We start from the raw sequence: 144,179 nt of genomic DNA, 5'->3' as shown, positions 1-144,179 counted from the left end.
ATGAAAATAAAAATTAAGCCTTTCATTTGAAATATTTAGAATCCTAATTTTAAATATGAGTTGGGAAAAAATCACAAGCCTAATTTTCAAGTTTATAAATAATTTAATAATTTTATCATAATAATATCAAAATATATTTATAATAAATTAAATGCAATTTTTTATAGTATTTATTATTTCAATAGGAAAATAAAAATATTTTTGTAAAATAGTAATCTTATTTTTGAAAATATGACACTTTAAAAAATAAACTAAAAAACACAAACAGCTCCTTCCTTGGTATTAGTAATTTAAATTTTGAAGTCATGCAGGGGATTTGCCCCTGGAAAGCGAAACACGAAACCTATCGCCGAAAAGGACAGGTAGTACCGAAAAGTTGGGCGTGCCGACCCCGGTACCAGGATTCATCTATGTGAATTGTCAAAAATACCCCTCTTTTCATAGTCATATATTTTTACTGCACCCAGGACTGTTTTGGCAATTTGCATTCTCTCTCTCTCTCTCTCTCTTACAATACCCTCTAAAAGAACAAAATATTTAAAATTCCAAACTGCTCAGTACTCCCCAAACTTAACTTCTATCTTTACTTTAGAAATAAAAAATGATTTATTAAATACCGACAATTGAGTAGTAATTAATTAAATAAAAAATAATGAATGGTGGGGATGTGCAGACGGACGCGGAAAGAGCGAAGGCGAAGGCAATAGACGAGTGGCTGCCCATAACATCATCAAGGAATGCAAAGTGGTGGTACGCCGCCTTCCACAATGTCACCGCCATGGTCGGCGCCGGCGTCCTCAGCCTCCCCTACGCCATGTCTGAGCTTGGCTGGTATATATCATTTCTTCTACTCGCACATTTCAATATTTAAAATGCATTCAGTCCTGCAAGATATCAGCTCTAAAATTATTATAAACTCAAGTGAAGATTAATTTAAAATCTTCGACATATTTTCTGATTTTTCAAAATCAGGGGACCAGGGATTTGCATTCTGGTGCTTTCATGGATCATCACTCTGTACACACTATGGCAAATGGTGGAGATGCATGAGATGGTTCCAGGGAAGAGGTTTGATAGATACCATGAGCTGGGTCAGCATGCATTTGGTGAGAAGCTTGGCCTGTGGATTGTGGTGCCCCAACAGCTCATTGTTGAGGTGGGTGTCAACGTTGTGTACATGGTCACTGGAGGCAAGTCCCTGAAGAAGTTTCATGACACAGTCTGCCCAGACTGCAAATCCATCAAGCTCACCTTCTTCATCATGATCTTTGCCTCCGCTCACTTCATCCTCTCCCACCTCCCCAACTTCAACTCCATCTCCGGCGTCTCTTTGGCGGCAGCAGTCATGTCCTTGAGGTAATTGTTCATTTGTTTGTATCCTTCAGTCCTGTACCAATTGATTAGGTCGGTCACTTGGCACATTTGGATCATTTTGTTCAAAAAAACACTGAAATGCATTTGGATGATCTGGAGTGTTTTGCCTCTTTTTTTTTTTTTTTTTTTCCAAATATGTTTCTGAAATGGGTGCATAACTTGGAAGTGGGCTAGGTAGGCTTGTTGAGGATCTTCTTTGTTTCCGTTTTGATTGTTTTTTGGAAACAGAATGCTAAAATGGTTCCAAATGCTACTTCCAGTAGCCTACTACTGCTACTATACTAGTATTGACTAAAATCAACAAAGAGTGTTTTCAGTACAAAGAATCAATCTTGAAGAAAGCTTCACAATCACAGTTAGAAACAGGAAAAAGACAACTTCACATAATGAAGTTTGGAGTTGTTTAGTAAGAATAACATGTCTGATTTTTCTACTGTCATACAGCTATTCTACCATTGCTTGGGGTGCTTCTGTGGATAAGGGAGTTCAGCAAGATGTGGACTATGGCTACAAAGCTACAACCACAGCAGGAACAGTCTTCAACTTCTTCAGTGCCTTGGGGGATGTAGCCTTTGCCTATGCAGGCCACAATGTCGTGCTGGAAATCCAAGCAACCATCCCTTCTACTCCTGAGAAGCCATCCAAGGGACCGATGTGGAAAGGAGTGATAGTTGCCTATATAGTCGTCGCTCTGTGCTACTTCCCGGTTGCACTAGTTGGGTACTATGTGTTTGGGAATGCAGTCGAAGATAACATCCTCTTGTCACTGGAAAAACCTGCTTGGCTTATCGCCATGGCTAACATGTTTGTCGTCATTCATGTTATTGGAAGCTATCAGGTGGGGTTTCTTAGTTTTCTCTGATTCGGGTTCTGATTTTCCCCAATGTTGCAGTTAATTTCTGTAGTATGGTGTGTTTATGATTTTGCATCTGTGCAGATTTATGCTATGCCAGTGTTTGACATGATAGAAACTGTATTGGTGAAAAAGTTGAATTTCAAGCCCAGCAGATTTCTTCGATTTGTCACGCGAAATATCTATGTGGGTATGTATATTCTCCAGCTTCAACCAATTATGTGCATAAAACCAGGTCATGAAACTAAGCAGGAAATGCTTCTGCACGATAGAGTTTAACTGATCTTACTTGTCTTGCAGCAATCACCATGTTTATTGGCATTACCTTTCCCTTCTTTGGTGGGCTTCTTTCATTCTTTGGAGGCTTTGCCTTTGCCCCGACAACATACTTCGTAAGCCACAACTAGATTTTCTTTCTATCATTACAGTTTTTTACCCACAGTTTCTTATGCTTGCTCTTGTTTATCTTTCTTCAGCTTCCTTGCATCATGTGGCTTGCCATTTTCAAACCAAAGAGATACGGTTTATCTTGGTGGACAAACTGGGTATGTTCAACTTGAATAACATCTAACTGTTATTGCCTTTTTTTTTTATTTTTTTTAAATTTCCAAACTGACCGACATGAATTGTCTGCATAAATTTCAGATTTGCATCATACTTGGCGTTCTATTGATGATTATAGCACCTATTGGGGGACTAAGGCAGATCATAATTCAAGCAAAGACCTACAAATTCTATTCTTAAGGTTGTCCTCCACACCCAGAAGAAGCATGTTGCAGTGAATGCCAAAAGAGAGAAAAATACTATGAAGAAGATGGAAAGGAAATACTAACAGAAGGAAAGATAAGGATGAAGATGATGATATTATTGCAGAAATGACTGAAAAACAGTTGGTTGATTCATATAGCAATCAACAGGGCATCAAGAGGTCACCTTGCAAACAACAAAGGAAATTACTTCACCGTTTCCCTCATTTAAATTGGTCATCTGTGAATGCATATATGTATCAGTCTTCTCCTCTTCCTGTTCTTAGCATATGTGAAATGGTAGTGTGGATTTTAGTTCTTCCTAATACTGAAAATGATACAGATGACATTCGTTTTACTATTATTTTTTCTTCTCACTTCTTGCTTTGATTTGTTTTGTTTACGTTGTATGTGTGTGCAGCCTTTTTTTTTTTTTTTGGTGTGTGAAAGCCCTTATAAGAATGTTAGATTAAACTTCAGCATTGCATATCAATCTGAGGAGAGAAGATCCTCAGGTTTTTGTCATTGTTCAAAGATCAGTGATCCTAATTCTTCTGTCTCATTCTATATATACTCATCTTTCTGTTTGGCTTATAATGGTTCTTACACGACCCACAAAAATATGTGAATTTTGAAAATTTGCTCCTTCAACCTGAGACATAACAAGATTCTTGCGTATAGATCTAACCACTTTCACAATGAAATCATCGTCAAACTAGATATCCAAATTTGACATGGACCTTGCCACCAGACTGCTAAATCCACATTTCATGCCTCAACCAAGAATCATATTTAGAGGGCGTATAGAAGTTTTAACTTTGCTTCAGAGCTAATGGAAAGCATATAAAGATCATGGCTTAGTAGGATCAGGGATTTTGTTCAAGAAAAAAGGAGGAAAAAAAAAATAATTAATTTTTCACTTAGTTCCCTTGATATAAAAAGCTATTAGGTATGAATATTAGGTATGAACATTTTGCTCTTGTTTGTTTAAAAGTTAAGAAAAATGTAAGGTCAATGGCGTGTAATACAAATTTTCCATCAATTTATTATATAAAAAGTGATTTTTTTTTTTTTTTTTAAATTTTCCTGGGTTAAATTGCATTACAACGAAGCGATTCAGTGTGCAAATTTCCATTTCTTGAGAGAATTAATCATGGCGAAGGAGAAATTTTGAAGTAACTGGAGCACTCAATTGGGGAAAAAAATTCCCAGGAAAAGACTTCATCCAAATGCTGAGAATAGTCAACACCTTTGCTCCTCTCAATTCCCTCAATAGCCACTTTCTTTTTAATTAAAAAAAAATAATTGTCCAAGCATGGAATCTGTCATTTTCCAGACAAACATGATTCAAGTTTTAACCTTATAAGGCATTTTTTATAAGGAAAAACTATAGAGTGAGCAAGGTAAAGAACACCTTACAAACATTAAGATCGTCATATTTGATATTAGAACGATGAGAGTCATGAGAATGTCGGAAGAATGAGCATATCACAATCCCCCGTTAAGCACATATTAGGGACATCTTAGGTTTCAATTTCATGGGATTAAAACAAATAATGCTCCACAATTTTTTTACTTTTTACTCATTTCCTTCATAATAGGAAATGTGTTGGTAAAAAAACTGCAATTCAAAACCTCCATTGGCCTGTTTAGAACTCAACAAATATTAAGGAAAAAATATATATATCAACAAGTCCTTATTTTCACGTTTGATTATTGAGAAAAATAAAAAAAGACGTATCAAATCTATAAACAAACTTTTAATTTTACGCATCATTAATATTTAGCCTTTCCTAATTTTTAGTAATATTAAAATAAACTTCCATTTTAGATAGTATTTATTATAGGAGGAAAATATAAAGAAAAAAAATAAGTTTTCTCCTTATTTTTCTTTCCTTTCTATTCCCCACATAAAATTCTTGATCTGAACGGATCCATAAGTTTCACTTTATTTATTTTTCACGCAATATGCAAGTCGATTTTCCATGGTCATTTCCACCATCTTTCTTTCTTGGGTGGTATCTTGGGTTTTAAGAGAATTGCTTTGCCCCAAGACAATATACACTTGCAAATGTGTAAACTCACTCTATCTCTCTATTATTTCAACTACAACATGATAAAGATATTTCTAGCTGATATTTCAGTCCATTCATACAAGCAACTTGAAAGGAAATTAGAGATCATAAATCCAAAGCTCATCTCTCGTCTTTACTCCCACAAACGAACCAAGCCACTTGGAAACTTAACTCTATGGAAGCTTGATAAGGTCCTCATTATATAATTGAGCAATTCTAAGCTCAATTGCTCGCTTGTGTAACAAACGAGTTGAACTTGAACATGAAGAGAATCGGCTTGTGAATGGTTGGATTACAAGCTTAGCTAGGCTCGTTTAATGGGCTTGGATTAGACTCATTTATGGCTCGTTCGAATTAAGATTGATATATCAGTGTTTTGAAAGGCATTTGTGAGGCGCGCCTCAAGATGCTTTTTGAGCATAAAATGCCCTAAGGCATAACTTGAAAGGCATAAATCCTGAAATTTGTATGCCTCAAGGGAGAATGCATATGCCTCAGGACAAAAGGCACGCCTTTTATGCCTCATATGGGAAGGCGTGCACCTATTGGGAATAGCCTGATTTAAAATATTAAAAAAAAAAGTAAACAAAACTGATAAGGCTTTGACAAGTGTTGAAACCCCCCTGTCTCGACGAAGTTTCTTTCTTCCAAGCTTTTGTCTCTCTCCGACGACTCCTCTAGCTTCTCGTCTCTCCCCGACGAGTCGACGATCCCTTCCGATGTCTCGTCTCTCTCCGACAACCCCTTTAGACCTCTCATCACTTTCCAAGCTTGCATCTGGCTTCAAAGACTCCTCCAGCTTCTCATCTCTCTCCGCCGAGTCGATGACCCCTTCCAACCTCTCATCTGTCTCCAATGACCCCTTCCGACATCTCGTCCATCTCTGACGACCCATTCAAACCTCTCGTCTCTCTCCAATGACCATTTACAGCCTCTTGTCTCTCTCCGCGACCCCTATAGCCTCTCTGCTTCGAGATCTCTTCTCAATCTAAGGTCTTTCCTCAAACTAATTTGAGTATTCAACTCTCTCTCTCTCCAGTGTTGTTCGTAGCAGACTCCCAGGAGACTCTCTGCCAATGTCTCCAAAACTCATTGTTTGAGTTTGTTAGCTAGAATTGGCCTATATGATATTTTAAAATTATGTTTTTATTTTTTTTCTCCATTATTCTAATTTTTTTTTCTTATTTTAATACTATATATAAATTTATTTTATTTATTAATTATTTAAAAAAAAATACAATCCCAAAATGCTTAGGCCTCAACGCCTTAAGGGTTACGCCTTGCCTCGCGGAGGTTAAAATGCCTCACCTTACACCTTCGTCTTTTAAAACATTGTGAAGATTGTCTGAGCATGGGTTTCCTTAGCCCAAACTCCATAATTTGAATATAGTAGTAAGGCAAATGCCCAAAGCCAATAAGCTAGTGGAGAGGCTTTAAACCGAGAAAAAAACCCTAGGGCAGTATTAGTACGAGTCCTTTTCACCTTTTGCCTAACAAAATTATAGACGCCTCTCGCCTATTACATTGAGAGACTCCAAAAGAATCAAAAATATTCATGAGCATCTCAGTAGCTTGACTTGACAAGAGATAGTGAGCTCATCCATTTGCATAAATGAACCAACTTAAGCAAGTATATTCAAGCTCAATTTGAGCTCAACTAGAGTACAATAAAGCTCACTCGGCTTGGTTTGGCTTAAGCTCGTTTGCAGCCCTATCAAACTACCAAATCCCCCAAAAAAAATAAAAAATAAAAAAACAAGAAAAAAAAAAGATACTGGAAAACCATCTCTACCATGGGAAGGGGGGGAGGGGTTAACAAGTTGGTGATCCCAGGGAAAAGCACATTAGAATGAACTAATGAACCATAAGGACATGAGAAATCTGAAGGTCAGTAGGATTCTACAATATACCAAAACCACAATGTTTTTTTAAACAATTACCACCAAAGTCTTATTTCAGGCAAGAATTGACAAATATAACTACAGAAGAAAAGAATAGAACAGAAAGATCAAAAGACAACCCTAATGCACGTTTTTCTCAAAACCCCATATAGCCCAGCCGAAACTAGAAGTACATCCTCTGATAAATCATAATCATTTTCAGTAAAAAATATCAGCCAGCTTGAGTTAACTGAAAACATGTCTCAACCATTGCCTTTATGAACAAAATCACCGTTGAAAAAATCACCCACCAATAACGCTAATGAGTTGAGTTGACCAGGAATATTTTAGATAATGCAATGTCCTGACCAACAAGGAAAAACCTTAAAACTTAGAAAATCTTATGCTCTAGGAAGTAGGAACTCTGCCCCAGCTCTAATGTAGAATATTTTTAGTGCACATCTAAACACATAAAGAAGTAAAATCTTCTGATATTTGCTCTTGCACTTGCAAAAGGTACAACAGAACAACAAATACTGCCAATACTCTTTTAGAAGTTATTTGGTTTCTACAATGCATGCAACTCTATGAGTTTCTTACACTAATAATTTGAACTTATCATATTGTTTTGCTAAGTGGAAAGGAATTGATATTTCATAAATTTACCAATGAATCGATAAACCCTGTCAGCGCGGTTAGCCCAATCTGAACAAAAAAGATAAGAGGTCCCAAAAGTCATGACTACAACATTTGAGAGGCAAGGAAATTTACATAAAAGTTAATACACGGTTCAGACCCTGCCCAGTCCTATTTTCACATATGCCTTTCTGGTTGGCCAATATAATGTAAATCTTTACGCAAAGAGATGACCAGGTTATTTAGTTTGAGACATTTTTCTCTTGACATTTAGAAGAAGTCATCCCAATCACAATCACATCATAACTTTGAACCATAAACAAAGCACTGAAAGCCAACCAGGAAGAAATGGGATTGAAGAATTCATCAATTTTTTCCCAATAAAATTACAATAAACAGATGCAATAAAACAATAGCAGAGCACATGCATCTTCTTCCACCCTAACTTGTTTTAAATTTTTCAAGTTTTCTCTCTTTGTACAACAGCACCCAAAGGTTTGAAACCCATAGCAGGCTAACAGGAATGAACGTCACCACCAAAAACATCCAAGAAATCCAAACCCATTTCGGAATCACCCCATCCACAATCCCGCTAATGTAAGACGCTCCCATCTTGTACGCAAAAAATGGTGCAGCAAACCCTCTAACAATGGAATAGAAAGTATAAAAGGGAGGTGACAAGAAATCATACACTTTCTTCGCCAGCAAGTCGTCGCCTTTGCGAACACCCGCCAGAGTCCACATGTTCTGGCAGAAGCTGGTGACCTCCGCCATGGCCAGGAGGACGCAGATCGCGAACGCGCCGTGGGCGGCGACGTACTTGCAGGTGAGGAAGGCAAAGAGCGTGGCCAAGTGGTGGCCGATGAAGAGCACGTCGCTGGGGAAGAAGACGAAGTAGTGCAGAAGGTCCGTGAGGAAGTAAGCGACGCTGTAGTCGATGACCCTGTTCTGGGTCTCCGTGTTCGGCGACGCGAAGCCTCGCCGGCCGTCGCTGAGGATGGCGTACGCCGCCAGGAAGACGGCAGGCGTCCCGTGAAACAGGGAGATGAAGCAGCTCGAGGCCTCGGGGCGCTGCTTGGGGCTCCAATGGCGGAACACGATGAAGTAGCCGATTAAGTAGATGAGGATGAACATGGTCAGGAATACGGGGAGCGTTGAGACGGATTGGAAAAGGGTTTGGATTTGGGTTTCTTCCATTGAAGCTTAATTGGGCTAAAACTTTAGGAATTTCTGAAGTAAGGGTTGGGAACCTAGAAAATTCAGTTAAAAACAACTTTAGGGTTTTGCAGGTGAGAGGAAGAAGGAGACGGCTACGGCGGCAGAACTGGGAGATCTGATCTGATACCCAATACCCTATACCCAGATGGGGATTCAAAGAGTACGAGTTCTTATACGGATGTAATGCACAAATTGCGTGGAGATTGGACTGGGAGAATGTGAAGATTAGGAAATTGGAGTAGGTATTAGAGTAGATTCAGGACACGCTTGGCAAAAGGAATTTGGGTAGATTTAGGACTCTCTGCGATTGAATTGAAGGAGCACAGTGCTTGTTCTTCCTGTTAGAAAGAAAGTTGATGGTGGATTCATTTCATGATTGCAAATTCAAAGTGAAGGTAAGAACTTTTCAAAATACTTCGAAGTCAAATGGGGCAGCTCTAATTGGATGAAATTGGATTCTTGCAAATTGCAAGTGTTCTTTACTTGTGGTTAAAAAATCTTCTTCAGATTTTAATAATATATATATATTTTTTATTATATAGAAACTTCAACCATCAACAAGCAGACCCTGGTGCGGCACCAAACCTACGGATTAACATCCCCCTAGGTCTCGCTGATCAGGTAAAATCCAAAAGACGGACACGACTTCCATGCATCAATTGGATATTCAACCAATCCGACCCCCGGGACACATCTTCATTACCATATACGGTCTCCGCTAACTCACAGAGAACTCTCATCATCCACAGTCATCGCTGGCTCATGGAGTAAATTCTCACCATCCACAGGTATCAGTGGTTCCATGAATGTATTTACCTGAAATTAAATTTTCGATGTTCGTTTTTACGTGCTGATGCCTTTCCACCGCTCCATGCCCGTGGGGGCATATTTGTATTTATTTTACATACAATTGTTGATAATTAAAAAATAGATTATTATATGATAGCATCATGTGCAAAAACTTTAAATGACAACTTTGCCCTTATATAATTTGTAATGTTTTTACAAAATAAAAATACGAAACTAGTGAGAAAAAATGAATTTCCTTTAATAAATCTGCTGAAAAGAAAAAAAAAATTTTGAATTTAACAGTTGCAAAAATATAACTTGAGTTATTAGAAAAATATGACATATTCAACGCCAGTGAAGTATTTGTTAAACTTGACTTGATCAATAATCCGCACACCAATTGCATTCACATAAAATATGTTGGCAAGTTAGAGTCCACAAAAGATGCACATTAGATTTACTTATTTTTTCAAGTTGTAAAGCTTCCAAAAAATTTGATTTAAGAATTATATAGTGCATCGTAAATTCTTACTTCCAAGCTAAATTGAAGTCTTATTGAATTGCTTTCAACTCCGCCATCATATTAGTAACTACCTAAACTAAATTAGAAAAAACAATTACTCATACCAATATGATCCATAATAAAAATAACCAATTTTAACTTGCCATGAATTGTTTTGAGAGTTATAGCCAACGTTTATCTTCGTGTAAAGATTATAGGAAGATTTTGGTTTAAAGTGCATGTAATAAAACAAGCTTGTATGACAAAGATCAAAAGTGATCGCACCATAATATTGCATGTATCTTTTTATTTGCAATAATTGGAAAAGCACTAAAGAATGTGTTATGTGTTCCTTCTATAAGCAACATTCCGCGTCTTCTAAATTACCCACAACTAATAATTAAGACTATTATTTCAGCAGAAGGAGATTTTCCCTTTAAAGGTGTTGGAAGATTCTCTTTTAACCAAGAATCAAGCATAGAATGAAAATTTCTTGATGGAAGGGCATAAAACAAAAGACAAACCAAATTTTCTTAACCTTCGCAATCCTGAATAAGATGTAAAATAGCTTCTACTCCATTCCTACACCTAACAAAACAATCATAGTCAATTAAATTTGATTCCGCACAATATTAGTTAGTCAAAAGTTGACTGTCATATGAGAGACCAAAAAACGTCTTAAACTTTTGAGGAGTTTGTGCTTCCAAATCCAAAGTTACTCCTTCCCAGTTCGATTTTGGCTGAACGCAAGCTAACAAGTTGTAAGCAAGTTGCAAATCTCATTACTAGTAGATGATCGATAAAATAAATCCTCTATGCATGCCCAATAGGCTAATGTTGTGAATATAACAACATCTTTGAGGTCCAAATGAATCACATAAGAGAGGTTACTCAAACTCTAATTACCTACATTAGAAATAATGTTCCTAACTTTAAAAATTCATTCTCTCTCAAGAATCTCCTCTATATTTTCTAGAAGTTTGATCTCTAACCAAGCATTAAACCATAAGAAAATCTTTTGCCCATCCCCTACTCTGAACCTAAACCCATCATTTGTTAATATTATAATATTATAATTAAATGATAACTTAAAAAAGTAAGGGTATTTTAAGGGAATGAGGAGGAAAAGTCTATTCTCTTAATTAATAATATAGATATATAGTGTAGTTATTAAAAATTGGGGCTTATCATTTTGTCAGATGTATATAATAAATTTTGTTATTGTGCCTTGTTTTTTTTTAAATTAAAGCATGAAACTTAATATACCATCGAAATCTTTCAAATGAGAATCCTACCCTTACATGTTTAAAACTAATCAACGCCCCTAAAAAGTGAAGGTTGTTGGAATTTGTGTATTCCCAAGATGGGGTGAATTGAAATTTTAAAAATTTTTTCCTAAGTTTAACCAGATATCAGTACACAACTTAGGGTTTTTCTAATCATATACCAATTGCGCAGATAATGATGAGTATAAATTAAATCATGCGTAACATTCACAATCTAATCAAAATAACATACATGTGAAGTAAATAAATTGCGGAATTATAAAGTAGACACATGATATGTTATCGAGGTTCGGCCAATACTGCCTACGTCCCCAGCTCAGCTCACAAGTCTGAGAATTACTATTATTGCTCACTTAACGGGTGGAGCGGCACCGTTTACAACGAACTCAAAATCTCAAGAATGACCTCAACCTTTACAAACTTTCCTTACGGGGCAAAGAAGACCCTACCGATTCTTACGAGATAGATCAACACCCCCTCAGGCCACGCCTAGAATACAATCAGTAAGCACAAATTTTGTGTACAAATAAAGATGTTTCTAATACAAGCATATTATGTACCAATACGCACAAGTAATAATTAGTGCACCTCAAGCAGATAAGAACTATAAGCTCAGTGCAAACAATGTGTAATAGCACTTTAGGCAATGTCAATAATCAATCAAGTGCAAGAGTGTATTACCAATCTAATCGTTGAAATAATGTATAGATGTAAATCTCAATAACAATTTAGAGTTTCAAAGATTTTTACTAAAAGTAATCATAATATCTCTAAAAAATATTTTCTCAATATTCAAGCACAAGAGATTCAAAAAATGAGTTTGGGAAAAGATTTTTGCACACTCAACTACACAAGTTAAGGTGTCTTGCAATTCAAATGCCAAGACCCACAAACTTCAAGGTTTCCCACAAAATAGATTTATTAGATTAAATCGGGGGAAAACCTATGCACAACTCTCAATCCAAAAATCAAACAACAATAAGCACAATAAGAGTTTCTAGCAAATGAGAATAAAGTATAATCACTCAAAATACTTTTATTTAATAAAAGGACTAGCAAAGGATGAGTGTTTTTGGCTTTGGGTATGAAGAGGGGCTCTAAAAAATTCAGAGAAAATTTTGGCTAATCAAATCCTTGCTCCTATCTTAATTTTGCAAATGGGCACATATTTATAGATATACTCAAAATTATGACTGTTGGGGACATCAAGGGAATTATTAGAATTGTTTTAATTGAATTTTAAAAAATTAATCATGTTTAACCCCAATTAACCATGGTAAAAATTAGGCCAACTCGAGAAATTCGGTTGACCGAGCCATAGGTTCGGTCGCCCAAACAAAGACATAAGCAAAAAGACATTTTTGAAGTTCAAGTGTCTTGAGCTATGCTTTGGTGGCTAAACTAGGTGATTTTCCAACCTGCTCAAGGTTCGGTTGCCTGATCAAAAGTTCGGTCTGCCGAACTTCAACATTCGGTCGCCCGAGCCACAGTCAATATTTTGACTTTTCACCTATTCGGTCGACTGAGACGTTTTCAATGCCACGGTTCGGTCGCCTGAATCCTTTATCATTTTAGGACCTAAGTTAAATTTGTAGCCCTGATTGCATAAATGATAGTGAGGTCTTATTATAAGTGTCTGTGCAAGGTCCTGGGGTCTTTTTAAGGTCTTTTTACCCAGACCTAAAGATTCAATGTCGGTTGACCGAAGGGTGATCCCTAAGGTCATTCAACGGTCTTGAGCTTATAGGTTCTGTACAAACCAAACCCGAGAATTTTAGATTTAATAAATTAAAAAAGGGTAAAAAGGTAAATTTTGCTAGCTTCGTCAACGAAACCATTGTTCTCGTCGACGAAGACCCTTATACTCTTTGTCGTCGAAATTTAGAGTTTCGTCGGTGAAGAGATATCGAACGAGTTGTAAAATATCGAAATAGGGTTCATCGCCGAAGGTACCAGTTTGTCGACGAAATGTGTGGATGATTCGTCGATGAAGGCGCCGTATCGTCAACGAATTGGACTGGGTCAAGGGTCTATAAATAGGATATTTTGTTGCTTCATTGCTAAGAAACCTCAAAACCTCTCTCTTTCTCTCTCTCTAGACTCGAATCCTCCCTCTCTATCTCTAGGATTTCAGGTCATCAGTTTTCGGAATCAAAGATTCAGTGTTACCACGTGGATCAGGAGGAGAAGCTTTACGTTTATAGCGGATCGAAAATTCATTTCGAGGATTTTTGGGTTTTGACCCAAAAATTGAGGTAAGGATCCGACTTCATTTTCATTTCGGTATATATGTAGTAGTAAGAATTGTAGTGAACTATAGTTCTTGGATGTTTAGGTTTTTGGAACTCGATTCGTAGTTTTGGAACCATAGTGTAAAGACCCGAAGAATAATGGTATTTAAATAATAAAGAGGGAGGGAAATGGAAACAGTAACAGAAAGAGGCAGCCGACTTCGTCGACGACGTTGCACTTTGGATGTAATAACCCAATGAATTTTCCCATGGCTTCATCGACAAACACAGGGTATTCATCGACAAGGGTACAAGAGGGTCTCGTCGACGAGGATATGTTTTGTCGATGAGAAGGTATCGAGAGGTTGTTTCCTAAGCTCTGAATTTAGTCAACGAGAAGATGACATTCGTCGACGAACCTCCTTCTTGGACTCATCGACGAGATGACGTGGCTCGTCGACAAAGCACGTAGTATAAATAGGGCTAAACTCAGTTTTTACGTAGGAAATTCGACCGAAACTCTCTCTCTCTTCTCTGTCTACGGTCTCTCCCTTCTCTCTCCTTGATTCTGGCCCCGTCAATAGCCGGATCGACGATCTGAGGCCACCACGACGCTCCTGGGGAAGTTCTCCCTAAGTCTGCTAGAGCGGATCATCGGTGGGGCAAAGTTGGATTTCATCCCAGATTCAGGGTAAGGTCTTTTTGTCAAAGTTTGACTTTCCAACAGTTGTAGGAAATGTAGTAGATGTAAAAATAGTAATATTTTGTTCTGAGATATATGGTTTTCTGGGTGTTTAGTGGGAAGCCCTACGAGTGTAAGACCCGAAACAGTAGGGATTTTTAGCCAAAATCAGGTAAAGGAAATATGCTATGCTAGACAAACCTATTATGATTCAGTATAAATTATATGTTTTCAGCAAATTATTATTCATATTATTTATGCAAATTCAGAGCCTGATAATGTTGATATTTAATTGTGTGGCATGAGTTAGTATTAGCAGTACAAGGTTTCCATAATTTTCAAAATACCATGATTTTCAGCATATATGCAAAAATTTGTATTTTGCAGTATTTTCATAATATTATGATATATCTATTTTAAAGTCATAGCATTCAGTTCATATAGTAAATCAGATATTTCAGTTATTCAGTTAAGCAGATATCTCAGCAATTTATATGATGTTATGGTTATTTCGGATGATACGGAATCATGGTAAAAATAGTATTTTAGAACTATCAATTACGTATATAGTATCAGACCCTGATGGACCATATTCAGCAGCAGTGCACGGTACCGTAGCTATATTCAATTCAAAGTGCAACCCTTATTCAGATAATAGGTGGTATTCAGAAGTTGATCGTGCCTATGTTGTGGACAAGCTCCCCATCAGATATGGGTTGAGAGGGCTGATCTGACCGTCGGAGTTCAGTTGACTTACCCTAGTCAGCCAGCCAGGTTAAGTCTCGCCTTCGGGTCGCACAACCCTATCATGAGGGGTTAATTCATGACTTCAGTTATCCATCTAGGGAATTTTCACAATTATTATTTATACGTATTATGATAAGATTTACAGAAGACAATTATACCTATAAGTATTATTAGTATTATGAATAGAACATTCTGAATAACCAGCTTATGTTAAGCTATATAAGCATGTTTTATATGATAACATGTATTCAGGTTTTTCTCAGTTTTTTTATATATAGTATCTTGTTTTAGATCATATTTTTCCAAGTATATGACTCATTTGCTACACCCTAGTAATAGCATGTTTCTTCTTACTGAGCGTCTCCTCATTCCATTCAATTGATATTTTTCAGGTAGTCTAACTAGGCGAGCAGATCAAGCTCACAGATAAAGGGGCTACAGTGCTACCCTGCTAGTAAGGTGAATGTTTTGGGAAAGAGGGGTATTTTTGTGTAGCCCTAATTCAGTTATGTATGTATATTTTAGAAGTATTTAGCACTCTAGTATATATTGTATATGTATATGGTTGTGGATACTCGACTTCAGCTTCTCGTTGCTTAGGTTTACTTTTATTCCATAAGAGTTATCAGCACAGTTTAACTTAATATATATATATATATATATATATATAGAATTTTAGTGGGTCGTTACACGTAGAGTTCGTATTTTGGTATTCGAGAAAAGGTAAGGGGATTTTTTTTATATCAGTTATTTTTGGAAATCGAAATCGGTAAACATGTAGTTTACGATTGTATGTATGTTTTTGTTACTTATTTGGAAAAATCTATCGGGTGAAAATGTAGGGTTTTCGTGTTACAGTTTTTGAAAAAATTGGAAGTTTTGGGTATCATCTATATTTCTATTGAAAAATCGTATGTTGTATAAAATTGTAGTAATGAGATGATCATACCTGTATTTGCATTAAATTGTGTTTCTCGAATTGAAAACGATATGATTGTTGTATACTCAAATAAGTGTGGAATGATTTATTATATGTGAAATGTTCCACGTTTTGTAAAACAGCTAAAGGCGGCTAATTACCGTATGCTGATGGGTATAGGAACATGAGATCCAAAATTGTTCCAGGTTTTGTAAAACAGTTAAGGGCGGCTAATTACCGTACGCTGATGCCATGTTTCGGCTAATTACCGTGTGCGAGAGTGTCTGACTCTATATCCGAGGGTGTGAAGTATCGCCTGTTTGTTCTGGCTAATCACCAATGGGTGTGAGTGGACATCGTACTAGCAATGATATCGTTGTAAGGCTTTGGTTATTGCAGGGTATCGAGTACTTGAGTGTGACGACACTAACCGTATGTTTGGTATCGTATGTACTGGAATTGGATTGTGAAAATGCTGGAACTATATCGTGTTATATTTTATGTTGAAATAACACTTGTACGCCACACACTGATATAACCTGCTTTCTTCCTTACTGAGAAGTGTCTCACCCCGAACATATAAATATTTTTCAAGTCCTTTGGGTAGCCGAAACTAGCATCCTAGCGTCCGGAAGCGTGGGTGTCGGTTAGTTACATAGAGTACTTGTGTAAGTACGGATGTTGCAACTGGGTTGTCATTGCTAGGTTTTGTAGACACCCAAGGTATGTACTATATTTTGAAGCATAGACTCTAGTTATGTATAGACTCTGGTATGGTATGATGTATATATAGAAAGAACATTTCCCTTGCGTATTTGATGTGTATAGACATGTATGTGATTGTGTATAGGGTTTACGTGTACCCCATGGGGTCAGATCCTTATTCAATATAGTATCATGTATGTTTTAAATGATACAAAGACAGGTTAGGTTATTAAAATCACACTTGGGACCCATTTGTGGGTTCGAGGCATGACAGATTCCTACATGCATGATATGCGTCAATTATTACAGACCGTTGGAATTTAAATAATATTACAAACCCGAATTAAAAATATAAAGAAACTAAACACTTTGGGTCTTCTTTTTCTTCAAGTCAATATGTGCTGCCATATGATTTCGCCAATATGATCATGCACACAAACTTGACAAACATTAAATACCTTATATTTGTTATTATCAAAAACGAGATAGGACTCAAAAAGTCAACAAAGGTGGAGGGTATGATTATATTGTTAATTAGGAAATATCTTGGGACAACATGATTGATGTGGGAATAATTATATTTATAATTATGAAAATGCTCGTAATAATTATACTTTAATTAGGAAATATATCGGGACAGCGTGGTCAGTGTGATCATAATTATATTTATAATTATGAAAATATTTAGTTGAGAATGGTTAAAACTAATAAACTCTGTATTATTCTCTTTGTGTGTATAAAACTGTACAAGGGCCATCCTTTTATAGGTGAAGGACGTAGACTACAAGGGTAACTCAGTAAGTACACAGATGTGCCTAAATTAGGGAAATATGCTAACATCCCCCCTCAAACTCAAGGTGGTATCGAAGATGTCAACTGAAGTTTGCAGACTAAAGCACGATGGCGACCAGGTGGATGAGCCTTCGTGAAGATATTAGCCAACTAATCAACTGAAGGAACTGACAAGAGGCGAAGTGTCCCTTCCTGAAGATGATGACGCACAAAATGATAGTCGATCTCGATGTGTTTGGTGCGTTCATGAAAGACATTGTTGTGAGCGACCTGGACAGCACTATGATTGCCACAATAAAGTAGAATGCTCAAGGGCTGAGGAACACCCATTTCTTGGAGAAGCAACGAAGCCAAAGAAGCTCAGAAGTAGTATCAGCAAGAGCCCAATACTCAGCCTCAGTGCTAGATCGAGCAATAACTGTTTGCTTTTTGCTCTGCCAAGAGATAAGAGAGTCACCAAGTAGAAAAAGAAAATTAGTTGTAGACTGACGATCAGTAGGGTCCCTTGCCCAATCGGCGTCTAAATAAACCTGCAACATCAAGGATGAGTGAGAGGAAAAAAAAAGCCCATGAAATAATGTTCCCTTCACATATCGTAAGATGCGAAGAATAGCTTCATAGTGAACAGAACGAGGAGCCGACATAAACTGGCTAACAAGGTGCATTGCATAGGCAATGTCTGGTCTAGTGACAGTGAAATAAATCAAGCTCCCAACAAGCTGTCAGTAATGAGTGGCATCGGGAAGGAGCTCCCCATCAGTAGGACGAAGTTTGATGTTGGGCTCCAGCGAACTATCGGTTATTTAACAATCTGTGAGACCAGCACGTGTGAGAAGATCAGAAGCATATTTGGCTTGGGTTAAAGAGTAGCGATCAGAGGTAGGGGACACTTCTAAGCTAAGGAAGTAGCGAAGAGAACCGAGGTCTTTCATCTTAAACTGCTGACACAAAAATTGCTTAAACTTGTGAATACCAGAAGTATCATTGTAACACCCCGACCCCGAGGGGCCTGGGATATTAACTTTTTACTACTAATTTACAGCGGAAGCAAATAAACTCAATTTTATTCAAACCAGAGCGCTAATTATTCATGTTACAATCACTTATTTCAAAAGAAGAAAATTACACAAACGTAAATATCTGAAATCATACTAATGTTTCTAATTAATCTTTATTTTTCTAATCCCCACCCGCATGCTTGCTAAGCCTGATTTCCGACATGTCCTTCAGAGTTATCTGAAATAAAATATGATTGGGGTGAGACGACGCTCAGTAAGTAAATAAGATTATTATTAGTGTGTGGCCAAAATGAGCTTTTAAAGAATTTCGTAAAACAATATTTAATACTATAACTTCAAAACTGCTTTTAGAATAAACATAAATTTAAAAATTCCTGCATAAAACTTTTTCATCAATTTTAACAGTAAATTTTTATAATCATATACTATAACTGTTAAATTAAACTTTTAACTTTAAAACTGTAAAAATATTTAATGATAAACATACATATACTTTTCCTTGTACGTTTTCCTTAGATCGTCATTTAAGCACCAAAATGATCCTTTTCACGTAAACTTACACTTTTCCTTCAAATCATCAGTAACTTTGTACACGTAATTAAATATGTATAAACATATATTGTAAAAACCACCCTTAGGCCTGTTTGCCGTAAGTCATGTTTACCCCCATGACTGGGTTGTGCGGTCCGAAGACTGGACTTAGCTGGCTGGCCGACCAAACTAAATCAACGTACGTAAACTTTAAGTGAGATTTTCCTTATTAAGTCCTGGACTTAAACCAGGTGTGCACTCAGGAGAAATCCACTAACATAAATAACCACTCTGTAAACAGTGTGGGTGCACTCTGATCCGTATAAACTTTAAGCTGCGGTACCGAGCATCTGTAACTTTGAACTTTCGTTGCCATAAGGGGTTTTAAAATCATCTTATTATAATTTATGCAATTTAAAATAATATCGTGAAAATCTCATTTTTACTCATATTTTCATAAAAATGTAACGTAAAAATAAACTCATGCCACACAATTTTTGTGTTAAAAATATATATAATTTTATTTTTGAATAGAAATAAATGCTGAAAATTTACCCGAGGGGATTAGAACATTTCTTAACCCAAATATAGATGCAAGTATATTAAAGATAGAACTGGTATAATTAAATATGCGTAAAAATAAACTCATAGAAATTTTGTGGAACTAAGTAACATAATTAAAATTTACGTACATAATAAACTCGGGTATGAATTTAAAATAAAAAGAAACTAACATAATCAAAATTTACTTACCTTCTTCTTTTACCGTGTGCTACGAACACAATAACTATCTTTAAGATATGAGATCGGAAAGAGTGGGTGAGTGAGAACTTACTCAAAATTCTCACTCCACCACAAATTCTTTCACTCACTAATCCTTCTCTTCCTTGGAAAATTGTTGTGAAAAATGAAGGTTGAGAGCTCCCTATTTATAGGAAAATTTTGGGGAAGAAATAGAATTTATAAAAGTGTGGGGAGATGGGTGAAATTATTATTATTTTTTTTTTAAATTAAAGAATGGGCAAGGGATGGGCAAGGTATGGGTTGAGTATGGGATAGGAATGGAGGCCATGTGGGAGTGCTTGCCACCATTCCCACTAAATAATTTTTTTTTTAATTAATTACTTACCTAATTAATTAATCAATAACTTAATTAATTATTCTATTATTTTATTATTATTTTTTTCTAATCATTATTATCATTATTATTATCATTGTTATTAATTTTAAACTACTTTTAGTATTTATTTATTTTATTATTTATTTTTAAACAAGAATTAAATTTAAATTTTAAAAACTCATGTGGGCCCCACATGGTCTTGTGGGCCCCACACAACTTCGAGACCTGAATGGATCCTACGTAACTCGAATAACTCTTATACGATTTTATGCATCCTACATAGCTTTGAGACTTGTGAAAACCTCCATACGGCTTCGGGACTCATGTGGGCCCCACACAGTCTTGTGGGCCCCGCATAGGATACCTATATTATTATTATTTTATCATATATTTCTACAAATTATATCAGTTAAAACATTATTTTATGTACTTATTTACGTATATAAACAGTGTCTTGTGGCTCCGGGACTCATGTGGACCCCACATAGTCTTGTGGGCCCCACATATGATACCTATATTATTATTATCTTATTATGTATTTCGACAAATTATGTCTGTCAAAACACTATTTTATGTATATATACTTATTTACGTGTACAAATAGTGTCTATCCTGTTTATCCTATGAAATTCCATTTTGACCAGGCCGACCTCCAGGGAGCGACTGAGCCGCAATGGTCTCTGAGCACTCGCTAAGACAAGGTCTTTCTTAGGCATCAAACATGGAATCAAGGACCCTACAGAAAAACACTTCTATATTGATATTAACTTAATGACCATTTTTATTTTATTATAATTATGCTTTAATCGTATATATATTTTTGGGTCATCACAATCATCATTAGTAATGATCATATCATCAACATAAAGTAGTAGAATAGTGATGCTAGTAGCAATGTGACGGGTAAAAAGGGTTGAATCATAAGGGCTAGAAGCAAACCCAAGTTGTGCAACAATGAAGCTGAACTTGGCAAACTAAGCACGGGGAGCTTGCTTAAGCCCATATAAAGCACGGCGGAGACGATAGACCTTACCAGGAGGATTAGGATACCCTGGAGGGGGCTGCATATATACCTCCTCAGCCAAATCACCATGTAAGAAGGCATTCTTGACATCCATCTAAAATAAAGGCCATCGTCGAGCAAAGGCAATAGCCAAAAGGGAGCAATTGAGGTAATACGAGCAATAGGGGCAAAGGTCTCCTTATAATCAATGTCATATTACTTAGTAAAGCCCTTTGCCACTAAACGAGCTTTGTGTCTTACTTCAGAACTGTCAGAGATCGTTTTCCATTTATACACCCATTTGTTCCTAACTATAGTCTTTCCAGAAGGCAAGTCAACCAGGTCCCAAGTATGAGTTTTGTGAAGTGCGTCAAGTTCTTCAGACATAGCTTGCTGCCAAACAAGAACAGAACAAGTTTCGCAATAATTGCGAGGCTAGTGAAGGGAGTCAAGAGTAGAAAAACAGTGATAATCACTAAGATAGGTAGGAGGTGCCCTTACTCGACTAGAACGATGGACATCCAAATCATAGGACTTAGCCGGAGTGGATGCGATGGCATGATCATCAGACGGTCCAGGTTCAGGAGAGGCAGGGATGGAGTGATCACCTGATGAGCTATCATGACTTGTATTAGAGGAAAAATCAGGAGGGGGATCTATGGTAGGGTCAATGAATATGGGAGAGTATGAGGGATAATAGGAAGAAAATGGAGAGATACTAGTGCACATTTTGTGTTCCCAAAACTGAACATGCCGAAAGACTCGAAGATGCTTGACTATAGGGTCATAGCATCGATAACCCTTGTGTTCAATGCCATAACTAAGAAAGAAACAGAGACGAGAGCAAGGTTCAAGTTTTGTATGTTCATGAGGTGGAATTAAAACAAAGCAAGCATAAGCAAATACTTTAAGAAAAGAATAATTAGGTACCTTTCCATAAAGAGCCTCATATGGAGATTTATTGGAAAGAAGAGGGATGGGAACCCTATTAATAGTGTAAATAGCGATAAGAGCAGCTTCACCGCAAAAGAATTCTGGGAGGGATGCATAGAAGAGTTAAGAGCGAACAATGTCAAGAATGTGACAATGCTTACGTTCTGCACGGACATTCTGTTGGGAGGTGGATGGACAAGATCGATGGGATAAGGTGTCAGCCTCTTGAAGTTCTTCAATGAAAGGGGTAGAAGTATATTCGAGGGCATTATCAAACCAAAAGACTTTAATGGTGCGATCAAACTGAGTTTTAATCATCTGCTTAAAGTCACAAAAAACATTAAGTAGGTGCGATCATGCAAAAGATAAATCCATGTATACCGAGAGTAATCATCGATAAAAATGACAAAGTAACGAGACCCGCCCTTAGTAAGGACAGGAGTAGGTCCCCAAATATTATAATGAACCAAATCAAAAGGTGTAGAAGACAAAGAATTACTTTCATTAAAAGGTAAAGCTTTTTGTTTCCCAAGTTGACAAGGCATACAATCAAAAGGTTCAAACTTAACACAAGACAAAGAAGTATGACCAAGACGAGAATGCCAAACACTAGAAGACACTGCAGCAGAAAGAGACGGAGGAGAACACGAATGAGGCAAATGCAGAGATGTGAGCTCAAAAAGGTGACCAACTTTACACCTGGTCCCAATAAGCTAGCCCGTATTCGGATCCTGCACATCAAAACCTTTATGAGAAAAGGTTAAGATCAAACCACTTTCAACAAGTTGACTAATAGAAAGGAGATTAAGAGACAAGTTAGGCACAACATATGTGTCAGGTACAGAAAAAGTAGGAGTAGAAACATGACCAAGATGACTAACAAACATATGTGAACCATTAGCAGTATATATTAAGGGAACATGATTTAAAGACTGCTTATGTGTGACTAAAGAGGAATCAGAGGTCATGTGATTACAATAGGCAGAATCTGTCATGCCCCGAACCTAGAAATGGGCCCCAGGGTGTGATTTAGTAACTTAACCTTTCCCTGTATCATACAACCATTCATGATACTACACAAAGTAAGGGTTCGACCTCATAGGGTTCATGTACACCCTATATGTTGACCCTATGGGTCATACCCTGTTTTGATGATAGCAAATACTCAGATATTTAATGGTTGCCAAGTTTGTGTGCAGGTTTTCATAATGACTTGCGGCAACCTGAAGTGAAGTGAAAACCCCGACACATTTATTATTTGTTATAATTTTAATGGGTCTGTAATAATTTCATTCATATTGGTCTATAATAATCTCAGCATGTCATGCATGTAGGTATGTGTAAGCTTATAAATGCCATAGCCTAACCATAGAGACCGAATGAACTTAGGGCACCCTTCGGTCGATTGACGCCAAGTTTTTTGGTGTACTTGAAAAGACCCTAGGTCCCAGCACATATGCACAAAATAAGTCCCTATATCACATGCATAAACAGGGGAATCAATTGGTTTAAAAATGGACAAAATAGGAAAAATTTGTGAGAGGTCGGGCAACCGAACCTGTCGTGTTCAAAACACCTCGGGCGCCCTAATCGCTGAGAAGTCAGCGGGTTGACCATGTTTCGGGTGGCCGAACCAAAAATGAGCGCATCGCCCTCGGGCAACCGAACCCATCTCAGAGTGCTTTTCACCAACTCAGGTGACCAAACGATTTAGTTCAAATCATTCCCCGGGCAATCGAACGCATGAGTTCGGGCTACCAAACCTCTAACCGGGCACCCGAAAGTCTGAAGCAAAACTTTCTGTCTTTGATTCAGGCCACCGAACCTAAACTCGGGCTACTGAACCTATTTAAAGACCTTTATTCATTGTGTCTGTTCGGGTGACCGAACCTCGGTTTAGCCACCCGAACCTCGGCAGGTTAAAATTAAATTAACCACGGTAAAATTGGGTTAAGTTGGGTTAATGAGCTTTTAACATTTTGAATCATTTCTAATTATTCCCAACAAGTCCCCAACAGTTATAATTTTACCTCTGCCTATAAATATGGGTTCATTTGTGAGGATTAAAAAAAGATTAGCCAAAATCATTAGCAAATATCCTCTCTATCTCAAAATCATATTTTGCCCAAAATACTCTCAAACCTTCACTTCATTGATATATTCTGAGTTTGTGAGAGCATATTTAGAGTGCTTGAGATTGCTACACTTTGCTAGAAGCTCCCATTTGATTGATTGATTGTTATACCTTTCTTGGGGAGTTTTAGCTTAGGTTTATCCCAAAGATTTTCATACTATAAATCTTGTGTTGGGATAACCTACTAAGCTTAGGATATTTGCATTGTTATTGCAAGTGTCCAATAGCTTGGATTTTTGTTATGCAAATATTTTCCAAACAAGCAAAACATTTTCAAACTAGTATTGAGCGTATTTCATTGAGAAAATTATTCTTGAACTAGTTTGAATATTTGATTGATATCTTTGGAATACTGATTTGTTATTGATTTGTGCTTTGCTTAAATTCCAAGGTATTGCTTGTTTAGAACACTCCTAAGCATATTAGCAATCATATCTTGTTGAGTGTGACTTGCACAAAAATACACATCACTGAACTTACATTTCCTACATTGTTGATGTGTATGTGATTGAGTAAGTACTTTACATGAAAGCATAATCACTGTACCAGTTTATTGTGAGAAATACTATTGTATTTCCAGACACGGGCTTGAAGAAGGAGACTAGCCCTTTGAAATAGTCCCAGATTGGCTTAGACCCGGTTAGGAAAGCTAGGTGCGCCATCCTGTTAAGGCGTGTAGATTGAGGTCAACCCCGCTAATTGACCTAGTTAAGGTTGAGGTCAACCCTGTGCTAATTGACCTGATTGTAATCGGTGCCGCTCCACCCATTAAGTGAGCCATTAGTGGAATCATCGGACTTGCGAGCTAGAGGCGGGGACGTAGGCACAGTGGCCGAACCCCGATAACATATCATATGCCTTGTTTATATTTCTGCTCTTTATATTTACTGCACATGTATGTTATAATTGGTGAATGTAGCGTATGATTTTAATTTCCGCACGTTGTATCTATCTGCGCATTCGAAACTTCATAGATATACCCTAGGTTGTCAATGTACTACTGCTAGATTAGTTTAACCTAGGCGATAAATTTTTAAATTCCAATTCACCCCCTCTCTTAGGAATACACCAAAGCTAACAATTGATATCAGAGCCTCGTAGCATTGACTTAAACGTTTTTGCTAAAAGATCGAGATGACTCACATTGGTGTATCCTCATTCGGTGAGGGACAGTCACTTTCCAGTCCTCTATTATTTTGTGGTGTCGATTACACCACCTGAAAAATTAGAATGACCATATTTTTAAAATCTATGGACTGGAGGGTCAAGCTTGTGACTGCTAAAGGAAGATGCACAAATAAATGAAAATGATCTTAACATGATTAATTCTGATGTCATGGATATTTTATACTCTGCTTTAGAGTCTAATATTTTTGTTGAGTTTGTGGCATGTCATAGTACACAGGAAATCTGGGATGAACTTGAAAAGAAATATGGAGAATCTCAGGAAAAGGAGATTCCCACTCCAAATGCTCCAAATCTTAATGATCAGGTAGTGGCAGATCATGAGCATACTGCAATACAAAACATAATCGTTAGGTGTATACATAACCCAAAATGACACCTCGGCTATAGTTCAGTACTTACACAAGTACTTATACAATGCTAACCGAAAACCACGCTCCCAACTCGCTAGAATTCTAGGTTCGGCTACCTAAAGGACCTGAAACACATTTGTATGATAGGGGTGAGACACTTCTCAGTAAGGGAGAATCAGGTTATATCAGTGTGTGGCACATGAGTGTTATTTCAACAGTAAAACATAACATTTCACAATTCTAGTATTTTCACAATACAGTTCCAGTATAGCTCACAAATCACAACGATCTATCAGTGTCGTCACACTCTTCAGCCTAAGTCGGTCCGCATTACACGGCGCCCCCAGTAACCTAGTATAGTATAAGCCTCACAGTGTTCGACCGACACAAATACGGTGTCTCACACCCTTCGGTGATAAACTGGAATGCTAGGTGGTATTTCACACCCTCGGCCTCAAGTCGAATATCTGAGCCTACAGTAGTTAACCAACTTGACCGCCTATGGTATTATTCTGACTCGGCTCAATATTTCAGCCTATGGTGTTTTAATCCGGCCCCGTTTTGATATCTCATGTCACGACCTACTCATTTTCCACATTTTTTTTTATATCAATAAAATCAATATCATACATCTCATATTCCAACTCAACAGGTCACAATCCTCTTGGACCCGTGGGTGCCAGGGATATATCAGAACATACAGTAGAAGCCTAAGTAGCAGAAAACATACAACCATATACATCTCGATACCACATATCACAATATATCAGAGTTGCTAAAATTCACTGTATTTCCATATATACATCCCAAAAATGTAATCTAGGGACAATCCCCACAAAAACCAAACTGTCCCGACCAAAAACTTACCCTTCAGGAAGGGCATCAACTATTCTAGTTCAGCGGGGCTTTTCCCGCTCTCCTATCAGGGGCTCCTGAAAAGTTAATAAGATTTAGGGGTGAGACACCTCTCAGTAAGGGAAATAAACTAATACTAGTGTGTGACAACATGAGTATTTTGTATTCTACATATACCATACATATCATATTTAGTACTGTTTATCAAATCTGGGAAAAACATATGTATATCGAAACATGGCAGAACATACTGCATTTCATAAGCATATCTCATCTCATATCATAATAATAACATAAAAACAATCCTGGAAGGTTATTTGGTTGTTTTCATGTATTACCCCCACATGACTGGGTTGTGTGGCCCGAAAGCGGGACCTGACAATGGTTGGCCAACCACTACTAAGTCAAACAGTAGTCTGTAGGTCCGATGGGTCTACCCAGACTAGTCCGTACACCATGGGCGATCAGCACACTTCTTTAATAACCACATCGACCATCCAATCTAACACCACTCCGTACAGTGGCGTTAACACAGATATCATGATCACGAAGACCATGGACACATAGCAACGGTACCGTACAAGTGCCAGCCTAGACCAAGCCAACCAGGTTCTGATATCATATACATATACTAAAATCATGATACATGGATAACACGTATCACTAATTATCAAATCATTCATATCATTTTTCACATATACATACATCATGAAAATCATCGGCCCGTACGCCGACAAATCATATCCACATAGCACGGCCCGTACGCCGGCAAACATATCATAGCACAGCCCGTACGCTGGCAAATCACATCACAGCACAGATCGTACACTAGCAAACACATCATAGCACAGCCCGTACACTAGAAAATATATCAAAATCACGGCCCATACGCCGAAAAAATATATCAAAATCACTCCCCATACGCTGATTTTCCATCTCAAAATCACATTTCCAGAAAAACAATATCTCACAACCATTACTACTCATGCCACACTATATAAGTTTTCCACGTATTCAACATATCATCATTTTCAACAGGGTTTTCTCAAATCATATATATAAACATATGTATTTTCCTAAAAATGAGTGCTATAAATATATATACATACAATTTTTGAAAAGAACTAGTTTAATTTATTCCCTTATCTGAATCCTGAAAAGCCCCTAAGAAAATCTTCCCCGCACCCGCAGGGTTCTCAACTCAACACCCCTGAAAATGAAAACTCCTAAAATTAAATTTCAGTTATTTTACGCGTATATCATTTTCTTCAACTGTCAAAAATCTGAATATTGAGTATAAAGTTTTTACCCAAAAGTATTCAAGTCTAACACCTGAGGGATTCCCTAACCAATATCCTGAAATTGAAAACCCCCAGTATTAAACTTTAGTATTTTCATGCGCACAACATTTTTTATAACTAGCGCAAGACCAAATATGGCTTAAAAAGCCTTACCTCAACTCTGAGATGATTTCCAACTAGCTTTCACCAACGATCCGCTCCGGCAGATTTGGAGAGAACTTCCCTAGGAGCATCGTGGTGACTTTGGATTGTCGATCCGGCGAAGATCTGGCCCAAAATCGATGAAAGAAAGAGAGGGGACTGAAGAGGAGAGAGAGAGAGAGAGAGAAGAAGAATAGCTTAATTAGGAAGTTAAATCTGGATTTTTCATATTTATAGGACAGCGGAATTCGTCGACGAGCCCGACCTTCGTCAATGAATTCTTTACTAATTTCATCGATGAAATTCAGTCCTTCGTTGAAGAAATTCCAGTCGGCTCAAACCCCCCTCTCGGTATTTCTTCGTCGACGAAATTCAGTCTTCGTCGATGAATTTTATTAAGCCTTCGTCGATGAAGTCGACTGCTTCCTTCTGTTTCTGGTTTCCATTTTCCTTTCTTTATTATTTAAATTTCATTTTAAATTCGGGTCATTACATCTCAGCCTACGATATTATTCTGACTTGGCATTTTCACAAAACCTAGAACAATTTGGAACTCATGTTCCTATATCTCAACTCAACAATTCACAACTCAACTCATTTCAACATACAAGCTCATGCCACACTTATTTGGGTAATTAAATATCACATCATATTTTCCGCGAGAATACAGTTTAACATAAATAAAGGTACGGTCATCTCGATACTACAATTTATTCAAATACGTGATTTTCTAACAGAAACTGAGATGATGCCCGATAACCCCAAATTTCCCAAAAACTGTAACCCAAAAATTCCATCATTTCACCTGGTAGATTTTTCCAAATAAGTAACCAAAACATCTGTATCATTGTAAATCACAGTTTTACCGATTCAGATTTCACAAATAACTGATATAAACATAATCCCTTTACCTTTTTCCTGGATACTGAAACATGAACTAAACGGTCCAAAACAGCGACACGGGATCCCCAAAACCTAAAAACCGAAGAACACAAATTCAATACAATCCTATCCACTACAGATTTACCGAATCAAAAACGAATTTATGCCCTTACCTCGATTTTGGTACAAAACCCAAAAATTCTTGAAACGAAGATCTGATCTGCTATAAATGTAAAGATTCTCCCCCTGATCCACATAGTGACGTCAGATTGTTGGTTCGGGTAACAGACAGCCCGAAACTAGAGAGAGAGAAAGAGAGAGGGGATTTTTAATTTTTTAGCAATAAAGCAAAACTAGAGAGAGAGAAAGAGAGAGGGGATTTTTAATTTTTTAGCAATAAAGCAAACTAAATGATATTTATAGACCCCTTGACCCGGTCAGCCTTGTCGATGAATTGGAACACTCATCGATGAACAGAAGAGGGGCGTTCATTGATGATGAAGTGGCCTCATCGACGAGCCTAAGATTTAAGAATTCCCAAAATCTCTCGGTATTCACTCATCAACGAACCTCTGAATTTCATCGCCGAACTGTAGAAAGGACTTCATCGACGAGAGAAGAAGCCTCGTCGACGAACCCTGCTATTTTCTCCTTTTTAATTTAACTTCCCTTTTCTCATTTATTTAATCCAAAATTCTCAGGTTGGGATCTTAAAAAATCAATAAACCAAGGTGTAGAGGTACCTATGGAGACTGATAAGGCAACTGCAGAAAGAGACAACAAAGGAGGTGTAGAAGATGGAGCAAAAATTGAGGAGCTGGTGGAGACAGTAGCAACAGGCTTGGAAGAGTAAGATGTCTTAGCCTTGAGAGCATCCCTAGCATTCTTGGTCTTCTTCTTAGGACAATTGAAAATACGGTGACCGTCTTCCTTGCAATAGTGGCACTGGCCATTGAAACGACACGGTTTAGAAGAAGCAATAGCTGCAGCAGGAGTAGCTGGAGTAGAGGAGCTAAACAAAGCAGTAGCTAAAACCATATCAGTAGAATGAACCCGATGAGTCTGTTTTCGTGTCTCCTCAGAAATAAGCTCCGCAAGAGCAACCTCAAGTGTAGGAAAAGGAGATCGATGTAACAAAGAAGCTCAATTATTCTCAAATTCATCTCAGATATGCATCATAAAGTATATGAACTGACTACGATCCTGTTATGCAACAAAAAACTTAATCGACTGCTCATTAGAAAAAACAAGGTCAACTTGAGAAAGTTGATCCCAAATGCCACTAACCTGAGCATGAAACTCGGTAATAGACTGTCCAGGTTCCTGACGCATCTGGGAAAGCCTAATTTCCAATTGAAACTCAAGAGTAGCATCACTACCACAGTTGTATCGTTTTGCCAAAAAATCCCAAGCAAGTTTAGCATTATGAAACTTACGAAGTAGACTCTGAATAGTAGGAACTAATGTATTAATAAACCAGGAAAGGATCTTATAGTGAATACTTTCTCATTCATCAAGAGCCTCATCAAACTCCTCTGTTGATTGCGTGTCAATTTTTGTGGGTTTTTGTTTTGTTCTAGTGACAAAACATCATAATCTCCGACCAATAAAAAAAACTTACAATTTTTGGGCCCAAGCATTGTAGTTGGAGCCATTCAAAACAATCTCTATAAGGCAAGCAACATCAGTTAAAGACGTCATAAAAAAATGGATAATACTAACCTATGGAGCAAAGAGCAATTTAACGAAATCTGAGAGACGAATCTAGGAGATACGAGCACTCTAGGAGACGAGTCTAAAAGATACCACGCCGAAAAACTGGTGCTTCTCTAGAGAAAGAACGTTGCCAGAGAGAGCCGAATACGGAACTGAGAGGTGAGGCAGCTCGCTGTGGAGAGCTATCTATATCCTGCACGTGGAGGTCATTTAGAAAAGAAAAAAGATGCAAGGACAATATTTAAAATTTGAAGCATAGTAAAAAATAATCAAGTCCCAAACGCCTTTCTAAATCCAAGCAGGTGCGCTTGCAAAGTTTTTGATCAGAAACTCTAATTTCTGAATTGGTTGTTCTCTATCTGCTTCTGGAGAAAAACTGTAATGTATGTGAAAATAACGAATGATTCGAACCATTTATTGGCACTCAGATTTTTGAAAAAAAAAATAGAGAACACCGACGGTGAGTCGGAGACTAGGGTAGGGTACTAAGATTGCAAAACGAGCAGAGAGCCAAAGAAAACCCACTGCTGCTACTGCTACCGGAGAGAAGAAGCCGACACTGAGATACGACACTGAGAGATGAGAGAAGCAGAGTGGCAGAGCGAGCCGCGATCGGGTTCAAAGAGACTGTGATGTTGTGCCTGAGGAGACCAGAAGTGAGAGAAGATAACCAAAGTTACTAAAAGAGAGAGGAGAGCATACGCTGGTGACTAAGAGAGTGTCGGACGACTTGGAGACAGAGAGCGCCGAAATGATGAGTGTGAAACGATGCTGAAGACAGAGAGCGTTGGGCAGAGGCTATTACATGCGTTCATAAACGAACAAAGAGCGCTGGACGGAGGCTGTTGCGTGCATTCAGAAACGGTGGGTAGCGACAAGGAAGGTTAGGGAAAAGAAAAAAAATTAGGTTTAGAAGGCTCTGATACCATGTTAAAACTAATAAACTTTGTATTATTGTATTTGTGTGTATAAAACTGTACAAGGGTTATCCTTTTATAGGTGAAGGAGGCAGACTACAAGGCTAACTCAGTAAGTACACAAATGTGCCAAAATTAGGGAGAAATGCTAACAAGAATGATTTATGTTATTTCATAAATCCTTGTCTAAGAGCATGTTGTATAATTAGTGAGAGCATGTTTGTGCTTAATAGCAGAGACCGAGTTCAAATTAGTTTAAAAAAGATTCAAAGAGTTTAATGCATTGATTAATTTTTTAAAACATATAATAAGTAGTTTTTTTTAAAAAGAAAATATTGTTCTATTAAGTCATTTTAATAAGAAGTGATATACCATGATGAATTATTATTTATACTTAGTTTGTGCTATGATTGTTAAAAGTTATATTTACTTATGTAAATTTAAAATTTTATAATTTATAACTAATTTCGTGCCTATATTGCAAATATTTTCTAATTAGCCACACCAAAATATATTTTTTATATGATAAAATATTCACAAAGTAATTGCGAAAAATTTGTAATTTTTTGTGTAAATGATTCCTTACTTACTATTTACTTATTTTTTATATTTCAGTAATACATTCCAATGTATAAGTAAGGGTGTGCAAATGGTCGGCTCAACCAAATTTTGTTAATTAATCGAATTTTTCAGTTAATACTAATCCCTTACTGAACTAACCAAATTAGTTATTGTAACTGAATCGTACCCTACCAAACCAATTCGATTAATCAAATTTAACCAAATAAATTTAAAATTAATTATAAAAATAAAATATAATTGCAAATTTTGTTTCTAGTTTACCAATTCCAGCTTAGTTAATAAAAGAGTTTATTGATAAAAGGGATATTTTAAGATTTAACATATATCATATATTAATATTTCTAATTTATATTTAATTATTAATTATTTAGTGATTCGGTTAACCAAATTAAAGATTCCCCATACCCAAACCGAAAACCGAATACCCAAAATTATCCAAATCTCAAACCAAACCAAATCGAGCCAAACCTATATATTAACTGAACCAAATTGATCGAACCAAACCGACCAAATTCGGTCAATTAATTAGGTTAAACGTGAATTATGCTCACCCTTATATATAAGGGTACAATCATTGTTCAAAATCTTAATCCATGATATCATTAAATCTATGCTCATAAGAGAGATAAATGCTAATTTATAAAAAGGGCAGCCTAGTGTACAAAGTTCTCATGTATGCAAGGTCTAGGAAAAGTTCGGACCATAATAGGTCTATAGTATGCAGCCTTACTTTACATTTTTGTAAGAGACTGTTTTCACGCCTCAAAACTATGACCTCAATGTTACACGACGATAATCTTACCGTTTCTAATTTATACTACATATGAAATATAAAATGTTAAAGGCGTATTATATAACAGCAATAACAAAATAACTGATCTACAGAAATGCTACAAAATCCATTAAAACTCAATTTGTAAATAATTTGATCATTGTTATGAAAAGATGACATGGTATTATAAAATATGAATTATATGCATTTTAGACGTTCAAATCGTGCAACATATCTTTCCACATTCGATACACATAGCTCATGCTAGTAGTATTAAAGTTTAAGAGAAGGGTGAACACATTTCTTAAAATCTCGATTGAGAAAAATACCATTGACAAAAACTTAGGAAAAGTTTTTGCAATTTATCTTACTCAATTTTGTGTTCAATATTTAATTAAAAAACTATGTTTGTGAAAATGATAAAATTAGGTTTTACTAACATATAGTATGATGGTGGTCGGGCAAGTATGCCCCCATCGTGTAGTGGTTCAGGAAATCTCTCTTTCAAGGAGGCAACGGGAATTCGACTTCCCTTGGGGGTAGGGTACTACGAAGGAAGTTGATCATGGATTATCAATAAGCCTAAATTTTATTTTTCCCAGATCGAAGCTGGAGTGGTTAATGGAGACGGATTGTAAACATATAAAAGAGAGTAGATAATAAAGAAGTACATTACTTATTCACTTACATAATATTTTTTTTAAGAGTAATTATGCCAAACTAAACATAAAATTGTAATTAGAGAGAAGTTATTTATGGTGTGGCTCTTATACTTCGTGGGGGCTTATGAAAAAAGGAAGAAAAACATATGTTGGTGCAGCAACAAGGGCTCGTCGACGAGTGTCCTGTGCTCGTCGACGAGAAGATGTCGAGAGGTGAAAAACTGCAGAGTTCAAGACTCATCGACGAGTGGGTTGACTAGTTGACGAGTGGCCTTCTCTGGCTCATCGATGAATCTCCTGTTCTTGTCGACGAGTACTTCTGGGTTGTGAGAAAATATTTGAATTTTGAATGTAAATGGTGTGACGGTTGGGGATTCAGAGGGAAGCCTTTGAGGTCTTGTTATATATGTTCTTATGGGCATATTTTGACATGTAAGACAGTGAGAGAGGATGAGAGAAGGAGAGAAGGTCCTTGTAGTGTGTAATCTTTGATCTTCATATTGAAATATCTTGCCGATTGCTCCTGTGGATGTAGGCTTTGCCCGAACCACGTAATTCCTGGCGTCATTGTCGTTATTATTGTTTTCTTTATGTTGCTATGGTTATGGAATGATTATGTATTCACCATTGATATTGTTGCCAGTATATGTGTGATCCTTTTATACAATGTTTTATTCCGCTGTGCATTGTTGGAAGAGGCCTTATTTTCACAATAATTGGTATCAGAGCGAAGTTGTAATGGCCTCTAAATTGAAGGATCTCATGGTGCAGCAAGGCATGGTGAAAGGTTTATACAAAATTTCAACAGTATAGCATGGATGCAATGACTTGGAATGAATTGGGAGCAACAATTCATTTTTGTTTGGCTAAGGACATGTTGTATCATGTCATGGATGAGAATTCTCTGGCATTATTTGTAACAACCTGCTTAATTTACTACATAATCAACCACATTAAATGCCCTGATACCAATAACTAATGATATAGCAAAGTTGACTAGAACCCGTGGGTAACGGGGACACACCTGTCATACACAGCGGACACCTAAGTAGCAGTAAATATAAATTCCATTCACCCAACCATAAAATACAATACCAGAGTTACTTACATTCTACCATATTTTTCAAAAATACCAAAGGATAAAACTAAGATCTTACATCAAAAACCTACTGACCCTAGTTCAAAACTCACCCTTCTAGCAGGGTAGAACAATTGCCTCAACGGCGCAAAGCTCGGTCCACCTGTCTTTCTGGGTTCCCTGAAATGGTTTAAGTTGGGGTGAGACACCTCTCAGTAAGGGAAATAAACTAAATACAGTTGTGTGGTAACATGAATATTTGCGTGCTATAATAAATATACAGTACATATTACATGCCTAAAAACACTGATAATATCATAACTGAATAAACATATAATTTCGTAGTTATACTAAATCATATTGTATCTCATTGTTCATAAAAGTATCTGATATAACTAGTAGTACTGAAAGATACCCAGGATGAATAGTTAGCTGGTGTCATGTATTACCCCCCATGACGGGTTGTGCAACCCAAAGGCAGGACCCGACAATGGCTGGCCGACCACTGCTGAGTCAAAAATGTCTGTAAGTACGATGGGCCCGCCACACCTTGGTTCAGACTGCCAAGTGGACATCTACAACTCTACACTAAAAGTCACATCAACTATCCATCTCCCACCCCCTCTACTGGTAGGAGTAGTTAGCATAAGTCTGAACTGAACTGAACTGTATAGCTATGGTACCGTGCTCCTAAAAACTGATTTGAACTATCATCCAGGTTCTGATAACATATAGTACATAATCATATAATGTTGAATTAGGTGTAATCCAAATAGGGGGGGTGAATTGGGTATTTTAAAAAACTTTGAATCTATTTACCATTTAATCCCTACTTGTATATTTAGTAAACCTATCTTAGGAATTTATAACAAAAACAAATTCAATTTACCAATGAGTTCTTATTACCCAATTAATTGTGTGCAGTGTTATTCAACATACACATGCAATGCGAACAATTTAAGTGCAGTGTTAAAAGTAAAGAGTAAAAGGAAGAGAGAAGATAAATGCAATTTTTATAAGGTTCAGCCAACTCGGCCTACGTCCTTGCCTTGAGCAACCACTCAAGGATTTCACTAAAATCCCTACTCCTTAAATTAGGACAGAGCTTCCCTTACAATTCGCTACTTACAAGAGGTACAGCTCCCTCCTACTCCGCTACTTACAAGAGATACAACTCTCTCCTCAAACCCCCGATTCACACACCGAACTGTGAATACAATAGAATATGTAAAAACACTCAAAAATGCTTCCAAACAAAAGCTCGTGAGTACAATTCAAGTTCCTAATACATTAACATATGATATAACTTGAAGCTTAGAATGTATAAAAACGATACATTAGTTTATGTATGATATGCTTTAATACACAAATTCCTTTTTATCAAATCTCCCAAAGATATTTGTATAAGTCAATGCTTTGGAGAACTTAGGTTAGATCTTTGAATATAAAAATAGCTTTGTAGATTGCAAAGATGTTACACCCACTTTGTAAAAATTTATTTCTCCAAATATTTCAATCTTAATGATATTTTAATCTCAATGTGATCTTGGTAATATTTGACTTGATGTATATGTATATGTATTTCTAAGATGATAATACCAAAGATCAACACTCCTACTATATGATTTTCTGAAAATATCCTTCAATATATATATATATATATATATATATATAGTTACAAACATAAATGATCTTCAAATAAATAGATTTTTTATATTGAAAATATCAACTCTTTGAATGAAATCTCACTTGAATTGAAAGTGTTTAATCAATACCTAAAGCTCTTCTCAAGTAGTAATCTTCTTAATGAAATGATTTGCTATTTGCACACACAAGATCAACTTCTTAACAAGAATTCAAAAGTAGATTTTGCAATGATATACTCTATGAAAAATGGATATCAACAAGTAGATCAACTTATATAAGAAGAACTCTATCCAACTAATTCTTAACAATATATATATATATATGATTTATCAAACCTCAATACTAAAATGAAAAAAACGAGATGAGTAACTGATTTCCCTTTAGATATTCTGAGTAGATTTGCCCAAAGTAGATGAATGTAAAGTGAAGAGTAGGCAATCGTATAGCAATCAGCACAAGTTTCTCTATTCTCTTTCAATAAGATGTGTTCTTCTCTTCTTGTGTGTCTTAGCTAACGTACTAGGGTTTAGATATTCAATATTTATAATTTCTTACCCTTATAATTGATCTCAACAGTTGGATCAAAGAAATAGGTCGCGAGTTCTATTAATAAAAATTAAATTTTTAAGTTTTTCCGCAAGTTCAGGCATCCGAAGTCGAAGCCCAGGCGAATGAAGTCCCTTAAGGCTTTGAAAAATTAACTTGGAATACAGGGTCAGGCGCCTAAGGTACAGTTCAGACTCCTGAAGTGACAAGTTTAGGTGCCTGAAGTCCTAAGTTCAAGCGACCGAAGTGCCTCGACCAGGTTCTGTGTTTTTCATTAAATCTTCAAGTGACTGCACTTAATCTTCAGGCAACTGAGATTGAGTTCAAGCAACTGAAGTCCTCATTTTCTGAATTTTTTTTTTCTAATTTAAAAATGTGCTTTGCTCTCCTTCTTGGGTCTTTTATAAAACATATTTTTCATAACTTTAAAAGTATTTCTAAGTCCATGAAAGTTCCCTAATGATGTACGTGAAATGCATAAATCCTAAAGTCATTCTAAGTTATGTTGAGCCTCAAATTAAATCATATGAAAATGTAAGTACATGAGTTCTAAGTACCCATTCCCAAGATGTTCTTGAACTTTGCTGCTTGTATCTTAATTCTTGTACTCTTTGAGTTCCATAGATTGTGCCAAAATATGTAAGCTTTAATTTATGGCTTTCATGACTCGTTATCCTTCCATGCATGCTTAATATAGTTACTATTCACAAACTCAATGCACAGATCAAATACCAAGTGATTTGTCATTATCAAAATCAGATTAGACTCATAGAGTCAACAATCTCCTCCTTTTTTATGATGACAAATGCACGAACAAAAATATATAATGGGTTACGCCTAACCAGGTTTCCCCTCAATTAATGCATCAAATGTTCAATACATAACAGTATGCTCATGTTTATACACAAAGTGTTTAGCCTAAATCCCAATGAAGTATGAAATATGCTCATGATGTTTCAACAATTTTTGTTTGTGTTGTATGGACCTTTCTCCCCCTTTGTATAACATCAAGAACAATTTTAACTTTTTCTCACTCTTCTCCCCCTTTTGACATCAACAAAAAGGTGTATACTAATAAGATATGAGTGGACATAACCTTATGTTCTTCTCCCCTTTGAAAACATAAAGTTTTAATCTTGTTTAACCATTAGATTTTTAAAAAATACTTCTCCCCTTTTTTAGCTCAACTATCTTCCTTGCTAATCCATAAACTTCAAAATTATATGAGGATACCAAATGTTGATTAATGCTATATCGAATGTGCACAAATACCAAATGCGAAATTACAAATTGATTAATGTGATACCAAATATTGACTAAAATTATATCAAATGATGATTGATTTGATACCAAGTGATTACATCTTTAAGTGACGTTGCTCCCCCTGAATTATGTCATCTAATATGATTTTAAGCAACCTATCGACTATGCATCAGGCCTAATTCATGCCTAATTTGGATAAACCTATCATCTGCTAGTGGTTTCGTGAATATATCTACCCATTGTTCATCCGTGCAAACAAACTCAAGTATCGCATCCCCTTTTTGTACATGGTCATGAAGAAAGTGATGTCGTATCTCTATATGCTTAGTTCATGAATGTAATATGGGATTCTTTGAAATATTTATTGCACTCATATTTTCGCATCTAATAGGGATTGATTCATAGCTTAATCCAAAATCCTTCAATTGTTGCTTCATGTATAGTGTTTAAGCACAACAACTCCCTGCCACTATATATTCAGCCTCAGCTGTGGAAAGAGCAACTGAATTTTACTTCTTGGAAAACCAAGAGACTAAGGAATTTCCTAAGAAATGACAAGTACTACTCGTGCTCTTCCTATCCACTTTGCTACTCGCAAAATCAGCATCTGAATAGCTGAGAATCTCAAAAGATGTGTTCTTAGGATACCATAATCCAATTTTCACGGTTCCTATGAGGTATCTAAGTATTCATTTAACAGCTAGCAAATGTGACTCTTTTGGTGCAGACTGAAACCTTGTGCACAAACATACGCTAAACATTATATCAGGTCTACTAGCAGTCAGGTATAATAAGCTACCTATCATTCCATGATAAAGTTTGACATCTACTGGTATACCTTGTTCATCTTTGTCTAATTTCAATGAAGTGCTCATAGGTGTACCTAGTATTTTTCCATATTCCATATTAAACTTTTTGAGTAGATCTTTAATGTATTTCGAATTATTCATGAATATTCCATGTTTTTCTTGTTTGATCTGAAGTCCTAGGAAGAAATTTAGTTCACCCATCATGCTCATCTCAAATTCATTTTGCATGGTATTGGCAAATTCATTACACAATTCTTTATTTGTAGCACCATATATGATGTCTTCTACATATACTTGCACTTTGAGAATATCTTCTTTCTTAGACTTTATGAACAGAGTTGTATCTATCTTTCCTATTATAAATCCATTTTCTAATAGAAAAATGCTTAGCCTTTCGTACCAAGCTCTAGGAGCTTGCTTTAAACCATACAAGGCTTTTGTCAGTTTATAAACATGATATGGATTCTTATGGTTTTCAAAACCTAGGGGTTGTTCTACATACACTTCCTCATTTATGTAACCATTTAAAAAATGCACTCTTGACGTCCATTTGATATAATTTGAAATCCTTAAAAGCTGCATATGATAAGATCATTCGAATGGCTTCCATTCTAACTACAGGTGCAAATGTTTCTTCAAAATCTATACCTTCTTCTTGATTATATCCCTGAGCTACTAATCTAACCTTATTTCTCACAACTACTCCATGTTCATCATTCTTATTCTTATATATTCATTTGGTTCCAATGATTGACTTATCCTCAGGTCGAGGAATTAATGTCCATACTTTGTTTCTCTCAAACTGATTTAACTCTTCTTGCATGGACAACACCCATGATTCATCCTCTATAGCTTCACTCACATTCTTAGGTTCTTCTTGAGATAGAAATGCAGTGTGACAAATCATATTCCTAAGTGAGGATCGAGTGGCTACTCCATGTAATGGTTCACCTATTATTTGATCTATGAGATGATTTTTTATGTATTTCCATTCTCTAGGTGGTTCATTAACCTCATTTTCAATTTGAATAGTTTCAACGGATGGTTCCTTAAGTTCATTTTTCTTTTTTGAATCATTCTCAATGGATAGTTCTTTAAATTCTTTGTTTAATTCAATTTCATCTTCATCGGTTCTTTTGGAGAAGGGATTTGACTCATCAAACACAACATGATAGATTCTATAACTGTCAATGTTAATTTTTTATAATCTCTATAGGATTTACTATCTAAGGCATAGCCTAGGAAGATACCTTCATCTGATTTCACATCGAATTTTCCTAAATGATCATTATCTCTAAGCACAAAACACTTACAGCCAAAGACATGAAAATATGATATGTTTGATCTATGGCCATTCCATAGCTCGTACGAAGTCTTATTAAGTGATGGTCTAATTAGAACTCTATTTAGCACATAGCAGGCGGTATTCACAGCCTCAGCCCAGAAGTACTTAGGTAATTTATGTTCGTTAAGCATAGTTCTGGTCATTTCTTGTATAGATCTATTTTTTCTTTCAACTACACAATTCTGTTGTAGTGTTCTAGGTGCTGAAAAATTATGGGCAATTCCTAATGAATTACAATAGTCTTCCATGCCTTGATTCTTAAATTCTCTACCCCTATCATTTCTAATTTTAATGATTGTATATCCCTTTTCATTTTGAATTTTCTTGCACAGGTTTATAAATTGTTCACATGCTTCATCTTTGTGACCTAAGAATAGTACCCATGTATATCTTGAAAAATCATCAACTATGACAAATGTGTATGATTTTCCTCCTAAACTTTGAATTGGGTTTGGTCCAAATAAATCTAAGTGCAGCATTTGGAGTGGCCTAGTAGTGGAGATCTCTTTCTTCTTCTTAAAGCTTGTTCTTGCTTGTTTTCCTAGTTGGCATGCATCACAGATTTTATCTTTCACAAATTTTGTCTTAGGCAGTCCCTTAACTAATTCTCTCTTAACGAGTTTTGAGATTAAATCCATGTTTGCGTGTCCTAACCTATGCCAAATCTAACTTATTTCATTCATAGCAGAGAAGCATGTCACACTCTATGAGGTTATGTAAAGACCCGAAAAATTAAAATGATTAAAATAATAATAAAAAATAGATAAAATAACAAATAAATAAATAAAAGGAATGGTGTGGGAAAAAGAAGAAAAAAAATTAAAATTAAAGAAATAAAATTAAATTAAGATAAATTAAATAATTAAATAATTAGTTATTAAATTAAACATTTTTACATTGGATTTAAAAGAAAAAACTAATTGAAATAAGAGAAATATATATATATAAAATAAGTATAAGTTAAAGCTATATATATATATATTGAAAGAAGAAAGAAGAAGAAGAAGTACAGAAACGCCCCCCTGAATTTTATTTCCTGCGTTCGTCTCCATCTCTCTCCTTCTCTCAATTTCTTGACGAGTATGCGGCGGATCAGGAAACAGAAGGTACCGTTGGATTCCTAGTTCCGCTGCCGACATTTCTATTGGAGCAGATTTGTCATGGGAATGACTTAGGCCCTACTTCTGGGGAAAGGTAACTTTTTCCCATTTTCTCAATTTCGTTTTAAACATGCGGTTAAATCAAAAATTGAGCACCACCACGTAGTCCTAGTCGTGATTGCTGTCATTTTGACGTGGATAAATTTTCAATTGGGGTTTTCTAGGCCCCACTCCAAAGCGAGAGTGAGATTTGGAAAGTTTGAAAAAATGGTTATATTTGCTAGTATTATTATTTATTTGGGAATTATGGCCCTAGGAAATATTTAAATAGTATTTTATTTAGGATTAATTTAATAGAACTAGGGTTTTTGATTCAGGGACCGGGTGAGCGCCGTAGGTATTTTTTGGAGGCCCTGTTGGCGTAGTTCAAGAAATAAGGTAAGAGGAAAAATATATATTAAAGCAGAATTTTTATGAATTTAATGAAAAAATAAATTGTGTTATATATACGTGTATATGTTTCGGTATGGGTAAAATGCCAACTGTTTAAATTATATTTTTTCGAGTTTAGGGTTGTTTATTATATATGTATATGCGAAAATGAACTAATGAAAGTGGAAAAATATTTTCAGGATAATCATGTAAGAAATGAAAGGTATTTTCAGTATATAAACGTTAAATGTTGGTTGGCTTATTTTACAGGTAATGTATGAATTTTACTGCTAGATTATGTGGCATGAGAATTTGTGCAAATTATATGTTAAATGTAAAGATGTAGGCTAAGTAAGTAAAGCAATGAGAATAAAATATGATATGGACAATGTTGCCTGTGTATGTTAAATGTAACTATATAAAGGTACGACAGCTGAAAGTCAGGTAAGCAGATTGTAGCGCATTTCTATGTAGACTAATTGTAGCAAATTGTAGCGTATTTCTATGTAGACTAACTGTAGCAGATTCTAGCGCATTTCTATGTGGACTAACTGATGACGGCTAAAGAGCGGCTGTAGTACAAAGGAATGAAATGAAAATGTTATGAAATGAAATGACAAGGAATGACAATGCAATGAAATGAAATATGAAATGTGAATGATACAAATGGGAAAAAGTCACTTAAAGTGAAACACAAGGAAATGTTAAGTTATGAACATGAAAGAATGTGAATGATTCAATAATGATGAAAAGAATGATGTATTATGATATTAGAAGTATCTATGTTTGTAAAACATGTTACGATTGGGCGAGGCATACTCTTCGCCTGAGGGTTTGCTAAGTAAGGCGAGTGCACTAGTAGCTTCAGATGTGGCAGTAGCTGCATAATGTACTAGGGCAGAGGGAACCTATTTGTATGGGAGGGTAGATTTCCCTATTCTTAGGTCCTTTACTGGTAAACTATTGTTAAATGCGTGAGTACGAGATTAAAGTTAACACTTGAGGGCTTACTGAGTAAGGTGAAGGCTCTGGTATGCTTCAGTAGTGACCTTCGGGTTACCTAAGTATCAGAGCAGAGGGGTGCTACTTGTATGGGCGGGTAATCACCCCTATCATTGGGTAATCTCGTGGGTAAACCTTTGCATGTGATTGTTAGGTTCAGAAAATGACTTTCAATATTATGTTAATGATTTGCAAATATTAAAAAATGATATGTATAATCTCATGATGGACACACGCTGAGTTTAATATATTGTTTCTTTCCTTACTGAGATGTGTCTCACCCGAATGTAAATGTATTTCTTTTTTAGGATTTCCTCAAGATCGAGCTTTAAGAGCTCGAGGTTTTTATAGCATTATTAGGGAATAGAAAAAGAAAATGGTATATTTCTATGTTAATTTTGAGATGTATATGTTATGTTTTATGTTTTGTATTTTAAGTCTTCTAGATATTATGAAAGGTTGTGAAATATACTAGCATTATGAATACTGAATAATGTTTGGAGATATGTATATATTTGAATACAGGTGGATGATTAAGTTATTATGGTTGGTAGATGGATTTAGAAAACTCTGGTATTATATAATTGGGAGATTATATTTATGTTTTCCGCTACGTATTTGTTGATTATGGATTATCAGGGATTTTATCAGGTATAACGTGCCAGATCCAGGGTTTAAGGGTTCGGGGCGTTACAGGTTAAGTTATCAAACCTTGTGGTATATACGTTTTCATGACGTTCAGTAGTGAATAGTATCTTATTATCAGTTTTGTGTTCAACTATGCACTTGTCATGTTCAAAAAATACTTTGTGACCTTTGTCAATAGTTGGCTTACACTCAATAAATTGTGCTTTAAACCTTCAACCAATAAAACATCATCCATAATTAATGAAAATTATTACCAACTTTACCTACACCTGTGGTCCTTCCCTTAGCATTATCTCCAAAAGTGACAAACCCTTCTTCCTTGGGTGTGATGGATGTGAACTTTGCTATATCCCCGGTCATGTGACGTGAGCATCCGCTATCCATATACCATCTATCTTTTGAGGATGCTGATCTTAAGCACATCTTAAGGTCATCATGTGCCATTAGACACAGATTGGAAATTTCGTCGTCGCTAGATTCAGATTCTGAACTGCTAGTGCTGTGAATATCCCAACCGAATTTCAGCGCATTCTTCTTTTTCTTTGAGGCTTTCACGAGTTTTGGGCACTCAAGCTTGATGTGTCCAACCTCTCAGCAGTTGTAACATGTAGGTGGATCTTCCTTCTTTTTCTTTATGCTAGACTCTCCTTTTTCTGGTTTAGAGATCCGAAATTTTCTATTGAACTTTTTATTCTTTTTCAAGGACTTTACAAACTTCTTCGTAAGCAAGGTCATGTTGTCATTTGATTTCTGAGTCACTTTCCTCACTAAAGCTATGAGATGTTGCCTTAAGCGCTATGACTTTCCTTGCTTTGCTTTGCTCATTTTTTCTCTCGTTTATTGCCAGCTCATAGGTGATGAGCGATCCAATGAGTTTGTCCACCGACGTCTCCTTGAGATTTCTCCCTTCTACTATTGCCATAGCTTTCGCTTCCCACACTAGAGGTAATCCCCTGAGTATTTTCCTTATCAACTCATAATTAGGGTAAGTTTTTCCAAGTGTATTTAAAGAATTAATGATGTGTGTAACTTTAGTGTACATGGATTGTATAGATTCATCAGTAGTCATTTTAAATGTTTCATATTCACTGGTGAGCATGTCTATCCTACTATCCTTGACTTCTTAGTACCTTCATATGTAACTTCTAACTTTTCCCAAATTTCTTTAGCCGAGTTACATGTCATTACCCTATCAAATTCATTTACATCTAATGCACAGAAAAGTAAGTTCATGGCAGTAGTATTGATTTGTACCGATTTCCAGTCTTCCTCTGTATATTTCATCTTCAGTTTTAGGTACATTGGTCTTATCAATTACTTTCATGGGAATGTGATTTCCCTTAGTCACTATTTTCTAAACCTTCCAATCTACGTTCAATAGATATATGATCATCCTACATTTCCAATAGGTGTAATTTACACCACAGAAAATTGGTGGTCTAGTGGATGAGTGTCCCTCACCGAATGGAGTTACACCGATGTGTGTCATGTGATCTTTTACAAAGAAACTGTTAAGTCTATGTAAACCCGCTCTGATACCAATTGTTGAATTAGGTGTAATCCCAAGAGGGGGGTGAATTGGGTATTTTAAAAAACTTTGAATCTATTTACCACTTAATCCCTACTTGTATATTTAGTAAACCTATCTCACGAATTTTGATGGGGATCAACATGCCTTATGTATCCCTTTTACTGATATGATGACACATGGACGACCTCCCGATGTCCACTCCTTTGCTAACATGGTGACACGTGGACGACTTCCAAATGTCCACTATTGTTTATATCTATTTTGTAGGAACACATGAGATTAATTATAGATCTTCTACTTCTTTGATGGAAGACTTTTTTATGTGAAGACTTTGCTATTGTGTTAATTTATATTTTTTGTGGATATGTTATTACAAGATTATTAGGTGCTTGAAGACCATGCTTGAAGACCCAAGTGAAGTATTGAAGCAAAGTCCAACTCAAAACCCATGTGTGCCCCACATGGCTCCAATGGGTCCCACACAGTTTTGGCCTTCCTTTTGGAATATGTTTAAATTTCAAATTTGAATTGTAATAATGCAAGACAACTAAGCTAGACTTGTGTGCTTATGAGTTGGAGTTTCTTGTTCTTTAATAAGTATTCATTGTGTTAGGTTAATAGTTGTTGAAAGTTGTTGTTGAAAGTTGTTGAGAGTTGTTGAGTGTTTAGTACTTTGTCTCTCGGGCTATGCCTATAAATAGTCTTCTTATTGTAAGAACAAGAGACATGAAGTTGAAGTTGAATATTGAAGAAGCATCTCTTGCTTGAGCTTGTAAAGCTTGTTCCTCTCCTTGTGAGTGAGTAGTGTGAGGCTACGGCGTTCTCTCTGAAGATCAAGTGGTGAGAGACCACTAAACTATCCAACGACTCCATCAACCCCTCCTCCATCTAATACTCTCACGGCCCCCATCAACACCATACGGCCAGCACCTTCATACACCCACACGACGATCATCATCTACACTTCATTGCTGCGTTCATCTTGTGATTCAAAGCTTGTACGAAGGACCAACGGTGTGACCTAACTACGTGTGGAACAACGTCAAGTCATCCAAACCAATATCTTGGTAACTTCAGTACTTGTGTTTGAATCCTTTTTATATTTTTTGAACCCTTGCTAGTAGATTAAAATCACATTTTGAATAACCCATTTGATCCATAGATTGCAATATTGGTACTTGCTAGTTAAAATCAATTGTATGAATATTAATTTGCTAACATAGAACTTTTATTCTTGAATCTTTGAAATAACAACTTTTTAGCATATAACTTGATTCCTTTGTGAAAGAACCAATTGGGACTTAGTTGTTGGACAAGTCATACACCTTTTCAAAATCCTTGAACATGTGAAATAAAGCATGATTTGTTGTGTTTATGTTCGGATAATTAAATTCTTAAATTAAAGTGTTTAAGTGTATGTGCTTGTGTGAGGGTTGAATCGTAGGACATAGGTCGACCATTCCTATCCTACATCAAATTTATAACAAAAACAAATTCAATTTACGAATGAGTTCTTATTACCCAATTAATTGTGTGCAGTGTTATTTAACCTACACATGCAATGCGAACAATTTAAGGGCAGTGCTAAAAGTAAAAAGTAAAAGGAAGAGAGAAGACAAATGCAATTTTTACGAGGTTCATCCAACTTGGCCTACATCCTCGCCTTGAGCAACCACTCAAGGATTTCACTAAAATCCCTGCTCCTTAAATTGGGACGGAGCTTCCCTGACAATCCGCTGCTTACAAGAGGTACAACTTCCTCCTATTCCGCTGCTTACAAGAGATAGAACTCTCTCCTCAAACCCCCGATTCACACACCGAGCCATGAATACAATAGAATCTGTAAAAACAATAAAAAATGCTTCCAAACAAAAGCTCGTGAGTACTGTTAGCCCGATTGAGCGTTTAGAGGGGGGCTAAATAGACGTTTTCGTGGATATGCAAATTTTCTACAAACACAAAAATCTTGCCAAGAACAAGTGTTTTATATCACAATATAAAAGTGAAGCAAATGGAAATGAATGAGCAATATAAAAGAGATAAGAGAGAAAAGAAGCTTAACACAGCAGTATTAATGTGGTTTTTGACACCCCGCTTATGTCCACACCTTGAGACCAACTCAAGGATTCCCAAAATCCACTATACGATCCTCTTTCGAGCGGAGAAGCTAATACACACAACTGCTCACAAAGAGCTTTTACAAGGTACTCACTTAGAGATACCCTACAATGGCTCACAAAGGGCCTTTCTATACAAGTAGTTGATGAGAGGTAGATACAATATTAAATGCTCCTCTTGAGCTGAGTATCACAAGAAAATCCTCACACTATATCCTCTTTTTCAATGGAGTAAAATAAGAGCAAGAGCAAGAGCAAGAGGGCAAGTGAATTGCACAAGGAAACCATAGAGTGAATGCATAATAAATTATTTCAATAACTAAATGAGCTTCCTTGGTTTGAAGTAAATGCAAAACCCCTATTTAAACACCAAATGGACGAGCTAGGCACTGGAGAGCCGTTGGGCATTTATTGATGTAAGACAAGAGCAAAACTAGCCGTTCTGCTGCATTTAATGAAGTCTGCAGCCTGACATTCGTCGATGAGGTCTCGCCTTCGTCGACGAGCTCTTCAATATATTCGTCGATGAAGCCCTATGTTCGTCGATGAGTTGCTGGTTCTGAATTCAGACAAGTCTCAGTTTCTTTTCATCGACAAGAACCTTGTGTTCGTTGACGAAATTTGCACAGACATCGTCTCCGAATCCCTTGTATTCATCGACAAGGCCTGCTCTGAACTTTTAGGCATTCTCGGTATTTTCTCGTTGACGAGAACCCTGTATTCGTCGACAAGGGTATATGTTGTACTCGTCGACAAAGCCCTATGTTCGTCGACGAGGCCCCTCTTACTACTTTAAAAATCCTTTTAAGTTTGAAGTAAAAAGGTTCTTGTTTATTTATGAGGAATGATCCCTGATTCACTATAAGATGTCTTAAATTTAGTAAAACATGTTTTGAGGGTTTTTTTACATCTTAAGTAGTTTTTCTTATCTTATTGTGTGTGTGTGGGACTGTGCCTGTTGTTCAAGTGATGTGTGTGTGATATGCCTATTTCTTGCTTGTTTTATTGAGTCACTTCATATACAAGGGATTTACAAAGACAATTTCTCTAACTCTCACACTTAATCTTTAGAACACTTGCATACTATGTAGTCCATGAGTGCTTTGGTTTGAGTGGCTGAGCTTTGGTCATGTCACGAGTTGCTTTTGGTTGATTTGAAACTTGCTTGCTTTGGTGCCGTTCAGTACAACTGAACAGGACTAGAGAAAAAGGTTAGTAGCCTTAAAGAACTATTAATGGGTTGTTGTCATCAAAACAGAGTTGGAATGAAAGACTCTTAACCATTTGGTCTAATAAGTACAATTCAAGTTCCTAATACATTAACATATGATATAACTTGAGGCTCAGAATGTATGGAAATGATACAATTGTTTATGTATGATATGCTTCAATGCACGAATTCCTTTTTATCAAACCTCCTAAAGATATTTGTATAAGTCAATGCTTTGGAGAACTTAGGTTAGATCTTTGAATATAAAAATAGCTTTGTAGATTGCAAAAATGTTACACCCACTTTGTAAAAAATTATTTCTCGAAATATTTCAATCTCAATGATATTTCAATCTCAATGTGATCTTGGTAATTGACTTGATGTATATGTGTATGTATCTCTAAGATGATAATACCAAAGATTAACACTCCTACTATATGATTTTCTGAAAATATCCTTTAATATATATATATATATATATATATATATATATATATATATATATATATAGTTACAAACATAAATGGTCTTCAAATAAGTAGGTTTGTTATATTGAAAATATCAACTCTTTGAATGAAATCTCACTTGAATCAAAAGTGTTTAATCAATACCTAAAGCTCTTCTCAAGTAGTAATCTTCTTAATGAAATGATTTGTTATTTGCACACAAAAGATCAACTTCTTAACAAGAATTCAAAAGTAGATTTTGCAATGATATACTCTATGAAAAATGGATATCAACAAGTAGATCAGCTTATATAAGAACTCTATCCAACTAACTCTTAACAAAAAAAAAATATGATTTATCAAACCTCAATACTAGAATGAAAAAACCAGATGAGTAACTGATTTCCCCTTAGATATTCTAAGTAGATTTGCCCAAAGTAGATGAATGTAGAGTGAAGAGCAGGCAATCATATAGCAATCAGCACAAGTTTCTCTATTCTCTTTCAATAATGTACTAGGTTTTAGATATTCAGTATTTATAGTGTCTTACCCTTAGAATTGATCTCAACCCTTGGATCAAAGAAATAGCTCGCGAGTTCTATTAATGAAAAGTAAATTTTTAAATTTTTCCGCAAGTTGAGGCAACCGAAGTCGAAGCCCAGGCGATTGAAGTCCCTTAAGACTTTGAAAAATTAACTTGGAATACAGGGTCAGGCGCCTAAGGTACAGTTTAGGCTCCTGAAGTGGCAAGTTCAGGTGCCTGAACTCCTAAGTTCAGGTGCCTGAACTCCTAAGTTCAGGCGACCAAAGTACCTTGGCCAGGTTCTGTGTTTTCCATTAAATCTTCAAGCGACTGCACTAAATTTTCAGGCTCCTGAAGAAATTCTTCAGGCGACTGAGATTGAGTTCAAGCAATCGAAGTCCCCATTTTCTGAATTTTTCTTTTCTAATTTAAAATTCTTCTTTGCTCTCCTTCTTGGGTCTTTTATAAAACATATTTTTCATGACTTTAAAAGTATTTCTAAGTCCATGAAAGTCCCCTAATGATGTAAATGAAATGCATGAATCCTAAAGTCATTCTAAGTTATGTTGAGCCTCAAATTAAATCATACAAAAATGTAAGTACATGAGTTCTAAGTACCCATTCCCAAGATGTTCTTGAACTTTGCCGCTTGTATCTTGATTCTTGTACTCTTTGAGTTCCATAGATTGTGCCAAAATATGTAAGCTTTAATTTTTGACTTCCATGACTCGTTAACCTTCTGTGCATGCTTAATATAGTTCATGTTCACAAACTCAATGTACAGATCAAATACCAAGTGATTTGTTATTATCAAAATCGGATTGGACTCATAGAGTCAACATATACTGTTTTAACATAAATAGATTGATAGCATTTTCTGAATTCTGTCATAACATAAATAATCACAGCCTTGTGCTAGATAACATACATAACTGCGGCCTTGCGCTGGCTATTAGTCACGGCCTTGCGCCGATCATATCATAAATATTGAACTGAACATATGTATTGTTTATCATATATTCTAAAACCATAATTTCCTATATTATCCATGTTATTTCTGAAAATAACTATAAACATGTCTTTTCTGTAAATCTGACTTAACATAATACAATATACGTGAAATAATATTCATGCCACACAAACTGAATAAAAACGTGAAATCTGTTCTAGAATTACATTTTCTGACATTTTACACTATAAACATATTCTTATGTAACAGCAGTATTTTTCCAAATATATATTGTCGGCCTTATAAGGCTTATTATCTTATTTTGATGCTAACAAACAAGTGGATCTTAACATGCTATGTTAAGTGATGTATTTTTAGGACTAAATGAAGAATGCAAGGTTATAGAGTTCATGAGAGCTTGTAATGATTATATCAAACTTGAAGCATGAATTTAAAGTTTAAAGCCTGAAGATCATGAGAACATTGATATTAAAGAAACAACTTCAAAGAATTAAAACCCAAGTGATCAACATGGAAAGCTCAAAGAAAGATGAAACAAGTATAAATGCCTCAAGGAATTCAAGAATTGAAAAAGTCTACGAAATTTCATGTAAGTACTTCAAAGAATTTCAATATGGATACATGAAACTCTTAGGTAAATTTATTGGACCTAGATACCTTTGAATATACTTGGAAAATATTTTTATAAGGTCAAATAAAAAAAAGGCTAAAATCAGTTTTGGAATGAAAGCATCAAAAAGAGGATTTCTCAAATGTTGTTAATTTTTCTACACATGCATTATGGTATATTTTTATCTATCAAAAACCCTTTATTTTAAAAAGTGTTCAACATAAAAGTTGTAGGATTTTCTCTTAGATTTCATTTGACACCAAGATCATGAAATTCTGAGTTACATAGAAAAAGTTATGACCAAAAAACATAAGGGTACTCGAAGTTGACAGCAACCAGTAGACTGCCTGAACCAGGATAGGGGCCTAGGTGGTCGTGGCAGGCGACTGGCTGTGTTCTGGCTGGGGACTGCCACGCTACTGCCCTTGCTGCTCCTTTAAAAATAACATGGCAGGTGACTGGTGGATTGGGGCAGGCGATTGCCACGCAGCTGTTTTGATTTTTCTCATAACGGTCAAATTTTTAAATAGGGTTGTTTGTGGCTCAAAATTTATGGAAACTTGAGGGATATTTCAACACACTTGCGGACCAATTTACCTACCTTTTAAATTCTATAAATAACCCTTAAATATTATTGAATTACACAACCAATAATTCAAATTCTGAAAAAATTCAAAGTCTCTCTCAAATTGCTCTCAAATTCTCAAGGCTCTCTCTTGCTCTCAAGCTCACATATTGTGCACGAATTACACTGAGTTTCAATTGATCTTCTTCCACCAGAATTGTTCTACAAATTCTAAATCTTTCAATCATTGAAAGAATTAATCGGTGATATACTTCATTAAGCTTCAAGTTAATTTCCATATTGTTGTTTACTTTGAAGTATATTAGTTGTGCTGTAATTGTTGTACTAACCAGCTCTTTGAGGAGCAAGTTCTTTGTACGCATCTATTTGATCTTTATCTTGTAGACTGTCAATTTCAAGGGTTGTTTGGATCATTGGCTAAGCAAGGGGATATTGCTTAGAGAGGCGGGCTCTAGCCTAGTTAAGGAGTGACCGAACGAGGGGATATCGTTTGGAGAAGGCGGGCTCTAACCTTACCCATGGAGTGTTGTAAAGGTTTGTTCCACCCGTTAAAGGAACAAGTTTAGTGAATCCTTTGGTGGTTTATCAAAGGTGAGGACGTAGGCTGGGTATAAGCCGAACCTCGTAAAAATCTTTGTCTCACTCTCTCTTTCTCTACTTTTTATTTTCAGTACATATTTAAATTGCGTGTATGGTTTAAATTTGAAAATCATATAAACTACGCATATTTGGAAATCAAGTAAACTTAAAGTTTAATTTTGATTTGGGTTGCAGAAATCGAAAGGGAGTACGTTGGTTAAACCATATCTTCCCAAAACCATATGGGAGTACGTTACTTGGTTAAACATCCCAAGGAGAAATTAACTAAGAATTTATCTGAATTCTAAATATTTGGAAAGAGTGATTGGATTTTATATTGCACATCATATTGAAGAAGCAAATTCATTTATACAAGGCTTGGTTCAAATTTGGCTAATATAAACAAATAACCATCTTGAGTTTTTATATTACATAAGTGTTGTGTATTGGCTTGGTTGTTTTCTTTCTAATTATAGTTGATTGGTTTGATTGAATGATTGGATGTTTGTATGGTTAAGGATTCAATAAAGAAACTAAGTTCTTGAGTGCTTAACAAATTAAACAAACAAGTCACAAATTGGTTAAAAGAAATAAAAATAAGTTTAAGAATTCTAAAACGGAATTAAAAGAAATTTTTTAAAAGCCAATTCACCCCCCCCCCCTCTTGGGAAGCTATTTCTAATTTCATATATATATTTTCCCAAATATACTCATACATAATACATGCTTTATGTAAATTAATCTGCTATTAAATAATAATAATTTTTATAAAAAATTACTACTTTAGTTTACTCTCTTACCTAACTACTGGAAAGCCCCTAAAATAACTAGTTCTACACCCACAGGGTTCCCCCCTCAACACCCTGAAAACAACATTGCCCCAAACAAAATTTCAGTATTTCTTCAAATGCTACATTTTCTACAATTGTAAGGATGTCAAATACTCAATAAAAAGTCTTACCCTGAATTTGGGATGGAGTTCAAGTTAGCCCCACCAACGATCCACTCCAGCAGACTTGAAGAAAACTTCCCCAAGAGTAGCGTGGCAACTTCAAATCCTCAATCTAGTAAAGCACGTACCCAAAATCTTAGAGAGAAGGAAGGTGAACCGAAGAGGAGAGAGAGAGAAGTTGTAGGCGTGAATTTTGTGGTGAAAATCGAGTTCAGGCTATTTATACACCCGCACTCGTCGATGAGACACATCACCTCGTCGACGAGGCTATGAAGTAAGTTCGTCAACGAACACTTATTCCTCATCGACGAAATTCAAAATTGAAAATAGCCCCTCAGTAACTTCTCATCGACGAGACGTGTGTCCTCGTCGATGATCCCATCAAGCGTGTTCGTCAACGAATGCACTCTATTAAATTCCAATTTACAATTTCCTTTTCTCTCTTCCTCCTATTATTTAATTAATATAATTTACTAAGTCTCTACATTATTTTGGTGAAAATGAGAATGTCAATATATGTCTAAGGGTTTGTCAAAATCTGCAAGTGTAGTGGAGGAAGACTCATAATGTAGTCATAGAGATATGCTACATGTTTCATCGAGTTCGGAGTGCCTCACGGGTGATTCTTAGATGTTAGATACCGGAGCTTTTATCCTAGAAAATGGTTTGACATCTATAGGTCAATTTATGCTGGTTGTTTTTTTTTTTCTATGGAAAATGATTTTTCATGCAAAAAGTTTGTTATTGGAAATGTCAAAATCAAAATGTATAATGGTGTTGTAAAAACCATATGTGATGTAAAGCAAGAATCGGGTCTAAGGAAGAATGTTATTTCATTGGGAACTTTAGACCGTAATGGATATTGTCACGAGTCTAAATGTGGAGAAATGAAAGTGTGTGAAGGTAACTTGATAGTGATGAAAAAGGAAAAAGTAGCGGGAAATATTTATGCACTACAGGGTTTTACGGTTGTAGGTGAAGTTGCAACTGTTGAATCTGAGTCAGGTATCTTGTGGCATATGCAGTTAAAGCATATGGGTGACTACATGTATTCAGATTTTTGGGAACTAATGATGATAGCATCAGGGGATAGACATATGTATTTCATGTGTTTATCACGAAGGGTCTTAGTGTATACTTCATGCAGTGGCTGAGATGGAGAACCAGACCGGGAGAGAGATTCTCAAGATGAACATTGGGGCTGAGTACGTTGGTTTCGTTCAAGAAGTTTTGTGAGTAGGGCAGGTTGTATGCAGGGCTTGCAGGGTACTTCTTGGTGAAGTCAGTGAGTATGGCGTGTTTCTCGTGCGATTGATCACCAAAGGTATCGCTAGATGGGAAAGTTGCAAGCGAATTGTGGGCAAGCTTTGCGGTAGACTACTCAGTTGTGAGTGGATGTCCATTGGTACACTATTCTAGTGATGGAGGATCTAGGCTTGGTATTATGTTCGGACAATACACTTTTTGGGTATAAGAAACGTGGGTGCAAGCTAGGTGATCCTATGGCAAACAAAGGGGTGATCAAGGACATGACTTTTGGTGATAAAGTCATGGGGGCAGCCTACTCAAATAAAGGAAGAGAAACAAATGCCAGAAAACTGCAGTAGCAACAATCATGTTATTCATGTGGAGTTAGGGACTTAGGGCAAAAATGCGGGGAGTTCTATCTCGGGTCAACAGTATCACTGTATGAATGGGCATGTGATGCAGGTGAAGCAATAGACTCAGGGCAAAGATGACATAGTTAATATTGTAGGGAGTTTTTCATCTCGGGAGACCAGTAGGATCACGGTAGGCTCATGTGTACTATCAAACCACTACTCAGGTGTGTGAGTTGGTGAGACTTCCAATTTGGAAAAGGGTGATAGGATCTCGTGGAGTGATGTATATGTTGTGTGTGAATAACATGTTATTGGTTGGAAGGGCTTTGACTGAAACTAATTAGTTGGGAACTCTGTTGAAAGGTTTTGACATGAATGTATTGGGTACGACCAAGATGGGTATTGGTTTTCTGATTCGCATGGACAAAACTGCAGGGAGATTGGTGTTATCTCAAGGTGGTTTGTGGGCATGGCTACAGGGAGATTGATGTTATCTCAGGGTGGCTTTGTGGATGGAACCACAAAGAGACTTTGTTTGCTGTCTCAAGGGGGTTCTATGGAGAATTAATATGGAATGTCTATCGTATGTTACCCAAGGATGGGCTGTGATGTTCAAGATATGTCAAAGGTTCCCCATGATTACAATGGGGTGTTTAAGCAGGCAACAGAGTGAATCGTCAGTTGTTAGTTTTGTTGAAGACTATACAAGGGACTTTAGTGATATAAGGCTTGCAACAGCTTTTATGTTTCCTGTTGTGGGAAGGTCTTATTGGAAGCCTAGGGTGAAGTCTTCGGGTATTGCATCTACAACTGTATCGTGGTTGATGGTAGAAGTTGAAGCTGCCATCAGCAAGTTTAAGTGGCGTTGTTTGGACTTGCTGCATGTCTCCAAGTGCTGGAAGGGAGATGGTCCCAACCGAGCATTCTAAATTCAAGGTGGAGCAGTCAAATATGTTTTTCGGGTTCTCCTAAGGGGCGTATGATCCAAGGTGGAGATTGTTGTTTATGGTGTGGCTCTTATATTTCGTGGGGGCTTATGAACAAAGGGAGAAAAACATATGTTTGTGCACCAGCAAGGACTCGTCAACAAGTGCCATGTGCTCGTCGATGAGAAGATGTCGAGAGGTGAAAAACTGCAGAGTTCAAGACTTGTCGACGAGTGGCCTTCTCTGGCTTGTCGACGAATCCCCTGTTCTTGTCGATGAATGCTTCTGGGCTGCGAGAAAATATTTGAATTTTGAATGTAAATGGTGTAACAGTTGGGGATTCGAAGGGAAGCCTCTAAGAGTTTGTTATATATGTTCTTCTGGGCATATTTTGACATGTAAGAGAGTGAGAGAAGGAGAGAAGGTCATTGTAGTGTGTAATCTTGATCTTTATAGTGAAATCTCTGATCGATTGCTCCTGTGGATGTAGGCTTTGTCGAACCACGTAATTCCTAGTGTTGTTGCCTTTATTATTGTTTTCTTTATGTTGCTATGGTTGTGGAATGATTCTATATTCACCTTTGATATTGTTGCAAGTATATGTGTGATCCTTTTATACAATATTTTATTCCGTTGTGCATTGTTGGAAGAGACCCTATTTTCACAATACGAGACATCGTTGGAAGCCATATAGATATGATTAGACTGATCAAATGATATATTAGTTCAATTCAATGCATCAAACAAGAACAAGCTAATAAAATTATGATTAATATGAAAGATTTTATTTATTGTTCATTATTGGAAGTCTTGTGAATGACAATTGTCAAATTCTCTTTGCTAGTAGTTAGGTAGATAGAAAATATTTTGTCCATAGAGACGTAGAGCTCTCAACTCTCACAATCATAGAATTTGCAAGCCCAAGTTGACATATAAAATCATATAAGATGTAATGTATATCGTCATAAATTTCAATTGTGTCTATACCTAGAATGATAAAATTAGTTTTTGGGGCAATATAATAATTTTTGAAACAATAATAATGACTGTCAAATCGATCACATGTATATGAACATGAAATATAAGTTAATTTCAAGATGTATATCTTACATCATGAATTCCATTGATAAAAAGAGAGCTTACTATCCTCTTCATTTTCTTGGGCATACAACTTGACGAACAACTACACTAAACTAGGGTGAGAACATGACCTTTCTTGTTGCTTAAATATCAACATAAGAAAACCCTACCCATCATAGACTTCTTGTGCAGACAAAATCTGTACATACTAAAATCCTATGTACAAGTGTTTTATGCCCATAAGCTTAATATAGTGAACACTTACTATAAGGTTCGTTAATTTCATGCTACCAAAATGTTTGATATTTGTTTTAGTTTGGGTTTTATAAAATTGACGATGTAAGTCCACAAAATTTTAACATAGAAAATTGTGGAGATAACTGGTTTAAATGAGCAAAATGACACCAAGTACGGTGAAATACCTAAAATTATAAGAAACAATGCTTTAAGGCTTTGCCAATATAACCTAAAAGTTCATTTTAGACCCCTCTTTAAGTTTATTACTATCCTTTGTAAAAGAGTTACAGCCTTAGTTTCATGCTCCTTGGCATCCTCAAAATTAAACACGGGCCAATTATGTAAAAGATTATTTCAGGATTCTCATATTGAATAGCCAAAGACCCCCTTGATTGTAAGACATATTTTTTGGTCCCCATTAGTCATCCTTTGAGGGCTAGAGTTATCTACAAGACGTTAGAGAAGGAAAAGAGGTTTGATGGTTCATTTTTTGACAAAAAAACAAAGAAGACTTTTACCCTATGCTTGGATAGGGTTTGAATTTGGAGTTATATTAGATTTAGATAAAATGTAATATAAATTCGTATCAAAATTTATTCAAATCCACCCAAATTCAAATTCAAGGTCTGATATCTATGCTTCCAAATATTACCTTAATCTCATTTTCATTACGAACATAAGAGGGAAGGGGGTGAAAGCAAAATGAAAAGGGAGCTTATGCTCAATGCTCACCTACAAAATTTCATAATTGTTGGAGAGGCAAAAGAAGCCCCACCATTAGAATATAAGAAAATTTTTTGATGTTCTAACAATATTATTTTCCTTTATAAAAATAGAATTCCCACCTCCTTTTGATAAAAAAAGGTCAACTTGTATGCAAGCTACCTTTTTAATCTTTATTTTTCTCCACTCAAGTTCTTTTTCTAATTTTTAATATTTAAATGCTTAACCTAGGTGAATAGGTGCTCATATCCCTTCGCCTAAATGCTCCCCCTCAATTTGTTTTGGACGCATCCAATTTAATTATTGAGTCAAACGCGTTAATGCTTTTTTAAAAGTTAACTTTTAGAACGTAGATATTAAACTTTAGTACTAACCTCTTTTTAGATATGGTAGGCTAATTTTAGTAAAGAAAAATTTAATGCTTAGGACTTCTTAGGTATAACCCATTATAATATTTAATTAGCATTATAACTAGAATATTTTTATATTTTATATTTTTTTTATTATGTTTCGTGGGTATCAGAGATTAGTGCCAATTATTTATAAGTCACTCAAAATTAAAAGAAAAAAAAAACTTTTAAAGTAACTTATGTTGTAATCTTTTTTTTTTTTCTAAGCATTTTTAAAAAATAAAATACAATAAAATCTTTTCAAAATGACCGAAGAGTTTACCTTAGAATAGTAAAGTCAAAAATTTTATAAAAAAGGGCATTTTTTTTTCATCTTTATTAATACTGTAATTTCTTGGAGCTTGCAAAATCTCAATGTCGAATTTGGTTATACCAATATTACTTTTAAAACATTTGTTTTCTTTCTAAAAAGAAAAATGTTGAATGATGTGAAGCCATGATGACAATCAGCATGGCAGGTGAGCCGTGGGTGCAGCTCGGGTCTATGCTCATCGATCATGTGAGCCCATGCCATTATGAGAGTTTATATTGTGGGTCTATGCTCACCGATCACATGAGCCTATGTCACTGTGTTGCATAGTGCTACTCTTTTAAAAATTATTAATAATTTTTATAGAAAAATCAGAATTTTAGCTCATAAGCTTAAAATAATGTAAAAATAAATAAATAAATAAATAAAATTTAATTTCCAAAATCCCAATTTGAAGTTCCGAGGGGTGGCAATCCTCCATTGCTCTTTTCCATTTTCTATTGCCACGTGTCGTGTTCATGCTAATTAAGCTAAATATAACTAAAAATAGAAAAGTAATACGTGAGGCGAGAATTTGAATCGACGGCTAGTAGCCCGCTCAAGCCGAGATCGAACGGCCCAGATTCTCCGAAGAACCAGGAGACGAGCTCGCCCTCCAGAAATCCGAAATTGGGGCCTTTTCTCATCGCATGAAGTCCACAAATTCCCAATTTTCCATTTTCCATTTTCCATTTCCATCAGCTCTGAGACTTTAGGTGCTTCAATCTCCAAATTCTGTGCTTCAATCTCCATTTGCGCCGGAAGAAATCATGGGCAAGGGTCCTGGTCTTTACTCCGACATTGGCAAAAAAGCCCGAGGTCCTCTCTCTCTCTCTATCTCTCTCTCTCTCTCTCTCTCTGTGAATGTTGAGATATTGATCCTTTTGTTTATTTGTCGGTGGCAGATCTTCTGTACAAGGACTATCAGAGCGACCATAAGTTCTCCATCACCACCTACTCTCCAACCGGAGTCGTGAGTTCAATTTCTAATGAGATCTATTTTAGCGTTTTATTGGCTATGAATCGCACATTTATGAACTTTGATGTGATGGATGTTTTATTTTATCTTATTTTATCTGTTCTTCGATTCATGCATGATGTATGTGTGTGTTTCTTACTAAAATACTTAGGTAGTTTTTTGCTGATTTCCTGTTAGGCGTCAGCCGCTTAGATTAAGGTTTTTTTAATGGTTATGTGATGTGAGTGAATCCTTAAGTTTGATTTTAGTGGCATTTTTATCCCAAATAGCATGTAAGATGGTGAATCCTCAGGGATGAAGCCATGATTTTATTTCAGGACTCGGGAGGGGCCAAAAGCATACACATAGGGTGGCTGCTTATATATGCATTTAATTCAAATTTTATATAGATCCAAAATTAAGATATATGGATTAATATCTCATCTTAAATATGATAAGAATAAAATAAAATACCAAATTCGTGTTTAGAGCATATCAAAATAAAAACAAGGCTCATTCCTAGAAAAAGGAAGAAAGGGAGGGAAAAAAAACTGCTTAAGGTCCAATACATTCCTTTAAGTCACGAAAATCATCCATAATGGGAGCTATAATGAAATTCTCAACAATTTCTATTTATATAAGCAACCAATCTGAAAGAAAATCATCCTCCGTTTTTGTTTTGTTAACAATATTCATGGCAGAAAATGCTCATTGAGTAGTAAAAACAAGACGGGTGAGTATGAGTCTAGGCAAATCTATAAATCTGTGTATAGAGTTCTGATTTCTTTCCCTACACAAGCCATTGCCACAATCCATAGATAGTTGACAACGTTTGAAGATCTGAATGTTGAGCTATCTCAATCTCAAAATAGCTTGGTCTCATTTTTAAATGCTCATTGAGTAGTAAAAACAAGACGGGTGAGTATGAGTCTAGGCAAATCTATAAATCTGTGTATAGAGTTCTGATTTCTTTCCCTACACAAGCCATTGCCACAATCCATAGATAGTTGACAACGTTTGAAGATCTGAATGTTGAGCTATCTCAATCTCAAAATAGCTTGGTCTCATTTTTAAAAATTCTCTCTCTAATTCTGAAGTCTTGGGAATAATACATCTCAACAGTTTGCAAATATCACCAATTTTGAAAGATTTCTACTTATTTCTAGTATCCAGTTCACAACTAAAAGAAAGTAGCTCCTTCGCATCATTACTAAATCTACTATTTAATTGTTGCGACTGAGGGTCTACCTTAGCAGTGAAAATATCAACACGATGATGATGCTTGACTGCAATTTGATCTTGTTAATGGCAAGCTCAACTTCATCTTGCAACATAAAGAGCACTCATATGTGAGACTTTTATGTTGCGACTCACAAAGCATTTTACCTTTTTGAAGAGAGCACTTTGGTCAACATCTCAAATTCTGGTACGTGCTTAATCATTAGAATATCTTAAGACTCGTGTTGCAAAGCCAAGAAAAGCATATGAGTAGTATCCATAATTTCCTTCATAAAATGTAAAATGAAAAATTCAAGAGAAGTTAGTGCCTCAAAAGCTGAATATGCTCCTTCGCGCTGGGCAAATGCAGTCAAAGTTAGTGCCTTCATCGATGATATTGCTCAAAATTACATGTGTTTCATGGAAAATATTCATTAGACTGAAAATAGATTTCAGGTGAGAACTCCAACTGACGTTGGAGAGTGCTACTCTAAAGTCTCAAGTTCATCAATTTCAATTGTATGATAAATATCTATGCATAAGCATTTTTCAACTCATCACTCTGCCTGCTAAAGGTTCCAACAGTATTGATAATAGAAGTTAATTCAGTGAAGAATTGATAAACAAGAATAACATTTTTTGAAGCTGTAACTAATGCCAATTCCAAATCATGTGCAAAAGAGTGGATGTAAGAGGCATGAAAGCACTCCTTAGCATGCAATTCCATTCACCCTGCATGTTACCACAAGTATTTTGAATATTAAGGTTATGATGAGAAAGAACTGAGATAATTGCGTTCTTTAGAGTAGGTGCTGCAATAATAATAATAATAATTACTCCCTCACAGTACCATATTCGTCACCAAATATCAACACAATGGGCATTTGCTTGTTTTTTAGCTCATTAGGACCTTCATCAACTATCACACAGAATGCCTCTTTCACCTTTTCGCCAAAACATGTAAGGTCTTGGTCTGCATATCTGATTAGAAGACATTTTTAGGAGCATTATCTAACTCAAATTAGGAACCTTGTCATCATAAGATAAAAAATATCTCAGAATACCATATTTGTCACCAAATATAAATTCAATGGGCATTTGCTCATTTTTTAAATCATCAGGACCTTCATCAACTATCACACAAAATGCCTCTTTCACCTTTTTGTTAAAACATATAAAATCTCCTTTTGCACATCTGATTAATATTGAGGAGCATTTTGAACACAAATTGAAGAACCTTGTCATCATAAGACAAAAAAAGTTCCAACATTTCAAGGAAATTTCCATGATTTAGTGAATCTCTACTTTCATTACAACCTCCAAAAGTGCAAGCTTGGAATGATAGAAATTGAATTGTATCAATTTAGGCTTTAAGTTGTAAATGGTGGCTTGTAATTTGTCATGAAGTATGCTTAACCCACATTTGTTGTATATGTTGATACTAATTCATCAAATCTTCATGATTGCTTTCAGAGTTTGTGATATATGTTGATACATATTTATCAAATTTTTGCAAGAATTTTCACAAAGTTTGTGAAAGGAAACCTGTCAATAGTAACTGTGTTAGTATCCTAGTAGTTTGTTTTAAAAAAAAAGGAAGTATGGTAAACAAAAAGAGGCATCCTTTTGTGGGATAATATTCTAATCAAGATGGGTATAACCTGAACCGTGATGATTGAAATCAACGTGGATGACATGTATGTTCTGATTTAAGATACAAAGTTTCAGTTGGTACAGACCAACTTTTGTATAAGCCCACATGAATTCATTACGTTGTTCTGCATGATAATCCCAAATTTATTTCCATAATCCTAAATCATGTTCAAAATTATTGAACATGAGATTTTTAACTTCAATTTGTGGAGATTTTGAGGGAGGCCTTCATCAATTGGAGGTTCAACATTTGAGGTAGGCAATGATGCATTGCTTCCCACAGCTCATTAAATTTCCTTTTGGAAAATGAGTCAATCATAGATCGCTTTTCCATTATTTTAAAATTTGTAAATGACCCTAAGATTTAATACTGATAACTTAGGATTGGAGCATAAAAAGTCACTATAAAAAAATAATTTTTCATGACACCTACAAATACGAAGGGAAAAACAAACAAGTAACATATGAGCATTGGGATTCCTTTATATATTGTTTTAACAACCAATAAAGAAATTATGACATTCTAACTTTTCTTTGAATATCAAATCAAAGAATATATTATCCAAGAGTGAGGCAATAATTGAAATACAAATAATTTAATTCACATTTAAGTAATATCACATCGCATGATCTTTATATTACTTGGTGAAAAAGATAAAATAGGATAAAGACAGAATCAACAAAATAACCTGATTGACATGAATCAAGTGCTTCTTATTTGACAGGAAAAGAAGCTAGATGCTGTTTACCTATTTGAGATTAAAGTTGCCACAAAAGGCTCTTGCACAGCCAATAGTGAAAACCTCAAGAGAATAAACTGAGAAACAACTGGTGAATAGTCAAAATGCTATTCCTAAACCAAGGAATTGTGAGAATGAAATTTTGAGGTAATGCCTAAAAAAAAAAAAGGATAATGCTCACCCTCAATAAGGAAAATACTACTTATTTTGTAACTAACTTATAACTGCTTATATCTTACTCACAAATATTCATAACTAGCTCATAATTAATTCATAACTACCTATAATTAGTGTTTACTTTTTTAACATCTTAAACATCATCAATTGACGTAGAAATTTTTTTTTATAATCAAATTAATAAAATAAACTAAAAAAAAAGTAGAGAATTAGTTAATTTTACAAAAAAATAAAATGAAAACATATTATAGACGCATGATGTGTGTTCATGTATACATAAATAAACTGGATTTCCTTTGTGCTGTCCACTTTTTATTCTATATAAACTTGTCATCAGATACGCATGATGTGTGTAGAATATGTCTTTATTTATTTTTATAAAATTATTATATATATATATTATAAATTAATTAAAAAAAAATTTTTCTCTAATATTTACTCTCTTACTATGAAGTATGGTAATTTTTCAGGAAAAGTCTAGTCTAAGTAATAATTTTTTTAATTTTTAATTTAGAATTTATATAGGAATATTTGAAGATCTTAAAAAATAAGCACCAAAGAAAGAGTTATAATCTGTAAGTAGGACAGAGAAAGTGTTAAGAGACAGACAACAAATTTAATTAAATTATAAAAAAATGCAAATCAAATTTAAGTAATTATAGAATAAATTAATAAAAACATGTTTCGCACGCATCGTGTGTGTTCTATAACTTGGGATATTTTAGGGTAAATCTTATAGGTATATGAGAAAGATCTACTACATTTACACATTTATATAGTTATATGAAACTAGAGGAGAGGTATATGTAAAATTAGAGGACCCAGAGCTGTACATGGTTATAGTCAATAGCTGATTAGAGGACAACACATTTTGTTGATGGAATGATGGGAATGTGTCTGCTGTTAAGGACCTGTAGTGGCTGTAGCAATCCTATAGCAGCAGCTATGCGGTAGTAGGGCTGCAGTGGCTGCTGCAGTTTTGAATTTATTCCCACTGCCATAGCAGCATATGACAGTATCTGGGCCCCAGAATCTGTTATATAATGGATGCAACAATCATTTAGAACATTGTATATGATTTAGGAATTAGTATCCATCATCTTGCTTATGATTGAGGTTCCAATTTAGAGCAACATTCTGTTCCAATTGCTTTGAAATGTGATATAAAATGGATTTGAGTTTATTATTTAAATTCATGATCCTCACATTTCTACACCCCACTGGTTCTCGAAGATTCTTTTACTTATATTAATTATGGTTCTTTGATGAGTTTTGTATGAATTATAACATGTGTTTTCCTGTGCTGTGCCCGATTCTATTTGTCCAGGAGAGATTTGGACGTATTAAAATTGTATACATATGAATGTGCTGAAATGGAAATTTTTTATCCAGTTGCTCTTTTTTTTCAACAGCCATGTGCATGTTTACCATTTTATATTTTATCTGCTCGAGCTTGCAGCATATCACTTCCCATTTGTTTAAACAGCTTGTGTTAACTGTAACTATAGTACATCAATGATTTCTTTTGCTTCTTGTTGCAGGCTATTACGTCATCTGGAACTAAAAAGGGTGAACTCTTCCTGGCTGATATTAATACCCAGCTGAAGAACAAGAACGTAACAACTGATGTCAAAGTAGATACAAGTTCGAATGTAAGCTTCATATACTTTCCAAAGCCCTATGGATGATTGTTTCTTTTTAGTTCTTCAACCAGTTCAACATGTGCAGTTGTGAGTGTCAAGGGTTCAATTTTTTCTCCATGCATGGAGGTAAGATTGTATACATACATCCCTCCCAAGACTGCCAATAGCATGGGAACCTTGTGGACCAGATGTTGCATTTTTTCCCTTTTTGACTCTTTAAATTTTTGGTCATGTTGCTATAGTAATCATATAGTTACTATTTTGTTCTCTCTTAATTCGGCATCTTTCAAATCAAACATTGGACACAGAGAGAGGGGTCAGGGACTGATATATTTAGACCCTCTGGTACACTGCTTGCTAGTAATTGGATGAGCTTTATCTTGACAGTTTGTTTTTTCAAACTCATGGTTTTTATGACATTTTATTTGATTTGCAATTTTTTTTAATATGATGCATATTTTGTACTTCTAAAGATCTCGCAACACTAATTGCACAGTTGCAGAAATTTGTCATGAAGGTTTTGATATTTGTGTTAGGATCTTCATGAATCATCATCCTAATGTCTCACTATGCACGATAACTTAAGTTTCATTCTTTATAGATCTATTGTTGTTTAATGTTCATCTTTTTTAAAATTTAAAATACGTGTTACATGGAAGTTCAATTACAATCATTTGGAAACTGAACTGGATCTTTTTCTCAACTTTTGATCTTACTGAAAGCTGTTTGTGAATATCAGCTGTCTTTTACTGTCACTGTTAATGAACCTACTCCCGGGCTGAAGACCATATTTAGCTTTAAAGTTCCTGATCAAAGGTCTGGCAAGGTAAGCAATTCAGTTAAATGGAGTCACTTTCATGCCTTTGTTGCTTTCAAGTCGAGAGTATGTGACGATCTATTTCCCATTTAAATGCAACTACTTCAGTATGTGACCAACACTGAAGGTTGTTTCGTGATTTTTTTATTTTTATTTTTGGATAATGGGGTAAAAACAGGTGGAAGTACAGTACTTACATGACTATACTGGGATAAGTACGAGTATTGGGTTGACGGCCAACCCTATTGTCAACTTCTCAGGTGTGATAGGAACTAACATTGTTTCCCTGGGAACTGACCTCACCTTCGACACTAAAACTGGGAATTTCACTAAATGCAATGCTGGATTGAACTTCTCCAATGCAGACCTTATTGCTTCATTGACGCTGTTAGTTTTTCTCTCTTATTCTCCATTCCATGTGCTGTCTATTATTTTTAAGATATGGCAATTTACCTCTTTCTTCCCCCCTTCTTTTCACCCCACGTATAGATTTTGAGTTCCGAACTGACTGGCCTTTTGGTTCCCCCCTTTTCTTTTTGTTCGTTGATCGGATGGTACAGGAACAACAAGGGCGACACCCTAAATGCAGCCTACTACCATGCAGTGGACCTTTTAAAGAACACAGCCGTTGGGGCTGAGGTAAACCATTGCTTCTCAACCAACGAGAACACCATAACTGTTGGCACCCAGCATGCATTGGATCCATTAACCACGGTGAAGGCACGAGTGAACAACTATGGCAAGGCAAGTGCCCTAGTTCAACATGAGTGGCGGCCAAGGTCTCTTCTCACCATTTCTGGAGAGGTGGACACCAGGGCCATTGAGAAGAGCACTAAAGTTGGCCTTGCCTTGGTTCTGAAGCCATGACTTGCGTGTTTGCTCATTCTAGCTGGAAGCAAGAAGTTTGGCACGAATATTGTAGTGCTTTGTGTTTGGTCTTTCTTCCATCACGGTGTTTAATTTTCCTCATTTTGAATTGTAAAAATAATTTTAGCTGGTGTCATGGACATAACAATACTCAGTTCGAGTTCATACATTTTCCACTTTCCCCCTTAAAGCACACGACGAGTAGCTGTTAACAGGAGAGGTTTGAGTTGAGATCTTGTTTGAATCTTTTGTTTTTCATTTGCTGTATTTTTTTATGAGAAAAATCCTCTCCCTATAATATTTCTTCTGCTAGCAATCTTCTGATCTATGAACAATTAGGTTCTGAAGATTGTGATGCATGAGAAAAAACTAGGTTCTCTTGACAGACCATGGTGATTGTTCTGGTCAGGCTTCTCTATTCAATGAAAAAGAATAGGTCCCCATGATTACGTGGGCATTACTAGGTGCGACTCCCGTGAGTCACTGTTCACAAACAGACCCTAATTAAGGTTATGAGGAAATGAAAATGCAACATATTACAAAATTGGAATTGTTTGCATCTTGAAGATGGGACCAAAGAGGGAGGGGGGGGGGGGGGGGAGAGAGTGGGGGTTGGGTTTGTTATGTTTGTTACAATTATTTTTTTTTATATTTAATTTATAAATTGTTATTTGTAGTATAGATATTATAATAATTGTTATGAAAAATGTGAATGTCTCTCCATTTTCCATCACTTCGGTTTTTTCATTTCAATAAATGTCTTGTTATCTATATTGTTTTATAAAAGAGGCATCATATCTCCCACATTTATAATACATATATTTGCATGCTTATATAAACATTGCATGTTTGAAGTAAGTGGGGTATGTAAAAAGAAGAAGAGAAATAAAGAGAAATGAGATATCTTGTATAAGGTCGGTTTCGATATTTTGTATAAGGTCGGTTCTAAATCATCTTGTAATTTTGCCTGAGATGGTGAAGTTTTTTATCCTATCAACCCAGAGAGTAAGCGTAGCCGAATCATGTAAATTTTTTGTCTCATCTCTATTTTATTTTCTGCATATTTTATAACATATTATCAGTATGAAACTTTAACCAATTGAGATACTTTTTTTAAAAATCATATTTAATTTATTTATTTCTTGTAACTTCACTGCACAAAAATATAATATTCTCCAGAAAGAAAATGTCTTTTAAAGTTTAAAGAGTACCAATTTCTAAAAGAGATGGTAAGATAGTCCTCCTAAAAAGTTATATATTTAAATCTCCCAAAGAGGCTATATATTTAAATTTCCTGAAGAGATAGTTCTCCTGAAGAGGCCATATATTTAAATCTCTTGTCTACATATTTAATAGACCTCCTGAATAGGCAATATATTTAAATCTCTTGTCTATATATTTAATCTCTCGAAAAAATTGACCTCTTGAAAAGACTATGTATCTAATCTCCAGAAGATATGACAAATATTTACTTCTGAAAATAACATATTTTCAACCTTCCGAAGAGATATTAAATTCGACCTCCTGAAGAAGTGAAACGTTTATCCTCCAGATGAGATAGTATATTTAACCTATGGAAGAAATGGTAAATTATTACCCAATTTAATATTGTAAATTGGAATCATACTCCTAAAGAGTACAAATTGAGAAAAACAATATAATGTTCTTGAAAAAACATATTTAAGTACTCCGGAAGGGTGGAAATAATATTATATTATTATCTTAATTTTTACATTTTGTTTTCTAAATTGTCTTATTATTGTTAATTTATTCAGATGTCCAACCTAAACAAAGTTGAATTTGTTCCCCTTAATATCAAAGGCAACAATTATTTATCTTGGATTCTTGATATTGATATCCATCTAAATGCAATGAATTTAGGAAAAACTATTTTAGATCAAAATATTGAATCCTTGCAGGATTGCGCAAAAGTTATAATCTTCCTCCATCATCATTTAGACGAATAAGTAAAGACTAAATACTTCACTATTAAAGGATCTATTTTGACAACAAAAAAATTGTGATTTTACCAAATACTCGATATGAATGGTTGCACCTCAAGTTGCAAGACTTTCAAACAGTCGATGAATATAATTCAGCTCTGCATAAGATTAGTTCGAAACTAAAATTATGTGGTGAAAATATTACTAATGAAGACATGCAGGAAAAACTTTTACTACTTTCCATCCCTCTTGAAGAGGAATCTCCTAAAGAAAAAACTCTTGAAGAGGCATCTCTTGAAAAAGGACAGGTACTTGAAAATAATAATGAGGTCTCAATTCATTACACAGTAGAAGTGTGGGATAGAAATAAAATTATTATCAACAACACATTTGTATATGCAGCAGCTATTGACATTACCAGAAGTAATGAGGATCCTGAACCTAAATCTGTTAATGAATGTTGATATAGAAGTGATTGGTCAAAATAGAAAGAGGCTATCACATTATAATTAAACTCTCTATTAAAAAGAGAAATTTTTGGACATGTAGTTCAGATAGCAGAAGATGTCCAACCCGTTGGATACGTTGGATACAAATGGATATTTGTGCATAAGTGAAATAAAAATAACGAAATTATTCGATATAAAGTAAGGCTTGTGGCACAAGATTTCTCACAGAAACCCAGAATTGATTATAAGGAGACATATTCTCCCTTAATGGATGGAATTACCTTTAAATTCTTAATTGGGCTAGCAGTTGCTGAATGAATGATCATGCGTCTTATGAACGTAGTAACAGCATACCGATATGGATTGTTGAATAATGAAATTTATAAGAAAATCCCTGAAGAATTTAAATTGCTTGAAGCAAAACCCAGAAATTTATATTCAATTAAACTTCAACGTTCTGTATATGGATTAAAGCAATCTGGATGCATATGGTACAATCGATTAAGTTAGCACCTTGTGAAAGAATGAATCATAAATGATCCAATTTGTCCATGTGTTTTTATTAAAAGATCAAAATCCGAATTTCCTATAATTGTTGTTTATGTTAATGATTTGAATTTAATTAGGATTCCTAAAGAGCTCACTAAAACTGCTAATTATTTAATGGAGGAATTTGATATGAAAGATTTAGGAAAGATAAAATATTGTCTTGACCTACAGATTGAACATATAAATGGCAGAATTCTTGTTCATTGATCTAAATATACCGAAAAGGTATTAAGGCAATTCTATATGGACAAAGTTCATCCTTTGGAATCTCTAATAATGGTGCGATCACTTGATGTTAAGAATGATCCATTTCAACCTCATGATGAGGGGGAGGAATTATTTTATCCTAAAGTAACATATTTAAGTGATATCGATTCTTTGATGTATATGGCCAATTATACAAGACCCGACATTGCATTTACTGTAAATCTACTAACAAGATCTAGCTCTGCTCCTACTCAGTGACACTAGAATGGAAATAAGCACATTCTACGCTATTTGAGAAGTACATCTGATTTGGGTTTATTCTACTCATTTGATTTCAAATCTCAACTAGTAGGATATACAAATGATGGATATCTATCTGATCCTCACAATGTTAAATCTCAAACTAGATATGTATTTATTTATGGAAAAAATGTTATATCTTGAAAATCAGTAAAACAGATGATTACAACAATATCCTTCAATCATTCTGAAATACTATCTATCCATGAAGCTAGTAGAGAATGTGTGTGGCTCAAATCAATGATTTCTCATGTCCAAGAAAATTGTGATCTTCAATCAATCAAGAATATTCTAACAGTTTTATATAAAGACAATGTTGCATATATAACTCAACTAAGAGGAGGATATATAAAGGATGACAGAATAAAGCATATCTCTCCAAAATTCTTCTATACACATAAACTCCAAAAAAAATGGTGATATAGATGTTCAACAGATCCGATCAAGTAAAAATCTAACAAATTTGTTTATCAAAGCTTTGCCTACAACAACATTCAAAAAATTGGTTCATCTCATCGGAATGAGACATCTTAAAGATCTTAAAAGAATCAGTAAATATATATATGAGTGACATCCAAAGGGGGTGTTATGAAAAATATAAATGTCCCCCCAACTTCCATCACCCCATCTTCCACCACTTCGATTTTTCTACCCCAATAAATGTCTTGTTATCCATATTACCCTATAAAAGGGCACCCTGCCCCTCGTATTGGTAACACACATATTTGCTTGCTTGTATACACATAACATCCTTGAAGTAGAATATATAGAAAGAAGAAGAGAAATAAAAAGAAGTGAGATATCTTGTACAAGGCTAGTTCCGATATTTTGTACAAGATTGGTTCCAAATCATCTTTTAATTTTGCCCGAGATAGTAAAATTTTTCATCTCATCTACCCATGGAGTAGGCATAGCCGAACCACGTAAAATTTATGTTTCATCTCTATTTTATTTTCTGCATATTTTATAACAAAAATTAATTTATAAAAAATTATTATTATTTAATATTATTATTAGTCTTTTATTATTATATTTTTTTATTATATATTTTTTCCCACATCCCCTTCAATTGTTTTCTATTGTCAAGAAAAAAATAAAAAAAAATGGGGCTATGTAATTTTTTTTTTTTATATATTTAAACATGATTTATGATAAATTTTGAGTAGTAGTTGATTTTTTGGATTTTTGAATCTTATTTAGTAAAAATATTAAGTATCAATTATTTTGAAGGGAAAATTTGTAGAATTTGAAGGGAGTTTAAGGAGTTCTATATAGACATAATTAAATAATAAAATTGTTTGGACAAAAAAGGGAATACAAGATTATGGAAGTTCTAAAGATTTTTTAAAATTTTAAAATAAAATAAAATTCATTAAAATTGTTTTACACCCATAAGTTATCATAAATTGTATATTTAAATATTTAAAAAAAAAAAAACAAAACTCATTTTTTCTTTTTTTCTTGACAAAACATGACAACATTTTGAAAGTGATATGAAAAAATATATAATAATAAAAATAAAAATCATAATAAACAAACCCATTCCAAATATTACTTAATATAAAATATAAAAGATTAAAAAACAAGTTCTCTTTTTATTATTTTTAAATATAAAAATAAAAACAAAAATTATTTCACATTTAAACACACTATTTTTTTCCTTTTTAATACAATTTTAAAAAATAAAACACAATAAGCTAAATTTTATTATAATTTTTTAAAAAATTATAAATAGAAAAATAATTTCCAAAACTAAACAAATCTCGACTTTTTTCATGTCAACTCCTACTTAATAATAAGTAAATACCATTGGTTGAAAAAGAAATGGGGGGAGAAGAAATTTATAGGAGCCAAGCAAAAACATTGGAAAAGAAAAAAACAATAGGATCTTCACAGGTTAACAATTTAAAATGCTCTAATGATGTTTCTTTTTTACTAAATTGGAAAGGGAAAATGCATTTAAAAAATTATAAATAAAAAAATAATTTCCAAAACTAAACAAATCTCGACTTTTTTCATGTCAACTCCTACTTAATAATAAGTTAATACCGTTGGTTGAAAAAGAAATAAATTTATAGGAGGAGCCGAGCAAGCATCGAAAAAGAAAAGAACAATATCTTCACAAGTTAACAACTTAAAATGCTCTAATGATGTTTCTTTTTTACTAAATTGGAAAGGGAAAATGCATTTTCCATATGATCCAAACAGGTGAAATGGAGAGAGATTTATTTATTTATTTAATTTCCTTATCTCTTCTCTTTGCTTTTCTTTAATCAGAGGGATTGTTACATAAGAAAAATAAGAGTGAAAGTAGGGAGATGTATTTATTTATTTTCCTCATCTCTTCTCTTTGTTTTTCTTTAATCAAAGGGATTCCTACATAAGAAAAATTAAGAGTGAAAGTAGGGAGATGATTAGTAGAATTAGGAACAAATGGTGCTTAAGACTTCAAAATTCATTGGCACACATTGAAACTAGGCCCCCTCATTATTATAACTCAAATGACATTTCTAGAGCTCAATCATCATGAAATCCCATTTCCAAAATGAGTTTTCATACTATCATGAATTTATCAATCATTGTGAAATTCCATTTTCAAAATGAGTTTTTAAACTATCATGAATTAATCAATCATTGTGAAATCCCATTTTCAAAATGAGTTTTCATACTATCTTGGATTTATCTCACTCAAAAAGACTTATTTCAAACCCCTAAAGAAGCTTAACATGTAAGGGGCAGCAAACAAAGAAAATGAATGTGATAAAAGACGCGCAGTACTAGGATCACTAGTAGTAATTGGCGTATGTACCAACTACACATTTGGTAAATGTATGAATGAAATAAAGTCGAAGGGGAAAGGAATTGAATTCATAACTTGATTTCGCATTATTTTTTTTCAAATTTTCATTCCGTTCCTTTCCCGTTCCTTTCCTATTCCCATTCGATCCACAAATCAAACATGACAGCAAGAACAATGTAACTCACCTTTTAAGTGAAGGAGGGTGCAAAATAGGAGGATTGCGCAAAAACAAGAACCCCTAATCGCTTGTCTACCAAGAATAAGCTCATCCAAACAAATCCATGGCTGGTACTAGAAAAATAAGAGCCCCCAAAAAACAAAATTTCACATCTGCACCAATGTAATGCTTACTAGCCTAAGGACCATAACATATGAAGTATTCCTAGGTTCTACAATGCCCAATGATGGCACAATGTCACTTATCTTAATTAAAATGTAGAACATAAACAAAACAAGTGCATCCAAAAACGAGTTCATAACATGAAACCGAGAAGCATCTTGTTCATTGAAAAATAAGGAAACATCAAACCGAACAAATTCTGTGAACATCTATAAAAATGCTAGGACAATGCTACATCAAAGTATATTAGATAAAACCATTATTTACTTCATTATAAAATTGAATGAATACATTAAGTAACTAACTTTTAACAGATAAAATCATAAAATCAAGTCCTACATGAAAAAATTGCCCATAAATAATACAAAAAATACACCGAACATCAAAATAGAGAAGAGAAATCAATCTCAACACTAGGAAAAAAGTAAGACCCAATATGCCATCCTAGCTCACATGCTTGACACTCAAGACAAGAAACAGACTTCAAAACCGTAAGACATGTTGCGACTCTAGAAGAGATAGATATTTCACTCAAGCATGGCTCTAATCCAAAGAAACATAATGGTATGAAAATGAAGATTGTCATATGAGAGGACTTAGAGCTAACACCACCATCCCTGTAATAAGATAGTCCATCATTCTCAAGACCTTCACTCCCTTCTCTTCATTTAGAGATCTTGGATACTACAATGAGAAGGACAAAATAAAATAGTTAAAAGACTTTCAGGTGGCTTGGATAGTAATACCAAAGGAAGGTTCATCACAAAATAATACAGACAAAAAGAGTATCTCAACTGAACCATCAACCATTGGAACAATACATAGGTTTTAAGGACTAAAATAAATTAGGTCTACTACCATGTGATGCTTTCATCAATAATTTAAGGATGAGAAGATAGAGAGATTGGAGGCAAAATTGTGCCTAAATGGATCAAAGAAGCATTATACATTTTAGAAGGTAGAGCTAGGAGTTGCTGGACCATATAAATCCATTTGTTGCATTCATTTTAAAGACAATGGATATGTACCAATAATTTACAGATTAGAAGATAAAAGAGATCCGAAGCTTTGTCGTACCTGATTTTTTTGTAGCAAAAGAAAATTCATTAATAGGTAAATAATTTACAAGGAGACTAAGATATCTCCCTATAATACTGTGGGACAAACCAGAAAAAAGAATAAATCCTGATAACTAGCTTCCCTAAATATTCCAAATCTGACACACCATAAAGAAGTCATATACTGAATCATTTCCCACACCAGGGACCAATTTAACTTGTTCCCAGAAAATATCCGTGCATTGCACTCCATCCAAAGACCCCATAAGACAGCAAAAATCCCTAACTTCCACAAAGCTGCCAAATCCTTCCTTCTTCCAAAACCTGCAAGGGAGATGGCTAATAAATCTTCCACTGAAGGAGGACAAAACCAACTCCCTTATAATATAGTGAACAGTTCGTTCCAAGTCTTCCAAGCTAAATCACAACGCAAAAGAAGATGGGCTGATGTCACAGAACTCTTATAACAAAGCACACAAATATATGGAGTTAGAGCCTTCATAGAACTCCTAATCTGCAGCAAGTTATTATAGTATTAATTTTGTTAATCACAAAACCAACCAGGTAAAAGCGTTGATTTTTGGGGAAACTTTCAACTTCCTAATACTAGGATAGAGATGAAAAGAAGAGTGGGAGAAGGTCAAGAATTCTAACAATGATTTGCAAGTAAATACCCCCAACTGATCCAAAGACCAGGAACAAACATCCCTACCCAAAGACAGGTTGCAGTTATTCAATAAGGACAACAAGGATGAGAACTCCACCATCTCCCTATCGTTAAGAGGTCTCCTGAAGTGGAGATTCCAAGAAACCAAAGAGCTAGTAAAATTGCTAAAAAAGAAAGAAATAGCTCTATTAGGCTTAGAGCTCAATCTAAAAAGGACAAGGAAAAGTAATGGAGAAGGAAGCATTCCCAAGCCATGGGTCTTTCAGAAAACAAATCCAGGAACCCATTCCCATCTCAAATTTAGTGTGAGGAGTGAATAAAGATTAAGTCTGAGAAATAAACCTCCAGACTCCCTAAATAAACCCCCTCCCCCTCCTTTTTAGACCTACAAACCTATACCTAGCTTGCTAAATGGTCCCTACAACTCCCCACACCAAACCACAAGAAATATCTCATGATTCTCTCAAGCTCACTAGCAATCCCCTCTAGAATCTTAAGAATAGACAAAAAATACAATTGAATGCTAGAAAGACATGCCTAAATAACCATTATTCAACCCCCAAGAGAGAACACATCTCCCCTTCCAACCATCTAATCTCTTTGCCACCCTTTCCATTACCAGATTCCAAAAAACTGCAGCTCTAGGATTCCTTCCCAAAGGAACCCCAAGTTGGCCCTCGCGAATGGTTTGATGCGCTATGATACACTATCTCCCCTCAACCCTTCGAGTGAAATGCAAAAAAGGAAGTCTAAGTCAAGGGCCAATCTAATAAATCACACCCCATATCTATAGCTTACTCACTAGTTCATTCGATTGATACATTTAGGGCAGCTAAAACACTTATCCTTATATTAATTTTGAGTGCATAAACCCTCTCAAGAACTTTAGGAATACCCAAATTTCTTCTAAAGGGCGGGCAATGATCATCTAGAAAGAAAATGGTATTGCCAGCAAACTGAATATAAAAGACCACCACTCCCTCTCTCCCTAAACCTAGCCCTTTCACCAGACCCCTCTCTACCGTGTCTACCATTCTACTCAAAACATCAGTTACAAGGACAAATGGGAAGCTCCAACTCACTCTATCATAAGCTGCTCAAGATCTACTTTGAAAACGAAACCCCTCTTCTTATTCATGTATATCCTCCACTATCTTAATTAGCCACCAAAATAGTATCCACTATTTGTATCCTCCCACAAACGCACTATGAACACTCAAAATAATTGGGTCATAGAAGCATTAGACATTGTAGAATGTTGAGCTTTTATGTTGCTAGACCATTATCCGGTTATTAGACTCTAAAGACAATGGATGATGTAATAGCCCCCAACAGAATGTCCAAGTGTTCTAGAAGAAACCACTTCATTATTACCATAAGTAAAGGCTTGTGGGGCTAAGTTTGCTTCCATGGTGATCTCAACAGCAATTAATAGTGCTTTCCGTTCTGTAATGAGTGCAAACATGGGTACCACCACGGCCACAACCTCTACTAGAACTACCACGGTACCACCTCTTCGATGGCCTCTCCTTGAACTTCAGCTTCTCCCATCAATACCAGCAAAGCATAGCCAGATGTAGCACCATCTCATTATAAGAAGCTTGAGAAGAAGTAACCATCTTTGGTAGTAACGTAGATTCTAGAGTACACTCATTCATGATATGGATTTTGCAACAATCTCAAATGATTTGAAGCTCAAGACTCAAACCAAATAGGAACCCATAAAAATAATGCACATTGCTTCTCAAACATCTCAACATCATACTTATCATTTGGTAGACATTTAATTCTTCCCTCATACCTTTCAAAGTTCGGTAATACTCACTAATAGAATTTCTCATACAAGTCAAGAATCATAAAGATCCCAAGCAGCTTTGGCGGTCCTGTGAAGCATCACGTTGGTAACAACTCTCGTTACCATGCTATTCCATAATCACACAAGTAGCATATCATCTCCTTCATCCATTCCTTATAATCTCTTGGATTAGGAGCTGCAGAAGAGCGAAGCAAATATTTGGTCTTGCCTTTGGAATTCATGTACACCTTCATGACTTCAGACTATAACAAAGAACAACACAAACTAAACCAAAAGCACAATGAACATAATGATCGTAGCGTATAAAGAAGTAGCATACATGAGAACAGGCACTCTTAAGGCTTCAACAATTAGCAATTGTAGCATATAAAGAAGTAGCATACATGGGAATATGCACTCTTAAGGCTTCAACAATTAGCAATTACAACTAGGAGAAAGCACAGGCATGAAGGGAACCACAGAGAAGAAGCATGATCCGAACAAAATTCCAACAATAACTCTAACAACCTAAGAAATCTTGTAAAATGAAAAAAGATGATAGAATTTTAAAAATAATAATAATAAAACAGAAAAACAACAACAATCACCATGATCACACCAATAGTGGCATACCACAAACAACACTGGCAATCCTCTAAGAATAAGAAAGAACTGCCTTTATATCAAGAGTATATCACAAGCAAATGATGCATTAAATATATGATGCACATGCCTGGAGAATGATCAATGCTTAAACAAGTCCCAAACTACATTCTTGACTCAAGAATTATCTAAGGGGAGAACATTAAAAAAAGAAGAAGAAGTGGATAAATTGGATAAATTTGAATAACTTTGGTGCTCTAATACCATGTTGCAAACCTGATAAATCTAGTTAATTAATCCAAAAAATTGAGAAAAAATAAGGAGACAGAGAGAGTTGAGAAAATTGATGTCGTCCTAGACCTAATGCATGTTTTCTTACCAACATCATTGTTCTAAGAATACTAGTCCCTAAGCACACACTTCACATGTGCTCTGGGGGCGCCCTTGTTTGATGGAGACTAAATATAGGGGCAAAACATACTTTTACAAAATAAAAATGTAGAGTACAATCATTTAAAGAAAAAACAAAAATTTGAGATCAAAGTACATTTTTAGGTTGGAGAGGTGATATTCCTTTTAAATTAAGACATTCTTCCAATACACTTTTCTCAATTTCTAAACACTAATGAAGAGTTTTTGTAGAATAGATAGAGGCCAAGGAGCCCTCTGAAGATAAAATTTTGAAACTAAGTGGCTAAATCTGCACTTAATAATAGTGTAAATACATAAATAGATAATTTAGTTCTAGTCATTGGAGACATGCAGTGTGTGTAGATACAATTAACTAAATCTTTACATTTTATTATTTAATTTTATAATTAAATTAAAAATTTTTATGTTTCTTAACTTTCGCTCTCTTACTATGAAATATAATAAGTTGTTGGGCAAAATATGGTCAAGTACCAATTTTTAAATTGAGATTTAAATTTTGTACAGGAAATATGTAAATAAATAAGAATAAAAAAGTGCTCATTAAAAAAATGAATTAATGAACATGTATATATTGCTTGGAAATATTGTTAGCAGTGATTTTCTTTGCAATACCATGAAAATAAAAACCTAACTCTTATGTTTAGTAGTTTGGGGTTCAGACCTTGAATGTAAATTCCAACAACAATAAGCAATATAATTTTTTAGTCAAATGCATACAAATTCAAATCCGAGACCTTAACTCAATGCTCCTAAACACAGCCTAAGGATCTTGACTAATGTTGTGGAAACCTATTCAGTTCCAGGCCATTCATCAATTTGTAAGATGCAGAGATTTAGGTTCTGCTGGTCCAAACTGCCAAGACAAGTTGGGTCTATCAGCAACATCATCTACATCACAGCTATCTACACATTATTCATTTTTTCAGTTTAATGTTCAAAGACAAAGTGTCTGGTGGAAAACCTGTATGCAATCATTTGACCTTCCAAGATCTGCTATTACTGGTAAATATCAGGCTTTGGAGCAGGAACAATCCCCCATCTCTGCCGAACCTCTTCCAAATCCTCATGGAAGTGCTGCTCATAATACACACACATGAGATCCGTGCAACTAAGGCCAGCTTGAACAGCCCATGGAAAGTAATGCTTGAAAAACAGTGACCTTTGCTTCTGATTAAATCTCGCTGTGCCTCCTACAACAGAGAGCATGCACATGGGAAGGAGCATTTGCTCCAATTCAATCACCTTGAGTGCCGATTCCCCAATCAAGTTGGTGGGAAGATCAAAAAGGGTGTGCCAGAAATCATGAACTTCGCGAGCTCGCATGGCCACATATGCCAGCTCCTCAGTGTCCATGAATCGCACAGGTGGCCGATCATCTGGGGAGAAATTCCTGGATCCCATGAACCTTGCATATGCAGCACCAAATGTGTTTGGTGACAGATCCCATGCATGTGCCACTTTGGCTGAAATGACTCTTGGCTGCTCCAGGAGTACTGTCTGAGAGGAGGAAAGAGAGAGAGGAGCATTATTTGTGATGCAGAAATGAAATAATAATATAGGCAATTAAGCAGGAGAAAAAAACTTCTTCTGATGATTGTGCACCAATGAAAGGTTGAAAGAGAACCATAATTAGCACATCGATGTGAAAAGAAACTAAACTACTGCATTCCCGTTTCACAGCCAGGGGCAAGGGGCAAAAGTTTATTCTTTTATCTGTACCCCTGCAAAGGTGAACATGAATGCTGTTAGGGGCAGCATCATGGTCAGGAAAATTCCTCATTTTAGAAGGTTAAGTTTCAACCCCCATATTCTAAGTGACATACAGCAGCAAACCACAAATCTGTAGAACTTTTTATTTTATAACTCTACGCTGTAAGATACAGCCATGCCAAGTGCATCTATGTTAACAATGAAAATAAAGCCACATAATGACAGGACCTTTTGATCTGCACATAGTGAAGATATGCTGCTGGGTTCACATTTAAGGTCAAAAACATTGTACGATGGAATAATGACTAGTGTAAGGACTATAGATGGATAGACTAGAAAATTTCCAATCACCATAGGTGTACATCAAGGATCTGCTTTGAGCTCTTATCTTTTTGCTTTTGTGATGGATCAACTGACTAAGAGTATCCAAAATGAGGTTCCATGGTGTATGTTGTTTGCAAATGATATTGTATTGATTGATGAGATTAAGAGCAGAGTAGAGGCTAGGTTAGAATTATGGAAAGAAACTTTGGAATTTAGAAGTTTTAGGATAAGTAGAAATAAAATAGAATATATGAAATGTGATTTCAGTAATAGTTGGAGGAATATTGGAGACCAAGTTAAACTTGATGATGAAAAAACAAATAGCACTTATAAATTTAGATAATGCATAGAGTGAAAGAAGGTTGGGTAAAATGGAGAAAGTGCTTCAAGTGTACTTTATGATCCTAAAATACCCTTAAAATTAAAAGGGAAGTTTTATAGGATGACCATAAGATCAGCTATGTTATATGCAGAATGTTGAGCAACAAAGAAACAAAATATCCAAAAAATAAAAGTTGTCGAGATGAAAATGCTTACTTGGATGAGTGGTATAACACTGAAAGATAAATTAAGAAATAAACATATTCTCGATAAGTTAGGTGTAGCTCCTATAGATGATAAGATAAGAAAGGGACAACTCAGATGGTTTGGCCACTTGCAACGTAGGTCACATAGTGAGTTAGTGAAGAAAAGTGAGTTAGTTACTACGAGGAGCAATAGAAGGGGTAAGGGTAGACCTAAAATAAGTTGGCATGAGATAGTAAGGATTTAATAGCCCTAAATTTGTCCAAAAAAATGGTCCATGATCGCACAAATTAGCAAAAAAGGATTCATACCCCACTTAGTGGGACTTAAGGCTTGATTTTGTCGTTGTTGTCTAATGCTCCTCCCAAGCACACCAGAAAATTGCAAAAGGAAAGAGAGACAAAGCCTTCCTCTTTTCTTTTGCAGCCTGGATTCCTCTCCAGGCCCAGGGTTCCCCTCCCATAGATCTAGCAGTAACCCACCCTTGTCCAATAAGAGACAAAGCCACGTTCCAAAGATTTCTAGTCCGGCGGCAGTGGGAAGGGTATGATCTATTGATTCAGCTTCAACCATGCAGAGGGCACACCTGTTGGAAATGGAGAACCCCATTCTCTACAAGTTGTCCAGGGTCAAGATCTACCTCCATTTATGCATGCATATATTTCTCTTGTGGAGCAACTTCTCCATCAAGTTCAGTTCCTATTATTTGATTTTTCTAACCCTCACTTACAAATTATGTTGAGTATTTTAGAGGATGAGCATGTTTAATCAACAAATGGAGGTTACAGAACCTGTGAAGTGGGCCAAACATCCTAGTTCCAACCAGGTCACTAAGGATGAGTTGAATGCCTTGGGCCAGAATTTCTTGGAGCATTACACCAGTTTTGGCTCAATAGCCACAAGTTTTCTCCACCTTGGGGGAAATGATGGGAATCGCCTTTGGTGGGATTCACATGTTTACTTGGTGTTAGCATAATTGAGGCTCTATTTATTGGATTTAAAATGTAATTTTTCAGCTATTAGGAAATTCTCATTCTGTAATTTATAGCTTTTTCAGGGCTTGATATTATTGACTAAAGTGTGTGTATTTCCTTCCTTAATTTTAGGATAAAGACAGTATGCATTATAGAGTATTAAACCTTAATTGGTTTTAGCACTAATTTCTCTCTTTTCAATTTTCTTCTTTATTTGCTGTTGCTTTTCTTTATTTTCTCCTGTTTTCAATTGTTTTCTGGCTGTTTCTTTTTGTGCCCAATCCTGTATCATTCTCTTCCCTTATGTTGAGAAATTATAGACATTACTTCATATATGAAATTGAAAATTTATAATACACCAATATGAAATCGAGGAAAGACTTGCACTCAGATGATTTCTCCAAAACACAAATAAGAATCTCTATTCCATCCAAGTCTAACAATTGACCTTGTTGCTAAAAGCTCTATGTCATTGATAGAGCATCATACTCTTAACAAAATATAAACATTTACTAATAGAAAACACAAAGAAAAGCACTTCCTTACAATCAATTATCCCCAAATAGTTCACAAAAAAAGAAAGGAAAGGAACCAAAAAAAAACACATGCTCAGACACAAAACAAAAACCCATTTCAACCCTTGCATAAATATTTTTTATAAAATATATTATCTAGGCTATTACAGAAGGTGGGCATTGGTTTTATCTCTCTTTTATGGTTGTTATTCCCTCATAATAGTATTCCCAACATTATCTTGCAAACCTTATTTACAACAAGCATGTTCCTAACAAATAAACAAACACTCTCTCTCTCTCTCTCTCTCTCTCTCTCTCTCTCTCTCTTTTGGCCTCTGCAGTAGAATCAGTCAGGACCAGAGCAGTGGTGATTTACCCTATGGCAAATATCGACAGTTCAAGTCTAGTTATCTCCAACTCAAGAAATTAACTGATAAAAAGCTATTTGATATTATAGCACCTATAGACCATCCCCACGGGGGTAGTGAAGGAAGGGCCCTAATTGGTACAAAAAAATAAAAATAAAAATCTTGGGCTTAGTGATCCTATTTCTCTTAATTCAAATTCATTTAAGATCCAGCTGAAATCCCAGGAGTAGTCTTGAAAAACACAAAGGAACCTTCTTACCAAGCAACGAATCTAAACCATAATTTCAATATCATAGCATGATACTTGTGGGATAGGACAGAAAACTTACTCTACCTTCAGGGCTCTTCTTCATCCTATCAAGAACTCTTTCAAAAGCATGTTTCCCTGTTGTCTCCCCCAAGGCTGCAACCAAATCTGCTCTTCGTGGGTCCATCAATGCGCCAACAGCAGAGCCAAGCGCAATGGCAGCTCGCTGCCATCCATTGAGACGGATGCGAGAACCTTCTATCATGACAACTATTCCTAAAAATCAAAATCTCATTAAAAATCCAAAATACATAATTAAAAAAACAAAAACCACAGGCAAAGATCATGAAACTCTCCAGAGGATGTTAAGATACTGGAATTTCAGTCGTTTAAAATACTAATATTTCTGTTATGGACAATTTTAAATGCAGAATTTCAAAATCCTCCATTTGAATGCATACTGCTGTGATAATGGAATTTAAGACTCTAATAAATTTTATCATAAAACATACATAACCAACATATTACCAGCCAACACATTCTCATGAAGTGCGAAAAATGGATTGACCAAAAAAAAAGTGACTCTACAAACATGCAACACAAAAAATCTTATGAAAATATATATAATGAAACGTAATTTAAAAAAAACGGTGCATAGATGACATCAATTATTCAGAAAACAGCAGCAGTATAGAAACACTAAATTCTTAGTTTATACATAAAAGTCCAATCAGAAATACTATAAATCATCAAACTCTCCCATAAAAATGTAAGAATAAATTTAAACTTCAACCTTAATTACCTTTGACTGAGCAACACTCACAGCCTCAAGAACACATACTGGATGTGAAAAAAACTGACTAGGGCGGTGCAGAAAAGGAAGGATTTCAAGGTCAAAAGAGAAGCAGGTGCCAATGTGAGGGTTTGAAGGTTTAAAAGTGGCTTGTCAATTGATGCAGGCCATACCAGCCCATATGGCTGTTCCATGGCCAAGCTCTTGGTTCTTTAAGAGCCTGAACCTCAAAGTTCTCATTCTCTTTTCTTAAACATTTTTGGAAAATGAATTTTTTTAAAAGTTGCTTACTAAAAGAAATGAAATGTGTTTGTCCATTTTTAAATCCTTCCATATCAAAATTTTCTTCATAGATCATTACAGAAGCCATAAGCTCACCTAAACTTGAAACAGTGAGATCCTTTGCTTATTGGATTGTTGTTGCCTTTGGTTCACAATTTTCAAGAAACAGCCCACAAAAAACCCAAGAACTTTGTTAACTATTCTTCTTAAGTATAAGATTTTCTGAAGCTTGCACATATCACTAACAATGTTTATAGATGCAGGAACATAACTTCAATAAATTCATCTTGTTTCTTTTGGAAATTGGAATCCATAAGTATGGACAAGCATATTAAACTTAGAGGCATTAACTTGATTGGTGCTTTCAACAGCTCGAGTTTGTCCCATATGTTCTTTGCACTTGTGCAAGCGGAGATCCCATTAAATTCATTTGCTTCATGCGCGCAGCACAAAGTTATCATTGCCTTTGCATTGAGTTGAACAAGTCTTAAATCTTAATTATCTGAGTCACATTCGTCCTTGGGCACTTCAGCTCCATTTATTTTTGTTCTATGATTTGCTTTCCTATCATCTAATATTCCGTCCACACAGTCCGGGAGCGATATCCATTTCCCATTTCCTTCTTTATAATTATTAATCAAAATTTAAACACTTGATTTTAGGACTTGTTTAAGATCCCAAGTCCAGCTTCATCCTACACAAGGTGATGGACAAGAAGAATTCTCAGATAGTTTCATAGAACTTTGGCAACTTCCCCCTTTTCCTTCTCATGCAGGCATGTGTATGTATGGTGAAATTTGATTTGTAACTTCATTTTACATTTTTTAACTTATCAATGTAAGACGAATATTCTTATCTGACCAAATGCATCAAAATGTTCGTTAAAATGCTTGATTTTGATTCATTCATTTTCAAGAGTGTTTTAAAAAGCGTTTTTGAGGCGCGCCTTGATGCGTTTCGGGCCTAAAACGCCCTGAGGCGTTAGTTGAAATGCGGAAGTCCTAAAAGGCGTACGCCTCAGGTGAAAAATCTCGCCTTTTTACGCCTCAAATTCCAAGCGTACGCCTTTCGGGATACTTGATTTATAACATAAATTAAACAGGGCAGAACCCAGAATGCATCGAAAGCCCTAACCTACCTCTCTCCCACGAAGCTTCCTCTGTTCTGCTCCCTCGACGAAGCCTCCAGCGAGTCTTCTCCTCTACGATAGCCTCTGCTCTCTCTCCGACGATTCCTCCAGCACCTCCTCTCTCTCCGACGACACGACGGCTGCTTCCAACGATTCCTCCAAGCTTCTCGTCTCTCTCCGACGAGTCGATGTTCCCTTCCAAACTCTGATCTGCCTCCGACGACTCCTTCTGACGTATTTTTTCCCTTCGACGAGTCCTTCGGAGCTGTCGTCTCTCTGCAGCCACCCTCTGCAGTCTCTCGCCTCTCCGCGACCCTCTCACCCCCTCTACTCTCTGCCACTGTGTTGGCTGCAGCTGGCTTTGAAATTTGAATATAATGCGACATTTTCTATATTCTTTTAATATAAAAAATGCATCCCCTTTTAAAATACTAATAATAATAATAATAATAATCCAACGAAAAAACCTAAAACAAAAATTAATAATTAATTTCTAAATATAGTTCTCACGAATTAGTAAATATTTATATCAACCATGAATTCTTAATTACAATTTTTATTTTACAATCCTTTTTGTTAAAGAAAAATCTTCATAGTTATTTTTCTATTCACTTATTATTCTAGTTTTTTTTATTTATTGGTTTTAATCGTTTTAAGGATATATTTTACTCGAGCGGAATGTTAATTGGGATTCCTTCATCCTCGAACAAAATTTGATATTTTTTAAATCTTAGGAGATGTAAATAGAATTTTTAAAAGATTTAAGAGGAAATGAATGCCTTTTGCTAGTAAATAGTTATAGTGTGTAATACAAACAAAGGCAAAATACAAAAGACTTGATTGGAATTTATAAGAAAGAAAAGATCTCTGTACAAAAATTTTAGGTCTAATTGTACAAAAATTAGCTTCAAGCAAGTCCCCTACAGATGCACGAAGTAGAGACGAGAAGGTGGGTCAAGAGCAACAATGCAAAGCAACGACGAAAGAGTGAGGAGAGCAAAGGGCAGGTGACCATTGCATAGCCTATCACCAATGAGTACGATAGCTGTAAATGTTAGGAAATTTTCTATTTAAGCAACGAACATGAGGTATGTTCTCCTGCGTTGCATTTGTTTTAAGCTCTAAATTCTACTTATATTTACAAATCTAACCTGAAATTTCTAATAGTTGTATTGTGTTTAGTAATATAAGTTTGGGTTAGGTTATTCTACCTCACAATACGAATTGAATTTGAAATTTGAAATTTAATTTAATTGTAATTTGGCGAATTAGAATTATATAAGGCTCAACTATTTTTTTATTACCACAAAATATCTAGTTAAAATTTTATGAATTCATATTGATTGACATATTTGGTTGAGTTATTTAAAAAGACAATTCGACTAATCAAAATTGGTTTATTTAAACTTTAGAAACAACAAAGCTTTCACTCTAGATCAATAGGGATGTTGTTCAAACAAATTAATTGGATTGCAGTTTGTTAAACTAAAATTCATGATCTCTTAAGATGTAAGAGAATTGATTATCATATGTTGCAATTTATTAAATTTTAGGTAGCATAATCATTACAATTTACAACTTCTAAAATTTAGGATTCGGTGTTTCTCTTAGGTACTTTTTTTTATTTCAAGAGTACAGTTTCGAATGGCAAGAAGCTCGAGCAATGTTTCGATTACTGTTTTATTGTATATAAGGTGAATGATCACAATGATGGAGTCGAATTCAACACTTGGGTAGTTAGCGCAATTCAAATTGGAAGGAGGGAAAAATTGAGCAAATTATATGATAAGATATAAACAATATTTGCATATTGGCGGAGACAGGATGTCTAATTTGGATTTGAACGAAGTTTGGGAAACGTCATTTGAGTCATAGGCGCACATTACCTTCATCTATTTCGACAACGTTTGGTCGAGATATCTTGGTCGCCAAAAATTTCCACAATGACTTTCTATTTTCCCAATCATGCCTTGTATGATATAGAGTATCTCAATCGATGATTTTAAAACTCTTTCAAAGTAGCAATTAAAGTAGACGCAACTCTTGATGATGTTCATTGTCTCTCTAAATATTATGGACAAGGTAATTTGGCAGTGATCTTGCGATAAAATTTTATTCAAGCACATGTGTGACCTAGCATATTAAGAGATTTCAAACAAATTATATTTTTTTACACAACATGGCACACAATTTTCATCTGCACTTGGGTTCCTCCAGCTTGCATTTATAATTGCGAGCAGACTACACCACATAGAGGTCATGGTGCATTAAAGCATGATAGATCTATATCATAGCTATGAACTAATCATTTAAGTAAAAAAATCATCCCCTTGCACAACTCGGATGAGGCACAACTCGAATAACTCATCCCAATGAGTGACTTGCACAGGGAGCTCAAATTGACTTGTAACATCAACAACTTCCACATTAATGTCAACATAATTGGATGTTAATCTACAAACCATTTTTTATGCATTTTGTAGAGGTTCCACTTAGGCATCCTCTTGTGCTTCAATGAATGGTTGGACTACATTGATGTCCCCCCATCATCAACAATAGCGACTTCAGAAATACCTTTTTGAGGAACAATTCTTACGTTAAATTCTATAGTGAACTATTAGGGCATGAACTTTATGGTTCCAAGGCAATGGAAAGATCATAATTATCTTCGATCATAACAAGCTTAAATAAGATTGTATCACTCTAACCCCCCATAGGATATCTCGCAGTAACCCACAACGCATATTGATTTGGATCAATATGTAGATATATGTGTATCATATGACATAATTTACTTGAGTTCACCTTCCTTCCAATTCAAGTTGCTCTAATTGTCTGAACACTATAATTAACTTTATCCACTCCTATGATCATTTATCTCACCCATATAAAATAATACAATAATTGAAACACTGCTTGAATTTCCTGCCATTCGAAAATGTACTCCCGAAATGAAAACATACCCACCAGAAACACAAAACCTTAACTTTTAGAAGCTGTAAATTGTAATGATTATTTTGTCTAAATAACTATAAGTTGTAACACATGATATTCAATTTTCTTACATTTTAAGATAATCATATTTACACCATATACATACATGATACTCTAAATTATCCCTTAAGAGCTCATGAATTTCACCTTTAGCACTGTTATTATCCTTTAGATTGTGCAATTGTCCCCCACTACAATATTCATGGCAAAATAATTTTTTTGCATGTATAAGGCTAAAAACTTGTAATTTTTTATCTTGGACCAACATTGCTATCATAGTGTTGGTGCCCTTATAGTATTTATTTTCAACTAAAATGTGATATTATAGTCAAATTAAACTCCGAATGATTACATATGTTAGAGAGTGTTGAAGCCTAAAATTCAACTCCTAAATACAGGTTAGAGTTTGCAACTTGGATTTACATTTGCGTGAATTAAAAATGCAATTGAAACGATTGAGGTTTAGATTTGGCGGGTGGATTGATCGATGGACTCGTCTTTCATTGAGAGCTTTTCAGTTCAAATATCTGGAGGGGCAGAGAGACAATATGCAATTGCATCAATAAAATACTTCACCTTCCATTGAGAGGTTTTTCAAAAATACTTGTTTCTCGAAAAAATTTGGAAAAGCACTTCTTTTGAATAAATATTTATTTAAGCATAAACCAAAACATCCTCTGCCAATGCCTCACATCATCAACACAACGTTCTATTTCTTTTGTAAAATTTGGACATGTCAAGGCTTTGGCCACCCTTTCAACTTCTAGCGATTCAGCTGATGATGTGAGCCTTACTGAATTTTTTATTCTTCTTTCTTCATTTTCTTCTCATATATTGTTTCATGTGCTTTGTGTTGTATGTATGATGTATCTTTCAGTATGTTTAAGATGATATAATAATAAAGATAATGAATCGAATTATACTTACTTCAACATAGCCTGCTACTCATTATTATAAGAATTGTATTTACAACACTTTAATGGCCGACACTGAAGTAGTTATGGCAACTTGTTCAGTATTAAAAGATTGATATATCAATCCAAGTTCACCTGAAAATGACTAAATATTACCTTCTATAACTAGTACTACAATTACAATAAACAAAACTAAAAATAACTCAAAACACCGTAATCTGATTGCTGGGATTTTTCCCATCCCATTCATTTCGTTCGGATTTCATACAAAGCCTTGTGCCAGAATAAGCACAACCTGGCAACAATAACACAATTATTTCTGCCACAATTAGACCGAGTAAACATCTAGGCAATGCACAATTTAATGACGACAAGAAAGATATGCAAAACCCACAAGCTGGTGAGTCTTAACAAGGTAAGGTTAATCCACGAACCATCCAGCAAACAGAACCATACCGAGTTTCAAATTTTCAAGCTTTGGAAGTATGGCCACGACTCTGAAATGCTAAGAAGAAGAAGTCATTTCTGTTACGAAAGACAAAAAAGAAAAAAGCCAAATAAGAAAGGGCATAATGAGACTGAGAAGGCTTTTGAAACGGAATACAATTTAAAAAGTGAAAAGGCATTAACCTACAGCCAAAGCAGGTGAATGTTATGATTAAAAGTTTAAAACTATGCAGGCTTTCAATCTCAGGGGAAAAAGAAAACGGGGCTACCTTCTAAATGTTTTAATTAGTTTCATGTTTCAAGCCATGTCATTTTTCCCACAATCAAGTATCTGCTTGGAAGTTCCCCAGAGGATGGCGCCAGGAATGTAATTTTCTTCCTGTAATTAATAACTAAAATTAGGATCAAAACCAGCATGAACAACAAAATTCTATCAAAACAGTCGAGCTCAAAGGTCAAACCTCTGAATATCAATATCTGTTATATAGATAAATCCAGCAACATTACTGCAGCCAAACGGAAAGCAATGAAGTGTGAGAGAGAGATGGTGACAGTGACCATATTGTCCTCAAACAACATAATTCAGAAGACTAGATGCTTGAATCATCTCTTACTTCAACAAAATATTTTCAAAATGATTTCCATATTTTTCTGATTGACAAGCTAACAGTTTTCAAAACTAGGATTCTGTAAGTAAATAACTACAATGCTCGATTTTGTGGTTGAGTAGCATACAGTTTAAACTACTCGCAGTTTGAATATTTCAAATGCAACCAAACACATCTCACTGTCATCCCATACAAAAACCTATATTCCTCCTAATACCCCATACCCAAACTCCATCTCTGTGCACGCATGGGATGGGAGCAGGGGTGAGTTTTTTTGTTCCAAGAATTGGAAGCACAGCAAAATCTTTTGGATTGTCATATGTGGCAATGATTTGGTAAAGCGTCTCATTCGGGTAGAACCTGTACATTGGCATTGGCTTTTTGCTCTTAATTAAATTCTGATTAAGTTGATTAGAAAAGCTGGGAAACATTATCTAAAATTGAAATGTGGACAAGTAAATCACTTGCTGGAACCTTGACAGTTTCTCCCAAAAAAAGCATTCACCAACTATACATATACATATATATATATATATACACACACACACACACATATAAGCTCTGTGTGCCATTTTGAATTAGGTGCATTGGAGGATTGTGGATGAGAAATCAAGAATTACCTCGAGATAATTTGATCAGGTTCTTTGGCAAAAGAAACTGCAAGAACTGAATGGAGCAAGTCTCGGTTGATATTCACAGGAACCAATCTTGTAGGGTCAGCAGCAGGCTCTGCACCAATAGGTAGGGCAGAACGTGGGGCCTGAGGTCCTCCACCAATACGATAGACAGTTAAATCACTGAAATTTGCAATGTTTGAATGTGGGGAGAGGTCATTTGCAAGGCCATAAAAATATTCCTGAAAATAATATGTCAAACATAAGCTAGCCTTTTCAGTCGAAGAGAACAAAACATATTCTGCAAGGGCAGCACTTCCACAGGCCTTAATAAATTCGACAATAAGTAATAGTTTAATATGACTGCCACCTACCCTTATCCTATAACTCCTGGCTTTTATGCGCACCTTCCCATTCCTAGATACAACACCACCTGATTTTTGAAGCTTCACAACGTCCACATTAGGCTTGTTTTTCAAGACATCCTTAAGCATGCTGCAAAGTTTTTCCTGCATATATTTGATAAGAGCATTAGCATCAACACCAGAACTACCACAGAGCAGTATTTCATAAACAAACTTTTTTAAGAATTTTTATATGCAAGGATTACAGATAAATTCCATTTCCTAATTCAGAAGAATAACTATAATATTCTCAAGTTCAGAACATATATCAAGGATAAATTGTATGTCAAGACAAGCTCATAGAAGTAAGGCTTTTTACCTCTGCCCAATGATTTATAACAACAAAACAACAATAACAACAAAACCAAGCCTTAGTCCCATTAAGTGGGGTCGGAAAATGAATCCTTTTCCACCATGCCCGATGATTTATCTATGTCAATATTTTAAACTCGCCTATATGATGAGGATGAAAGCCAGATATTTAGGCAGTATGATAACCAGAATTATTAAACAGATAATATCATTTAGTACAGGATGGGCCTTGGATCATTGGTAAGTCTGCTCCTTTGTGACCAGTCGGTCACAGGTTCAAGTCTTAAAAATCCCCCTCTCTACACATAAAAGCAGGGGTAAAGCTACGTAAATTGCAACCACCCTCCGCTTACACTCACAAAGCAGGAAGCCTTGTGGCCCAGAGACGCCTTTTTATAATATCATTTAGTGGTAAAGCAAGACATGTGACTAAAAAAGAGAAGCTTTTTAGTCATATTTACAGCATGCTAAATGTTAAACTATGGAGAAAAAACTAACTCAAGAATGAAAGCACTTACCTGACCCAAAACCAAAACAACATTGGCACTGAATGTCTCAATTGCATGGAGGAGCAACTACAACAAGCACAAAGCATAAAGGATCATTGAAAAAAATAAGGAAACACAAAACAACATGAAACAAAACAAATCCTGCGACCTCAACTTCAGCATAAAATTCAAGAAATAATCTCCTTTCACTATTATAGATGCTTGAAAACTTGTGTTGAGACATTTCATTGAGGACTCAATTACCTCATAACCAACACCTTCTATCCATCCCATGGTATTGATCACCATCCCAGCAGCTCGAGATTCAGCATTGCCAGCAAATTGTCTCTCTAGTGTTTTAGCAAGCTCCTTCACAAGCACTTTGTACAATTCTACATTTTCACTGCAACACATGAAATTCATAACATAGTGAAATTGAAGCTACTGACAAGTTGAACAACATTGCGCTAATCAAACAGCAATAGTCCATGATGATAAGTAAGGAAACAAATGTGAAGACTAAAAAATGAAAAAAAATGAAAAATTTATTACCTAGGGGTTGCGTACCCAAAAAAGTAAACTAGTGGCATTTCTAGAGGTATTCCTTCCACGGGATCAATTGGCATTTCAATTGGGGTAGCAGCAATGCAACCAGGAATGGTTATGGTTCCTTGACCAACATCCAAATCCACGAAGGTAGGTTTCCAACCCTGTTTAGCTGACCAACTGAGAAGCATTCTTGAAAGTGTACTCTTTCCGGAATCTGTAGGTCCCACAACAATTACTCTAGGACCCTGAACCACCAAAAGTGTCATGATTTGAGAAAATTTAAACCAAGTTGTACGTAAAAGCACAACTTGCCTTACATGCACAAGTATGCATGAAACTACACAAACACTAGTATACACAAACATAAAAAGCAGAAAAAGATAATAAATAAAAAATACAGCAGCTTAAAAACAGTGACAATATTGGATAATAATATCAGGGAAGCTCTGGCATCCAATTCCGAGCATCCCAATCCAATAACTGGGCACAAAGTACAGCGAACCGGCATTTGATAGGTCTCCATCCGTTAATTTTGATTCCAAAATCATAATTACAGACAAATTATTTCAATCATTTAAAGCAAAAACTTTTTCTGGCACCACTTCATATAAATGCTATCGTTTTCAGGAAATGCCTCTGCAAGATGTCCAAAAATCAGTACCACAACAGACCTTCATTGTAGTGTCAAGAAACTGAAATTTACACCTTCAACTGTTATAAATAATAGATGGGAAACTCAGGCCAACGAGGTAGAAATAGTTTAAGAAATAGAGCAGCAGCAATCATCATTCTTAAAATCTGTCCCAGAAGTATTTGAAGAGAAATATTTGAAAATTTTTCAGCAGTGCGAAATATGAATAAAGCCATCATAAAGCTATGATGAAGTACCTGGAAATAATCAGATTCACTGGAGGATGCCTTGGCACGATTTCTTCGTCCTTCCAGCACAGCATGCACATTTACATAACTGATCATGGGTGTCTGGAATTAGAAGTCCCAAAAGGCATTGTAAATCATTCATCAAAATTTTCAAAACTTCCATATAATTGGACAAGGTAATAGTGCAATAGTTATCCTGCGAAAAATCTGAAGTGAGCAAACATACCTCATCTGCTGTATAATCAGTTTCAGTAGGACCGTCCATTTCAATTGTGGCTCCATACCAAGTAAAAACCTGATTAACATACGTATTAATACCTTATCTTATCTGCAATTGTTTTCTATGTGGTTTGTTGGCCACTTAACATGGGAGAAAATTGAGCATACAAGATTAAAAATTTACCCGACAGTACAATTTAAAAAAAAAAAAAAATTTATTCCTTGGTCTGAAGACAAAACCAGTAAGAAATTCCACCATTTTCTCTTTGCTCTTTTCTTTTTCTTTCTTCCTTTTTTGGATTGCATTTCCTACAAAAATACTACATATTAAGCAATACCAACTAGAATTAGATAATTTAAATCTCATTCAAAATTCCAACTAGAATTAGGTTTCTTAAATCTCATCAAATCTAGTAACAAGACACTATAAACTCATATCCACAATTTTTATAAACTAAAATTTTCAACAATTGCATACTTAAAGAACATAAATAGCTTCAAAACATGCATCCAAAGATTTCTTCTTTAAGTTGAAAGGACATCTCAAAGTTCCAATTTCCATTAGAGGGGAAAAAAAACTTCAAAATAAAGTAAGAGAAGTGGGGAACTTTTCTTACAGCGAACTTGAGCCGGGGAGGAAAATTGAGCCAGATTTCAGGCGCAATTTCAGTGCCAAAGATCTCTGCATTGCCAGTGAGCAGTCGGAGCCGGAGAGGCGAGTCGGGACTAACTTCGATTCTGAGCTCGCACTCTCTGTCCAGCTTTACCTGCCTCATTGTTGCCGCCATTGACGATCCAGCAGCCGTCATAGCTCCGACAGACGATCCTCCGAATGCCATCTCTGAACCTTATCAAAACCCAGCGCCAAAAATAAAAACGCGAGAGGTTTATGTGCAGTAAGGAAGTTGACCGTCTTTCTACATCCAAGACCGTACGATCGGGCCAACCGTCCAAATTCCTATTCAAACCTATGTAATTTTAGGAGACGTTTGTAGGAGATCTTAATTTCAATCCATGTATGTGATTTTATTCTTGTTTTATCCATTACTTGAGTTTTTATTACTGGTACAAACACCATACTTTTGCAAGGTCCAAAGCATTTCTATTTGTTCAATGCGGGGTTGTGGTAGCCCACAAGAAACTACGCACCATCTGATAAAAAAAAACCATGTCAAAATCAAGAAGGAAAAGAATATGCATATATATATATATATATATATATATATATATATCAGTGAAATATCAGAAACTGAAATGCCATAACAAAATCCAAAAGCAAAAGTCCACCCATAACAGTTTCTCAAATGCCATTACAAAATCCAAGAGCAAAAACTGAAATGCCATAACAAAGTCTATAAATATGGGAGCTTTGTGCACCAGGCTGCCCTTTATATATATATATATAAGTGACCGAAAGATGTGAAGAGAAATGAACTTCCTGGTCATTGAAGTAGTGACCAGCAACCTCACCTATATAAATTATTCATTTAGGTATACATATTAGAAATCAACAGTAACAATAAAGAATTTAAAAGGCAAAGTATGAATACAAAGCATTAAAGAGTAATTAATTTTTTTTTCATTTAGCTATGTAGGTGAAGATTGGTACTCATGTAACTTGAAATTCATCGTCCAACAGTTGCATTACAAAAGACCAAGAAGGTGTTCATTTTTAATCAACAATAACATATGTGGTTCACTCTAAATTCTTGAATTTTCAAATTTTTTAAAATTCTTTATCTAAATTTTAATTGGTTATATTTTTTTTTTCATATTATTTATTGACAGAAAAAAATTCCCTTTTAAGTAATCCAACCTAATTTTTTGCCAAATCCACTCCAAAATATCTACCAATCCAAAATCAAGTCAATTTCAAAATTTGAATACACCCATGATTTTCAGAATCAAATCAATTTCCTTCAGAGTAAAACAATCCTAAGGGAAAAAAAAATCTAGCACATTCGGAACAAATTTCTTTTGAGTAATAAAAGGATCCTAAGGAAAAAATTTCCCTAAACATACACAAAATTTTTTATTTTTATTTTGAAGATAAGGAATATGGCACAAGGCTGTGGCATACCACAGCAACAACCCCCTCCCAATCACAACACCCCTCCTACCATTACCCCAAAATCCCCCCTCCCTTTCTAAAACTACGGAGGATCACCACCAAGGGGAATTGAACCCCGGACCTCCCCAAGGAGATGAACCAACAACCCAAAGCCCCAGATTCCACACACAAAGATTCATTGACTGGTCTAAATTCAATTGATGCAGGCCATACCAGCCCATATGGCTGTTCCATGGCCAAGCTCTTGGTTCTTTAAGAGCCTGAACCAAAGTTCTCATTCTCTTTTCTTAAACATTTTTGGAAAATGAATTTTTTTAAAAGTTGCTTACTAAAAGAAATGAAATGTGTTTGTCCATTTTTAAATCCTTCCATATCAAAATTTTCTTCCTAGATCATTACAGCAGCCATAAGCTCACCTAAACTTGAAACACTGAGATCCTTTGCTTATTGGATTGTTGTTGCCTTTGGTTCACAATTTTGAAGAAACAGCCCACAAAAAACCCAAGAACTTTGTTAACTATTCTTCTTAAGTATAAGATTTTCTGAAGCTTGCACATATCACTAACAATGTCTATAGATGTATTAGATGCAGGAACATAACTTCAATAAATTCATCTTGTTTCTTTTGGAAATTGGAATCCATAAGTATGGACAAGCATATTAAACTTAGAGGCATTAACTTGATCGGTGCCTTCAACAGCTCGAGTTTGTCTCATATGTTCTTTGCACTTGTGCAAGCGGAGATCCCATTAAATTCATTTGCTTCATGCACACAACACAAAGTTATCATTGCCTTTGCATTGAGTTGAACAAGTCTTAAATCTTAATTATCTGAGTCACATTCGTCCTTGGGCACTTCAGCTCCATTTATTTTTGTTCTATGATTTGCTTTCCTATCATCTAATATTCCGTCCACACAGTCCGGGAGCGATATCCATTTCCCATTTCCTTCTTTATAATTATTAATCAAAATTTAAACACTTGATTTTAGGACTTGCTTAAGATCCCAAGTCCAGCTTCATCCTACACAAGGTGATGGACAAGAAGAATTCTCAGATAGTTTCATAGAACTTTGGCAACTTCCCCCTTTTCCTTCTCATGCAGGCATGTGTATGTAAGGTGAAATTTGATTTGTAATTTCATTTTACATTTTTAACTTATCAATGTAAGACGAATATTCTTATCTGACCAAATGCATCAAAATGTTCGTTAAAATGCTTGCTATTGATTCATTCATTTTCAAGAGTGTTTTAAAAGGCGTTTTTGAGGCGCGCCTTGATGAATTTCGGGCCTAAAACGCCCTGAGGCTTTAGTTGAAATGCGGCAGTCCTAAAAGGCGTACGCCTCAGGTGAAAAATCTCGCCTTTTTACGCCTCAAATTCCAAGCGTACGCCTTTCGGGATTCTTGATTTATAACCTAAATTAAACAGGGCAGAACCCAAAACGCATCGAAAGCCCTATCCTACCTCTCTCGCACAAAGCTTCCTCTGTTCTGCTCCCTGACGAAGCCTCGACGAAGTCTCCAGCGAGTCTTCTCCTCGACGATAGCCTCTGCTCTCTCTCCGACGATTCCTCCAGCACCTCCTCTCTCTTCAAAGACTCGACGGCTGCTTCCAACGATTCCTCCCAAGCTTCTCGTCTCTCTCCGACGAGTCGACGTTCCCTTCCAAAGTTTGATCTGCCTCCGACGACTCCCTCTGACGTAGTTTTTCCCTTCGACGAACCCTTCGGAGCTGTCGTCTCTCTGCAGCGACACTCTGCAGTCCCTCGCCTCTCTCCGCGACGCTCTCACCCTCTCGTACTCTCTGCCACTGTGTTGGCTGCAGCTGGCTTTGAAATTAGAATATATTGAGACATTTTTAATTTGGCTTGGCTTGGCTCATGCTTATTCTTTTAATAATAATAATAATAAAACTAATCCAATGAAAAAACTAGGATGATTATGAAGAACAATAAAACTACTTGGACCTCGAATGAGAGCAGCTAAGCAATCCGAGCCAGAAAACAAGCGTTTTGCCGCCGCTGCGTGAATTCGAAGGGTGGAGTGCTGATTGATTGTGGGGGCTAGGAATATATTTTAGGGTTACTGAAAACACAACAGTGACTATATAATGTTTTATTTTAAAAAATAATAATATGTGACACCCTAAACACATAAAACCTAATTTTTTATTTTGAATAAATGAACTTAAGAGATCCTGAATTTAGATTTGCGCAAACATAAACAAAATTTGGAAATGCGGAATGACCGACCTTGTTTGTTTGGTGATTCACATAGTTTAACAGGATATGGATTAGTGTGTATCCTGCGGGGAAAATCAACAAAAAAAGAAGGTGGGATACCTGGCAAGGGAGGCGGCAAAGTAACAGTAGCTGCAGTGAGTAAGCCGGCGAGGTAACAGTAGCCGCGGTGATTAACCAGCGAGGGAGGCGGTGACGGCTGGTGAGCGCTGGCGAGGCGTCGAGGGGGCTGTCCAGGCACTGCGACGAGGGAGAGACTTACGAACGCCACGAGGAGGGAGATGGTTCGGTAGTGTTTGGGAATATGGCCAAGCACTCCAAATTCAAATTAACAGATTAAAATTTTTGACATTTTATTTTTTGGAGTAGAACTGATGAAAAGGTTTATTTTATTTTTAATAAATTTGATAGTTTTAATAACATGCTATCATAAAATTAATAATTATTCTTATTTTATTTTGTAAGGTAGGAAATGATACAATGATTGTTGAATCTTGTTTCGATTCGCTGTAATATGATTTTATTATTATTATTATTATTATACATAAATCTAGAACAAAAATTAATAATTAATTTCTAAATGAAGTTCTTATGCATTGGTAAATATTTATGCCAACCATGATTTCTTAATTATAATTTTTATTTTACAATTGTCTTTAATTTAAAGAAAAATCTTCATATTTATAATTCTAGTGATTTTTTATAATAAAAATATGGACAAAAGACACTCACTTTACCTAAGAATTGGCAATAAGGCATTACCCTTTCTTGAGGTTTCAAAAATTTTAAAAATTTTCCTAAAGTTTTAAGAATTTCAATGACCTCTGTTAAGGTTTACCAAAAAGGCACAAATATCCCCTCAAAAAACTTTATCTTTCTTAAAAATACAAAGAGAAGGTTAAGTCTTTTTAGCAAATCTTGGAAGGTCTGATATTTTTTAAATCTCGGGAGAGATAAATAGAATTTTTAAAAGATTTAAGTGAAAATGAGTGTCTTTTGCTTGATAAATATTTATAGTGTGTAATACAAACAAGGGCAATATGCAAAGGACTTGATAGGAATTTATAAGAAAGAAAATATCTCTGCACAAAAATTTTAGGTCTAATTACATAGAAATTAGCTTCAAGCAAGTCCTCATAGGACCAAATCAATACTTCAAACCACATTCTCATAATTTACTTCAAAAAATTCCCTTCAATCAGACAAATTTACAGAGTTGACCGGTCGGTACCTATATATGTCCTATTCCTCCCAATAACCCAATTTTAGCAATGAAAGCTATATGCTGTTGCCATATAAGAGGTTTTTCCAATTTTAATATTTTTAGTAAAAATAACTTAAAAATAATTCAAATTGAATTTTTTTTTTTTTTAAATATGATGCATTTAAAAAGTTATTGGTCCATCCAACATGCTTTAAGTAAAAAACTGTTGGATAGACCAGCAATTTTTAATGAACCACGAATGCATTAGATGACATGGTCGTCCAATGGCAATTAAAAGTCGCTAGATGGTATTGCAACATCCCGAACCCTTAAACCCGGTCCGGTGCGTTATTCCTGATTAAATCCTGATAATCTATAATTAAATCATACATACGCAGCGAAAAATATAACTATGATTCTTAAACATAAAAATAAATACCAGAGTTTACTAATTCTATCTGTATCTCATAATAGTCAGTATTCCCATATATCCACATATCTCCAAAAATATATAGTATTCGCAAATACCAATATGTTTCACAACCATCCATACCTCAGAAAATTTTAAAATATAAAACATAAAATATAACTTATATACATCTCAAATATCATCAAAAATATTTATACCATTTTCTTTATCTAGAACCCCAAAAATGTTAGATCATCAACCCATTGAGCATTGGTATGGGATAAGATTCATTATTTGGCTTCATTATGGGTTGTTGCTGTTGGCTGTTTCAAGGGTTTGTCTTCTCAGGATATTTGGCATGACTGCTTTGTGGTTTTGTATTTGTTATTCGGTTTTTAAAATTTTGTTCTTTTGTTCTTTTTAGAAAGTTTTCTTATTCTCTAACCTGGTACTTTCTTTCTTTATTAGTATTATTCTTCTTTTTTTGATGAAAAAGTTTTTTTAGTGTTTAGGAGCATGGATTTCGGACCTTCGATTTGGAATTTTGTGGATTTGAATGAAAATAAAACTCTGTATTATATTTTGTCCAAATTCACAAAATCCAAATAATCCAAGGCTTCAAACCTGAGTTGGGGAGCTCCCAAACGCTGGGTTAAGGTTGGAGGAGTTGAAGTGGAAGAAATGGGATTTGTGGCCACAAGCTCCGACACCATGAAAGAATATGTAGATGGTGAACAAGAAATTATGGGAGCTTAACCATTTGCATTTGTATTACTACGGTGTAATGTACATATACAGTAAGGCAAGGATACTTTGATTTTGTGGGGTTTTGAATATAAATAACATGAAGAGTGTAATGGTTAGACATTATGACTCGATAAGGTGCATATTTTATCTTTGTGGCTCGTTTGGTTGCAAAGATGTCTGGCGCTAGCCATTGTGGCTGTTTTAGTCAGCCATTAGGATATGACAACTATATAGGGGAACAAGGTCACTTAGCATATGATACTTATGTATCAATTAATGAACATATTGATGTAGGATAAATAGCAAGGCCTTGGGAAGATTCTTGTTGGAGATTAATGGAAAAGAATTGACAAGGGTTGTTGTGTTTAATTAATTAGTTTATTTTGTATGTTTAGTTTAAAAGCATGGATTATGCATATATGTGGGGACTTCGTCGACGAAGCCCTGGAAATTTTCTGAAATTTTTATTTCCCTCAAATTGCAATGTCGTCGAAGTCTACGACCTCCTTTTGTTTCTGTATTTATTTTCTCTCCCTCTTATTATTATTAAAATGCTATTATTCTTCGGGTCACTACATATTTCATGTTTCTATGTTAAGGAAATATGTCTCAAATCTCTCTCATGTCATTAGTTATACAGAATTGGAACTCAGTGATGCTCTAACTTATAAGGAAATTCCAGTAAGAAAATTCAGTTAGTAAAAGTTTTATGGAGAAATCATGTTATGAAAGAAGTTTAATGAGAGCTCGAGGATGAAATCAGACAAAAATACCCACACCTGTTTAGTGGGGTACAGTAGTGGTCTGTATAGTTCAAATAATGACAGTTTATTTTATTCATTACAAAGTGACGAATGTATAATTGTAATTTAGAATATAGGATAAGTAGTGTTTTTGGTTTTGAGAGAATTTTCTTTTATGATTATATTTGTAATTTCCTAGAACTGCTTATGTAACCATGGTAATTCTCTGCCATAAGTAAAGGTTAGTAATAAAATAAGTAGCCCATTTTCTTTAAAGGATGGTGTCAATACATATAGTAAATTTCAAGAACGAAATTTTTGTAAGGAAAGGAGAATGTAGAGACCTGAATAATTATAGTAATTAAATAATAAAATAAATGAGAAAAAAAAATTTCAAAAGAAATTTCAGCAGGGTCTCATCGACGAGTGAAGGAGTGCTCGTCGACGAGAAATTACTGAGAGGACTGTTTCCAGAGCTTGAAACTCGTCGACGAGGAGAAGGTGTTCATCGACGAGCTCCCTTTATTGACTTGTCGACGAGGCGACATGTCTCGTGGACGAGGCCACGTGGACAACACTCTATATATAATCCCAAAACTGATTTTCAGCGAGAAATTTTATTTTATCAGTTTTTTTTCTCTCTCTACACGGTTTCTTTCACTTCTCTCTAAGTTTTTGGCTCCGTCTCTCCCCGGTTCGATGATCAGAAACTACCACGGTGATTTTGGGGAGATTCTCTACAACATAATCGGAGCAAAATATTGATTTGAGAAATTTGGGGAACCATCCTAAACCTAGGGTAAGTAGATTATTTGGGTATTGTCAATATTACCAATTAGAGTTTTAAATTTTTTGAAAGTAGTGTTTTGATTAGTGCCTTAGTGTGTTTTAACTCTTTTTAAAAAACCAGCATGTTAATTAGTGTTTTTAGTATGTCATATTCAATGTTTAATTTTTTCCAGAATTACGGTTCAAAATTAGCATGTTTTCTATTCAAAAATTACTATTAATGTTTAAAAATCAATGTTCTGATTGGTAAAAATCAGCATTTTAATTCTTCAAAGATCAGTGTTGTAATTAATATTATTACTACTATTAAAAATAAAATCACAAAGACACAAACAATTATTAATATATGCATTTATATACATATAGAATTACGCTCGAGTAAAATACTACCATTTCTATACACTTTCTCCCAAGCAAACCAAAACGATCAAGAGCTTCCCTCCCTCCCTCTCTCTCTCTCTCTCTCTCTCTCTCTCTCTCGTTTTCATGTCTCTCTGCTTTATCTGTGCATCATACATACAGGAGAATCCGAGAATGTGAACAGTAAGATGTGGTAGTACACGTGTATAACAACTGACTAGTGTTTAACAGGACCAACAGTCAGGAAATGCAATAGATATTGAAAGCAATCATTAATTTTCAAAATAAATTCGCAAATTCAAAATATATGATTTTGATCAAATTTTAAAGGCCGACAAGCACACACCTCTTCGCCGGGATAAATGGTGCGGCGGCTGCGACCTGGGTCTGGCGACTAGCGGTCTGCCCAATCTGTCGTGTGGTGGTAGACGGAGACCTGCCGTTCCGTAGACGACGACTCGAACTTGCGAACAGTGAACAGCCGAACTGAAGAGGCTCTCTAGGGCTTCTTTCTTCAGCGACTTACGAGGGTTTTTGTTCTTTTTTCAAGAGAATTCTAATTTTAATTTGGGCTTTGAGCCTCGACTCCTGCTGCTTGGGCACTGCTTAATAGGTTTTGAATTTGGATCGTTGGATAAATTGGTGAGTGGATATTCGTTGGATAAATTTGATCTAATTCATCTAATAGTGATTAATTTTTTTTCAAATAATATCTAACTCGACTAATTTTTCTCAAATAATATCTAACAGTTGGGTCAATTATGAGTTGATTCATGTGGTCATATTCAATTTGAACAATAGATTTTTATCTATGTGATAAAATTTAACAGATTTAATTTAAATTAACTATTTCTCATAATCAAATGGTCATAATTTGAATTGATAGCTTTAAAAAAATATGATCACATTAACTCAGTCATAGCTATTACACTTTCTTTTGCATCTTAACATCAATATTTAAATTTTAAATTTCAATCCAAAAAATCATCACCCCATTACGATTCGTTATCTCCAGATCATCATGATTAGTGTTTGGTTTAAAAATTAGAAGGAAAATAGAAAACAATTTATAATCTCCAAGCAATTACCCAGTTGGCCTGCGTACTCGGCCATCAAAATTGCAAATTTCGCATCTGTCCTTGGGGAAAGTTATAGAAGTGCTCCCAATGTTTTTAGGATAAATCTTTTGGCTGAATTATACTTCATTTTTCCCAGGTTTAAGTTGGGATTGTATTCATGCGAGCTCAAACCCAAAACCCATTCGAGGAAATTAGCACAACTGAAATTAGAACCTTCAAAGTTTACACCTCGAAAGAGCAAAATACAATTCATTTAAATTTCAAGTGGCGTAATTGACAAAAGCAGACCCTGTTCTACTCACCTTTTACTTTAAACAAAGGGAAACCCAAAAAAAAAATATCAGAATCCATAAACTATCCATAAAGAAACTGAATGCTAATCGAATCCCAAAGTGAAGGAGACTTTGAAAAACAAAAATGAAGATCCTGGGTATTGAATTTTGGAATGGCTTGATAACTACCAATAATCACATTCACATATTCTTATCTTCTCATTTCATTTCATCTTATTTCCTCCGTCCAATAATCAAAGTTATATATTCTTAACAATTCCTTTATCACACTGCTCCCACAATAGCCGAAGGGGGCAAATGAAAAATTAACAAATGAAAAGAGACATCAAATAGATTTTAATGCTGATACCAGGAAGACTACATTCATGAATGAGAGAGAGAGAGAGAGAGAGAGAGACTTAAAAGCACATGAAATATGGAGGGGCTCATGCACTGCTTTCTTTCCCAATATGGTGTGAACTGAAACAGAAAAGGGCTACAACCAATAACCCATCTTCCATACCCTCGTAAAGATCCCTCTAAAACACAAACTTGTGTACCCGGTTGACAATAAATTTTCCAAAATAGCCCGCACTTACCTTGCGGTCAAACCGTCACAATCTCTTAAAAGCCACTTCCACACATTGTGCTGGTCTAGGACATCCATGCTGCCTCACATGAACAATCCAAAGTACATTACCAGATGATGTTGTGGGATATCAGGCATCATTGTTTTCTTCAGTTCTGTCACTCTCGAGATGCCCACAGCATAACCATTCCAGGAAATTAAGAATGCTTGAATTGCAGTTATGGAGTCCCAGCATTAAAGCCATCTTCTGCATTCCAATGTATGAAAAGCATCACCCCATGCCTATTAGACATTCATTAGTGATGAGTGTTGCTTGCTTATGCTTCCCATTCAGCCACAAACAGGAAAACAGTACTCCCGCTCCCATTTGCACATCAAAAGAATGCAAGTACCAGGGCAAAAATTTCTTGATCAAAATATTTCTCATTGCTCCTTCCTTCATAAATAAACAGCCAGTAGAGCACACCGATTTAATCAATTTCTCCTTCCTCGACATCATCAACCATGTCTAGTGCACAAGGCGGGTCACCTTCTTCTTCATCCTCATCCATCTTCATGAACAATCCAAGTTGCTCCAAGGGGTTACTGCCACCAAACTTGAAACTACCCAAGCCTTCTTGAGAGAGGTCCAGGCTCGTCTCATCTACAGAGCTAAGTAAATGCTCAGAAGGGACAGCCCTGAGCTTTTCTAGGTCTTTGAGAAGCTGACAATTTTCATTAATTTCAACAGTCTTTTCCATCTGCATTACAAAGATATCTTGAATGAGATCCAGGGAAGGCAGGACAGCTATATTCAATTTATGCAATATTAATATGCGTATTTACCTTCTGCAAGGCCTCCCGAGCTGCCACTCTTTCAAGTTCCCTCTTCCTTCTAGCTTCGGCGACAGCTTCCGCTTCTGCTCGTCTTCGAGCATCTTCAGCAACCTTGGCTTCTGCTTGCAACCGAGCTTTCTCTGCAAAGTATCAAAACCTTTAAAATGCTTGCTTGTACATTTTGTGTGAGCAAACGCATTCGCATACAACATAAAACAATAAGCCTTCAAAGTTCAAAAGTAAATTTTGCAACCTTTCTTCCGCTGCATTTCAAGTTCTTCCCTCTCGCGACGAAGTTTCTCAAGATCACCCTTGACACCCTGATGTCCGCCAGATCAAATTTTACATTCAAGAATGAGAAAAACGAACAAAATATTGCAAAATAGACAAATAAAAAATGGGGTGTTTTACAACCAAGCCAAGCCAAATTTGTACCAAACCTCATTAAGTGTCTTTTCTCGAGCTTTTAAAATGGTATCAGCAAATCGATTCTTCAACAGAGCAGCCCTATAGAGCTTCTCAGGAGAAACTTGCCTCTCAGTTGGAGCAATCTCCCCTAAAAAGTCAAAAGGAGCAAGATAATTCATAATACTCCGAAAACTGAAAAACAAATGAAAATTTCCACAATCCCAACACTTACCTTCTTGCTGGGGATTTGACTGAGAAGACTTCGGTTTTTTTTGAATAATCAGATCAAGCTTATCCAGCCCACTAACAGGTTCTGCATGCCCATCGTTACCAGAGTATGAATAAAATAATTAATAATGGAATGACTTGCAATATTCACAAGAAACCATTTCAAAGAGAGTGATACTATACACCATGGGTTGGGACCATCACAGGTCCATGAAGCGCAAGCAAAGAGGATGAAGTCCCTTGCCATGTGCTCCTCTTTGTTTGTGCCATGTAAGCTCACAATGTCACAGATTTGTGACACTAATGGTTTCCCTTTCAAAGGAGAAGGCTGTCTAATTTAGGATGAGAAACAGGTGTATAGATGGATCCTTTTGACCCAAATTTGGAGCCCTATTTCAAAGAATAGGGTCAATGGATTATTGGGTCCTAAACAAAAATGCGCTTAGTTAATGAATTTATTATGTGTTTAGTTTGCCTGTAGTAGGATTATCTGTTTTGGGGGCTTGTTTGTGAAAGTCATATAGGAGGTGGTTATTTGTTGAATTAGAATTGATAACTAATGTGTGCTCTTTCCCCCCAAGTGCATCTCCTTGCTTCTTCCACTTCCCCCTCCCTTCTCTCCTCAATTTCTTCTTTCCACCCTGCATCATTTGGAATCAGAACCCAACCATGATCTCCCTCCCTCCTCACGTGCATCATGAACCAGCAACACGTGTGGGGAATTTTTCCCCCAATTTTGCAACTTCCAAAATCATAAAATATTGCTTCTAGCCTCCGTGCTTCGAATTTTTCCTACAAGAATCTGCAATTTGTGAAATTATTTGATTGAAAGGTAGGTTGATCACTTGAGTTCGGTACACACTTTGAAGGATCCACTAATGCTGCCAGCATCAGAAACAGGCCAAATTGCAGCCATTTGTAAGTTGTTTACAACAGTTTGTTTTTCTTGAACATTGTTTTTGAGAAATTGAAAGTAAAGTTCTTGGTTAGACTGAATAGATTGAGGATTCTTAGCACATTGTCTTGAGGATCCTTAGTGATAAATAATTGCAGCATGTGTCTTTGTGCATGAGGCAGCATGGAAACTAATGTTGAGTTATCCGCAAAAGCAGAACTATTGTCTGGTTGGGTACAAGACATGGAGAATGCCTTGGAGAATATTACTAATGCTTTGAATAGGACAACTGAGGTTACAGCCTTTCGTAAGAGGCTCATGGATTTCCTACCAAACAATAAAGTGTTGATAGTTTGAGTTTGAGTTGCATGAAAGCTGAAATGATCATTTGAGTAAGGGAATTAAACTAGAAGTTTCATATTTTAATGGTGATGATGTTCCTAACGGATTTGATGATTGGGTGCATTCTTTGAAGGACTATTCGGATGGTAGAACATGAATGGGGCTAGAGTGTTGTAGGCTTGATCAAAATTGAAGAAAGCAGCTCAAATTTGGCAGAGAACAGACCTTTAGGAGATGTAGATTAATGAGATTACAACCTGGGATGGAATGAAGCAACCCATGCAAAAGCAATTTGTACCTCCCAATTAGTAGCAGCATGTTTGCAACTATTTGGTTTGAAGCAAGAAAAAAGACAAGTAAATTAGTAGGCTAGCATTTGACTACACGTGCCGACATAAATGGAAAGAGGATCAGATGATAGCTTTGTACAAGAAAGGGGTTGAATCCAGCTATTGCCTCCAAGCTTGCTGCATGTCATCCCACTATAGTTGGGGATGCAGTACTGGCTGCCATTCAGATTGAGGAGGATATGCAGCACAACACTCTCAGAGCCGCATCAACTCTTCCTCTTGAGAAGAATACTAGTCGAGTTGTGCGAGAGAATTCAATAAAGGACCCTTGGATGACTCCTTAGCATTTTAGAACAACTTCCAAGGTCCAACCGTCAATTAAGTGCTTCATATGTCTAGGTTTACGGCATCGAGTTGCACAGTGTCCTAAATAACTCATCTATATTGCAGAAAAAGGCAATGAAGATGATGATGATGATGATGATGATGATGATGGCATTGATGGTTTCAGTAGTTGGAAGAAGATGAAACAAAGAGCCCAACTGACTTAGATGACGATAGCAACATAAAAATTTGCTTAGCACTCCAACTTATGTTCTCTTACCATGAGGTTGAAGAAAAAGAAGGTTGGACACGAACTAGCATCTTTTAGCTTCAAGTGGTTTTTCATATGCAACTCTGTACTTCGGTTGTTGATCCTGATAGTTGGTAGTTGTACACACACAAATTCTGAAGAAGCTGTGATGAAGAAGTTAAATTTGTAAGTTGAACCTCATCCAATCCTTACAAAATTGCTTGGGTGAATACTATTAACTTTAAGGTCCACGGTCATTGCTTGTTTACCTTCAAGATTGGTTCAATTGTAGCACAATGCAATGTGACATCTTCCCTCTCTAGATTTATCATATCATTTTGGGCTGTCCATGGTTGGGTAGGAGGGTTAAGCATGATGGACATGAAATTCTTATTCCCTCAACATCAAAAAAGAAGAAGTATAAGTTGATACCATGTTAAGCTATTCCACTCACCAAATTTATGCATATTGGTACCTTCCACATATGGCAAGATGATTATATTCATGGTGAGGGACTCTAGGTACTTCCCCAACTTGATGAAATTGAGTTCCCTTAGGAAGGAGGGAATTAGTGTAGGATGAGATGAAGGTATTCAGATGATAGCAACATGAAAATCTGTTTAGTACTCCAACACATGCTCTCTTACCATAAGGGTTGAAGAAAATGAAGGTTAGACACAAACTAGCATTTTTCAGATTCAAGTGATTTGTCATATGCAACTTTGTACTTCGGTTGTTGATCCTCGTAGTTAGTAGTTTTACACATACAATTTTTGAAGAAGCTATGAAGAAGTTAAATTTGTAAGTTGAACCTCATCCAACCCATACAAAACAGCTTGGGTGATCATCGCTTGCTTAGCTTCAAGATTGGTTCAATAATGGAGACAATGCAATGTGACATCTTCCCTCTCTAGATTTATCATATCCTTTTGGGTCATCCATGGTTGGATAGGAGGGTTAAGCATGATGGATATGAAATCCTTATTCCCTCAACATCAGAAAAGAAGAATAAGTTGATACCATCTTAAGCTCTTCTACTCACCAAATTTATGCATATTGGTACCTTTCACATAAGGTGAGATGATTATATTCATGGTGATGGACTCCTAGGTACTTCCCAACTTGATGAAATTGAGTTCCTTTAGGAAGGAGGGTATTGGTGTAGGACTAGAAGCGGGCATCCGGATTGATAGTTTGACCCAATTTGGAGGTCTATTTCAAAGAAAGGAACAATGGATTATTGGGTCCTAAACTCAATGTGCTTAATTATTGATGATTTATTATACATGTTTAGTTTACTTGTAGTAGGATTATGCTTTTCGTGGGCTTGTTTGTAATATTTGTGTATTTTAGGGGTGTGTAATTTCATATATTTTTCAGGGACATATATGTAATTTCCTGTATTATAGGCTTTCTTATAAACAGTGTGTGGAATCCATGTAGGAGCTGGTTATTGTCGAATTTGAATTGAGAGTTAACATGTGTTCTACTGTTCTTTCCCCAAGTGTATCTCCCTTCTTCTCCTCTCCTTCTCTCCTCAATTTCTCCTATTTTCTCCCTTGGTAGCAAATCCAGGACTCTATCCTGCATCACCATGCAATACTAATTTTCTGCTCTTTCATAATACAAGCAAATTGTCCAGAACACCATCCTCTTAGAAGGTACCTTGGCCTTCACCGAAATAACGATTTTAAAGAGTTTACCTCATCAAAAGAGAAATAAAAAGAAAAGGGGGAATCAGGGGAAGGGAGAAGCAGAAAATACAAGCAAGAACTATAAATGAGAACAGGAAACTTACGATTTCCATCAACCGGACTGCTAACACTTGCATTTTTGTTTATTATATCTAACCCAGAACCAAAGTTCTCCTGTACTCAAAAGAAAAACAGATTGATGATAATGGAGAAACAATAGACCATCCAACAGGAAGTAAAAATAAACAATTGACCATATTATCACAAGGGATTTTAAAATAAAACAGCACAAATATCAAGATATACCATTGACGCACTCACAGGATATGAAGCTTTAGCACCATCCATCTCACTTCCTGAAGAACTGCTAGAGTTCAAATCTACAAAACAAACACAACAATAAAAAATCTTACAACTAGCAGCAACTGTGTTAGAGAGTGAATAAATCTTGCATCCAAAAAATGAAAAACTAGATAGGGAGTTTGAACTTATTACTCTACAACAAAACAGTTCCCAGCAAAGCTGTCAGCATAAACCCCAAGATACAGCCAAGACAACTGTAACAACCAGAGCAAGGCAATGTCCACCATATACTTTGTACCATTCAAAACATGACATTTTAGGAGGAATGCTCAAATATTTTTTAGTTTTAAGTAGCCCATGTCATGTATAATTGCTTGGTTTTGTTTCCTATAACTTGAATTGCAATGATTAGGACACATTTATTCTTCTTTTCCTTCTGACATCTAAGAGGATATGTATGCTACCCTCCTTCAACCACAAAATTGTCATAAGGATCGTAACGTGATATTGTTCCATCATATAGCCATGCAGGAGGAGAGGCTAGCATACTTTTCCTTTCTGACATCTATAAAGATCTCACTGTAACCAAAAAAGTACCATATATGATGCAGAGGCAGCATCAAGGATCTGTAGCCATGGGAGATACGAGAAGAAATTGAAGAGATGGAGAAGAAGAGAGGAGAGAGGAGATACAAGGGGGAAACTCTTGTTCACTTCAAATTCAAATGGCTTTAACACACTATTTATAAAAAAGCCTAATAAATGAAATTGCACAAATACCCCTAAAACAATATGAAATTACAAATACACTCCTAAAATACACAAATATTACAAACAACCCCACAGATATGCATAATCCATGCTTTTAAACTAAACATACAAAATAAACTAATTAATTAAACACAACAACCCTTGTCAATTCTTTTCCATTAATCTCCAACAAGAATCTTCCCAAGGCCTTGCTTCTTATCCTACATCAATATGTTCGTTAATTGGTACATAAGTATCATATGCTAAGTGACCTTGTTCCCCTATATAGCTGTCATGTCTTTATGGTTGACTAAAGCAGCCACAATGGCTAGGACCAGACATTTTTGCAATTAAAGCAGCCACAAAGATAAAATATGCACCTTATCGAGTCATAATGTCTAACCATTACACTCTTCATGTTATTTATATTCAAAACCCCACAAATTCGAAGTATCCTCGCCTTATTGTATATGTACATTACACCATAGTAATACAAATGCAAATGGTTAAGCTCCTATAATTTCTTGTTCACCATTTACATATTCTTTCATGGTGTCAGAGCTTGTGAGCACTAATCCCATTTCTTCCACTTCAACTCCTCCAACCTTAACCCAGCGTTTGGAAGCTCGCTAGCTCGGGTTTGAAGTCTTGGATTTGGATTTTGTGAAGTTGGACAAAATGCAATACAAAATTTTATTTTCATTCAAATCCACAAAATTCCAAATCGAAGGCCCGAAATCCATGAATAATACTAATAAAGAAAGAATGTACCAGGCCAGAGAATAAGAAAACTTTCTAAGAAGAACAAAAGAACAAAATTTTAAAAACCAAATAACAAATACAAAACAGCAAAGCAGTCATGCCAAACATCCTGAGAAAACAAACCCTTGAAACAGCCACCAGCAACAACCCATAATGAAGCCAAATAATGAATCTTATCCCATACCAAAGACCAACAAGTCTTCTTTCTCCTTGAAAATAAGTGTTCCGTGCCATCCAAACACCTGACAACACAGCATCCAACTAAAGAAGACAGCTCCAAAGATCTATCCACGCCCAAATTAATAACAGCCATCCCACTCTTCCTTAAATTAACTTTTAATCTCACACACATTCAAAGTGCTATAAAATGAAAAGCACATTTAAAAAAGAGTTCCTATCATCCTTAGAAAAAGATAGTGTCATAAATAACATAAAGATAGAAAAAGATAATGTCATCAATAATCTAAAGATGAGACACTATGATCTTCTCAATACTTACCCCAATACCTGTCATAAGACTCATAAGACAAACAAGAACAGGCCATTAGAGCTCCTTGCCCAACACCCCTCAAAGACTTCAAACTATGATTCAGACTCCCTGCTAACAATGATAATGATGCTCAAAGCATTAGATAAACAACCCCTCATCAAAATACTCCACATATCTCCAATGCCTTTTCCTCCCCAAAACGAGTTTTCCAACAAACTCTATTATAAGCCTTTACAGAATCCAATTTGAACACAATACAACTCTCTTTCCTCCCCCTCGCATCCTCCACCACCTCCTCTAAAATGATATCTCCCAGAGAAGAATTTTGAGCCTTAGAAATTATGTCTCCTATTACTAAACTCAGCCTACTTGCAAGCACCATCACTATAATCTCACACAGAGGTAACAACTAGTAGGCTGAAAATCAGCAGCATTAATAGATCTATTTTTCTTAGGCAGTAAAGTAAAAGAAGTGGAATTAATATTCTTATCCACAACCCATTGAAGTAAAACTCCTTCTAAGTCTTCATTCAATTCCACTATAATTCACATCCCAAAAATCCTACAAAAAAAATTTGGGGGGGGGGGGGGGGGTTGCATCCATCAAGAGCTGCAGCATTATCCTAAGATATCTCAAACACTACCTTCCTAACTTCAGTTTCCTCAAAAGGTTTCTCTGGTCCAAACAAGACTGCTGAACCACATAAATGGCATTCCACTCGAACCCCTCCTCTATCAACCCATTTATATTTTGTTGCCTCCAACTCCTCACTTCCCTCCAAATTACCCCTCTTAACTCATTTTTTAAACCCACCCTCTTAATCACCTCCTCTTTCCTATTCAACAACTACAAATCCTATGAAATGCTGCTTCTTTTCTTCCATTACCAACATAAACTTCAATATACCACTTCTTTTAAGCTTCCTTCAACTTTTTGAGCTTTCACATAAACCTAAAGCCATCTTAACCCCTATCCTTTTTGTAGATAACAAAAAATTCATTAAAATGAAAAACAGAAAAGATTACAAAGAAAAGAGGATGAGGCATTCTCCCAGAAACAAAAGCATAGAACAAAAAACCAGAAACAAAGAAATCCATAGGTTTTCATCAAGCTCCTCATTCCAAGTATCGTTCACCAAATGTAGAGAACACCTAAGATCCAACCGCTTATTTTCTAACCTAAAAGGCATAGGAACCGAGTTAACCTTTCTAGACACTAACAAAATAGCAAAATGATCAAACCTAGGGAAAACCATTGAGGAAGGTTTCAAAAATTCATCTTATAAATAAGTGCCTATCTAAACAACATGCCTCCACCCTCTCCCCAGTTGCTGACCAAGAAAATAAAGCAATATCCATCTGAAAGTCTCTTAACCCACACTCCCTACTAAAGTTATAAGTTAAACATGCCATAAGAAAGCCCAGCTGAGCAATCTCACCATTTGAAATCCCCTCCTCCCCAAAAAAAACCATCTAAACAAACAAAATCCAAAAAACTGCATAATGCTCTTCCCAAAAAACATGACCCAAACAGTGGCCTACTGAGACCATATATTCACATAACCCACCAATGGTCCCCTACCTCTAATATTCTAACAACACAGGTACAGATGGCTATCAATCTTACAAATAGAGTGAGCAAGTGTCCCAAATAATCAAAACCTCCCAATGCACCTTGGGAAGGAAGAAACTCCACTCCTAACATTTTCCATTGCAAATACCCCTTAACCACCCCCCCCCCCCCCCACACCCGCAATCCACATTCTAAAGTTCGGTTGCATGAATAAAAAACAATGCCCCCAAACAATACCAGGAGCACTTCTGCACAAAAACTCCTAATGAGCCCTCTCTTCCTCACATCCCCTAAACCTCTCATATTCCAACTAAGTATCTTCATATGTAACTATTTTCCCCCCTTGCATACAACCTACCCTTTACCACCCACAATAATTAATAAAAATGCCTAACTTTTCAACTCTTTTGCACCTTTTTTTTTTTTCCATCCGATGGGTCCTTCAAATCCTTTGCTAATAACTTAAAACCCATCTCCTCAACAAGGTTTCGCAGGTTGCAATTGTCCCTGTTACTAACCAAAGGGATGGCTAAAGATTTCCCACTTATAAGATTCCTCTCTTTGGCACAATTTATCATCAGTAGTTTCCAGAAAATTATGAATGGGCAAAATAGTTTCTTGAGAAGCTCAGTCCTCTTCTTTTCCCTTGTTCGATTCAATCTTAGTCCTACACACATCAATTCCAGAGTTGGACACATAAGAAGCAGCACCTTCCAACACATTCTCAAGTTTAGCCGGCCCAATTTGAAACAAATTTCTCAGCCCCCACCCCCACTCCGTTTGTTACTTGACCTACCCAACCCTTCAAAGTCCAAACAATAAAGAACCAGACCCTTCTGCATCTACAGTTCCTGATCCACTAACTCCCTTCAAACCCAAACTAATATTACTTGTTTCAGGCCCTTACCGCACATTCTCAGCACAGATTTATGATAAGTCTTTAGCTCACCCAACTCCCTCGACTTATTTTTTGCAACCCAAGACCTATGCCATTCCATATGGGCACAACATTTGAAGGCCCAAATCTCCTGAAATTTGAATTCCCATTTCCCACTGCATCCTCCCCAATCAAATACCTTCCACTTAAAATCCTAACTATTCCCCAGATTCTCCCCTGTAATTTCACCACCGGATCATAACCACCAGCTCCATAGAAACTCTCACTGGAGATCGTGAAATCCCTCGCTAGAGGTTGGCACAGAGCGTTGGCATAAGACAGATGCTGAAAGACTGCCCTTATTCTATCACCACTTCCAATATTCATGAGCCACAATCTCGCCAAAAGAAGCCCTGGCCTTGATAACTCCTGACCTCTTCTCCCTGCCAAATGGAAACATATGCCAACATTTTCCAGAAGTTCCACCAACCTGCTGCAACTCTTTCTTTTGGTATTCTAAAAGAAAGTTAAAGAATTATCACACCTCTTCCCTCTAGAGTAGGGACTTAGTGGAATGTAGTTGGATCTTCATTATGATTAATGTAGGAAATATATTAAAATATGGCTATCTGAACATTGTCTACGTCATACAGCCACCCTAGCTCGTCAACAAGTCAATTGTGTTCTAAAACTATTTTAAAACCCAGGTTCTTTATGTTCATATAAAAGGAGTAAAATTGATGTATTGAACAGCGATGCAGTAATGCAAATATCAAAGAGTTAAACTGTTTACAAGTACTCTGACAGCAATTTTAAAACAAGCACACACACCTACCTAATCTACCTACATGCCTGCATACATACCAAATAACCAACATCAACACTAATACGAACCTGCATTGCCACCATAGCTGCCTGAGCTAATACATTTACTGCTTCTATGGTCGGAATCTTTTGCCATCTCCACTGGAGGGTAGCTTGAGACAGGTAGTTCACTCCCACCAATATCAACATCCTCATCAACAGGATTCACTACAAATGCACAACAAAGTAAAACAAAAGGCACAAAGAAACCCTACTGTGAACTGCAGACATTCAGCAAAATATTAATACAACCAAATGGAATGCCAAACAACCTTTGCATTGTTGCACTGAAGAACTGCTAGGCCCTGACTCATTTAGCAGCTGCAACAGAGAATAGGAAAACATAATAATCATCATACACACAGGCACATGCTTGCTTTATAACTTTCAGTTTTAAGAGAAGGACAAAACAGAGGCTGGGGAGGAGGGGATGTTGGAGGGAGGCAAGTAGAAAATTACCTCTATCTCGCAAGGTTCAACTTTTGCACAATTTTTTTGTTTCTCTCGCAAATAATCATCTAAAAGCTTCCGTAAAGTAAACAATGTATCATCATTGAGATCATCAATATCAATCTCTATCTCGTCCTCTCCAATTTCCCTTCCATTGGGACTATGTTCTCTCAGAAAGTCAACAATGTTCATTGGCAGTTCTTCCAATAAAGCCTCCAATTCTATGCCCAAACTATGTTTTTCCTGATCTGTCATTATCCGCTCAGCATCATGTGACATAACTTCCTGCGGCAAATAAGTGATTTTCCTCTTTTTTGAGGGAGGCATTGACTTATCTGTTTCCATGGCTCCACAAAAGCCTGATTTTGGTGGCAAAATCTTGTCATCATTGGTAGAAATTTTCTTCTCAATAGCTTTCCATCTCATTTCAAAAAATTTACCGAGTGTCACTGCCATGATGTGGACATCATTTCCAGGTGGATTATAGGTCTTAGCATTAGAGAAAGTCAGCCGCACATCAGCAACAAATTCCAGAGGAGTTGAGTACAAACCTGAAGATATCTTGCTCTTAATTGTCCCAAAATCCATTGGATGTTTAATAACATTAAAATAGTCTGGAATGTTCAACTTCACTACATCAACAGGAGAATTAAATACCCAGGCAAACTCATGAGCCATCAATCGTTTTAACAATGTTTCACAATGTTTCATTACCATTGTAGTCGACGTACTTGGTCTCAAAGCTTCTTTTGCAGATTCAATTTTGCCTGATGAACCACGATTCCAGCCACAGCACTTATGGACTGGATGATTAGAGTTCTTCCTCTGCTCAGAAGTCAACATAGATGATTTTTGGGCATTCTCCTGCGGAGGCCCATTAGAAGAGGACATTACACCACCATTTGACCTCTGCAAATCAACTTTCTTCTGAAGAATCCGAATCCGTTCAAGTTCTGCTCTCAATCTGAGTACTAAGTCCTTTCTTGCAGATGACGAAATATTCAACAGAGGGAGGACTTGTGTAGGGACGCCAAAACTATCCTGCATATCTGAATTCAAACTAATACATTTCCTAACCGGGGCAAAAGAGTCTTCTGAAGCAGTAATTTCAGTGTCAACTCGCCCTGAACTACCAGATCCCTCTGATTCACGTGGGGGGCCATAAGCATGTTGATAATGAGGAACAAATTCATCTGAGTAACCTTCTGGAAACCTGTCCTTTTTTGCCATCCTAACAACTGAATTGTTTCCAACCAATTTTTTAAATCTCCCTATCCAATGTGCTCTACAAGATCATTTCCCACCAGATTTAATCACCTCTCTCTGCAAATACCAATCAGGGAAGACAATTACACCTCAGCTAATTGCAAAATACTTCGCTTTTCAGCCAACGGCCAATAAATCAAAGACTTTAGTATCTTAGTAATATTACACCCAGTGCTAATGAATTAAAGCATCTAATCTCTTAATTATATTACATCCAGACTGCTTTGGCAGACCAAAACTCTCAAATTCTCTTAATATTTACAAATGAAGTTCTCTTAATATTTACAAATGAAGTCGGTCATGGAGTTCAATAATCAAATTGAAAAAGAACGCTGTAAACATAGAACTGATTTTAATTCCTGTAACACTTGCACTTAAAATTTACATTTAAGATGAATTCATAACAACAGCGTGAATACATAACCCAGCCAAAAACCACCCATCCTGACTTTGTCGTGATTGCCAAATAGGAATCAAAGAGAGACCAAAAACACGAGAGCAATAGAACATTTCCAAAACACAGAGAACGACCCAAAACCCTGCAACCATTTACCATTTGAGATTGCAGAGTCCTACGGCTTCCCAGAACCCTTCCTCGCCTTCAATGCCCTGAAATCCTTCGAACTCCAGCCGAACGAACTTCCAGTAGATGATACGCTCGATTCAGAGCAAGAGGCTAAAATTTGAAAATTAAATTTAAAAAAAAAAAATACTACAACGCCCCACTAACTTTAAATTCAGCTCAGGCTTCCAGTAGATGATACACTCGGTTCAGGGCAAGAGGCTAAAATTAGAAAATTAAATTTTAAAAAAATACTACAACACCCCACTAACTTTAAGTTCAGTTCGGGAAGAAAAACCCTGGATCAAACCGAAACTCAATATAAAATTTTAATGAATTACGAAAAAAAAAAAAAGACGACGTCCAGTAACTATAAATTTGTTCGAATAAAACCTAAATCAAACTGAAGCTCGACACAAGTTCAGCTATAGATATAGAGAGAAAAAGAGAAAGAAAGGGAGAAAGAGATGAAGAACAAGCTAACAAGCCTAAACCCTATGACAAAACTTAGATTTTCGAGTATCTGAGACGAGATCTGGATCGCGAGCAGACACGCTTCCCCCGAACGTGTAAACCCTCGGGCAGCTCCAATCCCAGATAGAGAGAGCGAAAGAAAGACGTGTGTGTACTTAAAGCGAGTGCCCAGGCTTTCCGCCGCAACGGGAGCAATCCAGGTCGTAGAATTCCCGCCAATTGATGATCGAACGGGCTGCAGTGACTGGGATAGAGACCGTTGGATCTTAGCGGAACGGCAGAGATGCTTCCACGTAGGGCGTGCATCATGTGGTGCGAGCAGTAATGACGTGGTCAACCCGTAATTTGAGAGATGGGAACGCCGCCAGCTCCAGCTGTTCAACAGAAGCTTCCAGAAGATTATTGATTATTGTCCCTAATTTAAGTAACATATTTATTATTATTATTATTATTAATTGATCAAAAATATTTGAAAATCGATCTAATCTGAAAATCTAAATTAAAACTTTGGTTAACCGATTTATTCGATTCAGCTTCAAAGTAAATATTTTTTTTTTTGGATATCAATTCAATTTTGTTCTGTGTTGTAGTTACCCAAACTAATGCTATATATATATATATATAAAATATAAATATTTAATTATAATTATATAATATTTTAAAATTAAAAATTAATTTAGTACTATCAAAAAAAATGTGTGGCTAACCACACCAAATAAGAACTCAAAACAAAAAAATAAAACAGACTAAGCTAAAACTAGGGTACACTAACATAGTTGCACAATTTGCTTAGTCTTAAGTCTCAACTCTCAAGTAGCACCTACATTGAGTGGTGACAAAAGTAAGTAGTGAGTGATATGCACTCGAACACCCAATTGTAGGAACCCGAACCCAAAAAATAATGAAATAAATAAATAAAAAGAAAAAGGAAAAATATTCAAGGCAAACAGCAGTTTGTCAACGAATCCCCTGATTTTGTCGACGAATGCCCTTTTGTGGTTGGTCGACGAAGAAATATCGAGAGAAATTTCAGGCTTAGGGTTCGTTGACAAACCCCTTATTTCGTCAACGAACGCCCTTCTGCAATTCGTTGACGAAGACTCCATTTCGTCAACGAATCTAGCCGAGTCAATGACCTAGAAATACATTTAGTTACTTCTTGATTAAGAAAGTTAAAAATCTCTCTCTCTCTCTCTCTCTCAAAATCGCGCCCTTCACTCTCTCTCTACGATTCTTCGTCGTTTGTCACCCAAATCGATGATCGGAAGTTACCATGAGAATCTAAGGAAAATTCTCTACAAGTCTAGTAGATTGGATTTGTGAACGGGGTCTTTCCAGGCATCACCCCAAAGTTGAGGTAAGAGTAGAAATAAACTATTTTGCTAACATTTAACTGTTTAAACGAGGATGTATGGGTCAAGGGGTGTTTAATGATTATTATTCTGGGGTGTAGTGGTTTGAACTGGAGAAATATATTTTTAAGGTTTTGAGCTCTGTATCGTCGTAGGGTAAGCTTTAGTAGCGTCGTAGGAATTCTCTCAGTAAATAGGTAAGGGGATTAAGTTAAGTCATGATTTTTATTAAATATGAACGGATTAAACTATTATATATTTATTCATTTATAAGTTCAAATATTATTTTGAAAACCAACCGTTCAACAGGAATTTTACAAACTTAGGATATATGGAACGGTATTTTGAATAATACAAACGGTGAAAAATCTAATTTATCTCATGAACTAAAAATATAGTGGTTTTTTGGTTGTCTCTTGTATCATGTTTGAATATTAAAATTGGGTGGCAGGTGAATAAATTTATATGGTTGATTGTGTAACTGAATTTTGTAATGATTGTGAGATGTACTGGAACTGTTTGTGAAACATATTGGAACTGCTTGTAAATAATACAAGGATTTGATATGACGGCCTGGGGGACTGGTTTTATATAATGGCCGGGGGCCAAGTTTTATTTGACGGCTATGAGCTGAGTTTGTTTGACGGTTGGGGCCAGGTTTTTATTAAATGGCAGGTATAAAATGAAATAATTTAAATTGTAGTTTTTATTACTTAAATTGCATGATATGCTTTATGAACCCTACAGGTCAATTGTTATCTAAGCATGATACTGTTGCTAGTGATTGATTATTAAATCATGTGTGCCCACACTATTCTGGAGAGAAGTGTAGGGTGGTCTCAGCCAATAGCCTGCGTAAGAATGAAGTAAAGGCGTCGGGCCTGTGATGTAAGACGAGAATGGTCGACCTATGTCCTACGATTCAACCCTCGCACAAGCACATACTCCTAAACACTTTAATTTAAGAATTTAATTATTCGAACATAAACACAATAAATCATGCTTTATTTCATATGTTCAAGGATTTTCAAAAGGTGTATAGTCCAGCAATTAAGTCCCAATTGGTTCTTTCACAAAGGAATCAAGTTATATGTTAAAAAGTTGTTATTTTAAAGATTCAAGAATAAAAGTTATATATTAGCAAATTAATATTCATACAATTGATTTTAACTAGCAAGTACTAATATTGCAATCTATGAATCAAATGGGTTATTCAAAATGTGATTTTAATTTACTAGCGAAGGTTCACAAAATATAAAAAGGATTCAAACACAAGTACTGAAGTTACCAAGATATTGGTTTAGATGACTTGACGTTGTTCCACACGTAGTTAGGTCACACTGTTAGTCATTCGTACAAGCTTTGAATCACAAGATGAACGTAGCAATTAAGTGTAGATGATGATCGTCGTGTGGGTGTATGAAGGTGCTAGTCGTATGATGTTGATGGGGGCCGTGAGAGTATTAGATGGAGGAGGGGTTGATGGAGTCGTTGGATGGTTTAGTGGTCTCTCACCACTTGATCTCCGAAGAGAACGTCGTAGTCTCGCACTACTCACTCACAAGGAGAGGAACAAGTTTTACAAGCTTAAGCAAAGAGATGTTTCTTCAATATTCAACTTCAACTTCATGTCTCTCGTTCTTACAATAAGAAGACTATTTATAAGCATAGTATGGGAGACAAAGTACTAAACACTCAACAACTTTTAACAACAACTCTCAACAACTTTCAACAACTATTAACCTAACACAATTAATACTTACTAAAAAACAAGAAACTTCAACTCATAAGCACACAAGTCTAACTTAGTTGTCTTGCATTATTACAATTCAAATTTGAAATTTAAACATATTCCAAAAGGAATGCCAAAATCGTGTAGGACCCATTGGAGCCATGTGGGGGCCACATTTTGAGTTGGACTTTGCTTCAATACTTCACTTGGGTCTTCAAGCATGGTCTTAAAGCACCTAATAATCTTGAAATAACATATCCATGAAAAATATAAATTAACACAATAGCAAAGTCTTCACATAAAAAAAGTCTTCCATCACAGAAGTAAAAGATCTTCAATTAATCACACGTGTTCCCACAAAATAGATATGAACAATAGTAGACATCTGGAGGTCATCCACGTGTCACTATGTCAGCAAAGGAGTGGACATCGGGAGGTCGTCCATGTGTCATTATATCATTAAAAGGGATACATAGGGCATGTTGATCCCCATCAGCCTGCAGTTTGGATGTGAATGCCTTTAGACGGACTTGTAGAGAGATATTATAACGATCTGGTTTTTCATGCCATTTTTTTTCCACATATATAAATTGTAAAATTTCACTACTCTGATACCTTTTGATATAAACCAAACCATCATCGCGAACCAGATAGGGACCGTGGAATTTGGAACTCAATAAACTACCTATGCAGCTGGAAGCATAATACATATAACCACGTCAATATATACAATGCCAAAGTATCAGAATTTTCCATAATATGCATACATAGTCATTCCCAAAATGCCCTCACCTGGACCTAGGGACTGCTAAAAAAAGTGACCTCCCAAAAATACTCTCCCTACAGACAAGGTAGTATTGTACTCCCCTCTATCTGTGAGCCTGATCTGCTCGCCTAATTAGATCATCTAAAAAATGTTAAATCACTAAGATGAGACAATGTTCAGTAATATGAAATATGTTATCGCTAGTGTGTGGCAAATGAGTTTACAAAATTGTAAAATCTGATTTAGAAGTACTGCAAATAACTTGGTTTGAGAAAACATGTATAATTAATACACAGTATAGCTCATACCTATGTTACTTAACATAAACTATTTTTCTGAATATTCTATTCATAATACTTCTAATATTCATAGGTATATCCACGGTTTCTGTAAATCTAGATATATATATATATATATATATATATATAATAACTGAAAAAAATTTCCTTGGTGGATAACTAAAAGTTATGATTTAACCCCTCATGACAGGGTTGTGCGACCCGCATGCGGGACCTATCACTGGCTGGCCGACCAAGATAAGTCAACTGAACTCCAAAAGTCAGATCAGCCACCTCAACCTTAACTGATGGGGAGCCTGTCCACAACATAAGCACGATCGATTGCTGAAAATCCACATACTATCTGAGTTATGTAGTTGCACTCTGAACTGAAAACAGTTATGGTACCATGCTCTACTAACTGAATCTGGTCCATTAGGGTCTGATACTATATATATATATATATATATATATATATATGTAATTAATATGTCTATATTACTGTTTTACCATGATTTTGAAATAACCATAACATTGTAAAACTGATTCGAATAATCTAAAAATCTGAATAACTGACTAAATATTTAATATTTATATATATGAATATCTGTATGAATATATGAGTATCTAGGTGTTATGGTTCTGAAATCATGGTGTCTTGGAAATACTATAAATCATGTTTCTGAATAATTTGAAAAATCTCTATCTGTGTGTATACTGAAAATCCATCATTCTATAAAACATGTATATTCCATGATATTTTCTACTAATATATTATAAAACATGGTATTTGTAAACCGTATAAATACTGTACTAATTTGTTACGAGCTTACGTCACACAATTAAATAATTAGATTCACATGTTCTGAAATCTGTATTTTTTGTTATACTATTATTTTATTATCTGAATAATAATCTGGTAAAACATATAATTTATACTGATAACAATACTAAAATTTCTTAACATAACATATTTCCCTTACTTGACTATCTGAGCACTAAATGCTATTTACATTCTCACACACGCGGCGTTCATAATTTCAACTTCCTAAGATAACACACGTATAGTTTATTAATCAAACAACTAAATTCACCTAGATAATTATCACATATATATTATCCCCAAATCCACATATGCATAATTTCTAAATTATAAACTATTTATCATTTTACCTGAGTTCATGAAATATCACCCACTGGGGTCCTCAAAATACCCTATTCCTAAAAATATAATACCCTAATTTTACTTTGCAAAACTCAAGTATATTCTCTTATAATACAAAATCTAGGTTCAAATAAACTTGGTAATACTGACAATACCCAAATAATCTACTTACCCTAGTTTTAGGATGGTTCCCCAAATTTCTCAAATCAATATTTTGCTCCGATTATGTGGTAAAGAATCTCCCCAAAATCACCGTGGTAGCTTCTGATCATCGAACCGGGGAAAGACGGAGCCAAAAACCTAGAGAGAAGTGAGAGAAACCGTGTAGAGAGAGAAAAAAAAACTGATAAAATAAAATTCCTCGCTGAAAATCAGATTTGGGATTATATATAGAGTGTTGTCCATGTGGCCTCGTCCACGAGACATGTCGCCTCGTCGACAAGTCAATAAGGGAGCTCGTCGATGAACACCTTCTCCTTGTCGACGAGTTTCAAGTTCTGCAAACAGTCCTCTTAGTAATTTCTCGTCGACGAGCACTCCTTCACTTGTCGACGAGACCTTGGTGAAATCCCTTTTGAAAATTTTTTTTTCTCATTTATTTTATTATTTAATTACTATAATTATTCGGGTATCTACATTCTCCCCTCCTTACAAAAATTTCGTCCTTGAAATTTACTATATGTATTGACACCATCCTTTAAAGAAAATGGGCTACTTATTTTATTACTAACCTTCACTTATGGCGGAGAATTACCATGGTTACATAAGCAGTTCTAGGAAATTACAAATATAATCATAAAAGAAAATTCTCTCGAAACCAACAACACTACTTATCCTATATTCTAAATTACAATTATACGTTCGTCACTTTGTAATGAATAAAATAAAAACTGTCATTATTTGAACTATACAGACCACTACTGTACCCCCCTAAACAGGTGTGGGTATTTTTGTTTGATTTCATCCTCGAGCTCTCATTAAACTTCTTTCATAACATGATTTTTCCACAAAACTTTTACTAACTAAATTTTCTTACTGGAATTTCCTCATAAGCTAGAGCATCACTGAGTTCCAATTCTGTATAACTAATGACATGAGAGAGATTTGAGACATATTTCTTTAACATAGAAACATGAAATATGTAGTGACTCGAAAAATAATAGCATTTTAATAATAATAAGAGGGAGAGAAAATAGATACAGAAACAGAAGGAGGTCGTAGACTTCGACAACATTGCATTTTGAGGGAAATAAAAATTTCAGAAAATTTCTAGGGCTTCGTCGACGAAGTCCCCACATATATGTATAATCCATGCTTTTAAACTAAACATACAAAATACACTAATTAATTAAACACAACAACCCTTGTCAATTCTTTTCCATTAATCTCCAACAAGAATCTTCCCAAGGCCTTGCTTCTTATCCTACATCAATATGTTCGTTTCCATTAATCTCCAACAAGAATCTTCCCAAGGCCTTGCTATTTATCCTACATCAATATGTTCATTAATTGGTACATAAGTATCATGTGCTAAGTGACCTTGTTCCCCTATATAGCTGTCATATCCTAATGGCTGACTAAAACAGCCACAATGGCTAGGCCCAGACATCTTTGCAACCAAACGAGCCACAAAGATAAAATATGCACCTTATCGAGTCATAATGTCTAACCATTACACTCTTCATGTTATTTATATTCAAAACCCCACAAAATGAAAGTATCCTTGCCTTACTGTATATGTACATTACACCGTAGTAATACAAATGCAAATGGTTAAGCTTCCATAATTTCTTGTTCACCATCTACATATTCTTTCATGGTGTCGGAGCTTGTGGCCACAAATCCCATTTCTTCCACTTCAACTCCTCCAACCTTAACCCAGCGTTTGGGAGCTCGCCAGCTCGGGTTTGAAGCCTTGGATTATTTGGATTTTGTGAATTTGGACAAAATACAATACAAAGTTTTATTTTCATTCAAATCCACAAAATTCCAAATCGAAGGTCCGAAATCCGTGCTCCTAAACACTAAAAAAACTTTTTCATCAAAAAAAGAAGAATAATACTAATAAAGAAAGAATGTACCAGGTTAGAGAATAAGAAAACTTTCTAAAAAGAACAAAAGAACAAAATTTTAAAAACCGAATAACAAATACAAAACAACAAAGCAGTCATGCCAAACATCCTGAGAAGACAAACCCTTGAAACAGCCAACCGCAACAACCCATAATGAAGCCAAATAATGAATCTTATCCCATACCAATGCTCAATGGGTTGATGATGTAACATTTTTGGGGTTCTAGATAAAGAAAATGGTATAAATATTTTTGATGATATTTGAGATGTATATAAGTTATGTTTTATGTTTTATATTTTAAAATTTTTTGAGGTATGGATGGTATAAACATATTGGTATTTGCGAATACTATATATTTTTGGATATATGTGGATATATGAGAATACTGACTATTATGAGATACAGATAGAATTAATAAACTCTGGTATTTATTTTTATGTTTAAGAATCATAGTTATATTTTCCGCTGCGTATGTATGATTTAATTATAGATTATCAGGATTTAATCAGGAATAACGCACCGGACCGGGTTTAAGGGTTCGGGATGTTACAATACCATCTAGCGACTTTTAATTGCCATTGGACGACCATGTCATCTAATGCATTTGTGGTTCATTAAAAATTGCTGGTCTATCCAACAGTTTTTTACTTAAAGCATGTTGGATGGACCAATAACTTTTTAAATGCATCATATTTAAAAAAAAAAAAATTCAATTTGAATTATTTTTAAGTTATTTTTACTAAAAATATTAAAATTGGAAAAACCCCTTATATGGCAACACCATATAGCTTTCATTGCTAAAATTGGGTTATTGGGAGGAATAGGACATATATAGGTACCGACCGGTCAACTCTGTAAATTTGTCTGATTGAAGGGAATTTTTTGAAGTAAATTATGAGAATGTGGTTTGAAGTATTGATTTGGTCCTATGAGGACTTGCTTGAAGCTAATTTCTATGTAATTAGACCTAAAATTTTTGTGCAGAGATATTTTCTTTCTTATAAATTCCTATCAAGTCCTTTGCATATTGCCCTTGTTTGTATTACACACTATAAATATTTATCAAGCAAAAGACACTCATTTTCACTTAAATCTTTTAAAAATTCTATTTATCTCTCCCGAGATTTAAAAAATATTAGACCTTCCAAGATTTGCTAAAAAAACTTAACCCTCTCTTTGTACTTTTAAGAAAGATAAAGTTTTTTGAGGGGATATTTGTGCCTTTTTGGTAAACCTTAAGAGAGGTCATTGAAATTCTTAAAACTTCAGGAAAATTTTTAAAATTTTTGAAACCTCAAGAAAGGGTAATGCCTTCTTGCCAATTCTTAGGTAAAGTGAGTGTCTTTTGTCCATATTTATATTATAATATTTTTATTATAAAAAATCACTAGAATTATAACTATGAAGATTTTTCTTTAAATTAAAGACAATTGTAAAATAAAAATTATAATTAAGAAATCATGGTTGGCATAAATATTTACTAATGCATAAGAACTTCATTTAGAAATTAATTATTAATTTTTGTTCTAGATTTATGTATAATAATAATAATAATAATAATAAAATTATATTACAGCGAATCGAAACAAGATTCAACAATCATTGTATCATTTCCTACCTTACAAAATAAAATAAGAATAATTATTAATTTTATGATAGCATGTTATTAAAACTATCAAATTTATTAAAAATAAAATAAACCTTTTCATCAGTTCTTCTCCAAAAAATAAAATGTCAAAAATTTTAATCTGTTAATTTGAATTTGGAGTGCTTGGCCATATTCCCAAACACTACCGAACCATCTCCCTCCTCGTGGCGTTCGTAAGTCTCTCCCTCGTCGCAGTGCCTGGACAGCCCCCTCGACGCCTCGCCAGCGCTCACCAGCCGTCACCGCCTCCCTCGCTGGTTAACCAACCGCGGCTACTGTTACCTCGCCGGCTTACTCACTGCAGCTACTGTTACTTTGCCGCCTCCCTTGCCAGGTATCCCACCTTCTTTTTTTGTTGATTTTCCCCGCAGGATACACACTAATCCATATCCTGTTAAACTATGTGAATCACCAAACAAACAAGGTCGGTCATTCCGCATTTCCAAATTTTGTTTATTTTTGCGCAAATCTAAATTCAGGATCTCTTAAGTTCATTTATTCAAAATAAAAAATTAGGTTTTATGTGTTTAGGGTGTCACATATTATTATTTTTTAAAATAAAACATTATATAGTCACTGTTGTGTTTTCAGTAACCCTAAAATATATTCCTAGCCCCCACAATCAATCAGCACTCCACCCTTCGAATTCACGCAGCGGCGGCAAAACGCTTGTTTTCTGGCTCGGATTGCTTAGCTGCTCTCATTCGAGGTCCAAGTAGTTTTATTGTTCTTCATAATCATCCTAGTTTTTTCATTGGATTAGTTTTATTATTATTATTATTAAAAGAATAAGCATGAGCCAAGCCAAGCCAAATTAAAAATGTCTCAATATATTCTAATTTCAAAGCCAGCTGCAGCCAACACAGTGGCAGAGAGTACGAGAGGGTGAGAGCGTCGCGGAGAGAGGCGAGGGACTGCAGAGTGTCGCTGCAGAGAGACGACAGCTCCGAAGGGTTCGTCGAAGGGAAAAACTACGTCAGAGGGAGTCGTCGGAGGCAGATCAAACTTTGGAAGGGAACGTCGACTCGTCGGAGAGAGACGAGAAGCTTGGGAGGAATCGTTGGAAGCAGCCGTCGAGTCGTTGAAGAGAGAGGAGGTGCTGGAGGAATCGTCGGAGAGAGAGCAGAGGCTATCGTCGAGGAGAAGACTCGCTGGAGACTTCGTCGAGTCTTCGTCAGGGAGCAGAACAGAGGAAGCTTTGTGCGAGAGAGGTAGGATAGGGCTTTCGATGCGTTCTGGGTTCTTCCCTGTTTAATGAGTTTTTTCCGGTTTTATAATTAAAAATAAATAAAATATAAAGTAATACTCTGAACAGGGAATTTTTTCCTAAAATAATGCTCACGTAATCTCGCAGCTTCATACTGCGAGATTTAAACTTTTGGCCACTCTGCCATCGACGCATAGCAAAGAAAGAAACAGGGGTTACGTGACGTGTGGCGACGGGTGAAGAAATCTCGCAGGTCCAACCTGCGAGATTTGAGAAGCGATCGAACGGAGAGGCGACGCGTGGCTGCGAGGTTACGAGTGATCATGACATGTGGTGAATCTCGCAGGTCCAACCTGCGAGATTTGAGAAGCGATCGAACGGATAGGCGACGCGTGGCTGCGAGATTCCGAGGGATCGTGACACGTGGTAAATCTCGCAGGTCCAACCAGCGAGATTTGAGAAGAGATCGAACAGATAGGCGACGCGTGGCTGCGAGATTCCGAGGGATCGTGACACGTGGTAAATCTCGCAGGTCCAACCTGCGAGATTTGTTTTGCGTGCTGAATTCCTCCCTGAGCCTTCTCAGAACACAATCGTGCAGAGGAGAAGAGAAGAAAAGTTGCAGACGAAGCTTCGAGCTTGCAAACAACCGTTGCGTTGGCAGGTGACCGTTCGAGGTGCAGGTGACCGTTCGGGCTCGGGCGAAGGCGAGGCGAGACTATTTAAGAGCCGAAGATGGGGTATGTTATTTAATATTTAGAAAAATAACGTGAATATTTCATTTAAGAGGTTTACATGAGATAATTGTTTATGTTTTGAGTTGGTTTGATATCACACGCCGCGTTCCGAGTATTTGGGTTCTGGCTCTGCATCTAGAGGAAGGTTAGTTTTTTTAATTAATAATGTTATTATAGTTTAGAATTACGTATTATGTTGTTTAATTTCAAATGATAGATGTAACTAATAGTATATTTACGTATCTATATAATTTCGGACATATCTAAACTAAAGTGATTACGTAATTATGTACATGCATACATGTTAATAGAAATAGGTGGTGATAAAATTGTGTCTAGTTCCGAAAATGTATTAGAAGGTGGTGTGGAGAAGAGTAGAAAAAAAGCAGCGTTGGGGGAGTGTGTTGTTTTTTGTCTTTAAATGGATAAATTTGAAGGTAATAAGGTTTTTGCTTATTGAAAGGCAGCCTGTTTGGGTGCTGCAATGAAGAAGGTATTTGAAGATAAGAGAGAAAATTCTGATGAGTCAACGACTACTGTACTAAGGAGAGGTTTTAAAGGGGACTTTAGTATTGTGAAAGTTCCTAAGTTGAGATGATTGCAGTAGGTTCAAATGAGATTAGAAAAGCTAAAATGAGGTTTCAGATTTAGAAAGTGATGACAATAGTGATTTTGATTGTGCTGGGGGGTTATTGTTGGATAGATTTCCAAAAAAATATGCGTAGGTTTCTGGCTCCTGTGATGAAATAGGGGATTTATCTTATGCTGATCCATGCTTGTTGGAAGGTCTAGAGGGAGCTTCAATTTTTGATAATGATGGGTTGTTGAATAAGTTTCAGCATAGGGATGGAATTTTCTCATTCTAGTGGAGGAGATTTTCGAGGAGGATTTAGAAGCTCAAATTCTTGAGGATAAAATGGATTTAAAGTTGAGTGATATTGGAGGAAATAAAGTGTGTCTGATGGTGGTAAAAGTTGAAAGGTGAAAGGTCAAAGAGGGTTAGCAAATTTGAAGAGCTCGGTAAATTCTGATGGTAAGGTTTTGAAAAGGGGGTTTCTCAGTTGATTTTGTTTAGTTTTTTTTTGGGATCTTGTGTTTTTTTGTTTTCTTTTTTTTCTCTCTTTTTATAGTGGACTTCTTGTCCTGCACATTGTAGCTTCTCTTCTTTCTAAACATAAATTCTTTTTTTTATGAAAAAAATAGTTTGGAAAACTGAATCAAACCAATTCGTACATATATATATTTATATAGTTGTGTAGTTACGTACATATTGAGACCAAATTGTTCATATTACAAAATTATGTACATAGATTTCTAAATAATAGTGTTAATTATGTAGTTATGTATGTGGTTAGATTTCTAAATAATAATGTTAATTATGTAGTTATGTACGTAATTTAATTTCTAATGATATGTACCTGCTACTATAATTACATACCTACATATTTTTGACGTATCTAAATCGAACCAATTATATAATTACGTACATGCATGCATGTTAGATGGTTTGGATAATGAACCAAACTATTAATTATGCTTATCTAAATCAAACCAATTAGATAATTACGTACATATTCAGATTTAATTGTTCAGAATTAAAAATTTAGGTACATATATTTTCAAATTATAATGTTAATTACGTGATTATGTAGTTTAATTGATTAATGATAGCTCGGTGTAGCCAATATTATAATTATATACCTACATAATTATGGACATATCTAAACCATACCAATTATGTAATTACGTACATGCATGTTGCATGCATATGAACCAAACCAATTGTGTACATTTATAATTGCGTAATTATGAATATAGTTGTACTGAATTGTCCATAATTATAAAATTATGTACAGAGATTTGCGAATAGCGGTATTAATTACGTAATTATAGTTTAATTTCAATTGATAGGTGTAGTTAAAAATATAATTACATATCTACCTAATTTTAAGCATATCTAAGCTGAACCAAATATGTAATGTATGTTCATGCATGCTTATTAGTTTTTTTTTTTTGGAAAATCGTACCAAATAAAATTACATGCATACACATAATTGTGTAATTATGCATATATTATATTTTAATGGTCCATAATTATAAAATCATGCACCAGAGATTTTAATATTATAATGTTAATTATTTAATTATGTAATTTAATTACAAATAATAGGTATAACCAATACTAGAATTAAAAACCAACATAATTACGGGCATATCTAAACTGAATTATGCAATTATGAATATGCATGCATATTAATTAGTTTGAAAATCGAACCAAGTCAAACTACGTTCATAATTATATAAATGTGCACATTTATGTAATTATATAAATGTTCGAATTGAACAATCCATAATTATGTTATGCACGTAGAGATTTTAATTATTATACTAGTTACTTGCTCGTAGTATAGTTTTAAATGTGATACATTAAATAAAATACTATTATAAATGATTAGGTTGAAAATTTAAATGGGCCGATGGTTTAAGTGGGTAGACCCGTTTTATCCATTTAATTTTTGGGTCTAAATGGGTCACCCATTTATGACCCATATAATTACATGAGTGTACCCTAACCCATTTAAAGAATATAATGTGCACATTAATGTATTGAAAATAATTTTTTTTCACTATTCACTTAGCATACGACTTATACATAAAATTATTGTTTTGCGTAGGTCTTTTATATTTACCGGACGTCAATCTAGATGGCAGGAAGTTCAAGCAGTATTCCGGTTCCGGTATTGTTGTACATGGGGGGTAACATTATAACCGGCCAAACCGGTGTTAGTTATAGTATTCCGCCAGTTCAACTATTAGAATTGGTCATAGGTGTAAATTAACTAAATTGCATACGAAGCTATACAAGTATTTGCAAATTGATCCAAATCAAAATGCATGCGGCTAACCGCAAGATACCCGATTAAGGGGCATCATGTGATACCCTCTTCGGGTGTTCCCGATAACTAATTTTGATTACGTTGCGCATGGTGTTGGATCAACATGCTTAGGACGACTATTGAATGTGACTGTTATGTTGAACTATTCCTCAGATGGGTGTACGCGCAATGGGCAACCAGGGACGGGGGGGGGAGTCTATGAGCACGTGGTGAAGCGGAGAAGAAAAAAGCTGCGATGTGGGGATTTGCCTGTGTGGATATGAACGAATGTCCACGATCGTCATTCGAGGCGCAGACGATGAAGGAACTACTATCCATACGAATTTCAGGTGTTTGAGAAGTAGTTTCAGGAGAAACACCAGGACGTGTTCCCAATAGCGAACAATGCGTTGGCGTGGGGCTGATGAACATCACGAACGATGTTATTTAAAGATTGACAAGTACGAGGCAGGAGGAGGAAGGGAAATTGGTTGTGAAGGGACACGAATGAGTTCCCCAAGAATGTCGACCCACCCCCGTCAATGCGGAAACGGGGGGGGGAATGGCACGGATACGGAAGATGTCATGGACGAACACTTCCTACGTATGGCGTAATTGACTAGAGGCTGCAGATTGTCCCCATGGTGACGAGATTCCTATACGGGTAACCGTTGGGGATGAATCATCGAACTGAGTCAAGGAGGCGATTCGGGTCGAAAAAGATCAATGATAGGTGTGCGAATAACCACCCGAACGCACCTGACTTTCTACGTCCTGCAGTCGACCCCACTATTATGGGTGTTAGGTGTAAGAACTTGAATGCAGTGGAGACTAGGCGAGTAATCGTCCAAAAAAACGATTCTTAGAAATCACTCAATATGGTAGCCGAACCCACAGCTGGAATGAACTCCTCTCGCAAGGACCTCCATAGCCAAATCACGTCACCCTTATTGTAGGAGGTTGTGAATAGATACGAGGGTGATGCGTCGACCTCATCGCTACATTGAAAGATTCATAGATCGTCGTATGGTCTATCCAGCTCATATAAGGAAAATTTGAGTTAGGCAAAAGAAAGCAATTGCCCAAGTATCGGCGATTGGGAGGAAGTCTATCAGACGTTGCCTAGGTGGATGGAAGCAAGTGCAATTATTAATCCTGGTACGGTCGGTAAAGTGGAGGTGGAACCTTATACCGGCAGCGATCAGACCGTAAACATTTGGATCAGTTTTGGGGTTCGCAGCATCATCAGGGTTTTCCCCACTGTCCTCCTGTGATTATATGTAGATTGACAAACTTGTACTTGGTAAGACCAAGGAAAACTCTTATTGCGACGTGCCGGATGCAAAAGGCAAATATCCCCCTTGCAGTGAACTATGGCAAGAGGAAAGTTTGGACACAGGAATTGGGTTCCGTGTTGTCTTCGTTCCATTACAGATAGGGGACGATATTTGCCTAATCAGATAGGCACCAGGGGATCATCGCTGCTAGGTCTCACAATCCGATGTAGGCCACCGCTGCTGCGCACCACCGTTCTGCTTCGGAACGTTGTAAGCAATTCAGCACGAAAGTGACAATGTCAATATAAAGCGAATAGCTGAGGGCAGCGGAGGGGAAGGGGTAGCATAAGGTGAAAAAAGTAAACATGTGGATGGAAGAGATCTTCGATGAGGGTGGCTGGGAACCCGCCCCCCCGAAAAGGTTCTTCGATTCAAATCGCTCCTCATTGGGGACTCAGTGCCACGACGGGGACAGAAGGTATGGGAACATGACAACAAACAGCGTCCAGTTCAACGCCGGCCTTAAGGGGCCGTAGCCTCCCAATCAATTGCTCCTGTGTGCAACTAAATTTTATCGAATTGCACATTATTTCATAGCCGACGTGAGGCTGCTCGTAAGGACAATATCAGGGAGAAATGGCCTTAATAAACTCGTATACATTGCTTGCGATGGAAGAAGGAATTGAAGGCGGACGGGACATAGCAGTGACGACGTCAACCGTTCTAGAGGGGTACTTTCAGCCTCACGATGCGAATTGGGGACCTCATAAAGGAAAACAACGTAACAATACGCTTCGCATTCTGGATTGAACGGCTACCTCATGTGGGAAGTGGCAAAGCCTTACATTTTCCATGCTCCCACCTTCTCGCTGCTGTGCGGAGACACAAATCAAAGCCCTGCAGTACGTTGAGCCTTGTGGACCAACCACGAACATTATGCGACAAATGCCGCGGATTTTTTTATTTCAGCCCATTTATTGCACGAGGAGATGGCCAGCATCGTCTTGCCGGAACTAATCACGGCAAATCCAGCGTACTCGACTTAAAGGTCGTCCAAGGAGATCCTTTATACACAATGAGATGAGACACTAAGGAATGGTAGGAAAAGGAGGCAGTGTAGCTGTAGATATGCTCATCAAGAAGGGCCATAACGCACAAGGTGTCCGAGAAGGACCAACTAGGGAGATGCAGCGGGATCGTCGCGTTATTTCATATGCAGGTTTATAATACTTCACACCGTTTCTTGTTTATTTATATCTATCTGATGCAACGATGCATTTCAGGATTGATTCAGGGCCGTCCGATCCGAGCGCACTTGACGATGGGCGATCATAAAAGGGCCAGCGAGAGAAAGCAGTGGGCCGAGGTGGCATGCGGAGCCCTGTGCTGCCGGGGGGGGCACGCAGTTTACTGTAGGTTGGTTAGAGGAAGAACCCCGCATTTCCAGCTGACTACGCGATGGGGGTTTAGGCATGTTATCGGATGTATATCAGCTTTGGGGGGGGGCATGGCATCTCTGTCACATCATTTGGTGGAGCGATGGAGACCCGAGACGCACACGGTCCAACTACCCTCTATGGTGAGCCCACCGTCACATTACAGGGACGTAGCCTGTTTGTTCGGGTTGCCCGATGATGGGCGAGCTGCGAGCTTGGCATTGGTCGCATGCGGACCGTGGCGGGACCTACAGATCGTCAAGGGTCGCCGACCTGCGTACTATGTCGAGCGGTGTAGGGTGTTCGCCTGACAGTGAGTTGGTTGGTTAACGCTCCGTATGCAGTTCCTTGAGGGGGATACGTTTTGTGAGCTCCCGGCAAATGGCAGATTGTTCAGACAATAGCGCCAAGCAAGAGCCCCACTGGTTGCGTTGATTGTGGGGTTGATCTTCTCGGATGTTTTGGCAGTTATGCGCATCTTAGTTCCTTCCACTTCGTTAGGACTCGGAGCGTGTTCACTCGTAACAGTTGGGGGGTCCGCCCAATTGCTGGTGACAGGGAAGATGCTGTCGCGCCGCGCACCACTCGAAGACACAGATTGCGGGCGGCCCCTAGCTTACCCAGGTGTGGGGCTGTTGGGGAGAGATATTCATGCATTCGCGCCTTACTGCGGCGGAGGTTTCCTGCAGATGAGATGGGGTAGGAAGGTTTAGTCCGTGTGATCTTCTTCCGCTGCTATAGTAGTACCTATTTATCTATCCCAATATATCAATACACTAACATAAGAATACTAATTCGTAATATGAGTAGTGTGTATTGGGAACTGATTTCATCTTAACAGATGGAGGATGACTTGAGGCATCGATGGGTGCGCTTCACACATTGCCCTGGTACAGGTTCGAGTTGGAATGACCTGGGAGCATGAGGTATTAAACTACGTTAAAGTATAGCACATGAAAGCATTTCTTCTTTTCAGTTGTATAGTCCGCATTAACTTTTGTGTTGTTCTAATTGCAGGTTATATGGCTGCCCGTACCGGATGAGATTTAGCCGACATGCCGCCTGCCTATGCGACGGAGGGACCTAGGTAGCGCGGAGTGAACACTATATGCTTTCATATTATGGAGTGTGCTTCACCGATCGAGTCATGCGGACGGTCGGGTTAGACAGGGTATTCTGCCCCATTTGATGACTTTCGGGGGTAGATAGGGTTGGGACGATCATCCACGGCAGGATGGTATGGAGTGGTCGAGGGGTCACAGATGGCGAGTACGCAAGTGATTTCGTTACTGCGTGGGTAGCATCGGCGATACTACATCGTTACGAGGAGGGCGGGAGCACAGTCCGATTGTGGTACTAGAGGACCCAACTTCCACTTGGATAGGTAAACCGCCGCTTGTACGACAGGATCGCAGCTGTATATTGAGTCTCGGAGAAGAATTAATGCCACAACTCATTTATTTATATACGTTCCGATTTGAATGCTGTTAATAAATTGTTCATAGCTGAGGATGACATAGGCTGAGGCAGACAGAGAAGATCTCGTCGGGATCCTGCGACCCAAGATTGATGGTGTGCACCGGGACCTCGGTCACAAGGACGGTCGACGGATCCCAGAACGAGGAGGTCAACTGATGTACCAGCATGAGGAGGTCTGCCCAGCTCAGTCGAGGAGACGAGCATGCATCCTCTAGTCGTCCAGGGACTCCAGTCCTCCCCTCACCAGTCGGACAGGCCGAGGTACCGAAAGTATTGTTTGGCCCGTAAGGCCCTTATGCGCTTCCATGCAGCCATATTGCCGGACCACGCGCAGGAACGACGCTGCCTCCATTGACTCTGCTGATACCCCATCCATGTCATTTTTATTGGACGATCTTTTGATGGGTGGAGGTCGATGCACCCCCTAGGCGCATCGTTTCTCGTCCCGAGAACGGATCATTTCTCACAGCGTGCGCTCCGCATGGGATGATGATGAGCGCACCTCTGGGGAGAGGATACATCCAGCACGACGGGCCAGGACACCTGATGATGTGACGAGCAGGGAGGAGGGAGAAGCAGACTGAGCTCACCACGACCCCGGAGACGACCCGCTGCGACACGGAGCGTAGTTTGCATTACTTTAAATTGCAGTTTTTTTGTATGTTTCATGATTGTTGATTCATTTGTTATAATTGATTATTTTTTTTATTCGTTGTATATATCATTTAAAATCGTAGATCAAAGAATCAATACTGCAAAATCTAAAAATGACACAAATTAATCGTATCGTCTAAATTGGAATTGTCTAGTTAAGTTAATTCCTTAAAAATTCATTTCATAAAACACACCCCAAATGAAATCGAGACAAAAATTTGATTTACTAATTTTTTTAATTTAACCAAATCGAATGGTGTAAAAAAATTAATTGGGTATAGTTAGTTCGGTGTTGTGTGCGATCGGTTTCATGGCTTTCGATTGATTGCGGTATTTTCCCCTAAGAGCGTTGAGTCGACTATGTTGTCCAAGCTAAATTTGCCCTCATGGCCCCAAAGTACAATTTTATGCTAATTGTATTTCTTCCTTTCTTGAGCCATGAGCCCCATTGGGCTTGAACGACGATTAAGTGATAAGCCATCCTGATCGTATGAAGACTGCGCATTGAGAGTAGAGGTTGAGCAAAGTTTGTGATGATGGTGTTCATCTAATATGTTTAAATTTTTATAATTGAGATTTTAATGATTAGATATTAAATTAAAGTTTCAAATTAAAGGTTATGTAGACACTTTATTTTGTCTGGGGCTTATATAAAAAAAATTGGGAAAATTTTATTTTTATTTCTATAAAGTGAGAAAATATAAAAAAAAATAAATATAAAATACAAGAAAATTGTATCTTTTTTACGTTGAAAATAAATAAACAAAACAAAAATACATAAAATGAAATAAAGAAAGAAAGACCGGATATTCTAATTCCATGCTTGCCACCCGCACACAAAAATGAATTTCAGTTAGAAAATCATAACTGAAAATGAATTAGTTAATTAAGATTGATTGAATAATTTAAATTGACTAATCAACTTAATTAACAAATTAGTTTTAAATTTGATTGATTAATTTAAATTTAATTAGTCAATCAAATTTAAGTTAGGAATAAGGAACATACCTATAAATATAGGCCTTCTGAGGGTAAAAAGGGTGAGTTTTTTTTTTCAATTTTATCTTTATTTTAAAATAATATATTAAATAATATCATATTTGAGAAAATATTTCCCCAAAATGACTCTAGTAATCTCGCTAATCCATCCAGTATTTGCATAGCCTTTGCATGGAGTGTTCCCCTCCCTTCTCGGCGTGTTTTTCCTCCTCTGCAACGACCAACGACGACGAGGACTGCCGCTGCCAAAGCAAAAAAACGAGCACCAGACCCAAATGGTTCACTCCACAGCAGATCGCTAACTATTGACTCAGGGTCGAAGCCGAGCCCAAATTCTGAAGCATTCATATCTGCGCATGCCCACTTTACATTTTCTTTTGATTCAAGTAATTTAAATTTACTGAATTATTTGTTAATTAAGAACTGTATTTTTTAATTTTAAGTTTACACACAAAATATTATTTAAAAATTAATTAATTAATTTTAAAAAAGAGTTTGTTGTTATAAAAGATGCAGAAAATAAATAGAAAAATAAACAAATAGAGATGAGATAAAAATTTACGTGGTTCGGCTATGCCTGCTCCATGACGGATGTGATAAGAAATTTCACTATCAGGAGAGGAATTATAATATGATATGGAATCGACCTTATACAAGATATTAGAATCGGCCTTGTATAAGAGGTAATATATATATATATTCAAAAGTAGATTATATTACATATATCTTATATTCTTGTGGTGTACAAAAATATGTCTTTGAAAACATGAAAAAAAAAATAAAATTTTGAAGGACAATAGTTGATATGTTCATGAAAATAAGTTTTTAAAAACTCTTTACGAGATATGAATTTTGCATATTTTGCATCTCACGCTTGGATACAGATAATAAGTATACAAGCCCTTAGCATTCACAATTTTTAAAAAAAATAATATATATAGTTCTTTTAAAGCATGAATTAATATATGTGTTTTGAAAAACTAATTTTAAATTTTTTCATTTGAAAATTCCCCTTCATTACAAGCGCAAATTAACATTTATTACCTTAAAAAAATGCTTATGCATTAATAATTAATTAATTTAGTTATATTAATAATATTTATATCAAAAATAAAAATGATATCCTTGGTACTCCAAAAACAACATTACTAATGTTCATTACTTTTCTCACACAATAAAATGACAAATTTGCACTCTCCTTTTGTTCTTTAGACTTGCTAAATGAAAAAATTAAGAGGTAAAAATAAAAATCAAATGGCAAAATTATTATTTAATAAATTAGAAAAAATTACATGGGCAATCCTCGTAAAAATCATAATTTTTAGATAATTTATTTCTTTAGATAAAATTTAATTAAATTTTAATTTTTAAAGTTATAATTTAAATTTAATTATAACTTTCCCTTTTTACAAATTTAAATTTAAATTTAAATAATAAATTTAAATACTACGAAATTTTGTAGTATTTTTTGTAAATTCAAGGGTTAGAATCATATTTTGAAATATTTTTTTGGATTTTATCCAAATTTTTATGATAAAATACTTATTTATAATCAATAATTTCTTTTATGTAAAATTTTTGTTTAAATTTATATATTTACAATTTAAAAAATAAAATTTAAGTTAAATCTCGCAGCATGAAGCTGCGAGATTTTGCCTGCCGCCACACGTCCGCTCCTCATTGGCCCTGAGTTTAAATTTTGTTCGTCTGTCTTTAAATCTCGCAGCATGAAGCTGCGAGATTTTGCCTGCACGCTGCCACACGTCCGCTCCTCATTGGCCCTGAGTTTAAATCTTGTTCGTCTGTCTTTAAATCTCGCAGCATGAAGCTGCGAGATTTCGTCTGCACGCTGCCACGCGTCCGCTCTTCATTGGCCATCAGTTTAAATCTCGCAGCTTCATGCTGCGAGATTACGTGAGCATTAGTTTGGGAAAAAATTTTCTATTCAAAGTATTATTTTATATTTTATTTCTTGTTAATCATAAAACGGGAAAAAACTACTATTTAATTTAGGTTATAAACCATGAATCCCGAAAGGCGTACGCTTGGAATTTGAGGCGTAAAAAGGCGAGATTTTTCACCTGAGGCGTACGCCTTTTAGGACTTCCGCATTTCAACTAACGCCTCAGGGCGTTTTAGGCCCGAAACGCATCAAGGCGCGCCTCAAAAACGCTTTTCAGAACACTCTTGAAAATGAATGAATCAAAATCAAGCATTTTAACGAACATTTTGATGCATTTGGTCAGATAAGAATATTCGTCTTACATTGATAAGTTAAAAATGTAAAATGAAATTACAAATCAAATTTCACCTTACATACACATGCCTGCATGAGAAGGAAAAGGGGGAAGTTGCCAAAGTTCTATGAAACTATCTGAGAATTCTTCTTGTCCATCACCTTGTGTAGGATGAAGCTGGACTTGGGATCTTAAACAAGTCCTAAAATCAAGTGTTTAAATTTTGATTAATAATTATAAAGAAGGAAATGGGAAATGGATATCGCTCCCGGACTGTGTGGACAGTATTAGATGATAGGAAAGCAAATCATAGAACAAAAATAAATGGAGCTCAAGTGCCCAAGGACGAATGTGACTCAGATAATTAAGATTTAAGACTTGTTCAACTCAATGCAAAGGCAATGATAACTTTGTGTTGTGTGCATGAAGCAAATGAATTTAATGGGATCTCCACTTGCACAAGTGCAAAGAACGTATGAGACAAACTCGAGCTGTTGAAGGCACCGATCAAGTTAATGCCTCTAAGTTTAATATGCTTGTCCATACTTATGGATTCCAATTTCCAAAAGAAACAAGATGAATTTATTGAAGTTATGTTCCTGCATCTAATCATAATACTCCGAAAACTGAAAAAAAAAATGAAAATTTCCACAATCCCAACACTTACCTTCTTGCTGGGGATTTAACTGAGAAGACTTAGGTTTTTTCTGAATAATCAGATCAAGCTTATCCAGCCCACTAACAGATTCTGCATGCCCATCGTTACCAGAGTATGAATTAAATAATTAATAATGGAATGATTTGCAATATTTACAAGAAACCATTTCAAAGGGAGTGATTCTATATACCATGGGCTGTGACCATCACAGGCCCATGAAGCGCAAGCAAAAAGGATGAAGTCCCTTGCTATGTGCTCCTCTTTGTTTGTGCCATGTACGCTCACAATATCACGGATTTGTGACACTAATGGTTTCCCTTTCAAAGGGGAAGGCTGTCTGATGCAGGATGAGAGATGGATCCTTTTGACCCAAATTTGGAGCTCTATTTCAAAAGCAATTTGTACCTCCCAATTAGTAGCAGCATGTTTGCAACTATTTGGTTTGAAGCAAGAAAAAAGACAAGTAAATTAGTAGGCTAGCATACACTACATGTGCCGACATAAATGGAAAGAGGATCAGATGACAGCTTTGTACAAGAAAGGGGTTGAAATCCAGCTATTGCCTCCAAGCTTGCTGCATGTCATCCCACTACAGTTGGGGATGCAGTACTGGCTGCCACTCAGATTGAGGAGGACATGCAGCACAACACTCCCAAAGCCGCATCAACTCTTTCGCTTGAGAAGAATACTAGTGGAGTTGTGCGAGAGAATTCAATAAAGGACCCTTGGACGACTCCTTAGTATTTTAGAACAACTTCCAAGGTCCAACCATCAATCAAGTGCTTCAAATGTCTAGGTTTAGGGCATCGAGCTGCACAATGTGCTAAATAAGTCATGGATATTGCAGAAAAAGGCAATGAAGATGATGATGATGATGGCATTGATGGATTCAGTAGTTGGAAGAAGATGAAACAAAGAACCCAACTGACTTAGATGATGATAGCAACTTAAATATCTGTTTAGTACTTCAACTATTGCTCTCCTACCATGAGGTTAAAGAAAAAGAAGGTTGGACACAAACTAGCATCTTTCAGCTTCAAGTGGTTTGTCATATGCAACTCTGTACTTTGGTTGTTGATCCTAATAGTTGGTCGCTGTACGCACACAAGTTCTGAAGAAGCTATGAAGAAGTTAAATTTGTAAGTTGAACCTCATCCAACCTTTACAAAATTGCTTGGGTGAATACTATTAACTTGAAGATCCATGATCATTGCTTGTTTACCTTCAAGATTGGTTCAATTGTGGCACAATGCAATGTGACATCTTCCCTCTTTAGATTTATCATATCCTTTTGGGCTGTCCATGGTTGGGTAGGAGGGTTAAGCATGATGGACATGAAATTCTTATTCTCTCAACATCAAAAAAGAAGTAGTATAAGTTGATACCATCTTAAGCTATTCCACTCACCAAATTTATGCATATTGGTACCTTCCACATATGGCAAGATGATTATATTCATGGTGATGGATTCCTAGGTACTTCCCCAACTTGATGAAATTGAGTTCCTTTAGGAAGGAGGGAATTAGTGTAGGATGAGAAGCGGGCATTCAGATGATAGCAACATGAAATTTGTTTAGTACTTCAACACATGCTCTCTTACCATAAGGGTTGAAGAAAAAGAAGGTTGGACACGAACTAGCATCTTTCAGATTCAAGTGATATGTCGTATGCAACTTTGTATTTCGGTTGTTGATCCTCGTAGTTAGTAGTTGTACACATACAATTTTTGAAGAAGCTATGAAGAAGTTAAATTTGTAAGTTGAACCTCATCCAACACAGACAAAATAGCTTGGGTGATCATCACTTGCTTAGCTTCAAGATTGGTTCAATTGTGGAGACAATGCAATGTGACATCTTCCCTCTCTAGATTTTTCATATCCTTTTGGGCCATCCATGGTTGGATAGGAGGGTTAAGCATGATGGATATGAAATCCTTATTCCCTCAACATCAGAAAATGAGAATAAGTTGATACCATCTTAAGCTTTTCTACTCACCAAATTTATGCATATTGGTACCTTCCACATAAGGCGAGATGATTATATTCATGGTGATGGACTCCTAGGTACTTCCCAACTTGATGAAATTGAGTTCCTTTAGGAAGGAGGGTATCGGTGTAGGACTAGAAGCGGGCATCTGGATTGATAGTTTGACCCAATTTGGAGGTCTATTTCAAAGAAAGGGCCAATGGATTATTGGGTCCTAAACCCAATGTGCTTAATTATTGATGATTTATTATACATACATGTTTAGTTTACTTGTAGTATGATTATGTGTTTCGTGGGCTTGTTTGTAATATTTGTGTATTTTAGGGGTGTGTAATTTCATATATTTTTTTGGGACATATATGTAATTTCATGTTTTATAGGCTTTCTTATAAATGGTGTGTGAAATCCATGTCAAATTTGAATTGAGAGTTAACATGTGTTCTACTGTTCTTTCCCCAAGTGTATCTCCCTTCTTCTCCTCTCCCTCTCTCCTCAATTTCTCCTATTTTCTCCCTTGGTAGCAAATCCATGACTCTATCCTGCATCACCATGCAATACTAATTTTCTGCTCTTCATAATACAAGCAGATTGTCCAGAACACCATGCTCTTAGAAGGTACTTTGGCCTTCACCGAAATAAGGGTTTTAAAGAGTATACCTCATCAAAAAAGAAATAAAAAGAAAAGGGTGAATCGGGGGAAGGGAGGGGCAGAAGAATTTATTTGCTACAGAACTCCCTGTTCCAGATTCACTAAGCAGGAATCTTCGTGCAGACACCAAGTTGTCCCGGGCTATCAGAACAAATGCAGTGGCAGAAGCAGAAAATACGAGCGAGAACTATAAATGAGAACAGGAAACTTACAATTTCCATCAAACGGACTGCTGACACTTGCATTTTTGTTTATATCAAACCCAGAACCAATGTTCTCCTGTACTCAAAAGAAAAACAGATTGTTGATAATGGAGAAACAATAGACCATCCAATACGAAGTAAAAATAAACAATTGACCATTTTATCACAAGGGATTTTAAAATAAAACAGCACAAACATCAAGATATACCATTGACGCACTCACAGGAGATGAAGCTTTAGCACCATCCAACTCACTTCCTGAAGAACTGCTAGAGTTCAAATCTGCAAAACAAACACAACAATAAAAAATCTTAAAACTACCAACAACTGTGTTAGAGAGTGAATAAATCTTGCATCCAAAAAATGAAAAACTAGATAGGGAGTTTGAAGTTATTACTGTACAACAAAACAGTTCCCAGCAAGCTGTCAGCGTAAACCCCAAGATAACTGTAACAACCAGAGCAAGGCAATGTCCGTCATATACTTTGTACCATTCAAAACATGACATTTTGGGAGGAATGCTCAAATATTTTTTAGTTTTAAGTAGCCCATGTCATGTATAATTGCTTGGTTTTGTTTCCTATAACTTGGATTGCAATGATTAGGACACATTTATTCTTCTTTTCCTTCTGACATCTAAGAGGATATGTATGCTACCCTCCTTCAACCACAAAATTGTCATAAGGATCGTAATGTGATATTGTTCCATCATATAGCCATGCAGGAGGAGAGGCTAGCATACTTTTCCTTTCTGAAATCTGTAAAGATCTCACTGTAACAAAAAAAGTAGCACATATGATGCAGAGGCAGCATCAAGGATCTGTAGCCATGGGAGATGCGAGAAGAAATTGAAGAGATGGAGAAGAAGAGGGGAGAGAGGAGATACAAGGGGGAAACTCTTGTTCACTTCAAATTCAAATGGCTTTCACACAGTATTTATAAAAAAGCCTAACAAATGAAATTACACAAATACCCCTAAAACAATATGAAATTACAAATACACACAAGGTTTCGTTGACGAAGATATAAAGAATTTCTTCGACGAACACAGGGTTTCATTGACGAGAAAATACCAAGAGATGGTTCGGGCAGCTATGAATTTCGTCGACGAATACAGGGTCTCGTTGACGAATTTTATGAAGGGCTCGTCGACGAGGTGACGTGTCTCGTCGACGAACCTGACCCTATAAATAGTGGAAACTCAGGATATTTATCATTTTCACCGCGCCTCTCTCTCTCCTCTCTCTCTCTCTACGTCTCCTTCTCCCTTCTCTCTTCGATTCCGGCCGCACCAGTTGCCGGATCGACGATCCGAAGCTACCACGACGCTCCTGACGGAGTTCTCTGCAAATCTGCCAAAGCAGATCGTCGGGAAAATAGAGTTGGAATTCATCCCAAATTCAGGGTAAGACCTTTTAGTCCCTTTTTGGCCTTATGGTAGTTATAGAAAATAATGTAGGCGGAGAAATACTGATATTATGTTCTGACATATATTATTTTTAGGGTGTTTTGTAGGAAGTCCTGCGGGAGTTAGGCTAGTATTCCATAGGGGCTTTCCAGGAGTCAGGTAAGGAAAATATGTTATGCTAGGTATTTCTTAAAATATTATATAGCTTGTTTAATTCTGAAAATTATGTATCTATGTATGGTGTGGCTTGTGATTATGATTATGGTACGGGTATATGTTTTACGAATGCTAGTTTTATGATTTTGCGAATTTCAATACCATGATTATGTGAATTTTAGTACTATGATTTATGGATTTTAGTACCATGATTATACAGGTTTTAGTACCATGTTTACACGAATATCTGTATTATGATTATGCAGTTTCAGTGTTATGATTATTCAGTTCTCAGTATTACGATATATGAATTACAGTATAGTTAATGCAGCATCATGATTATTACGATTAATTCAAAATCATGGTAAA

At 36.0% G+C, this 144,179-nt stretch overlaps 7 protein-coding genes across 40 annotated transcripts in view; 3 read left to right on the top strand and 4 right to left on the bottom strand.

The window, feature by feature from the left end:
• LOC131167824 (lysine histidine transporter 1) overlaps window positions 1–3,337 on the top strand; it is a 4,768-nt gene extending 1,431 nt beyond the window's left edge. The window contains exons 2-8 of the mRNA XM_058126786.1: window positions 674–831; window positions 973–1,356; window positions 1,819–2,212; window positions 2,312–2,417; window positions 2,528–2,619; window positions 2,704–2,772; window positions 2,873–3,337. Of these exons, the coding sequence (XP_057982769.1) occupies window positions 674–831; window positions 973–1,356; window positions 1,819–2,212; window positions 2,312–2,417; window positions 2,528–2,619; window positions 2,704–2,772; window positions 2,873–2,971 (1,302 nt within the window). The 3' untranslated portion in view covers window positions 2,972–3,337. The remainder of the gene's footprint in view (window positions 1–673; window positions 832–972; window positions 1,357–1,818; window positions 2,213–2,311; window positions 2,418–2,527; window positions 2,620–2,703; window positions 2,773–2,872) is intronic.
• A 4,555-nt stretch (window positions 3,338–7,892) lies between these two features.
• Window positions 7,893–9,251, bottom strand: LOC131167823 (TLC domain-containing protein At5g14285-like). The gene has a single exon (XM_058126785.1). It carries the CDS (start codon window positions 8,759–8,761, stop codon window positions 8,006–8,008), a length of 756 nt encoding a protein of 251 aa, XP_057982768.1. The 5' UTR covers window positions 8,762–9,251; the 3' UTR covers window positions 7,893–8,005.
• Window positions 9,252–58,661: 49,410 nt separating this feature from the next.
• LOC131167822 (mitochondrial outer membrane protein porin of 34 kDa-like) lies at window positions 58,662–66,505 on the top strand. The gene is made up of 6 exons (XM_058126784.1): window positions 58,662–59,020; window positions 59,107–59,174; window positions 64,489–64,599; window positions 65,330–65,416; window positions 65,586–65,794; window positions 65,968–66,505. The coding sequence occupies exons 1-6, from the start codon at window positions 58,972–58,974 to the stop codon at window positions 66,272–66,274; spliced, it is 831 nt and encodes a 276-aa protein (XP_057982767.1). The 5' UTR covers window positions 58,662–58,971; the 3' UTR covers window positions 66,275–66,505.
• A 6,547-nt stretch (window positions 66,506–73,052) lies between these two features.
• LOC131167821 (ubiquinone biosynthesis protein COQ4 homolog, mitochondrial) lies at window positions 73,053–84,640 on the bottom strand. 5 transcript variants are annotated; one of them, XM_058126778.1, is made up of 4 exons: window positions 84,294–84,640; window positions 82,163–82,356; window positions 78,379–78,914; window positions 73,053–73,546 (listed from the first exon to the last, which is right to left on the bottom strand). In XM_058126778.1, the coding sequence occupies exons 2-3, from the start codon at window positions 82,343–82,345 to the stop codon at window positions 78,414–78,416; spliced, it is 684 nt and encodes a 227-aa protein (XP_057982761.1). In that variant the 5' UTR covers window positions 82,346–82,356; window positions 84,294–84,640; the 3' UTR covers window positions 73,053–73,546; window positions 78,379–78,413. The 5 variants fall into 5 exon arrangements, with proteins under 5 accessions (XP_057982761.1, XP_057982766.1, XP_057982763.1 ...); XM_058126783.1 differs by having other exon boundaries at window positions 82,163–82,350; XM_058126780.1 differs by lacking the exon at window positions 73,053–73,546 and adding an exon at window positions 76,300–76,667.
• Window positions 84,641–88,201: 3,561 nt separating this feature from the next.
• LOC131167820 (protein CLP1 homolog) lies at window positions 88,202–101,926 on the bottom strand. Of its 29 annotated transcripts, XR_009140162.1 has the most exons (14): window positions 97,127–97,331; window positions 93,793–93,864; window positions 93,330–93,670; window positions 92,720–92,788; window positions 92,503–92,595; window positions 91,618–91,859; window positions 91,330–91,468; window positions 91,096–91,152; window positions 90,236–90,370; window positions 89,868–90,007; window positions 89,101–89,145; window positions 88,909–89,018; window positions 88,649–88,717; window positions 88,202–88,487 (listed from the first exon to the last, which is right to left on the bottom strand). XR_009140162.1 is itself a non-coding variant. In XM_058126769.1 (13 exons), the coding sequence occupies exons 3-12, from the start codon at window positions 93,549–93,551 to the stop codon at window positions 88,931–88,933; spliced, it is 1,326 nt and encodes a 441-aa protein (XP_057982752.1). In that variant the 5' UTR covers window positions 93,552–93,670; window positions 93,793–93,864; window positions 101,623–101,860; the 3' UTR covers window positions 88,202–88,717; window positions 88,909–88,930. The 29 variants fall into 29 exon arrangements, 24 of the variants coding, with proteins under 24 accessions (XP_057982752.1, XP_057982739.1, XP_057982759.1 ...); XR_009140160.1 differs by lacking the exon at window positions 97,127–97,331 and adding an exon at window positions 101,623–101,861 and having other exon boundaries at window positions 89,868–90,103; window positions 93,330–93,864; XR_009140159.1 differs by having other exon boundaries at window positions 89,868–90,103; window positions 93,330–93,864; window positions 97,127–97,330.
• Window positions 101,927–102,788: 862 nt separating this feature from the next.
• Window positions 102,789–117,021, bottom strand: LOC131167819 (transcription factor GTE8-like). 2 transcript variants are annotated; one of them, XM_058126749.1, is made up of 11 exons: window positions 116,352–117,021; window positions 114,542–115,855; window positions 114,355–114,403; window positions 114,113–114,250; window positions 108,770–108,843; window positions 108,568–108,637; window positions 104,673–104,753; window positions 104,473–104,588; window positions 104,286–104,352; window positions 104,042–104,172; window positions 102,789–103,956 (listed from the first exon to the last, which is right to left on the bottom strand). In XM_058126749.1, exons 2-11 carry the CDS (start codon window positions 115,760–115,762, stop codon window positions 103,687–103,689), a joined length of 2,217 nt encoding a protein of 738 aa, XP_057982732.1. In that variant the 5' UTR covers window positions 115,763–115,855; window positions 116,352–117,021; the 3' UTR covers window positions 102,789–103,686. The 2 variants fall into 2 exon arrangements, with proteins under 2 accessions (XP_057982732.1, XP_057982733.1); XM_058126750.1 differs by having other exon boundaries at window positions 108,785–108,843.
• A 137-nt stretch (window positions 117,022–117,158) lies between these two features.
• On the top strand, window positions 117,159–127,065 carry LOC131167513 (uncharacterized). Its single transcript, XM_058126317.1, has 3 exons — window positions 117,159–117,258; window positions 126,027–126,182; window positions 126,696–127,065. Exons 1-3 carry the CDS (start codon window positions 117,159–117,161, stop codon window positions 127,061–127,063), a joined length of 624 nt encoding a protein of 207 aa, XP_057982300.1. The 3' UTR covers window positions 127,064–127,065.
• Window positions 127,066–144,179: the final 17,114 nt, after the last annotated feature.

Source organism: Malania oleifera, chromosome 11, assembly GCF_029873635.1.
Source record: "Malania oleifera isolate guangnan ecotype guangnan chromosome 11, ASM2987363v1, whole genome shotgun sequence".
Lineage (NCBI taxonomy): Eukaryota > Viridiplantae > Streptophyta > Magnoliopsida > Santalales > Ximeniaceae > Malania > Malania oleifera.
The sequence above is the reverse complement of the archived record's forward strand: the minus strand, read 5'-3'. Positions and strand labels throughout refer to the sequence as shown.

Coding starts and splice junctions, on each gene's coding strand:
- LOC131167823 (XM_058126785.1), bottom strand. CDS start 8,761: ATGGAAGAAACCCAAATCCAAACCCTTTTCCAATCCGTCTCAACGCTC.
- LOC131167822 (XM_058126784.1), top strand. CDS start 58,972: ATGGGCAAGGGTCCTGGTCTTTACTCCGACATTGGCAAAAAAGCCCGA. Junction 59,021..59,106: donor CATTGGCAAAAAAGCCCGAG/GTCCTCTCTCTC, acceptor TGTCGGTGGCAG/ATCTTCTGTACAAGGACTAT. Junction 65,795..65,967: donor CTTATTGCTTCATTGACGCT/GTTAGTTTTTCT, acceptor CGGATGGTACAG/GAACAACAAGGGCGACACCC.
- LOC131167821 (XM_058126778.1), bottom strand. CDS start 82,345: ATGATAGAAGGTTCTCGCATCCGTCTCAATGGATGGCAGCGAGCTGCC. Junction 78,915..82,162: donor AGAAGAGCCCTGAAGGTAGA/GTAAGTTTTCTG, acceptor TCCTCCTCTCAG/ACAGTACTCCTGGAGCAGCC.
- LOC131167820 (XM_058126765.1), bottom strand. CDS start 93,551: ATGGCATTCGGAGGATCGTCTGTCGGAGCTATGACGGCTGCTGGATCG. Junction 90,371..91,095: donor TTGTTTTGGTTTTGGGTCAG/GTAAGTGCTTTC, acceptor AAATATATGCAG/GAAAAACTTTGCAGCATGCT. Junction 90,104..90,235: donor CCAGGAGTTATAGGATAAGG/GTAGGTGGCAGT, acceptor TATTATTTTCAG/GAATATTTTTATGGCCTTGC.
- LOC131167819 (XM_058126749.1), bottom strand. CDS start 115,762: ATGGCAAAAAAGGACAGGTTTCCAGAAGGTTACTCAGATGAATTTGTT. Junction 114,404..114,541: donor TTGAACCTTGCGAGATAGAG/GTAATTTTCTAC, acceptor TCTCTGTTGCAG/CTGCTAAATGAGTCAGGGCC. Junction 104,173..104,285: donor TGAAATGCAGCGGAAGAAAG/GTTGCAAAATTT, acceptor GATACTTTGCAG/AGAAAGCTCGGTTGCAAGCA.
- LOC131167513 (XM_058126317.1), top strand. CDS start 117,159: ATGACGTGGTCAACCCGTAATTTGAGAGATGGGAACGCCGCCAGCTCC. Junction 117,259..126,026: donor GATTATTGTCCCTAATTTAA/GTAACATATTTA, acceptor GGCGTTCGTAAG/TCTCTCCCTCGTCGCAGTGC. Junction 126,183..126,695: donor TTTGCCGCCTCCCTTGCCAG/GTATCCCACCTT, acceptor CTAATTTCAAAG/CCAGCTGCAGCCAACACAGT.